At 39.6% G+C, this 144,179-nt stretch overlaps 1 protein-coding gene and 1 long non-coding RNA gene across 2 annotated transcripts; both read right to left on the bottom strand.

Moving 5' to 3' along the window:
* Positions 1-36,739: 36,739 nt before the first annotated feature.
* Positions 36,740-39,345, bottom strand: COX7C (cytochrome c oxidase subunit 7C). The gene is made up of 3 exons (XM_080371769.1): positions 39,168-39,345; positions 37,904-38,049; positions 36,740-36,834 (listed from the first exon to the last, which is right to left on the bottom strand). The coding sequence occupies exons 1-2, from the start codon at positions 39,240-39,242 to the stop codon at positions 37,933-37,935; spliced, it is 192 nt and encodes a 63-aa protein (XP_080227895.1). The 5' UTR covers positions 39,243-39,345; the 3' UTR covers positions 36,740-36,834; positions 37,904-37,932.
* Positions 39,346-40,844: 1,499 nt separating this feature from the next.
* Positions 40,845-94,787, bottom strand: LOC308056413. The gene is made up of 2 exons (XR_013924821.1): positions 91,802-94,787; positions 40,845-42,014 (listed from the first exon to the last, which is right to left on the bottom strand). It is a non-coding gene; the product is annotated as an uncharacterized lncRNA (long non-coding RNA).
* Between the last annotated feature and the right edge of the window lie 49,392 nt (positions 94,788-144,179).

A 144,179-nucleotide genomic window follows, 5' to 3' on the forward strand; every position in this document is an offset into this window, starting at 1 on the left:
CCTACCCTGATGTTGATGTCTGTTGCTCCTGTTATTTCTTGTTGTTCCTTTAAAAGGGACCATATGTTCCATTGCCATTATTTCAAATGTGCTTACAATTGAACAGAGCACACAAGGATGTGCTTGTAATGTGTTTCATCAGAAACTGTTATTAAAGCAAATCTAAGGACCTGTAGCATAGCACAAATCCTTAATATCAAGTTAAATAGCACACCTAGTGTAGATGTGCTTACATATATTCTAATATACTGTATGTTTTCATCAGAAATATGAGTAACCTTGAGTATAAGCGAAAGGCTATTTGTTACTCAGTCCCACAGAATTATGTCTTTACTCTTGTCGTGAGCATCCCATGGTTTCCAAATACAACTGCTCTGTGAGCAATTTCTCAACCGAGCATTAAAGAAATTAGAAGGAAGCCATTAGTGTATGTTTAAAAGCACAATCTAGAGTAAAATCTACTGCAGTTTAATTGTCTTACTGTTCTTATGTCTAATTTGCTGCCTAGTGGTACAATCTGTTTCTTAAATTAATGACTTTTAACGTAAAATGTAGGTTAATCCCCAAAGGTAAGTAGCGCTCATTTGTTAGGCAAATGCAGTTCACAGTCTGAACAGCTATTTTGGATTGAGCTGTGCTGTTGCGTATTACTTTCCTTAAACACAGAACACTCATTTCTTTCTTTTGCTTTTTCTGAGTTAAATCTTTTGACTTCATTAGTTTTATCCTTATTGATAGTAGTTTATAGCATGAACTATGCTGGAACTCTGATAAATACCACAATGACACTGTAACACACACGTCATGGTTTTGTTTTAGGATAATTGTCACCTCTCCACCAGTTATTCAAACAGGATGAACCTTACTCCAATCACTTTTCCATCAAACTCCAGTTAGGAACTACAAACAGTAAAATGATCTGCACTCTGGTGTTGCTCTACCACAGGTTAGACCTAGGCTTCTATAGAGCTACCCAGGAAAAAGCAGAACCCTTGTGTTGGATTTGTAAAGAACAGCAAAGTATGGATGATAATGTCTAATTAGCAAGCCAAATGCTGAAGTTCAAGAGGAAGTTAGCAATAAATTTATACAGGGTGTATCTCTCTCTCTCTCTCTCTCTCTCTCTCTCTCTCTCTCTATCGATCTATCTATCTAACCTTAGCAACTGCTGGGTAGTCGGATGATTTCAAACTTCCAAAAAAGGGTGAACTCTTCAACAAAACTTACTCATATTTGAACTCTCACTGCAACTGCATTTTCATAGGTCCCGATTTTTTATGAGATTTTGGTAAACTACAGAAGTTCTGCTTGCTGCTTGGTAGTCAGATCTTAATTCCCCACTGTGTTGCAGTTCACAACTGATTTAAGAAATCAAATTGTTCAAGAAAGTGAGTCACGTGTCAAGATAACCAAAACACATTGCACAGGGTGGGCGTTTTTGGAGGCTGGTGGTAAAATGAACATTTAATTGTATTTGCTGTCTGATCTGCAGTGGCTGCAGTTTCAGGCTGAGGCTGGATGTGACTCAGCTGAAATGAATATTACCCCAAATAAACTCAGCAGTGCTGCATCTCAGAAGGATTTTTCCCAGATTGTCAGGCCACTGGAAGAAGGAATTAAATTGCTGGCAAGGTAGACTTTAACTCTCCTTGTGTGAGTGTTTTGTTTATTTTAAACACTTTTAGGGTAGCCTTAATGATACTTGCAGACAACGCAAAAACTTTAGGTAGCATTCCTGAAAGTGTTTCAACAACCGTGGGTTGAGTTTTATGCAGAAGACATTTTCAGAAAGCTATGGCAGCTAAATGTCTGGTGCAGGCATCGTTTGCAAGATGTTAGATCCAATAATTTCTCAACATGGTATTGCATCAGCAGATTGACCATCAGCTCTGATATCTTAGCACACAAACCGAGCTCACCAGACTTCTGCATATTGGGCCAAGAGCTGCACCAGTTCATGGGGATTGATAAAGGGGTTAGAAATCTGCCTTGCTCTGTGGGGACAAGACGGATCTCTGGCTGCTGGTTGTCTGCCTCCCAGGAGTTCAAGTGGTGCTGATTGTATTTGAATGTGTTGACCAAGGGGAATGGGAGCTGTGCCAAAATGACATTAACTGTGGTAAAACCTAAACAGAGGGTTGAGTACTGCAAAGATTTCTCTTTTTTCAGCTGCCTCTGTGGGAATATATCTCTGTTCTATTCATTCTCCGGTTGCTAGACAGCCAGCTGGTAGGCTTTTAAAAAATTAGGTACGTGATGAGAGGGCAGAAATCACATCTTTGAAAATGTATTTTTTCAATCTTCCAGGGACCTCAGTTTCTGTCTATATTTTCTCTTTTCTTTGCCGGTCCCCTTTACAAAGTAGCAGTTCTGTAGCTTCATGAGCAACAGTTTTTCTCTTTTAAAATGTGTGGAAATATTGTTTGGGGTTTTTTTAACACATGTTCTAAATCGGGAGAAATGAGTTATTTTAAGGAACTGTTTAAATGAAGACTAGCTTCTTTGAAGCTTAGCAACTAGCTTCAGAAAACATGGAATTACTGTCAAGGAAAAGCTTCTTGTGTGATATGTTCTCACTGTGATGATGCATTTTAAAGTAGGTTTAGTGTTCTGCCAGAGCAAGACAATTATTACAATATATCTTCTGCTAATTAAACACAGTACTTTTCAATGTACAAATGTTACAAGGTGTTGCCCTTTGCTACCTTCTTAATATCTAAACCTTTCTACTCTATTCTGCATTATTTTTGTATATTCAATGGAAAGAGAGCTGAATTTAAGTGTTGGTAAATTCACCCAGTGATTTGTGGGCTCTGATCCAAGAAAAATATTAAAAGTAAAATTAGCTTTCTAAATAAACATGTCTGTTTACCAAAAGGAAACAAACAGAAACCTCTGAAACTTAAAAATGTTCATTAATAAATGACAATGTGCCTGCTCCTGTTTCTTCCTAGGAAGATCTTTTATTTTTTATTTATTTATTTTTTTACTTAAGAAGTGCAATTTCTGTCTAGCTTAGCCATCTTAAATGGCAGCTGCTGAATGAGTAAATTGATGCCTTTCAGGAAATGAAGATAAAACCTTGTCTGTAACCACAAAAGAACAACAGGAAGAAAGGAATTAATTAATATGGAAAGTTCTAGGCATATCTGGGATAGCCTGCCACTTCTCCAGCTGGAAGAAAAGAGGCAGAAATATTCCTCTCCAACTACTTTAACTTGGGAGCAGAAGTTGCTGCTCAGCCACCAAAGTGATATAAGGTTTAAAATAGGTGGGTGAAGGGTAGTTTTCCTGCTGCTTTTTCCAGCAAGTTTCCTCCGCAATAGTTAAAGTTGGGTTCATACCTTCATGACTTGGGAGGAGTAAGTGGTCCTCCTCCCATACCTGTGTTGCTGTAAGGAGAAAGTAAGGAGTCATGTGCCACTGGAAGAGTAGCGCTGGGGTCCAGCCTGCAGCATATAATCCAGGAAGATGTGTAGACCTCTGTGTTGTCACTGCCAGCTCAAGGTCTGTCATCTTAAAAGCTTTCTGTGTGGAGGTCATGATGATCCACTGCAAACTAAAGGGGTTCCTGCATTTGGACCTACTGAGAGACCTGAACGTAGAAGAGGACCTACAGCCCCTCTCTTTCTTGTCTTTCCTCTCCAGAACACCCAGAAGTCTTACCACTGGCCTGCATGAGTCAAGGGAAAAGGCGGAAAGAGCAGACCGGAGGATTGCACTCCCATGCAGTTCACCTGCTTCACGAGTCCCAAAAGAAAAATGCCTCATTTGTAGGCAGGAATGAAGCTCTCAGGATGGATGGCAAATGCCTGGGCTCTTGTTGAGATGCTGGTTTTATGTTAGATAGCTTTTCGTTGCAATAAGTCAGTGTGACAGACTATTCCATGTAGGACCAGGATAAACCATAGCTCAGGCTACTCGATTAGTTTTGACTGAGATCTAGTAGATAACTTGCTTGGAAAAAGCATACTATATGTATGCTGCCTTTATGTGGATGGAAGCAGGACCAGCTATTTTCAGAGCAACTTGATTTCACCCTCATCCAGTCTTCTCCCACCCTGATGTCTCAGACATGTTAACGTGACCCAGAAAAAGGTACCTCCAGTCTACACCTGTTCTAAAGCTGCTCAAGTGGCAGAGTGCATCTTAACTCTTGGTAACAATTTCACTATTTCCATCACATCTCTTTTTTTTTTTTTTTCTGACGCCCCTGAATATTTTTTTCTGCTTACTGAATAAGTTCAATATCTTAATCAGCTTTAAAATTAAGAGGAAGAAGAAAAAAAGGTTTGGTATAAAGCTTAGTGGGGCTTACAACACCTTCCTGTTGCCAGAATTATCATCTACAGAACTCTGCAGAAGACTTAGAGCTCTTCACACTCACTTACTCATTATTGTTTTCATGATGCTTTAAAAATAGAAAGTATCTTTCAATCTCTTTATCAAGACTCCAAAGTTTTTAATGCAGGTCATTTGAAGTCTGGATTGATTTGAAGCTTATAAGTTCTGTGAACCTCAATTTTTAAGTGTACTCCATGCAGAACACCTGAAATTAAATTTTAAGTAGTATTTACGAAGAGGGAGTAAATTCAAGACTCAGCACTGACATAATTAAGGCAGATGAATAGGTTTTTTTATAGGTCCCTTTGAAATCTGTAAATGAACTTGTCCGCTCTTCAGAGTCTTGCCTTGGTTAAATATATGGCTCTTATTAAAGACAAATTCTAATACATATACTTTTATTACCCATATGTCCACATGAAGAGATTGATAGATGAAACCATATACTGTCTCCATAAAATCCTACTTGAATAAGGTTGAATGATTAAATGGAACATTTTTATTGAATCCTCAAATATGAAGCTTTTGTGAAGATCACCTAAGTAAGAACTTATTAAAGGTATTAATACAATGGTTATATTATTACTATAAGCTGAGAGAACTCCAGAATTTATCCAATTTGTTCTTTATCCAGGCAAATGGGCAAAGTTGCTAACATGAAAGTTATGGCAGGAGAAAGGGTTGTAATCAGATTACGTCACTGAAACAAATTTTTACTTAGCAGAAAACGTATTACACAAATTTTTGCATTTAAGCTTTCTTTTTATCCTCCGCGGATCAATGCTATAACACTCAGAACGTGTCCTGCACAGCACCAGTTTTGCTCTTTACTCTTTTTCACCCTTGACTCATTCCCTGCTCAAAGTGCAGTATTTTTATATCTATCTATCTATCTATCTATCTATCTATCTATCTATCTATCTATCTATCTATCTATCTATAATGGTATTACAGTTACTGGTTCACCACTGCTTGGTGATGACATGTCCTTTTCTCAGAAGACATGTAGAAGGTAAGGTGACGCAGATGCAGGAGCTGATGTATTGTCAGTGCTTGGGTGATTTTCCACCTAGAAAGCCCTGTTCTTCCATCACCGCCTCCACGCACCTCCTTCTGCTACACTGTGTGTGTTTAGGGATGGAGGTGTCCCCTCCAGCTGAGATCCTGAGCTTGGACCTTCCTACTGAGACCAGTCTTCTGCACTCACTGTCGCTCCTAGGCGAACACAAACTCAGTACTGTTCCAGTCAAGTAAACTTTCCAGTAGTGTGATATCTGTGTGGGCATGTCCATAACTTTACCCCACAAACTGGACAGAATATGAACTTTTAAAAATCCTCTTCAATAGGTCTAAGCAAGGTTGAACAGACATACAAGCAACATACTTGTCCTCGAGGTCTTGGCCTTGTTGCCATAGAAAGCCAAATGCTCACAGCAGGAGCACACAATTCCTCTAAAGGTCAGAAGCCTTAAAGAGTTCCTTGGGCTACTTGGGAAAAATATGCACAAAATCAATCAACTTTCTTAAGTTTATTTTTGTTAGCTGCCATTAATTACAGGCAGCACGGAACTCATCTGGGAGTGATGCTAATGCAGGCTTGCAAGGTATTTCCAGCAATTACATTTGTATGAACTGAGAGGGTTCAGTATATCTACTATTTCTCAGGCATCGACTGCACAAAATAGATTCATCCCTCAAGAAAAAAAGAAAAAAAAAAAGGCCTGATGTCAAATATGCTGCAAGCTTAACATTTCTTTTATTATTTTTGCCTTCTTGCTCCTTTTCTGAAGAACATTCTAGATTGATTAAAACTAAAGGTTAAGAGCAAGTTTTCTCCTACGTGTCTAAAAAAATCAAAAGCAAATATCATGGATAAATTGGATTTCTGGTAACTTTGCATCCTGTGAGTTCTTAGCTTTTGCCCAGCCTCTTATAGCTGGTTCAAATGATTTCAGAGGAGCCTTGGGTGACTAATGGCCATCCCTGCAGCCAATCTGCAGCACCTCTGGCAGTGGCAGCGCGACGCAGAGCCCTGAAACCCTGAAGCACCACGGTGGTGCCTGCTCTTGCTGCAGCATGTCTGACCTGTGTTTGCTGTCCTGACAAGCTTATGTGTAGGCTTTGGTGGTACCATCTTCCTCCCAGAGCACTTGTTGGCTCCAAGGGGAATTCTTCATGCCCAGTGGAAGAAACTGTGCAGCTTTGCCTTGCTGCAGCACAGGGGGAGTAAAGAGTGATGGACAATACTTTCTGGTTAATGAGTGGCATGTCCTGATTAGCACTGGTTGTGGAATGAGAAACAGAAGGACTTTTTCCCTGCTCTTAACTGTTAGAGTGTTCTTCTCTTTCCCTCCACGGCTTTCTCCCTGCTACACCTTTCCCTCACTCCCATACCCCCGTGCCTTGCCTGTGCTTTTCTGACCCGTGGGTTTGTGGCTGCTCTACTGATTTCAGACTCGATGGCTGTTTTGCCCTGGGTAGCTAGTCTGGCATCTGCTGCCGGCCTTTTATTTCACCTTCCCCGTTTGATCAGCCTGACTGGGTGTCTGCGGACCTGCATCACTGGTGTCTTACAACCAGAATCCTGTGTTTCAGGCAAGAGTTGTGTTATTGTCGAAATCCACCTTCTCGAGGCTACAGATCAGCTGTGGTGTGGTACGACAGCTTCAGTGATATGTCTTTATCCCTTCCCAGCTGGCCTCCATGCTGTCATCCTTGGAGGAAGCCAGCCCAAGGCTTACCCTGCAAATATTGGTTATGGTGAACAGATGGGAACTGTATTGCACTTGCTCTCCAACAAATATGTCAAAGGCAGATGTTTTCGTCTATAAATCCACCTTTGATAAAATAAACACAAAGTATTCCATAGAGATGAGGCCTGAATGTAGCACATCTTGATGGGGGAGACCATTATTGCATGTCCTTTAGGTGCAGTAAAAACATGCATTTCCACATGCAGTAAAAACGTGCTGCTGTTTCTTTTTCAGTGCCTTGCTTAATACAGGTACCTGCAGACTGAATTGGGAAGGTCAAGAGTACAAAACTGAATGTGGTAGCATGGTTGTGTTGGGAAAAATATAACTCAGTTATCTGAATAGCCAAAGATGCTCCTGAAAAATCTCAGAGAAAATGAATACACTTTATCCATTAAAAATTCCCCCCAAAAGACAAGCATTTTTGAAATATGTACATACAGTGTGAAAAAGCGTCTGTTTGGTTCCATTATGATTCCTTTATCTACTTGTAGGGCCTAGCCTAACCTGAGAAAGGAAGCATGAAGAAGGAGCAATCTGAAAAGCAATGATTCATTCAGTGCTGATCTTGTCCTTCGTTCTGATGCCTTTTACCCGGCTGCAGCATAGATGCTGCACTACCTGTGCTAATGCAATTTTCAGGACATGACGGAGGAAGTGGCATTTTTTTCTTCACAAATATATATTCATGGCGGAAAATTCAAGGTGGAAATATCTTGTCTTGAACTACAAGGCCGAACACCTGAAATGTCAATGACTTTGGAATATTTTACTGCAGTTATTTTTTCCCAGTGTTGATTGCCAATAGACGCTTCTGGTCATCTAGAGGTGGGTGAATAACTCACTGTCATGTTTTCATGTTACAATTTTTGCTGCTCACTCAGCGAACTGTTTGCAACTGAATGAATTATCAAACCAAACAGAAAAGTTTGCCCAAACTTGCAAGTTAAAATAATTGCAGTTTTGCGGGAGAGGAAGGGAAAAGGAGGGACTTGTGTAGCTCTAGCTGTTTATAGTGACTTGGACTTCTAATATTCAGGGAGAGTCAGGGAAAAGACTCCATCTCCCATTCCTCAAGACTGAATACTGAACTAGAACATTATGTATGGTACATTAATATATCAGGCCAGAGCTGTGAGGGAGGTCAGACTTACAGTTATGTTGCTGCCCATTATCTTAGCCATTACGTACCTCCAGTGAGACCACACCTTTCCCTACCGGTCAAGCAGTATTTGCAGCCGTGTCCTGCAAGGATACGAACCAGATTACATTGCTCTAAAATATCACAATACCTTCTTATGCTGCAATGAGAAGAAATGCTTGTGACTGAGTCGTGGTTTGCAAAACACAGGGTAATACCGTTTGTCAGTATTTTAGAGATGTTAAACCTCATACCTGTTATAATTCCCATAGCTACACTGCAGTTTTCGGTGGTGATGTGCCAGATCTCCTGGAGCACCTACCAATGAACCATACATGTTTGACTTCACTGGATCTGACAGAAAAGGGAAAAGTCATGAATATTTATGGTCTGTAGCTATGTTTCAAGGTGAGATTCTGCTGTTCCTGATGTGACCTTAGGACTAACAACAGGACCAGCCCAGCAACTCAAAAAAGGGTACCAAACAGCCAGTTGAGGCAACCAGGGGCTTTCCTGATGCTCTCACTCTGGGTCCTGACTGGGAGAAGGGCTCCATTTTCTGCATTGCTGTGGCCACCTGTGACAAGTTTTGACAGACAGCTGGTAACTCCCTTATGTTTCTTCTCAGTCCTTATTATTTCCCCTTTATGGCTGAGGAGAATTCTCTTCTTGCAGGATGAATAATTCTCCTCTGGATCCTTAAAGCATATTCACCCTTCCTCTGCCTGTTCTTTGAGCTCCCCTCTTCTTAAAAGACCCTAAAAAGATGCTGGTCTATCCAGCACTGCAAGCACACCACAGCTGTTGCACGTGGCTGAAACCCTTGCAGGCATGTCTGAAAATACTTCTACTGAGTCATTTCAAGTACCAGTGCTATGTCTGGGACTTATCCTGTGCAGAGCTGCCATGAGCCTCCTACAGAATAAAAAAAAAAAAAAAAAAAAAAAAGAAAAAAGAAAAAAGAAAAAAGCCTCCTCTGGACCAACAATTCTGGTTTTGAGCTCAGTGCTGTGCCTTTGACAATGTTCTGTGCTAGTATTTTGTTGTAGGGCTCAGTCAATCTCTGCTGCTCTTCTCAAGTTTTGCACGCACTGCTGTATAAGTGAACTGGCTGTGCTGAGCACGACTGGCCTCAGCTTCTCCTCTTTGTCCTCAGCTTATCTCCTGCCTCTGCTCTCAGTGAAGCTTTCCCAGATCTGCCCTCCACCTCCAGTCTTGGGCTGTGCTGCTGCAGATGTCCTGCACGGAGGACCTTTCCTTGGTCTGATGGATTCTGTGTTCCCTTCCTCTACTGAGTCAGAAGAGAATAATCTTGTTTGCTTTTCTACTCTGGAGGTTTGCGTCCAGGTGGGGATTCCTTCCACAGCAGATCCATCTCCGTTTCTTGTCTACATTCCTGTAAAAAGGTCACAAACTTAACCGACTTCTTAACCTGTGCATGAGGCAAACATGGAAATACCAAAGTGCTGTGATACATCTGAAGCAGGGAGTCAGGTGAAATGTAGTCAAAACACAAAAAGAGGTTAGCTCCCCCTCCTCCGAATACACAGAAGCATTCTAGGGAAAGATGACCTTTAGGTACTTCCAAACTTGCTGTTGTAGCAGAAGGATACCGAGAGCTGAAGGTCAACCTGCAGATTTAATGTCTTAACTAGAGGTGGTACTGAAATGTATAAATGCCCAAGCCAGATTTTAACCAGGCATTGGAAATAGTTGAAGATATTGCAACATGCAGTTCAATGTCATCTGATCTATTTTGCTTTTTAGATGAAGTCCATATCCTAGGTCAGTGCAGCCATCCACTTGCAATTCCTTTTCACGAATATACAATGACAGCTCTTCAGTATGGACACTCAATCTTTGCTGTAGCAGAATGACACAACAGAAAAGAAAAGAGGTCTTATCATGCAATGTTTTTTATGGAATAATAAAAAATGGGACTGGAAACAAAGATGACCTTATGAGGTCACCTAGTCAATGTGCTAGCTGCAGTGATAGCTAAACCATTCCTGACAGATGTTTGTCTAACTCTTATTTTTCTCATCCCAGCATGTCTTTATTCTCTGGCTGAACTTATTCTATTATGAATCAGGCACTATCAAGTCTCCATAAAAGATTAAAAGTTCTCTTTGAATAAAAGACTGTACATTGTAAGACAAATTACATACAGCAGACAAGGGAGAATTTTGGAAGAGAAGATATCTGTCCTAGAAGCTGCTGTCATGACTAAAAGGTCTTCTTTAAAATTAATTTAGGATTTAATAGGTAAAATAAGCATTACAGTGTACACTGGGATTTTTAAAAAATACTTAATAAAATAAAAGCAAAATTAAAAAATAATCAATCGTACCCAAAATGGTGTTAATATCTATCACGTCCTATACAAATCTCACAGGATTAAATAGTTAATGCTTATTAAATGAAAACCTTGGATGAAAGACACCGTACAAATGTGTGCTATTACTACTAGAAAGAATCATATATAGCGGTTTTCCAAACCGTACTGTTATAACCGGTTTAACGAGAAGGCTTTTTTTCTTTACATGTGTTCAGTCAGCTTTTGCCTTCTTTACAGACTGTCTCTCTCACAAATCCAGAATCCCTTTTCTTGGTGCTGACTGCAGCCTGGGAAGCATTTAGACCTCCAGCACACACTGCAAAGCAACACGAGAGCTATGCAGGTTTGCTGGAATGATGTATTTTTGGCACAACGTTCCTCGCCTGTGATGCATTAAGGGTTAGTCAAAGAGCGCATTGTACTGAGAACCTTGCAGAAATTGAAGGCGTGCTGCAGAGGGCACTATTCACCAAGAAAATTAAAATAAGCATAGGATTGGGGTTAGGGGGGTGAAAAATGCTTATAAAAACATGTAGGGTGCTTTGATCTATCTATTTTCTTACTTATTTTAATCAGGTATGAAGTGTGGATTCAATTCAATTTCCCACACCCCACACCCCCCAGGTTCATAGATCTGGGAATGTCTGCAATCGGAGTTTTCTCAGGGTAAAGTATACTCCATTATTGTTTTTTTCATGAAAAAACCCAATATTTACCAAGATGATATTATCTGACACAATGTTAAGTCTGAGACAGGCAGTTTTTATACTTTGAATTTATTCTGGTCTGCAATAAATTGCTGGAAAATGAAGGAAAGCCAAGATATAATCTCACAGAGACTAACATTAAACTAGAGTTTTCTATCCCCCTGCCGCCCCCCCACCCCCCACCCCTCCAACAAAAATAAAATGACTGAACAAGATACAATGGTCAAGTTCACTGTTTCAACGTTCTCAGAGAAGATGAGCCTACTACCACTGTCTGCCTGCACACAAGGTATTTTGTATGTTAATTTAAATGGAACCGTGCCGCTGGTAATAATCAATGTATCGTAAACTCCCTGATGGATGCTGCACAATAAACAGGTCCAAAATTTTCATGGGAATTAGAAGGGCAGTGGGAAGACACCAGGTAAGAGAATGAAACCCTGTTGTAAGATGTGGAACTCTCAATATCATTATATCACAGTATTCTAGTCAGAGCCTGGCTGCATATTTTATCACAGTAGGTAGCTTTAAAAATTATTTATGAGACTTGCAGAACACTTAGTGTACCAAAGAAAGGACAAATCACTTCTGTTCAGTACATACTTACACTAAATTCTCACTGGTCTGTAGCAAGTTTAAGATAAAGCTTCTCCCCTTTTCTTTCTGAGGAAAGCAATACAAATGTGATCGCAACAAGTGTGAGATGTTTAGTGGTTCAGCATCCGTGCCCTTGCACAGTGTTGGGAAAGAGTTTCGACACTTGGCTCTGCAGCTATGCCGCAGCAATGCAAGCTACCCCGTTTCGTCAGAAAGACGAGAAAGACAGAAAGACAGAGAGACGGAGAGACTGTTCCCAGCAGCCTTTTGGTGGGCTATTAGTTGACCTAATCGAAAATGTGGAAACAATGCAGTCAGGTCAATTTTACAAGTGTTATTTTGAAAGGAACTTTTATCTCCAAATCAGGTTACCTTGCTCAGATCTTTATCTATTGCTAATAAACTCTGAGAATTAGATTTGATCTTAGGCTGGAGGCTGAAGCAGGTTCTCTGTCTTGGGATGCTTCCATTCTATTAACCAGGAAAATCTAAATGTTGATCCGGTCACAAGACATAACCTCCACAACCAATTGCCATGCCTGCTGCAAGACATGTAAAGCATCCAAACCCAAGCACACGTGAAGATGTCCTGGCCTCAGTCACTGTGGCAGTGTGATGGGCTTAACATCCCACATGTAGGGGTCCTTTGGTTTGGCTGGGGATGGAGGACCGATTTCTCCAAGCGACGCAGCTATGTAACTCATATAATTTGTTGCATTCTGTTAACAGGAGTAATTAAGCAGCTGAGAAAAAGAAGCCAGCACAAAATCGTATCAGTGGGCTACTGGAGCACAACATAAGTTCCCCATGCCTCGCAATAATTTACTACTTCTTGTTCATCCCTACTCCATCAAAAATAGGAATCTACTACACACATTGACCAATTTCTTCCTTGCTTTGTGTTATATGAAGACAATAAAGTGTTATATGCTTCTCTTAATATGAAGATTTCTGGTGATTTTAGTGGCATTAGAAAAAAAAAAAGGTTAAAGTGTCTGAGAAATGTGTTGGTCTTTATAAGGGACATGAGGTGATTTGCCTCAGATGAGAAAAGGGTTTGCTTTTATTTGCTTTTTATTTATTTATTTGCTAAAGCAATAAAATCTTTTGATGTACTGACTTGTTAGAGTCAAACATGTCTACATTTAAGAATGTTTTCAGCACATATTTTTAAGATCATTTTGACACTAACAATGGCATAAATATGGAAATGATACAACAGTAAGCTAGCTGATTTTTAAGCAGTAGAACAAAGACCCTAAAAGCATAAGAGTGATAAATAAGTCTGTGCACATATGAAAAATAATTTTTTCTATAGACACTTTAGAGGAATGGCTGCTTGGCAGCTTCCTCCAGGATGAAACCTTTCATGTAGTTTATTTGTCTTGTTCTACCAGAATGAAGGACGCTGTGAGAACGACAGACAGGAAAATGTTTGAAAGATTTCCCTTGGTAACAACGCAACTTTCATTTCAGTAATAGTGCTAATGTCTCCTTTTTCTTTCTGCTTGAAACCCTGGTTTGCTGTAACAATAGGCTCTGACTTTCTTAGTACTGTGAGTGCTCAGAAACTGGGAACGGAAGGTTTCATCCTGTATAACTGCAGCCCAAGCTGACAGTCAACAACATCTACAGTGCCTCCTGTGGTATATGCAGCTGAAATAGTTTGGTCAGGGATTTATAACTGGAATTATGAATATATTATTTCTTCATGAGGAAACGAACACACATTTAAATGGCAGAACTCAACCGTTTTCACAGTATAGGTAAGGGAACTGAAAGATGCCTTCAGTAGTCACCTAGCTGTTGCTGCTAAAGCAGGGTGTAAGAGTTTGGACCACAGCTCTTGACAAGGAAGACAGCAGGTCTGCCAGTGCCTGGCCAATGGCCGATAAATGTCACCTGCATTCAGCCACAAGCTGAGTTAGCTGGGAAAACCTTTGCAGAGACTGAACAGTATTATTTGTTGAACATCATTTGGCTTTGTATCACCGTTGTTTGGTTTTTGCAATCTTTGTCAATAAGGAGTTGTAATTATTTCAGGTTTTAGAAACTTTCATTGAAGCAGCAAGATCAGGGGTACAATCAGAGGCGGTCATAGCAGGACAAAGTCCTCTCCTTTTGCAAAGTGAGAGGACACACATGCACAGCTTTAGCCTAACAGCACAAAAAACAGAGGTCCCAGACTTTGTGAAGGCAGACATCCAGGCCATTTTACTGTCTCATTCCAGAAAAGTGGTTGGATGTGCTCTCAGCATTTAGCGTAGGCTACTAATTGCCTGGAGGAGAAATTCTGTGGATAAATTTTGTGTACAATGGCAGTAGACCAAGTCTGACAGCGATATCTTTGTAAAGGTCTTTTCCAACCTACAGGATTCTATGTTTCTATGATTCCATGATCTAAATTACATAGTGCATGCTCAGTCTTTTACCAGCATCGCTCCTTTCACTTTTGAAAAGTGCATTTGCTAATAGCTGTCTTAACACTGGCACAGTGCACTGGCTGCTGTTGTTTGTGAGACAGATCTCCTCTAACTACGATGAAAAACAGTAAACTCATGGGTGCTACAGAGTGTGTTCTTTTTGTTGCCTTGTGTGCTTCCCATGTACTGTGTGCTGCTACAAGCTTCAAGCAGGGTTCTCGCTGAGAACGAACCATTTCTTTATGTAAAGTGGAAGCCCAAGACTGATGAAAAGTATATTTTCCAGGAAAGACAAAGAACAAAACTCCATGGTTTAATGAATTGCACATGGCATGACAGAGTCTTTAAAAAGGTGCAGAAGGAAATGTTATCAGTTAATACAGCTCGGCAGGGAGCCCAGGATAAGATTAGATTCTCCAAAAGCACAATACTAACCTTTAAACCAGATACTGAGATTGTTTCATATTATTTTATTAACGTAAACCTGGGTACAGTTACAGGCTCAAGAGAGACGAGACAAAATCGAGTCATAAATAATTTCTTATAACCATTTCTTTTAGATCCCTTACATCTTCTACTGCAGTCAGGTTTGCTATAGCAAAATAGCAAAACATAATCTTTTGTTGCCTAAGAGCAATTCCTGAATTGATTCCCCCCCCTGGAGTTAAGAGAATTAATTTTGTTAATTTCAGGGAGTAATGAAGCATGATCTTATAGAGGAGTCAGTGTGACTGCTGGTGAATTGTATCAAGAGATGTTTTTACTGTATTCTTTAGCATCTTGAATCCATAAATAGATTTTTGTTATGGAATCTCTTGAATCGTGTGTGCACCTTCAGCATATCCACTTCCATCATTTAAAAAAAAAAATCCTAGCAGATGTATTAAATTTTAGCTTTGTCTCATCCATACTGCTCTTTGAGTGTTGAATTATGCTGCTTTAACTATTCAGCGTTTCAAATTGGTTGGATAGGCAAACCCAGCTCTTGGCACACTGCCATAGTTCCTCGCCACCCAAACCTGGACCAGAGATACGCAGGCTGCAGACTCTGAATTAGAGTAGCAACTTGTAAGAGCTTTGAAGTGGTTCCAATTATTACATTTCCAGTCTCGCCACAGGTCGCTCTCTCACCTTATATCCCTGTTCCTCAGCATATTTTAACTGCACTTAAGGCTAAAAATAATATAGAAAAAGATGCAGTGTAACACTAATGTTTTTTTTCTAAATAATCGGTGATAATGTGATAAAAGCTTATGAAAGAGAAATATTATTGGATTATGTGACCATATCGATGTATTAACTACATATCCCATTAGGTAAGTGCTTTACTTCACATGCATAAATACTGCCAGAAGATATAGCATCAGATGTTATCCCTGCAGTGGCAACAGCAAAAATTGCCTCAATAGCCTTGCCTCCTGAGAAAACAATTTTAACTGGAAATTAGTTAATCCTTTACCTGTGTACTAAAAAGCACGTTGGCGTACTTCTGAGACTTCCATATTTTTGACATAAAAAAAAAATAAATTGAAGAACACCACTGGAAACCTGGAATTTGAATTTCTGCTCAGGGTACCAGTGGAATTTTTCGTGCATGTTGTAGAAGGAACCTTCCTGGTCCTGTTGCCACTGTGTCTGCAAACAAACCTGCCTGGTTCCATGTGTGTCGATGAAGTGTGTTACATCTAGAGGAGACTGCTCTCTGTCTCTAGGATGGTGATGGTAGGTCTGGAATTCCACTGCGATGCTGTCAGGAGAAGGGACAGTGTAAAATGAGAGGAATATGCCTCATCAGGACTGTGCAAAGACATAGCAGCAGAAGTCTGCACAGCTTGTTTTGTGAGAGATGGGGCTGTATGCTGCTGTGGTAGACATGTTATCTCCATCAGCTGTACCGATGTACCAACACCGAAGGTTTTATGTCGAAGAAATGTTGATGGTACTTGTTTATGCCCTTAAAAATCATGACACCCCAAATCTGTGCTGCTTGTACAACTATACAGGCATAGCTACAGAGATTCTCACCTACAGGAAGATTAAAGATGATTTTAAGCCACGGTATTTATCAACATCATACCTCTTCTTCTCGTTATATATCAGAACATCCAAAGGTGTCTCATAAACTACAGGTAAAATGATGTGTACTCCTGCCATCCTCATGTAAATTACACGAAGGGACTGACAAGTAAGCAACAGTGCTGTTCTCACAGGTTGGCATCGTTTGTTAAATTTCTCCCAAAAGACTCGCAAGGACCCCTTCACCACTGCTTCAGGCTCCCCACCTCCTTCACGTGGTTGGGCTACCACATTTCTAAAACTCGTGACGATATGGGCTTGAATTTAGGACTTCACCTTCAGGTAGGTACTTGGTGGGGCTTTTTGTTTTCTTGGTTGGGATTTTTTTCAAAGAAGAGTGAAAGATTTCATACTTGTGTTTCTAACTCTGAAGAAGGCTGTAGACTAGCAAACAAGATATGCATGCACAGGGGCATAAACCTAATGAACAATCTAGAGTTAGATACATATGTCTCAACCTTTGGCAGCTGAGACAAAGAAACAGACCAAAAAAGAGAAATGGCTGAAGATTTCTTCATCGAGCTGTGTGGTAAAATGCTACTTATTTTTAGAAACAGAAAAAATAGGTGCAATGTGTTGCTCTTCTCACTTAATAATCTTTTTCCAGCTAAGCCTAAAATGGCCAGGGTGGTTTCAAACAAGACTGTTTGAAAAATTTGAGTGACAAAATCAGGGACTTGCAATGGGAACAGGTGTGAGCTCCTAGCTGCAGTGCTTCATGATCATCATCAGCTCTTCTACTGATGAGATATGGAATATCCCTGCACAGGATTTTGAAACAGCAGTTCCTTTAACTTTTTTTCATCCATGGACTTGAACTAAGTTTTATTTCTACAGAATGGGGGTAAGTGAATCCTCAAAAAAGCTAAAAACCACAGAAATAGGACCCAAACTCCTGTAAGTTTTTTCTAAGTTTGGCAAACATGCCCACATTATTCAAAGTGTCTGTAGAAAACCAATTTCCTAGCTCTTTTTTTTTTTTTTTTTTTTTTTGATCTCCGGGTCCGTCTCAAGTGCCTGTAACATATATATAATTTTGTTTGTAGACAGCATGGGCTATTAAAGAAAAACATTAACTTATTTCAGACAATGGAAACGAACAAGTCTTAATTTACACAGAAATAGCCATAGGAAGTTAGAAACTGGTCAAGCTTGTAGTTATGACCTTCCTTATTTTGACATCCAGGTACCATTTCCTTCTGTGGGTTTTGAAGTCCTGTTTTAGTACATTGCACTGTGACAACCTGTGCATTGTAGCTTTAAATTACCTTGTAGGCTGAAGTCTACTGAATGAAAATAGAAAATCAACGAAAGAAATGTTTTGGGCTTTTTTTTTTTTTTTTTTTTTTTTTTTTTTTTTTTTTTTGCCAGGTGCTTGCAAACTAATGTGTTTCCCTGCAGGCTAGAAATAAAAAGCATCTTATTAAATCACATCATAAATGACCCATGTAGCACAGTTTATTTTACATTACCTAGGTAAGGAGGCACTGAGCCAAATAAATCAAAGTGAACAAGGCAATAATTGTTCCTCCTTTTATATCACCTAAAATATTGGAGTAATAAAGGAAACGTGATTAAAGTGAGAATACTTCATTAGTAATGGGCTTTTCTTTCATTGTTTTTTGGAGAAATCATATTCGCTGTGCATATGGAAGCCCTTTCCCCTGTATTTTCAAGCTGACATTTCATATATTTGAAAAGGATAATACTGTAGTTGTAAAATAAGATCAAGCATAAAACGTAGGTGGCTTTTTTTAGAGTACAGATTTTATGAGCGGGATTTATTTTGAAATTTTTTTCACGACTCCTGCTATGAGAAAGCATATGTTCAGGAAGAGGTCATCTCTTTAGTGCTTGTATTAAAAATTCTATGATTTTCTGGAGACTAAAGACCACCATAGATTCTTTCTTTCATGTGCCAGTTAGTTTTATTGAAATAAATCGAATTACTTAATGGAGGTTATGTGGTGAATCTGTTTCTTAACTGAACTGTGTACTATACCCATTACTCTTCAGTAGGATTAAGATTTCACAGAGTAGCAAATTAGATTTAATCATTACAGCTTAAGTAAATGAAATAGCAATATGGCCCAGAGTAGAAAAATGGCCTTAATTATGATTAAAAATATAAAACAAAGAGAAATATATCTTCATGATCAAGATTAATCATGCACTTGCCAGGTCTGAAACATGATTAAGTTTTTAAAGGTGCATCCTAAAAAACCAGTAGTTTAAGCCACTGTTCCAACCTGCTTGCACAGAAGCATCCTTAAGGGCTTACACCAAGGGTCCTCTCATTGCAGTGCCCTGTCTCTGAGGTCAGCCATCAGCAAACACACAAACTAGAAATAGGAAATTATAGAATTATATAGAGGTATTAAATACAGAATTATATACAGGTCCTTTCCCAAGATACCTCCCCAACGCTTTCTGTGTTGTGGTCAAGAGTTCACATTGCATTTGGGCCATCATGTTTATTTCACACTGATGGACCTGTTCCCTTTGAACATGTCTAATCTTTTTCTAACTCTTCCACACATTTTATTCCTTTGCAGCAACATGTTCTGCAGTAGAATTATGCAATCAGCAAAAAAACCAATTTCTTTCTGTTTGTTTAGCATACTCTTAATCCAGTATAGGAATAAGAAATACTGTTTGCTTCCTGCTGCAGGGGTGGTGACCAGCAGTACTGAGTGTTTCGGTCAAATATTGAACTCAGTTTTTGGGCTTTCAAGTCATCCAGACATTGGAGAGCAGCAGAAGTCTGTACCGCATAAACACTGGACAGCTTGCTGGTCTTTCTAACTACAGCACCATGACATCCACGCCGTGGCTGGGAACTGAAAAGACCATGAGCACACCTTCAAATAATACTTTTCCCCCCTGAATCAGCTATATTTACCATGAGGCATAAATTGCTGCCTACATTCTCCTCGTGTGTCACCTATAAATGATATTTGCAGCTCTCCAAATGTGCTGTTTTTCTGTTAAAAGCTATTTGCCTTGCTGCTAACTGGGATCTCACAGAGCTCTGCATTTTCTTCTGCTTCTTATCTTTACTTTAGCCACTAGCCTTGACTCAAGTCATCAGTTCTGCCTCAACTCACAACGCTTCCCATCAACTACGTTTTTCCCCATGCATGGGAACCGTTATCCATGGTCCCATGCATGATGCTCTTCTGCAAACATAATTTTATTGCATTTATATGGATTTTGAAGAAACAGTGCAAGTTAAATCTGATCTTAATTTTTCTAATAAATGTATTTCAGATTCCATTTGGCCAATTATTCAGGATCCAGGAAAGAGAAGTGTAACCCATACAAAACATTTTTTCCTGATGTGTAATTGAATACCTTGATCCCTTGTGCTGCCACCTGCCTCTGCAATTGTGTTGGGCAAAATACTGTAGGATGGGTTCTGTATGAAGGATGCTAAACATGGCAAATGTGACAGGCTTGCCATGGGGCTTGCTTGCCTTACTCTATGTTAGAGTCTAGTGCTCATTAGTGGCTGTTTTTTGCTTTCACTGTTTTCTGCACTGGTTATTATCTTACTGTGCTGTGCCTGGGAACATTCTGATAACAGCAGTGGCGATGTGCCTGGGCTGGCAGATGGCCAGGGCATTGCTGGTGCTTCTGTGCTGCTGTACTGGACAGGCTGGAAATCCAGTGTGAACTCACATCAAAGGAACACTGACCTCTGGATGAGCCCACATGGGAGCAGGACGCCCCAAAGCAACTGTGGCCATGGATAATTCCATGCCAAAGCAGGTATATCTTGAAATGTCTGTGGCCATGGTTATGTCTGTGGCACAGCAGGTATACCTGTGAAGGGATTGTGGCTCAAGAACAAGACAACACTGGAGAAGATACACCTTGAAGCATCATGTGGGTAAGGTACAGCCTGAAGCATCAGTGGCTGTGCACGAGGTCATGCTGGAGCATCTCAAAGCATGTGGCCATGGATAAGCCCACGACAGAGCAGGTACAGCTCCTGTGAAGGGACCATGGCTTTGGACAGGGCCACGCTGAAGCAGGTCTGTCTCTGAAGGCGTTGTGGCCCATGGAAAGCCACGCTGGAACAGGTGCACCTCATAGTGACTATTATGGCTGTGGATAAGTCTATGCCGCAGCAGGTATATCCCAGACAAGACTGTGGCTCATTGGTAAAGCCTCACTTGGAGCAGGTACAACCTAAAGGACTGCAGTCTGTGGATATGTCCAAGCCGGAGCAGGGGCAAGGAATGGGTTTTTTTCAATGTTAAACCTGATGGGCTGGCCCAAAGGGACCAGATATGGAGATTGTAAAGGATATGCCTTTAAATTGTTGTAACCCATGATCTGAGTTGCATGTTATAGGAATGACTATAGCAGGAACCACCAGAACCAAAGAAGGATAAGCCTTGCAAGAAGCAGTGCAAGTGCAGCGGTGACCCAACCTGAGATGGCTTTGGTGCCAAATAACTCCATGCAACACACTACTTCTGTCCTGAGTGACCACTACAATAGATGGAGCCCAAAGTCATGGACTTAATAAACTCAGTGGATATTCTGTGGACATTTGTAGACATTTATGGACATTTTACAGACATTTTACAGGGGTGGACCATAGACTAAGGAAATTATGTCTGTGTATTATATCAAAGGATGGGAAGGGTGGGGGTGGTTAATGAGGTTATATTGAATAATGTCCTGGTTTCAGCTGGGATGGAGTTAATTATCTTCCTAGGAGCTTGTGGGGAGCTGTGTTTTGGCCTTGATGTGAGACTTTTCCTCAGCAAAAAGGCTGGGGGGGCACAAGGGACTGGGAAGGGGCACAGCCAGGACAGCTGACCCCAACTAGCCAGCGCGGTGTTCCATACCGTGGGACGTCATGCCCCCCATATGTACCTGGGGGTGGCCGGGGCGGGCAGGGCGCTGCTGGGGGACCGGCCGGGCATCGTCGGGGGGGTGGTGAGCAACTGCCTTGTGCACCGCGCGTTCCTTTCCTCCTTTCCCGCGAGATGTTACTCTTTCCCTTCCCCTTTTCTCTCTGTTATCATCATCATTGTTATTATTGTTCTTTCACGTTTATTCCATTTCAACTATTAAATTGTTCTTATCTCAACCCTTGAGTTTTACATTCCTTTCCAACTCTCCTTCCCGTCCCTCAGGGTGAGGAGGGAGTTAGCAAGCGGCTCCGTGGTACTGAATTACCAGCCAGGGTTAAACCACCACAAATAGTGCGGTACCTGACCATGATGTAAATGGTATGGAATAAAGGTGGAGAATGTGCTGGTTTTGGCTGGGGTAGAGTTAATTTTCTTCACAGTAGCTGATACAGGGCTATGCTTTGGGTTTGTGCTGAAAACCGTGTTGATGGCAGAGGGGTGTGTTAGTTACAGCTGAGCAGCGCTTACACCAAGCCGAGGCATCTTCTGCCCCTCACCCACCCCACCAGCGAGCAGATGGGGGGCACAAGGACAGCTGACCCAGGGGACATCCCACACCACATGGCCTCATGCTCAGCAGATACACCTGGGGGAAGGAGAAGGACAGGGTGGACATTCGGAGTGATGGCGTTTGCCTTCCCGAGCCACCGCCAGGCGTGCCGGAGCCCTGCTGCCCTGGGGATGGCTGAGCCAGCCTGCCCGTGGGGAGCGGGGAAGGAAGGAATCCCTTGTGCTGCTTCGCTGCTGTGCCCGCCTCGTGCTTTACCTATCCAACTGATCTCAGCCCACGAGCTTTCTCACGTCTACCTTCTGATTCTCTCCCCCATCCCGACACGGGGAGGCTGAGCGAGCGGCTGCCTGGGGATGAGCTGCCGGCTGGGGTTAAAGCACAACACATGTACATGAACTAATTGTGTGAACAAGTGACCCTCAACACTGTGGGCCACCACTTTACTGTGATGCCACACTCTGCTTCGGAAGAGGTTTCTGCTTGTGTGTCCGTAGCTACTGGGTATTTGCAGTAGAAAGGGTCAGGCTAACTCAGACTCTAAAACAGGTGGAAAAGTCTGAGAGAGCCTAGTAACGATCCAGTGCCGAGGCTGGTTATCCGACTGGCTGCGTATCAGCCCAAACTGAACCTCATTTCCCCAAGGGAGTTCTTCAGGAATGAACTGGATGGGCAGACCCGCTTGCCCTCTCTCAAGGAAGCAGTGATCAGCCTTGGCACAGAGGACTGTAATGCATATTTCCCATTACTGGCAGGTGTGAAACAAACTGACACTTCATGAAGTGTTTTGTAATCCTTTTGGGATGAAAAAAAAATCATTCTGTAAGCAGCATAATCCTCACTAGGCCTTGTGGCACTCTCATGTGCCAGAAATTAATGGAAAGGAGGAACAGCCCATATTCTTTCTCCTCATTTGTAAAGGGCCTTCAATAATTTAGCCATCTAAAGCACCTCAAATTCACCTTTATTCAAAGTACATCCCTTCTCAAAATACTGTTCTCTCATCCCAAATCACCCTCATGGATTATAAATGAATTTCTGGAGCCAGCTCACAGAATTGGCTAAGGAGTCAAATACTTGGGAGAAGAACAGAGGAAAGAGAGCTGGGCCAGCTCCCACCAGCTGTCCAGAGACATGATCAACCCATTTGTGCATCTGTGCTAACTCCAACCTGCCAAACAGTCTGTGAAATATTTTGACCATTTTGATCTCCCATATAATACTATCTTCCAGGATTAGTTTTCTTGTTTTAAGGAGGAACAGAACCAGCTCATCAGTACCGAGAACATTAACACTATGTCAGGGGTTTTGTGGCCAAATGAGACCCAATGCACTACATTCTTGTGTTAGGTTACAATAGACCATCAAGTCAAAAATTGACTGAATGACCAAGGGGTTGTGCCCATGCTTTAGCACCATCTGTTGAAGCAGGCATGATCCTCTGTTCCGTACTGTGTCCACGTTCACCCCGAATGTCTCTCTCTCATTGAAATTAGCAATTGTTTTGGGTACAGGCCAACGGGAAGATAACAAAGGGTACTAAGAACAGTTTCAAAAGATCAGTTTTCAGCTAAATAGCTCTATGCAAAACAAGACATTCCTGGGTTGTCCTAACAACCTCTTGGTGTAGGCCAGTGAGGATGACAAGCAGCACTTGCCACGAGTCATTTCTGGCAGGATTCAGGGCTGGATCAAGGACCTTGATGCAGGAAGCCAAAATATAATCAAAAGGGTGTTTAGAACTTGCGCTCCTGGCAGACAAGTGATACTTGTGCGCTGCTGATGGCTTCAGCCCACAGGTGAACTGTGTACAGATTTTGTTTATTGCTGCTGAAGATGGCAGAAAAGTAAATGCTGCCTTTGTGCGTTGTTTGTTGTCTTAAAATGGTGGCTTTCAAAGCTACCACTCTGGCTTGCTCTACATAATTTGGTGGGATGGGACAGGGGGTTATGAGCCTTACTTTGATAAAAATGATTTTCTGTTAAAGTCGGTGGTAATTGAAAGGGTTAGGGTATATCCAAAAGCAACATTAAACAGATTGTGCTAAATATGATGTGTTATCTTAATCAAATATGTCGTTTGAAGGGTAATCAAATACGGTCACAGCTTTATTGTCACTACATGGCCATTTACTAGGAAGCCAGTAAACTACGCAATGCTTGTTAAAATCTGAGTGACCTTTTCAAGGCTGAGCAGAGCACTAAGTATATTAAATTAGTCACGTTTCCTTATCTGGCATGACAGATGTTTGATTTTGTTGACATTTGCAGGAATGCACAAACAATTACAACTTCAATTGTTTATTCATCAGAGAGTGTGAAGTTACCTGATGGTGCGTATATACTGGGACGTTTTGTACAATAAATCTTGCTGTTGTTGTTGGTCTTGTGTAAGTTTATCAGCATTTAAAAAGACATAAGCAACGATTGTTTCCTTCATGGAAAGGTCATTTCTTTCTGACAGGTGATGTTTTAGACACTAGCAGTAACTCACAGAGGCCTGAGACATTTAACAAATTATTTTCAGATATTACAGAGTAATCAAGCATTTGCACAAAACTACATGAAAAGGCGTCTAATTTAGGTACTCTTGAGTTTTATGGGCCCCACCAAACGAAGGAGTATTCTGCTTTTTTGGATGCTCTTTAAATGGATGGGTAGTATCTGCTGGATGGTTTACTGGGAATTCTTTCCCTTTTCCTTGGCAGCAGTCCAGAACATCTAATTTTTTGGCAAACATTTGAGCATGTATTTCAATTTTCTTCCACTTATTACAGCAACAGCAAGAACACTGCCTGTTGAGAAAATGAGGTATGGGAATGATTGCGGTCCTTTGGACTTTTGTGCGAGACCACTTGAACTGAGCAAAGAAATGAAGCAAGAATTAGACAATATTTATTCAGTTATTGCTATGCTACATAAGTAATCATTCTGTGCAAAGACTGAAGTTTTAGGAAAGTTAGATTTCACGGCTAAGCACTACAGAATGGGGGGAAATGTAATGGGAAAGTTCTGCTGGTGGTTTTAATTTCTTCATTCTGTGTCTATTCATTCCTGAGTAACAAATACTATTTTTCAGTGTAACAGAGAGCAACTCAGAGCATTCAGACACTGCCATAAATTCTTGTTACTTGTTGTGGTGCAACTCCAAAAACCAACAAAGTACCAGGCAGCCACTCGCTCACTCCCACACCCACCCACCCACCCACCCATTTCCTTAAGGGATGGGCAAGGGAATCGGGAAAAAGGTAAAACTCATGGGTTGAGATAAGAACAACTTGATAATTGAAATAAAATAATAATGGTGAATATGATGATAATGATGATGGTGATGATGACGATGATAATAACAAACCAAGTACAACAGTAATGAAAAGGAGAGAGGATGGAAGAGGAATAAAATTGAAAGGGAAGGAAAAAAACCCAAGTGATGCACACTACAGTTGCTCACCACCTGCTGACTGATGCCCAGCCCCCTCCCCAGCAGCCATCAGCCAGCCCCAGCTGACTCCCCCTGCTGAGCAGGACGTTCTGTGGTACAGAATATCCCTTTGGCCAGTTGGGATCAACTGTCCTGGCTGCGTCCCCTCCCAGTTTCTTGTGCCCCCTCCAGCCCTCTCGCTGGCAGGGCCCCAGAAGCTGAAAAGTCCTTGGCTTAGTGTGAGCACTACCCCATAACAACAACAACATCGCTACAATATCAAAATTATTCTCACACCAAATACAAACCACAGCACTGAACCAGCTACGAAGAAGAAAATTAATTCTATCCCAGCTGAAACCAGGACACCCATACAGTACCACACACATACATAAAAAAGAAGATCAGTAACTAGGAAAAGATGCATCAAATGGAGCTAAATACAATGGTGGCACAAAAAGCTGACATGATTTTTCATACAATTTTGCTTTTTTACCGCTTCTACAAAAGTTCTACAGTCCATTTGAAATTCAAAGGGATTTGTTAATTAGCTAGGCTTTGAACATACCCAGTTGCTATTTTATAGCTTCTGTAATTTTCCTGAATGGCTAGTCCTGGAAACAAATTTTTGAGAAGGAACATGTTTGGTGTTAAGGGCAAGTAACAACATAGCTTGTTAAATATACAGAATTAATTTCTTCTAGATTGTTTTTAGTTTAATGACTTTTACTTTTTGGGAGTATGACTTCCCAAGCTCTGCATTGACCTGGTGTTCACGAGGTGGGCTGGCAGACTTTTTCTGAAAAATTGGTCCATCTGAATCATTTGAGGTTGGGTATTCAGAACTGGGTACCTTGGGTCACAAACAGCATAGAAAATATAAACCAGAATAAGGAGATCCATTGCTGCTGTTTAATTTTTAAAGTTCTCCTGTAATTATAGATGGCATAGTAACACACACTATATGTCAACATAGCACAGTAACAGTTAATGTGGCACCTGAACTGTACATAGGACCCCTGATGTCTGTTCCTTTCTTTGGCACACAACTACCCAGACCTGTGTGCCCTTTCATGCATGTGTTCCGTGGGTGTTCCAATCCTAAAACCACGAGCCTGCTCTCTGCCCCCCTGGCAGCAGCAGATTGCATGTGCACCGTTCCCCTTGGGAACCCCACCGCCCCCAAAACCAGATCCATCCATGCTGCCCACGGACTTGCTGGCTGTCCCATTACAAACTCACTGACAGTTATTCAAATGAAGACTGAAGCAGTGAAGAGAAATATGGCGGGAAATTTAGGTCCTATTTTTTCTCTTTTTTTGTTTGGCTGGTAGGTGGACAAACACCCTTCAGCGGACAGTTTTTCTTAAATGTGATTTGTTGCAGATGTGACACATTTTAACCTTGACTTGGTATCTCTCTTCCAGCAGCCCTCACTACTTCATCTTTAGTGAGATGGTTTGAACTCTTCATTTCTCTTTCATCAATAGATTTACCTTGAATTGTCTTCTGTTTCTGTTTGGTCACTGATTTTTCAAAGGTCATTGATTTCTAAGGGAGACCAAGGGTTTCATTTAGTAATCTTACCTGAAAATGGCTAGGGGGGTTTAAGAAATGAATGTTTTCAGTCCCTGATGATATGTTGTATTTTTCCTTTCCTATAATTTCAGAAAAAAGAACTTTTTAGAGTATGTATCTGACAGTAATACTGCCTTCAGAAGCAGAGCCTGCAGTTATTTTGTCTCCTGCATGACCTGATTTAACGGGTGTTCACATGGCTACTGGTGGGGTATCTACGTTTAGCTGGAGAAAGAAGCAGTATGTAGTCACCTCCCACCAAGGGGAGCTTTTCTGCAGAACAGGAGAGACCCAGGTTCAGATACAAGTGATTTCTGGTGGCTTCCCCACAGTGTGCAATTTCAGGTACACTGATGGGGCTGTGCTCTCAGTACCACCCCTCACAGCCGTTCAAGGATTATTTAAGTATTTGTTTCATAGGAGGGATGGTTGGGACATTTTACTAGGAGAGAAGAGACCTGAGTTAGTGTTCTAATAAATAAAAAAAATATTAATTATATATGACCATATTTAAACACTCACTGGAGCAAGTGCTGAAAGTCAAGTATCCTCCTACAAAAAATTAGGTTGGCTATCAGTTTATGAGCTTTCTATAATGAAATGAAAACTGAATGACTAAAAACCTTAGGACACGGCCTTTGCTTTGGGCATCATCCCTCCCTTGACACCACAGGCGAGGCACTTAATGCTGCAGCAAGCTGGGAGGGCCTGAGTTCCATCTCTGTGCTTGGTACAGTACTGGTGCTGGTGCTCTGCTTGGCTTTCTGGGGTCTGCACATCCCATTCTTAGGGTTGCTTACGTAGCAAACCTTAGGAAAATTAACTTCAACTAACTTCTTAAAAAATAAAATACCTAAAGTGCTATTAGTTATTTTTTTGCTGACATGCTTAGAGGAACTGGCAAACTGTTTTATGTAAATTGATTTCAGAGGTAAATTTAAATTGAACTGGTATAGGGCTACTTTGACTTGAAAGCCCTGTCAAACTGGGAGCCAAATAAATTTTAAGTAGTTTTGAAGTCACACCTTCAGCTAGTTAATTGTCCTGTAGATAAGCTGTCAGGTGCCTGTACTCTCCTTTTGCGTTATGTATTGGACAGAGGCGCTTAAACTGGGCGTAACAAATTAAACGATGCTGTATCTATATCCTTCTGCAGAGCACCTCCTTGCTTTGTGCTGCCACTTCAGAATATGAAAAGGAAGACCTTATTTAGGGGTTGCCAGCCTTCCCCCTGCCCTCTCAAAACCCCCCACAAAACCCACCAAGACCCCCGAACCCCAGCAGCACCACCCCCTGCTCCCCAGCTTCATAAAGCTAGCACTTAAATACTCCCAGCCGGGATATAAAGAGGCATTTATAGTTCCTGTCAGTGGGCTGAGGTAATAGTGAGTTAACAACTTAACTGCTGCTGTTTGGCTGAAAACAATTTTCTGCGATATTGGATTCAGCGGTATGTCTGGAAAAACAAACAGGAAAGAAAAGTGACGGCGGTGGGGTGAGGGGAGCTGATGCACAGCCTGCGTGGTTTTGGAGCACAGTGATGTGCACGCTTCCAGAAAAGTTTCCAATTAGCTGTCCCTAAATCTGAAGCTTTGGTGCTTCAGGCTGTCAGAAAAAAAACTTCGTAAGACAAGGTCTTAAAGAGATGGATTGTCTTTAGAGAGGCACATCTTCTTTAGCTTTCACTTTCAATTACCTGGGTGGCTCATGAATGCATGCAGTAAGAATTGCTCATTCATATTAATGACCATATATATATGTTTACTTTTTTTTTCCCCCAACAGCCCATCCTGCCACTGTTTCAGGCAACAGGTAATTGCTTTGGTTAGTGGCAAAGCCCCATTTAGTCAAATACCCTTGCTGACTGATGCAGCAGGCCAGTGGCTACCAGGTTTTTGATTCCCCGAGGATGAGATCTTTCTCCTCATCTTTACAAAACCATATTTAATCCAGAATTATGAAGCACTTTTTTCCTGCTACACTTACTCTAATGAACCCTCAAGTTATTCTAAATTCTAATGGTGCAATAATTTTAGAAAAAAAAGAAACAAAACCTCAGACCACACTCTTTCTTACCAGCTCTCTCCTTCCACCACCTGTCATAATTTTTACATGGACCGTTTTTTTTCACCTGCATGGTGTATTTCCACATTTTGTTGCTAGATCTGGCTTAGCTGGGATCTCAGCAATGCTATTTATACACTGACATTTTTCAAAGAGCTGCATGCTCTACATAGCTAATGGAAAAGGTGGCACAACCACAGGAAAGAACTTAATATTATTCATGGAATACTGAAAGAGAAAATGGAACAGCGGATTACATTAATTCCAGAAAATACTATTATTTTAGACTCATTTAAATGCAAGTCAAACTTATTGAGCATATCATCCTAGAAAGCAACTCACATCCATCTTCTTGCTGTAATCAGAGCAAACAAAAGCTGGTTAGGGAGTCAGAGGCTGGTGTTCACAGTTTGCAGGAACAGACCATTAGCACAGCTGCCTCTGATAAAACCTATGGATATGGCAAAGGAGGGGCCATTCCACCTTTATGTTTTATTTAATTGGAACAATGATTAATTGCATGCATTCCCATCTGTACAGAGGGTCTTATGGTCACTGTCTTTTCATCTGGATCTGCCACAAACCAGTCAATGCTATTCCAAAGTCTGTGTTTCCAATACCACCTACCCTAAACCTACAGCATTCTTCCCATTTCTCTACCTATTTTTGTGATAATTGAAGATGTAATTACAATGCCTTTAATGATAAATTAATGCGTTAAACTATTCCTCTCATACTCATTCCAATTTCCAGTTAAACAGCCCAGAGACTTCATCTATTTTGCCCCACTATGCATATTTTCATGCATGAAAATAATGATTACACATACTTCTTATGGCTTTTTAATGTACCCCACTGAGGTGACAACAGGCAGGAATATTTTTATAGCATTGGGCTGCTGGATCATATCCCAGTTCTGCTATGGCTTAGTGGGTGTACCATTTGACCTTCCTGTAACTTTATTTTCTTCTACATGAAATTGAGAACAATCAATTTCTTTCACACTGAGGCAGCAAAGTTACTGATATCTCTCCCCTCCTGCCCTTTTCCTTTCTTTCTTCCTTCCTTCCTTTGTCCCCCTGAACAATTCTATTTAATTTTTTAAATGATACCCACTGGATATCACTACACTGAGATTCTGGAAACCAGCCAAGATAATGAAATGCAATGCATACGTGACCTTTATCTTTAAAGAATAAAAATATTTTTCATGTGTTAGCCTGTGCAATGTTGCCCAAGCTCTTGTCCACTGCTTATATTTAACAACAGTGGCTACTAATTTCATTGTCATGACAACCACATCCCTACTTTCATATTTTCTTCTGCAAGCCCAGTTTGTTTATAAACCTCAAAATTGTTTCATGTTCTTTTGGTAACCTCAAACAGAAATGAAAATCTCAGGCCAGTGGGAAAAAAAAAAAACCAAAACAAACCACAAAAATGAAAAAGAGTATCCAACAACTTATATTAGAAAAGATTTGGAGTTTTTACTTCTACTACCTAATAGTAAAAAGTTTTGTATGTCATTTTCATAAGTAACTTTTACTTTAATTATTGTATAAGGCAACATATCACTTTGAATGGTCACCAATAACTTAAAGTAAGAAAAAAATTAGCCCAGGTTTTCTTATGTACTAATATGAAATCTGTCATGTAAATGTTGCCCATGGTGGTTTGGAAGTGGTTCATCAAATCCAGTATCCTATCTCCAGTGTGGGTTATTACCAGATGCTTCAAGGCACAACTGAACAAAACCTGGACTTTCTGTTCATTAGGAAAAATAATAATCTAATGCCCATTTCTTTTTGAAAACTGGATCTGGAAAATTAATTGCTGAAATTCCAGAAATATTTGATTTGAAAAATAATATATATTTTCATCATATCAAAATATTCACCCATTTAAAGTAACTGAACACAAGTCCTTCCTTCCCCTCTCCCATTCCATGCTGAATTTCATTCCTGTATGATATATAGTATATTGCTTAGCGAAGGAGCAGTTCAAACCTGATGCCCCACTTCCCCCCGCTTTAAGAACAAGCAAACCAACTAACAAACCAACCAGCCCCCTTCAGTCCCCTAGCTCACCACAGAAGTCACAGCTCAGAGGTGTGAGCAGTGAATTCTTGTCATTGGGACTAGCAATACTTTTCAGATGTGAATGATTTTGAGAGGATAGCTTTTTCCTCTCATTCTTCTCTAAACTCAAGGGTTCTACTAGTTTACTAACTCTTCATGTTGAAAATTTTCCATATCTGCAACTGTTACGTTTTTTTGTGTCTTTCAGTAACCTGGGTCAAATAAGAAAATTCCACATGGTTTTCAAGGAACGGTATACCACTCGTATGTATACAACGGCACTATATCTGCTGTTGTGGTTTCCATCCGTTTCTGTAGAAGAGGTTAACATCCTCCTTGCCTTTTTGATTGCCTGAGCAGATATTTTTGTTCAGCAGCCCGCAACGGCATCTTCTGCTACAGTAATCACTATTTGTTTAGGATACATCACCTCCAAGGAAGTTTAAATTGCCCCACCATTGCCTTGCCGTTGCCAACACTGAATTTTATCTATCTCTGCACATCTCTGAGATACATAATATAAACATGTAGAGGAAAACCATGTTGCATTGCCATCCTACTTGTGTCAAACATTCCCCATTTGTTATTTCTGAAAATGTCTAACCTCTGATACACTCCGCTTTCCTTTCTGCATCAACATACTCCATTTGACAGCTTCAGAGCACTTTGTAAGGGTTTTGTGAGTTTTCAGCTGTGTTTATGAAATGAGACAAACTAACATTCCAGAGTAGAAGAGAAAGATCCCCAAACTGGAAACACTCCAAATATTAAAACATAAGGACATCTAAATCACATCTGCTTAGATTTAATTGAGAAGCTGCTTGAAGACTGCTGATATCTAACATAATTAAAATGCTGAAGTGTGAACCTCTCTGGAAACAAAATTAAACTATTTCGAGTTTGAGCCAAAATAGAATTTGTGAAGGGGAAAATTATAACAAGAAAACTGGAAAAAAATCAGGGACCATAAAAGATTTTCCTTAAAATTGGCATCTAGTAAGCAAAATATATTATCATTCACACAGATGTGTTATTTCCCAAACGTCCTTTAACCATCATCTTGTTTCCTTCATAAAATTTTAATGATAGAGAAGCACTACTTACATATTGCTTTTTGCCTATAATGTCAAACCTCTAAGTGTCATATTTTTCTGCCTCATGTTTTTTCAATTGATTTATCTTCTACCAAGTCAAGGTGCCCTAAAGGGAACCCAAAAGGCTATTTTAAAAACAAATATTTCATTCGGTACTCAAACTATCATATAGCAGAGTGTGATGAAACATACCCTTACACTTTGAACAACTTAATTCTACAGCTCTTCTTTTTTTATGAATCTGATCTGATCCCCCTGATTACCATAAAATTTCAGTTTGTTCTTACACATGTCGAGTGACACCTCCATCTCTGGATTCACTCCGGGCTGGGTATTTCCATGTTAATAATTGTGGTGGAAATGTGTTTAGAGAAGTCATTCCTGGGTGAGATTCTGATACCTTTGACGGCAACAAACATTTGGTACTTAAAAGGGTCACAAAATCAGCTAACTTGTCGCCTAAGCTGTACTGGGGGATGACAGGGTAAGGCTTGTCAGGCTGTAGAACTGGACTAGTCGCATTTACGTGAATTAAACAGAAGACTCAGCACCTCTCAAAGTCATGCATTAGCATTTCAAAGCGGGTATTTTTTTAAAACCTATTTTATCCACAGCATTGCTTCCTGAGACCAGCATAAGGCTGATCATCAGAGATCATTTGGTCTGCCCTAGAATTTTGCTGCCATGGACACTTTTTCCACCCTGTGAAGCTAGGCATGGAAGAAAAGTGTTGAGAGCGGCCACAAACAGTGGTCAGCAATAGATGTGTTTCAACAATCTACCCAGGTTCCTCTGGCTTACCTACTTAGCAGTCAATAAGCAAATAAAAGAGCAGGAAGACTTAAATAAAAAACCACAGAACAGATAAAACCAGAAATCTAGGCTTAGACATATGCTCCTAAAATCAAGCTTGGCTATAAGCAGCAATATTCTTGTAACAAGAGAAACAAATACAATCTGGAGTTTTGCCTCTGTGAAATTAAACTGTGTCAAACATCTGATACTAATGATAGGAGCCACATCTCTCTCAATGACAACCAGTATTTTCCAAGCAAGCAACCAAATGAAGATTTTTAGACTTTGCTTTATTAAATAGTGATAAGATTATGAATAATCTAGCAGTAAAAAATGCCTTTGGGTAGAATGCAGACTGTCCCAGTTTGCATTAATAGAAAGAGAGATCAAAACAGATCTGTTAATGTGTTTCTATTACAGAAGTCAAAGTTTTGAAAACCTAAGGGAACCAATTACTTAATTCAGACAGAGAACTTATGGACTTGATAATTGATGGGGCTTGAAAATTACTGAAAACTGCCCAAGCAAGTCATGTAGAGAAACAGTCCAATTCTAAAGGGACTAATTACAGCTCTGGCAGCACCTAAGAATAACAGAGTTTGCAACAAATAGACAGTATGTCTACTTATTTTGAAACTTACGGTGTGCAGCTGTTATATTAAAAATGCAAGCTCAAAACCGGAGAGCTATGCAGAACAAAATTAGCGAGTGTACTTAACCTACACTCAAGAAATCCTGAAAGAATTAATGCAGCAGATTAAAAAAAACCTACAAAATTGCACTGAACTTTCTGTTTGAAGGAAAGATTAATTAACAATGGGCGCCATGAACACGGGTTTATCAAGTGATAGTTTATGACTAACATTATATGTTTAGTCAGCTTGACTTATCCAAAGCAGGGCTGATGTGGTTTAACCGTTGTATGACACTTACCGGCACACAAAGAGTGGGAGCACACAGTAGGCAACAGCTGGAAGACAACTATCAGCAGTCATCCCCCAGAGTATGCCTAACAGTTGCAGCAATAGAAATTAAGTAAACCAGGAGATGAAAGGTTATGGGTGTTGTGATGCACATCAGTAATTTTTATAAGTTGGTGGTAGGGCTGGAAACAGGGTCATAATTTGAAAACTTACAACCAGTAGCCCCGAGGACCACTCTGCTCCTAAAATGACTACGATCCATCAGTGTAACGACACTGCAAAAAATGATGATTACAGTTTCAGAACACATGATGAGAGGAGAAATTCTCTAACATTTAATCTAAAAATAACTGGTTTAAGTTTAACCACCCATGTTCAAAAATATATTTAAATAGAAAAAATATAGAGAAGGGGATGATATGCAGAAAGACCTTATTTTAAGCAGACTAAAGGAACTTGTTTGCCTAGCTCGCAATATAAACATTCAGAGGCAATGCTCATGCTTTTCAAATACATCAAGGACTTAGGAGTAAGAGGGAAAGTTAACCAAACCAAACAAGTTATTTAACTTTGGAGGACACACAGTGAGCTAGGTACAAATGCATACACAGAAAAGTTATGTTTGTGAGCCCTAAGAGAAATGCGATTCTGTAACAGGCTTCCATTCAGACTTGCCTTGTGCAACAGACATTTTGACCTGCTCATCTGTGAGAGAAAGCAAATGAGACTTTCTCACCGAAGAGCTCCCATTTTTATTTTTGCATTAAAAGGGTGGCATTTTTTTATAGTACCCAAGTTCTTCCAGGAAATCCCAATGTCTAGACCAAGAAATAGTCACCCTTTCTGGATTCCCCAGCTGTTTCAGCACACTGTTCCCATATCACCTACAGTACACACACAGTTCACTTGCTTCACAAGACACAGGGAGACATGCTCTCAAAGTCTGTTGAAAGGCATTACTCTGCAGACAGGAAGTACATTAAGAAACATTATAGTATATAATTATACCTCAGTCACAGCTATAAAGAATTCTACTATCTCAACCCTTTATATTGTGGGATCTTTACTCTGAATCTTTCTTCATTATCACTTTTTCGTAGCCTTTGCTAGCCCTTTATCAAAATCACCATGCTTCATTAAGCTACCTTCTAGCTCTGCTGAAGAAGTTGTAGCAAGTTACTACTTTGTTCCCAGCTCAGGCTCTTCACACACTGTGTGGTTTAACCCCAGCCAGCAAGTACCAGAATGCTGCTCGCCCACTCACTCCCCCCAAACCCTCTCCAGCAGGACGGGAAGGAGAATCAGGAAAAAGGTAAAACTTGTATGAGGAGATAATAATTGAAATAAAATAGTAGCAGTAATAATAACTGTAATGAAAAGGAGAGCAAGGGAGAGAAATAAAACCTAAAAGAAAAAAAAAAAGAAAAAAGAAGTGATATACAATTGCTCACCTCCCGCTCACAGATGCTCAGCCAGTCTCCCAGCAGTCATCGGCAGCCCCTGTCTGACTCCCCCCAGCTTATATAAGCATGATGTTCATGGTACGGAATATCCCTTTGGCTAGTTCAGATCAACAGTCCTGGCTGTGTCCCCTCCCAAGTTCTTATGCTGCTCCAGCCTTCTTGCTTGGCAAGGCCTGAGAAACTGAAAAGTCCCCGACTTTGTATAAACATTACCCAGCAACAACTAAAAAACGTGTGTTACCAACACCACTCTCACACCAAACCCAAAACACAGCACTGCACCAGCTACTGAAAATTAACTGTTCCAGCTGACACCAGGACTAGTCATCAGTATTTTAAAGCCACGCCCCGCCCCCCCCCCAAAAAAAAAAAAAAAAAAAAAAGAAAGATACCCGATACCCAAAAGCTATTCTGTTGCCAAGAGGATTTTATTGCTCTTGTAAGCTCATGGTATTTGATGACAAACTACTACTTGTTTGAACTATACCAACACAGTCCAAACTTCTGTAACACCAGTCTATGAATTGACATTGGAAGCCACATTAAACATATCTTGCTACAGACAGAAGAGTATTTTAGAGGAAAAAAGTAAATGAGAAAACGTCACTTAAGGAACTCAATACCACCACTTGACAGCATCATTTCCTAGGTGATGTAATCATTACAGGATCACGCCACTACTCCTCATGCATCTTTAGCCAGAGGTGGTCGCAACAAAACTGTATGTGAAAATTACTTCCTACTCATGCAGTCAACAGGGCCGCTGACTTTAACATGTCATGTTCAGGTTGGTGGAAGTGTCCCAACAGCACTCTTCACAGCTCTAAATTACCTTTCATTACACAGTCCCCCTTGTTTGGTATGATCCTGTGCTAAGACTACAGCTACAAACTGAAAACTATCAATTCTTTCCGAACAGCTGTATCTGCAGCAATACCAGTTCTGATAAGCTATAGAATATTACCAATACGTTTTCTGATCACAGTTCTAGTTATTGCTGCTGTACTCACTTTCCAGACTTGGTTGTCATCCAGTCCTGAAGCCTCATGAAACCTGCAGGGCAATGCATAGGTTCCTGCACAGGGCAACAGTAAGCCAGCAACAACTCTTTAGAATAAAGAAGTGTGGAAACATAGACAAATAAAGTCTTCTCAACTGATGAGCCCAAAATATTGAAGATAAAAATTCTGCAGCATGGATTATGGTGACAGTATACCCATTGTGAGGCTCACTGGTTATAAACTATCCCAGGTCATTATTCTGTGAGTAGTCTGAAGGGTGTTTGAAAAGGCCATATAGCTTAGTAAAGCTATTTAAACATCTGTTCTGCTAAAGATGTTGAGCCCAACTTCCATTTTGAAATGTAACGCTTAAACCCTCTTTTTATCTATAAAGAAAATTAGTGGCCAATTTAATGTCAACACACCACAATCTGAAGGGGTTCTCAGTATACACCTATTGTCAAAAGCACTTCAGGAATTTCACAAAATACACAGCCCAAGACCTTCAGATTTAAGATTTTATTTAGACACATTCAGCATGTTACACAATTGCAGCTATCCTTTTTCCATTGAAAGGTGCTGTGTAGAAGACTTCAACTCTGCAAGAAAAAAAAAAAGAATTAATGAGCTTAAAAACTATGTTACCCTTCGAATTTAGAAAAGCTACAAATAAATTAACGATAAATTTGCCAGGCTTTGCTTCAATCCACCGCATGCTTTTGTAGTGGAGGCCCTGACTTACGATTATGAAATCATACAGTTTTAAGTGCTCAAGTTCAATACAAGTGTGCTGATTTTTTCCCCTTAATCTAGGGAGTCAAAAACATCAGACTGTCAAAGGAATTACATAGATTACTTCAATTTGCTCCAATTATGAGATTCTAGTGAGGACTTATTTCTTTTCAAGAACTACCTGGGTCATTCCAGCTTAAAAAGATCTGTTGTTTCTCAGATTACAGAACTGACAATACCAAATATTTCTGAAGTGAAATCAGATTAAGATAAACTGATGCGGCCTTTCAACTGGAAAGCGCATGCTTGCACAGTCTGAATATGTCTGAGGCTTGCTTTGTCTGTTATGATCGTCAGCAAGCATCAGTTACAATTGTTTCTGCTGTTAATGACCTTGTTTTATGTGGACTTTATCCTGTGAATGGTTAGGAACATTGTATGTAGGTGGTGTGATTGTTCTGACATGGCTGAACTGAATTTCAAGCAATGTTGTTTTCCACTCAGTTTTAACTGGCACATCAGAAAGCGTTTACAGTATCACAGTTTCTCATACTGTTTTGTTCACATCACACATGCCAGCTGTTCCTACAGATTGAGAAGCATAACTTTATGTTTCAAGAAAGGTAGACATGGTTTTGGTTATAGTTATTATCCAAATCAAAACAGTAGCACTCTTCTGTCAGTTCACCCAGCTGTAGACCATCAAGAAGCTGCAGCCAGAAAGGTGTGGCCTTAAGACCAGCCACTGACAGTGCAGCAGCCCTGTGAAGCAAACAAACCTATTCATTATTTGAGTTATAGATGCCATTGCAGACCACAACTCTTAAGCACCTGGACTGTGAAGGGCTGAAAATTGATAATGGTTTTAGATTAGACTCTGTAAAGCTCAGTTTTGACCACAGACTCCACCATGCTATGAAATCTAAATGCAGTTACCCAGCTAGTGCAATGACAGTCTGTCCTCTTCATTTCTTAAGAAGCTGGTGTCTGACAATAACAAAAGGAGCGACAAATCCACTTCCAAAGAATCCACACATCACTGCAAGTAATCGCCATTTATTTTCCACAGAAAACGGAATGTTCTGTAAGAGAAAAATTTTAAGTTTTGCAGCCATGCAGCAGTTACTTCCTCATTGACTTGAAAATGGTGAGAAGCTCAGAGCACTAACAGGTGGAGTCAAACTGACAAAAAAAACATTCAGGCACAAATCAATTTCCCTTCCTCTCAAGGAAAGAAATACAGTAATTACAATAATAGCTTGCATGTGACCTCCTGAGGTCATTTTGTCTGCTCTTCCCCTCTTCCCCCAATTTAGCAAACTACCCCTGCTTTGAAGGTCTCATCCAGTTCAGCATGCATGTCCCTGAAGATACAGAGCCCAACGCTTCTCTAGGCAAGCTGTTCCAACATGTAAACCTTCACTGTGAAGACTACCCTCAGGCTCGTTAGGTGTGTAAAATTAGTTTTTCGATATAGGACTTAAGAGAACGTATTAAGCAACAAGGTACATCAGAAAGCGTTTACAGTATCATTGCTGTCTCTCATACTGCAATGCTCATCATTTGTACCACTGGTCAGAAGTCACTGCAGAAAGTTGCAAAGAAGGATATGAAATCATTTGCAACACAGTTCTCTTTGCTGTGGCTGTGACAGCAGTACCACCAGGCCACCAGACACCAGCTGGGCAACTGGCAACACAGCAGTCGTTACTCTCCTCACAACGGCATCCAGTCCGCTGGGGCCCTGGGACTGTGCAGAACTCCTCCCCGGCGCTCACCGAGCGAGAGGCTCACCTTGAGCACAGCCAAGGCAGTACGGGCCTGCGCCTCACACCAGCGCCGACGGCCAGCCAGCCCAGGCCCGCACTGCGGCTCCACCGACGCCCCTCTGGCTACCCCCCTTTCAGCAATCTCCCGAGCGTCCGCCGGGCCGTCACCCCGGAGCTGTGGCGGGGCTGGCCCCTGGGCTAGGCCTGCCGCAGGCCGGGCGAGAGCAACATCCTTCAGGGACGCGTTTCTCCCCGTCCCGCTCCTCCCGCGGAGCCACCGTCCCGCGGAGAGCCGTTACGCTCCCTGCCCCACCACCCCGAGGCGGGCCCTCGCCCCCCCCCCCCGCCATCCCCTCCCCGAGCCCGGCCGCAGCCTCCTCCTGCGACCTTCAGGCCACGCCGCAGCGGGCCGGCACTTCCTCCACACGCACCTTCCCAGGGCCCTCCTCATAATGGCTCCTACGCAGGGCAGAGGTGGTAAACCTGCGGATACTGGCAGCCAGCATGGTACCGACAGCGCAGCGCTAGGACCCTCTCCCCTGCGCGACCTTCCCCCAGCACCGCCGGCGCCTTCTGGGAGCGGGAGGCGGGGCCGGAACGAGGTGCGTGCCCCGGGGTGTGATGGGAGTTGTAGTGTGGGGCAGAGCCGCGCGATCACGTGGTGCCGATCTGCGGCCTGCGATTGGGCGCGCCGTGCGCCTCAGGGGAGGGGTTATCCCGCCGCTCTCCGCCCCCGCCCGCCATTTTGTCGGCTGCCAGGCGTTCCGGCCCCGGGGCGCGCCTTCCCCTCAGGTGTGGCGGGGGAAATGGCAACGTGCTCTCTGAGGGCGGTAGGAAAGTTCAGGCGGCAGGAAAGGAAGGGAGCGGTATTACCACCGGCGGAGCGAAAAGCAAATAACCACTTCTGTGTTACCTCAGGCTAATCTTGCGGTAGCACAGGTCAGCTTTTAAAATAGACGTCCTGGACAGCTTTTTTGTATGGTGGCAAAGCGGTGGTGGTGTGAGTCAAACAGGTCCTCAGTCTCTGCAGTGTTACAGAAATATGAGATCACGGGCCGTCAACTTTGCTGATGGCTGTAGCTTTACAAACGTTATTTAAAAGTCCAGTGAATATGGGCGAGGCCGGTGATGACTGTTTATGCCGACTTAATGAATATATTCTGGCCTAGTTTTCTTACAAAGTTACACTTCAAAGAAACTTGGAAAATACCGAGGAAAAAAAGCCCTCCACCCTTCATGTTTGGAAAAGGAATAATAATTAAAAAAAAAAAAAAAGAAAAAAAACCCAAAAAAACCACAAAACCCCACAAACTTATTTCTAGGGTGATAGTGTCTGTCTGTTTTCTTATATGCAGTAGTTTAAAGACAAACACTGGATTTTATTTGTTTTTCAGTAAAATAAGTTTGATACTGCCATCTCTTGTGTTGTAAGGCAACATTTTTTTCATAGCCTGTCTGCATAGTTACGTAGTATCTAAGGGAGGATAGAAAAACAAGATTTCAGGCTCAATAGCGCTGCACATTATTAAAGGCAGGTGGAAACAACTGTGAGCTTGAGAAGCGAAATATAATTGTATTAACTTTTATTTAGAGAATTTATTTTGGAAAATAGGGTAATTAGGACCAGGTAGAAATTACTGTAGTTTGTTTTGAGAGGCAATGTATGTTCAAGCAGAAGACACAGAAAAGCATTGTGAAGCAATGAGGGTTTTTTAATAGTTAAAGTGTATCAAATTCATGTATTCATGAAATAAATAAAGTGGAATTAAGTACAAAGATTAATATAATTTTCCGGAATGATTTCTTCTATAAACCACAAACCAAAACAGTTGGGGAGTAAGCAGTAGATTTCAACTGGATTGTTTTCCTACTTGAGTTTTAATATGAGTGAATTAGACTGCCAGCAAAATGCAGCAATAAGTTTTTGTACTTCTGCGTTCAGCACCTCCTGAAGCCAGAGAGCAATCTGAATTAGTTCACATGCAGTTTTCTTGGGAATTCTTTGAGTTTCTTGTGATACTATAACTCTTGAATGTTCTATATTCAAAATATGATTTAGCTCTGAAATTCTAATTGAATGCTTTGTAAGAACAGGAATTGTCACGAGCTTTATTTTTTTTTTTTTTTCACCAGAACATTTTTATCTAGTGATTTGTTGACTGGACAGGAACTCTTATAGAAGAACATTTGGAAACTTGAATTTTGAAACAGGTAATATCCACATATATATTGATGTCTTCATCAGAACTTCACTGGCTTTCTCGTTATGGAAGCAAAATCAAAACATGCACACACCCCTCCTTTATCTTTATTCAGACATCTGCTTCTTGTAGCATTGATGTAATATTTACTAAAAAGTCCAGTATAGATTACAGTCTTAGAAACCTGTAGTTCCACTTGGAAACTAGTGGAGTAAATAGGTATTGTATTGGTCACACAAGGAATTTTCAAGACTGAGCTCAGACTGATCATTAATAATTCAGCTACTTATCGTAGATTTCTCTTACAGCTTGATGTGTTGAGTACCGTTTGGTCCATGTTATTTCTTAGCACTTACTTTTCCCATAGATACTCCATAGCCTGTTCATACAGTTCCTTTTCTGTCCCCCTCACAAAAAAAAGACTTACATACAACTAACTAGGTTTCTTCCACAGTAAGTATCAGTGCAAAGAGTCCATGCCGATGGCCTTGTTTTTCAGTGCTTCTTTCTTCTTTGACTTTTAATAGGTGACAGAGAAATCTAGGAAACCTTTTGCCCCATTTTTAGATTTAGTTGTGATTCCCTTACGTAGTTGTTTTTCAAAGTCTTTTTCCTCCATCTAGTTATATTTGTCATTTTACATGTCAAAGCGTACAATTCTTTTTCTTTCTTTCTTCATTTGCTAATTCTTAAGTCTATTGGAGGATGCTTTCCTGTTTCTGCTAACTTCCCTTCCTGTTTAGGCACCAGGTCTCTTTTTTTCATAGAATCGTAGAATGGTTTGGGTTGAAAGGGACCTTAAAGATCTTATAGTTCCAACCCCTGCCATGGGCAAGGACACCTTTGGCCAACCCAGGCTGCTCCAAGCCCCATCCAGCCTGCCCTTGAGCCCTGCCAGGGATGGGGCACCCACAGCTGCTCTGGGCAGCCTTGGCCAGTGTCTCACCACTATCACAGGGAACAATTTCTTCCTTACATCTAACCTAAATCTACCCTTTTTCAGTTTAAAGCCATTCCTACTTGTCCTATAACTACACATCCTTCTAATATGTCCCTCTCCAGCTTTCTTGTTGGCCCCTTTAGGTACTGGCAGGTGCTGTAAAGTCTCCTCGGAGCCTTCTCCAGGCTGAACCACCCCAAGTCTCAGCCTGTCTGCACAGCAGAGGTGCTCCAGCCTTCTGGTCATCTTCGTGTCCCTCCTCTGGACTCGCTCCAGCAGGTCCATGCCCTTCCTGTGTTGGGTGCCTGGAGCTGAAGGCGGTACTGCAGGGGGGTCTCATGAGAGCGGAGTAGAGGGGGAGGATCCCCCCCTTGACCTGCTGGCCATGCTGCTTTCGAGGCAGCCCGGGGTACAGCTGGCTTTTGGGGCTGCAAACACATTGTCTGGCCGTGTTGAGCTTCTCATCCACCAGCAGCCCAAGTCCTTCTCTACAGATCTGCTCTCAGTCCATCCTCTGCCCAGCCTGTATGGATACTGGGGGCTGCCCCGACCCACGTGCAGGACCTTGCACCTGGCCTTGCTGAACTTCACGAGGTTCACATGGGCCCACCTCTCAAGCCTGCCCAGGTCCCTCTGGACAGCATCCCTTCCCTTCAGCCTGTCAGCCGCACCACACGGCTGGGTGTCATCAGCAAACTTGCTGCGGGTGCTCTAAATCTCACTGTCCATGTCACCAACAAAGTCATTATACAGCTCTGGTCCCAGTGTGGGCCCCTGAGGAACACCACTCATCACCGGTCTCCTGTTGGGACATTGAGCCATTGACTACAACACTTGGAGTGCAACCATCCAGCCAATTCCTTATCCACGGAGTGGTCCCTCCATCAAATCCATATCTCTCCAGTTCAGAGACAAGGATGTCGTGTGGGACAGTGTCAAATGCTCTGCATGAGTCCAGGTCGATGACAGCAGTTGCTCTTCCCTCATATGTCAACACTGTAACCCCATCACAGAATGCCACCAAATTCATCAGGCACGACTGGCCCTTAGTGAAGCCATGCTGGCTGTCACCAGTCACCTCCCTATTTTCCATGTGCCTTTGCATAGTTTCCAGGAGGATCTGCTCCATGGTTTTGCCGGGCACAGAGTTGAGACTGACTGTCCTGTAGTTCCCCAGGTCTTCCTTATTTGCCTTGTTAACAAGGGGGGTTGTGTTTCCCCCTTTCCAGTCAGTGGGAACGTCACTGGATTGCCACAGCATCTCCAATATGACGCATAGTGGCTTAGCCACTTCATCCACCACTTCTCTCCGGACCTGCAGATGTACCTCATCAGGTCCCATGACTTGTGCCCCTTCAGGTTCCTTAGATGCTCTCAGACCTGATCTTCCCCTATAGCAGGTGGTTCTTTGTCCTCCCAGTCCCTGCCTTTGCCTTCTGTGACCTGGGCGGTGCGGCTGGAGCACTCGTCAGTGAAAACTGAGGCAAAAAAACCCTCATGGAGTGGTTGAAGTCCCTGGGGAGGACGAGGCTTGTGAGCATGGGGTGGCTCCTGTCTGTCTATAGAGGGCTTCACCCGCTCGGCCTTCCTGGTCAGGTGGCCTGTAACAGGCCCCCACTGCAATGTCACCTGTCCCTGCCCTCCCTGTAATCCTGACCCGTGAGCTCTTGCCGGGCTCCTCATCCCTGCCCAGCCGGAGCTCCTGCACTCCAGCTGGTCATTGACATAGCGGGTGACACCCTCTCCTTGTCTGCCCTGCCTGTCCTTCCTAAAGAGCCTGTATCCTTCCATTCCAGCTCTCCAGGCACTGGAGCCATCCCACCATGTCTCTGTGACACCAGTCGGATTACAGCCCTGCAGGCACGTGCAAGTCTCCGACTCCTCTTGTTTATTCCCCGTGCTACGTGCGTTTGCACAGAAACATTTAATCTGAGCCCCCGGTGGAGCTGACTGACTGGCTGGAGCGGCTGGAATTCCTTTGTGCTGCTCCTCAGGTGTTCCCCCTGCCCTGCGACCCCTCTCCAGGCTCTGGGCATCTCTTGCTGGCACCGGTGTCAAACTGGTAGGAGTGGGATGGATTAACGTTCCCCTCCCTTAGCAGCTTTCTGCCCTTACTCAAGTTTTTCCTAATTGGAATTAATAGCGCAATGGTGGTCTGCTTCCTGTATGGCAGTCTGCTTTATCATCTTTTTAACTAGTGTTTGTATTTCAGTGTAGGTCTTCTCTTCCTGTAGTAGATGTTATAATATTCGTTGGTGGTGAAGAGATGCTGGATATAGGTATAAAAGTTCATGTTACACAGTGGCACTTAAGTGCTGAGATTGTACTAGATGAAGATCTTTCGTGTTATTCAAGATCAAGTAAACTCTTCATTTTCTTCTTCTTGTCTCCTAGCCATTGGACATCCACCAAGGAATCAGGAGTATGGTTTAAAGAGTCTCCTCTGCTTGACATGACAAGGTAATTTTTGCTCAGTCTACTCAGGGATAATTTTAGTCACTCAGTGGAATTGCAGTTCTTTTCCTAATGCTATTGTAAGTTTTTTCAGCATACCACAGCTAGTGTTTCCCTTGTGGTGAGGAGAGTGGTGTCACAGTACTACATTGCTGCTACTGGGGTTGGACCTGAAACCAATACAGATGGTGTGTTAGGCAATAAGGCTGTTGGTTACAAAGACAGATATTAGCAATGCGTAGTAGAGAATATTTCCCCAACAGTGTCAGAGTTTACTCACTGTCTTTCCTATGTATATTAAATCCTTGTACTCAGTCTGGTATGTTTCTGATAGGCTGATGTGTCATTGTTTCCTTTTGGGGCTGTGTTGCATATTTCCACACAGATTAATGTTAGATGGGACAAAAGCAGTAGATTCAGTATCTTGACTTCCCAATAGTCCAGAAATCTGGATTGACCCCCACAGCGGTACAGTTGCAGGGTCTCATCAGCAATAGCAGTTTACTCCTTGAACTGATGTTTTGCAGGTATTTTCTATTTAGACAGAAATAGAGATCTATAGGTAGATATGATAAAGAGTAGTAAATCTTCAGGAGAAGAAGCTACCTGTTTGACAGCAAGTGAAGAAGTTTGTAGGAATGCTCATATCTGTTGTCCTTCGAAGTATAAACTAGGAAATGAAGTATGCTAGTCCAGGTATTTGAGAAAACCATGCAGGAAGTTTAAAGAAAAAGGCTCAGTTGCCATTGATTGGAATTTTGGCAAAAAAATGAAAGTTAATATCTTTCAAATTATTGAAAGTATGATGTACAGTAATTGTAATGCAGACAATCAGGTAGCAGTGCAAATTATTGTAGGAGATGATAAATGCTCCACTGGGTGCCTTTGTAAAAAGACTGTCTAATATACAAACAAACCGTGAGGCTTACAAAAGGAATTATTGGGTGAAATTCCCTGGCCTGTGTTATGCAGAGGGTCAGAACAGATAATTTTAATGGTACCTCTGGCTTTTAAATCTATGAGTCTTTGACTCTAGACTTTCACATACAGCTTTTTATATCCACAATTCTTTTTTCCTTTAAAAAAATTTGTTGCTATAATTGCTTAAATTTACCAGGTTAGCTTCTTCATCTTCAATAATATATTACATTTTGCTGCTTGTGAATATGACTTGGTGGTGGATTCTTTCATGTACTGCTTTCTTATTGCTAGTCACATTCCAGCACAGAGAACATTCCTCTTCTTGAACTGTAAGGCAAAACTATAAATAAGAAAAAAATCCAGGTAGCTGAAGAAAATACTGCTTAATACTGTTTTTTTCTGATCTTAATGAGAGAAAGAAGCATAGAAAGCTTGGTGGACATTTTAGCAAAATGCACAGGGCATACAGGTCTATCTGTTTCCCAGCTGGTCTTGCCAATCAGTGAGATGTAATGATAAAAACAAGATACAAGTCATACTGACTTTTTGTGTCGTGTTTTATGAGTGAAGGAAACAGCTTGTTTAAATACTGAAATTATATATGGTTAAGTTCAATGTATGTTTTTCATGAAAACTTTTTAATAGTGTAAACTCCCTAAATTTTTTAGTAGTGTCATGGACAGAGTTCTCCAGAGACAAATGAACTATTATATATGACAGAAAAATATTGTTTTCTGCAGAAATTGTCCTGCATATTTGTTGGCATGAGAAGTTATTTTGTGGAGCAGTTAAAATTAGGAATTAACCTCACTCCAGTCAGGTATTAACCACAAGATTAAGCCGTTGTTAAATGCTAATTAATGGAGGGGAAAGGATGAATTGAAGTTGTTAGAGGTGTTATATAATGGATATTAGTTACATAATTTTAGCAAAATGATGGGTTAACAGAAATATCTGTAATAGAAATAATTTGTCAAGTATCTTACCCTAATTTCACAATTGTAGAAGTATGTCTTTCATAACAGTAATTTAGCATGCTTTATATAAAACTGGTCTTATTTTTCTGCAAAGTAAATGTAAAAATATGTTACAAGTATAAAATAGAGAACAGTATTAAAAGTAAAGTGGGCTTCATCAACAACAACAACAAAAATGTTAGTGTGTGAATTATCTGTATTTAACACAATGAAAGGCCGAGAACCTTGAAATAAAAGAATATAGAGAGTGTTATTTCAGAAGAATTCTTACTTTACTAAGATACTTTCTTTGATTCCATAGAGCCCACATAAGTCAGCAGAAAATGAAATAGAATAGTAAGAGAAATCATCCTGTGGAAACAGTTATAGGACTGTTTTAGACCTGGATAGTAGAAGGATACTTGTGAGAGAAGGTTGTTAGGAGAAGTAGTATCTTTCATTATTTTGTCATGGATATAGTTGTTAAAACCAGCCAAGCTTCCAAATGTGCAAGCCTTCCTTAAGGTGTAAAATTGATGCAATTACTTTCAGAGGTAAATACAAACTGAAAGTAATTTTCCTAAGGTATAGTTCAAAGGGCGTTTTTTCCCCCCAGGCGTTTTATTTTGAGTATATGAGTTCACAGATCCAGTTTACAATGTAGTTGCACAGAAACTTATGCTGGCCCACAGAAAGGTGTGCAGCAGCTGTAGCAGTGAAAAGGTGGAAATGGAGGCATAGAATTAGTGCTTTTCTTGGCAGCAACATCAGTTTATGTTGGCAAAAAGAGCTTGTCCAACTACAACTTTAGTGCTGAATGCATATATATTATTTGGGATTAGGGCATGAGAAGATTATTACATGAGACAAACCAAATTCTTTCCCAAGTCCCAGACTTCTAATGTCTAGTGCATTTATGAATTTTGGTTCCGAGGATCATGCCTGATGATATTCAAGATAAGATGTTACCATGGTAGGTTTTATAGTATTTTGCAATTTTTTAAGCTGATTTCAATTTATCATGATATATTACAAACAAAAGGAGAAAATAATTAGAAAGATATCTTTACGTCCAAAGGTCTTCTTGACACTCCACTGTGAGCTTTCTCTTTTTGTCTTTTTGTCAACCATGGCTCCACAAATGCAGCTTATTTTTTCTTTAAAACTGTTTAATTAACATTATTAACATGATAAAGTATGTTAGACTTACTGTTCTCAACCTGAATTGAAACGTTGTCTTTTTGTGTATGTTTGGAACCTGAAAGAGGGCCTGTGTGTCCAAATTTGGTCTGTTTGCTCCGGTTGTATGGTTTGTTTTACTGTTAGCTTTGTATTCCTTGTGAAAAACACAGGTAATATGAAAAGTTGGGCATATATTTATGGATTAAATGTTACTCACAAAAGCAGGTTGAGTATAGCTGTAGCTGGATGTGCATAGTGACAAAATTACAGTTTTGGAAATGTACCTAGATAAATTTATTTTCACCTTATGTGGAATATTTCAAAATTGCTCTTTCATATAAATGATTCCTAATGGATAGGAAGTCTCATTTGTATGTACAAAACCACATTTCATAAGCTGAAATGAGTGTCTGACAATAATATTTTATCCTGACAGATTTTTTTTTCATTAATCTCAAAGCACTTTGCGGCATTAATTAAATCTCACAAAAGCCTGTATAAAATAGGTAATGGAAGGTTTATTGTATGGAAACTATTTTGGAGTCTTCATGAGAATACAGCACTTGCATAGGGAGTAAGACTAATTTTTTTTGTCTTGACGTCTTTCTCTAAGATGAAGTATGTGAAGCTTCTTATTTTTATCATACACACCAAGACACATTTGGTTTATAATTACAGTGAGCAGTGTTATAATTACTTGCATTTTGAACTGTCTCACTGTAACAGTCATTGCTTGGTTGCTAGAACTTGTGTTTGAAGGAGCTTTTCTGTGTACAGGAATATCTAGGAGCCCTAGAATCCCCATATATACCCTAAACTTACTAGCAGGTGCAATACTCAATTTACATAGGTATTAAAAGCTAAAAATGCCCTTAATTTTTCTGGCCAATTTGTGCTTATTTTTAAAGTAGTTTAACAAAGGATTTTTTAATAAAATTCCATTTTTATTTTATATCAGAGAGGTTTGAATTGTTCTTGGTTTCCTCAGCATCAGGACAGTATGTTCTTGAAAATATGCAAGGGGGCTAAAAAGGCCCCTCAAAATACAGTCTTTCTAATATACCTGTGACAATTTGCATACTTGTCAGGTCATTTTCTGCCAGTTTCCTTCTCTATGATTCTTTAGTTATGCACAAGCATTTTTAGTATAATTGTGTTTCTGAAATATATTTTTAAGAATTAGTTAGATAAATTGAGCCATTACGATTGGCTTTTCCAGTGTGGCAGGAACTCCTTTGTTTAAATGCATTGGGTAAATTAATTTTTTTTTCACTTTTTTAATATTTCCCATTGATACTTTGTTTCTAGCTGTGTAAGAGCAACACACCTTGACTACCACCCTGACTGAGGAAAGTGCTCAATGAAAGACCCACATATATCTTTGCTAAAAAAACCAAACCAAACCAAACCAAACCAAACCAAACCAAACCAAACCAAACCAAACCAAATCAAACCAAAACAAACCAAAACAAAAAAACCCACAAACCCTGAGATGTGTATTTTGCCCCTTAATGCCAGGAAAAAAAAAAAAAAAAAAAAGTTGAGGGCTAGAACTCAATAAGATCAGTGTTATCAACTGGGAATTAGTTGCTTCCAAAAGCATGACAGATATTGCGAACATTTCCTGGAGACATATATTCATTACAATAGGTTAATGTTTGTGATATGTTGGGCTAACTGAAAAACCTGTTAAGAGTCTATAAATGCTATCGAGTTTTGATGGAGGCATTTAGCCTATCTAAGATTTTTTTTCTATGGTGAGTTAAAAAACCAAGTTATACTCAAACTACCAAGTCAAACGGTTGATGTAGAATGAATTGGAATGGGCTTGTTTGTGTACACAAGCTGTACTACCAGTGGTACCACATACATAGCATGAATGCAACTATTATTGGCAGAAAGAGTTGCCTTGCATCAATGCAGGCATTCCCGTAGATCATACTGAATTATGTCAACAGTCTGTTTCACTTCCCAGCTTGTATACTTGTGTGCAGGTTACAGCGTGTTCCAGGATATATATTCTAACTTAAAAAACCCCCACAGTTTTAAGCAAATCGGTGATACCTTTTTAAATACTATGTCTAAGATAAGCATTGGCAAATCTAAACAAGAGATGAGAAAGAAAAAATAGATTAAACTCCAAACACTTGGAGATTTCAGCTTAAAAGTAGCTACTTTAGTACTCGGTGGTAAAGTGTTGTACCAGGAGAGAGCTGGTCTTAAGGCTAACCTCCAAAATTTTCCTCAGCTTCTTGGGTTTTTAACATTGCACAGGAATGTTTTTTGTCTTGACTTGCAGCCCAAGTGAGGCTAATATTATTGTGCTCTGTATACATGTTTGTATAGTTTTATAAGATTTTGGTAAGTTTTAAACCCTCTGGTCACTTTCAAATACATTTGACAAAGGATACTGTTTCTATAATCTCCATGAAAAGAGGTGACCATGAATAGGAAAGAAAAATTCAGGAGCATTTGCCTAATGTGATAAGCTTTTTGTTTTATTTTTTCAGTCATGGAAGCCATGTGTTCTGGGTGATTACCTGGGGAGTTTGCTGGGCAAATGAACATTAACCTTTCAGGAGTGTGTGAGGGAAATACAATTTGACTTGGCAAAGTGATCCTTTTTAGCCTGACAAGGGGAATGGATCTTACCTGAGGCACAAGGGGATACAAAAACAGTAGCTGGAGCAAGTGGGGTGACAGTGTGTGTTGACAGACATAGAAAGAGTATCAAATTAGCGTGGATTGTTTGTCCTAAGGTCTTTGGTTTTTTTTGGTTTTGTTTTGGGGTTTTTTCCTCTCTCCTTTGTTTTTTCTTTTTCTATTTCTAGTTGGTCTTATAAAGATTAAGGAGGAAAAAAGGAGAGGCTAAACTGTTGTGAGCTTTGAAAGCATGTGTGGTTTTCTTGTTACTCAGAATCTTGCTGGCCTTTGAGTTTTTTTCCACAGTATGTGGTATGAATAATCACCTGCTAAAGGAGAATACATTTGTTCACCTAACATGAAAAAAACAGGTTTTGAAACAGTGTGAAGAAATGGAGAAGCTCATGGGTGAAGCTGGAAAAGATGTTGTAGTATTCACCCTCATTGTGAAAACACTTCTACTGTGAGGAGGTTGTAAACCTTTTGGAAGGACCATGGCCTGTTGAGAAGAAAGGATCTAATCCTTGAGGCATTACACATCCTCCAGCCAATGCCAATATGCTTATGCACTGAAAGTGGTTTTGCATCAGGACTGCTCAAGGATAGAGGAAGCAGGACAGTTGGAAACTGTCTGGCAGGTAGCTGTGGCAGCTGGGACTGCCTGTAAAATTGGCTGCTACAAAGGTAGCAGACATAATGAGATGGCTAGGTTGCTTAAGTATGGAGGAGGAGCTTGGCAGCATGCATCATGTTGGTGCTAATGGCAGAGGGAAGAAGACGAGCACCTGGGAGACTAAACTCAGGCTGATAAGCAGGAGTCTGACTGACCAGGAACTGCATGACAGTGTTGCCTGAAATCATCCTTGTGCTGTGTCTGAGTCCTGGGAGGCAGATAGAGCTCTGGCATAATGCATAGATGAGACAATAGTGTAGAGGGGAGACATTAAGGCTGTTGGTTGTCATACAGGACTGCAGTGTAGACATAGCCTAGAGGTGGGATATCGAGGGAGTGATGTGCCAACTGAAGTGCCATTTGCTTAAACCTCAGTTCACCTCTAAATCTAGATAGGTATTACTGCATAATGTTTCAGGGAGTAAGGGAAAAGAGAGCTGCAAGTAATTTGAATGGGAAGCCTGAAAGCCTCAGTTGCTCACAGGTGCATTGTCACTTGCTACAGATCATTCAGTATTTCTGTAAGAAGACTGCATTTCAAAAGAAATACAGCAGTTAAAACAAAGGGAAATGAAGGTGAAAGGAGGAAGGTGGTTTTTTTTCCCCTGTATTTTTAATGAAAGACATTATCTTTAACTATTAAAGGTCAAATTGCATTTCTCTATAACTTATTGGACCAGTGTAATTACACCTCTATTTACTACTGTTTTAAGTATTTTCATGGTACACTTTCTGGACTGACATTTTCAGAAACTTGTAGTTAGTCATAAACAATAGCTCCGTGTATTACTAACTTTCTGTGATAGCGGTAGATTGTTCAGCTGTTAAGCAAGTATTGCTCTCATTTTTCTTGTTTATATGTTGTCAGACTATAAATTCACTTGTGACAGTCCACGCACAACAGCTTTTCACTGTATCTTTTACAGCAAGGATGCCTGCCAGTGAAATTACTTCTGACTCACCTTGATTAAAGAACAGTAACTAGCGTTTCTAAAAAACATTCTGAGACTTTAACCAGACATGCCAGTGTTGACAGGAGGTGAAATTATATAATTTGTATTTTGACATCGCTGAGGATGTAAAAATAATGTAATATCTTAGTTCTCAGAGCTCAAAGCTGGAACTTCCATCACAGCCTACTTCTATCAACAGATCTCTTTTGATCTGCAACATTTCTTTGAGGAAGGTGGTTAGTCTTTCTACTGACAGTCTCAAGGAGAAGTAGGGAACTGGTCTGCTCTGCCTATCGGCAAGTGAAACTCTTTTGACAATTAGTTGAAATATGCTTTGGTTCTGTGGTAGCAATGATACTGATCAGGCTGTGTGCTTATGTTACCCTCTGTACTGAGGAGCCTTGAGAGGACAAGGCTCTGTTATGTGATGATGGCCTTATATTTAAATCTTTATGTATTTGTCACGGTTTAACCACCGCCAATGACTCATCCCCAGGCAGCCGCTTGCTCACTGCCCCCATGTCGGGATGGGGGAGAGAATCAGAAGGTAGACGTGAGAAAGCTCGTGGGCTGAGATCAGTTGGATAGGTAAAGCACGAGGTGGGCACAGCAGCGAAGCAGCACAAGGGATTCCTTCCTTCCCCGCTCCCCACGGGCAGGCTGGCTCAGCCATCCCCAGGGCAGCAGGGCTCCGGCACGCCTGGCGGTGGCTCGGGAAGGCAAACGCCATCACTCCGAATGTCCACCCTGTCCTTCTCCTTCCCCCAGGTGTATCTGCTGAACATGAGGCCATGTGGTGTGGGATGTCCCCTGGGTCAGCTGTCCTTGTGCCCCCCATCTGCTCGCTGGTGGGGTGGGTGAGGGGCAGAAGATGCCTCGGCTTGGTGTAAGCGCTGCTCAGCTGTAACTAACACACCCCTCTGCTATCAACACGGTTTTCAGCACAAACCCAAAGCATAGCCCTGTATCAGCTACTGTGAAGAAAATTAACTCTACCCCAGGCAAAACCAGCACATATATAGCAATATACAACTATACTTATTTGTATCCATATATATAGCTTAAATAGAAGCAGTCTTTACAGTTGTACTGCACCCTTTAATATGACGGAAGTCCCAAGAGTCTTTCTGTTTTCTGTGGGTACTACTTCTCCCTCCTGTAAATATATTTCACCTTAAACTACGCACATTTCTTATCATATTTTGATTCATTAATAACATACCAGTTTAGTGAAGGTGTTTTACTTACCAGTGGGCCTTTCAGTCCTTTCACTGACCTGTTCACTGATCTCTCCTCTAAACTTAGTTTTTCAAGAATATTTTTGTAATTTGCTGGTTAAATTGAATGTGTCACCTACCAGTGATCATTATCATGAAATATTAACCGTTCAAAATGTTGAATGTGAAATATGCTGGTGGCCTCTGGTTTATATTCATTGTGCATCAACATTATCACCTTTGTTTATGAGGTCAGCAAAGACCTAATATCTGCCAAGACACATACATTTTTTTGTGTAAGAACTGGCTGTGGTGGTGGGCAGTCAGGCATGCTAAAAGGACAATAAGTTTAGTCTTGGACTTGCTTATGAATTTGCTATGTCATTCAGCCAGTACTGACTCATTAACTTTAAATATGAACTTAAAATGAAGTGACAGTGATGATGATTCACATCATCTTCATTACAAGCACTAACAAGATCATTGTGGTAGAAAGTGCAGAGTCAGACTGATCAGTCAAATGAACAAGATGGATAGGAGGAAGTGTTTCAGTGATACACTTCTTGTAGTGAGATAAGCAGAAGATGCTACATGAAATTTACCTAATAGAATGGCATTTCAAAATGTTTTCAACAACTGCCTAGCCATAGGTTCCCAAGTTTCCACAACAAAGTTTCTGTGAAGCTGCAAACTGCAAATGTAGCCCAAGAGCTAAATAACTCATTTTTTTTTTTTTAATGGAAATCTCAAGTTAGTCATTTGCCACCTTTTGACAGTGCATCTGTTTCTGTGATGTGTTCAAACATTTTCCTGGAAGGTAACTTAGGTTTTGATACTGTGCAGAATCCTGCTCTGGAATGTACTATGCATGTTCTCCTCCTCCCTGTAAAACAAGATGTCTTTGTACTAGAAGACAACATTTGCTTTGTTCATTCTAAGGCACTCGAATGTGTGAATTGCGTGCTGTATTACGTTTATGGGGCAAGTTATTGGTAATGGGGGGCTGCAGGACAAGGTCCTGAAATAGCCAGTTTGTGTTACAAAAATGTAAATTTGTCCTTCTTAGCTTGGCATACTTTAACTTGACTTTCTGCACACTCCATTTGGCCCGTCTCAAGTCACCTGACGAAGAGTCCAAGTGTGTTCCTCAAAAGTGATGACTGCACTCCTGAGACTGTGGGTTTAATAACAGAATGCAAAATCTGGGAGAGATGGGGCAGCTTGACATTGAAGACAGGATGCAAGTTCAGCAGGAAAGACAATGAGGACCCAAAGTGTGTTTTAGTTTCCTTTGACAAGTCTGGCCTGGCTGCAGGTAGGAGCAGAGTTACAGTTCTGGCCAGCAAATCTCTCTCCAGCTTACCTTCCCTGAACTGGACACCAGTCAGTTCTCCCAGTCAAGGCTGTGAACCACCACGCAATGTGGGTGCAAGCAGAAACTGAAGCCTGAACTTTCATGACTGTACAGAAATACTGATGCTGGAGTATCAGGCACCAAGGATACATCCAATACCTTGCATGAAGGCTGTATAGAACCTGGAACTCCAAAATCCTCATTCAGAGCTTTACTTGAACATTTTTTTAAATCTTTTTTATCAGCTTAATACTTGTTCCTGAGATTAAAAAATCCTCTTAAATGTCTGAAGGAACACACTCTGGAATTCATCTTGGGTGGACTTACTGTCATTTTTAATCCTTTGTGGCTCCAGACTTTATCAAATACTTGATATATTTATCAAATAACATACACAATTTCTATTGCTAAAAAGGTATCTTTTTTTTTTCTATGTCTCATCTTTGTCTTATTCTGTGTCTGCAAGGGATGTGTGTAAAGCTTCTCTGAAGAATCTGATAGCTTCAGCAGCTTGTCACTGGGGCCCAGCTCTCTCCTTTAAAATAGTTCATTTTGTAAATGGCAATTCAATACATTTTATATAAGGGAATCATTACCAACTAGACATGGGGATAGCAGTGGATTTTTTTTTTTTTTCTATTGCACATACTCGATTTCCTCATGGAATTTCGTTTCACAGTTGGAGACTTGACTCCTGACTAGAGTTGTATAATACTGCCAATTTTTGTTTGACTAATCAAGTGTAAAAATGGCTAACTTTGCAAGAATACAGCATATTTAATCCAGCTCAAGTGTATCACGTAACTGTAAAGCAAGTGATTCTTGTCTATGAAAATAACCAGACTGAAGTACTGGAAATCTGAAATGGGAAAACTTGGTTTTCCTATACGTACGCAAGTTGAACCAAAGATTATTTGTTGCCTGTCTTGATCAGAATGTAGGGTTATAAATGTTTCATTCTTATTTAAAATTACATAAAACTGAGCAGATTAATTATCTGTTGTACTCACCTGTTTCCTACTATTCTGGTAGCACATAGCAGAGTTAAATCTAGCTGAACAAATCTCTTATGGTTCCGCAGAGTGGGGAGCAGGGCCTAGAGAGCTGAGGCATGAATTTTTGCAGTGGATGTTTTGCTAGCTTCTGCTTTTGTAGGGAAAGCACATGGCTGAGTAGCTATTGCTGAATCTTGCTTGAATAATGCTGTTAAGCTTTCCATATAAGTATGGTGCATGGGTGGAAATGTGCTTGAAGCTCCAATTCTGTGGGTGAGAGTTCAAGGCCAGACACATAGATATATCTGCTTGTAGGAATACAGGGCAGAAATAAAGTTTCTGTAAGAAGCTGTTTTCCCACAGTTGTTTTTTACTTACGTGCGTTATGCCATACATCAACTTAATTTCTCATACAAAATATTTTTACCACTAATCGCACCTTCTCCTAGATTATGTCTAAAGTGTGAGATTTGCACATGTAGAATGAGAACGTAGAAACTTCTTGTTTCTTGAGATTGAGTGTGTGTGCCACAACTTCATTCCAGTCCTTGCCTCTGCTCTGGATTTCTGGGATTTCTGTCCTGTGGAAAATACTTGCAAGTCATATGACCAGAATCAAAAATTGTTCTGGTGTTTATTATTTTTCCCCAAATCAAATTATCTTTCTAGTCTAGTCTTGGCAGACCTATTGAGGCCATTTAATCTTTTGGTGTTTTCCTGGAGTGCCTTAAGCTGCAGTACTCAGTTTCCTCTCTTGAGTACTTGATCTATGGACAGTGATTTTGGGGAGAAAGCAAGAAAGAAGAAGAGGGCTAGTCCTGGAAGCAAATGCGTCAAAGAAGGATATTTGGAACAAGATAGATGAGAAAGGTAATAGTAAAAGAAATTATAGGGAGTTGGATGGTGTGTATCCATGAGATCAACAGTGTCAGCTTGTGTTCTGTGCTACCATTCAAGCCTGGGTTCAGCAAGGCTTTTTGCTGTACAAATGCATGGTACTGCATGGTACTCAAATATATGCTGAAGTGCTACCCAAACTGGGATTGGCCTTAAAAGTGAGCCCACATTTTCATCTGATGCATCTGATTTGGTGTCTCAATAAAAGGAAGATAGTAATACATTGTTCTGTCATCCTAGTCTCCAAAGGGCATGTGGATGTTATAAGGAAGTATCTGTTAAATTTCCTGGAATTAGAACTGACAGTATAATAAACACTTCCAGTTTTTGTTTACTGTGCTTTGTGTGGCATTTATTCTTTTGTCTTTTCCTGAAACTGATACATTTTTTGAGAGCATAAATATTTTCTCACATCTGTCAGACGACTTCTAGTAAAGTGTTTAAACAGTAAGACGATGTCCTGGATTTTGTGTGGATGTACACTTGTGTTGGTGATACATGGGGTGATGCTAATGTATACATATGATAGTTTGTAGTTCTTAATTTTTTTTGATGGTATATTTTTGTGCAAGTCTCTCTTCTCCTGAAATCTTAGTGTGCTAACTGTTCTTAACAATCCTACTGTTCTCTGCAATTGTACCTTCCTTATTTTTCATGGCTTTAGTTTATGGACTTTCTCACAGCATTTTCTAACAATTTAGCATTTTTTTTTTTTTCAGAAGTTTGAGCCGAGATTGCACAACTGTTCTCTCAGAACTGGGCCTGGGTTCAAGTCAGTTGATCACCAAAGAAAATTACATAGCCCTGTATTTTAAAGGAAATTTTAAGTCCCTTGCACAGGAGTCCCATAGTGGCCTCAGCCTTAGGGGGCTTTCCTTGAGAGGCATCTTGATTCGACGTAAAGCACAAATACGGGGCAATTTTCAGTTTATGCCTGAATTTATGGCAAGCAAAGAAATGTGAGTTCATAAGACTAAGTCCATATCTGAATTTAATCTGTGATTTAGATTTGATGGGGTCAGTAGTATCTGCTGTCTATATGAATTTATACTCTTTGATTAACAAGACAAATGAGCTTACTGTTTTTCTTAGTCTTGTGCCTGTAGCTGTACGATCTTTGGAGTGAGTCTTGTCAAGTCTCAGACTGAGTGTCACAGACATTATTCAGGACTTGGCTAAAGACTGCTCTGAAAACACAGGTGCAGACAGGGTTCTTTTGATGTTTAGTGCATTTCTCTGTCATTCCTGTTATGTATTATTCCTTACCTTGAGAAAAAACTGCCCTCAGCAAGATAAAAAAAACACAAGCCATGACAATATTTCTAAGCAATATGTCATGGTTTCTGGCTAGATTTTTATTTGCCTACAGAGATTTTATAACCTTCTTAATTTAACTGAGGAGACTTAAATGATAGGATATCAGAAGATAATGAATTGTTCTTGTTTCTAGTCACTGGGTCTCATTCTAGAGGAACAGGAAGAGTCAGTCAAAGCTTTGTGTCTTGTCTCAGAACTCTGTGCTACAGTAAAATGTGATGAATACTGGGAATTGAAGAGTCTTTATGCAGTGATGTATATTGGGTTAGAACTCACAGAACTAATCTAAACCATAAAAATACTACAAACTTTGCAAATTACAATTTTGCATTGATTTCAGTAGGACCAAGATTGTTCTGAAATTTGACTTCTTAGTCAGTCCAGGACTTTATAGATTTTCCTTGGTAGTTAGTTGACAGTCTCTGAGAATCTGCTTAGTTTTAGCCCTTGAACTGATCATCCTTTATTTAGAGACCAATACATTGGAGTAAGTCTGAGTGGATGAGCAGTAACTTGCAGTATGTAAGGAAGATTTACCGGCTGGTCACTGCTTGGTGTACTGCTTGGCTGTGACTGCAGTTTTAAGTTTGTTACTCCTCTTTCTGTGAGTTTGCTCCAAGCCCTTGTTTTTTTGTGTAGGTCAGTAATCTGTGTCCCTGCTACAGAGTGTATTCTTTTACTGAGTAGCAAAATCATAGAGTGGTTTGAATTGGAAGGGACATTAAAGATCACTTTCTTCCATGAATGGTTTGGTTTCCTGCTTCCCTGACACCGTTGTCAATCCTACCTCTCTTGGCCTCAGCCTCAGTTTTGTGCTGGTAGGGTGGTTGTCCACATCTGTCTTGAAAGGTTAGGTGTGTGGGAATAAATCCAAAAGATAGATCAGGTAGTTTAAGAAAACAGAAAGAACATCTTATATTTATGCGTGAAGGAATGATAAATTAAATGAAGTATACTGGTAGGACTGTATATAAATCTGTATATATGTCCTGTATGATTGGATGTGGCTATAAAAACCACAACCAGCCAGGAAAGCAACTTGGATATTTCCTGTCATAATCTTTCTTCAAAAGAAAGTATTCCTTTGCTGAAACTGGAGTTAGAGAAATTTCCTGGGAAAGTGCTTGAAATATTTTACTAATACTCTCCTACTGGTTAGGGTTTTTTGATTGTTTGAAATTAAATTATGCATCAGTATTTTAGATAGCAAAGGGTCTCAAAATGAGGACACTGTTCTTTCTCTTTACCTTTCTAGGGGAAAAAAAAAGAAAAAAATGAATGTTACATGACAGAAATTTGTTTAGTTTGGCTTAGTGTCGTTTTAATTCAAGATGACTTAGTTTTAAAAGGTCTGTAAATATTTATCTGCTTTACAGCCGGGTAAACCAGAAGAGAGAAGACTTCCATCAGGACCTATAGTGCTTACAGACATCCATGTAGAAAGATCATTGTGGTTGTAACGTCAGAGCTACACTGAGAGTAGCAGCTTATGGCAGCTTATGGCAGGACGTTTTGAGAGCTGTACTTCCCTGTGAAGTAGCACCAAGCATCTTGCAACAATAAGACACCTATGTGGGTTTTTTTGCTTGTTTTTTTTTGTTGGTTTTTTTTTTTGTTGTTGTTGTTGTTTTGTTTTGTTTGTTTGTTTGTGGGTGTTTGGTTGGGTTTTTTTGTTTGTTTGTTTTGGTCTGGTTTGGTTGTTTTGGTTTGGGGTTTTTTGTTTTTTGTTTATGTATTTTACTCAAACTGTAAGAATGGTGCAAATAGTTTAAAGAGAAACATCTTATACAATGAGTGAGAGACTCAAATAGAAGCCTGAAAAGGTAAAAGTTAGTAACTAAAACTGCAGTTTTGGGGCTATACTCTATACATTAATTTTTCTGTTTAAAAACAGGGACAGAGTGTTTTCTTCTCTACTTTTCTGCTTTTCTGGAAAAATGAGAACTCCCAGGTAGCAGAAATACTCCTAAAAGTAAGACAGTGTATTTTTCTCTGGCTCCTGTGGATGTTAGTGGAGGAAATCTAATGCCTAGAAAAGATGTACATTAAAAGTTGGGGGGGGGGATGTTACTCTGGACCTCAAATCAATAAAATAATTGTTTGAAGAAAGGTAAAAATTCAGAACCCTAATACAGCATAGGAGGAAATATAGTGTAAAACACTAATCTGTGAAATATTTGTGGAATACTTGATAGCAAGCTCAGAGATTCTAGAGCTTGTAAGATAAGAAGCTTGTCTGTTTCTTTCTATCTTAATTTGACTGTTTTATCCAAGGAAAGCAGATGCAAAAAACCTGACCTGCACTCACTGTAGGTAAATCTAAGTGGCTACCAAATGTGAGAGGCAATATATGTTTATTTGAAAGTTCCCATATCAATGACCTAAGATGGAAGAGAAACTCAGAAGGAATTTTCAGAGCATTCCAATATTTCTATTTATGTCTTAATATTTGACTCAGAGCTGGGATAATCAGAAACAAATACAGAGCATATGTTGTTTCTTTAAAAAAAGTGTATTTTTTTGCTTCCACAAAAGAGGGACAAGGGGGTGATTGTTTTCTCTCTGCAAAGTGTTTGTATCTTCTTACTGCGGAAGGGATGTGAAGAATTCATCTGTCTCTGGGAGATGAGTTTGAAACACTAGCCATCCTAAAAATGAACAGTTGGTACCTGAGTTATTTTAGTCAGCACTGTTTTCTATGTGTTTTGCTCCTAAAGTAGCTGCAAATAGGAACAGAATAAGAGCCAAAGGTTAATCTATATTATGTTAATGATTTTATTTGCATCAAGCCAAATTTTGTTTTAATATATAAAGGAACTGGTACATGGTCTCTTCCACAGAGAAACTTGTCAGAATCCCTTGTGTTAGGCAGAATTCCTTGGGGAGAAGTTTATAACAGATACCAAGTGTGATGGGATGGCTAATGTTCAGAGCTGCTCCAGTTTGTGTATTCCCAGTGCTCAGTCAGCCTGAGAAGCTGTTGCATTGCCATGGTGCTGGGACAGAAAGCCTTGACACTTGAGACCATCAGCTGGAGCAGAGAATACGAATGAGTTTTAAGAGAGGCAAAGGGGGAGATGAGGAATGAGTGAGGTGAATATTAAAAATTTAAATAATAGGTGTCAGCTAACTCAGTTGGACTGGAACACGTTAGGAGATGCTGACACAAGAGGGATGCTAGAAAGTAGGTGTTCATAATGAGAAATGGGGGAGGTAATCTCTCCAGCTGCTACAGCAGCAGCCAGAAAAAAACCTGTAATAAAGGACCTCTGAAAGTCTCAACAGCTAACTAGTTTACAAATGATGCTAACATTTCTATTGTATGTGCAAATGTTGAAAATGTCAATTACTACAATGAGCAGTGCAATTTACTTGTGCAAACTGATAAAACACAATAGGGAATATCCAGTTAATATAATGATTTCACTCAGCCATCTAATGAAAAGAAAATTTTCCACTCAAGATCAGGATTTGGTTTAGATGCTTTCTTATACAGCGACAAAACAATAATACTAAGTGCTATAAAAAAAAGGCTTTCTTAGGTGAATTGTAATTTGAATTGTAGTAGTTGTAGGTTTCCTTTAAATATTTTAGTACCTAATAAATATTCTAACAACAATGTAGATGAATTTTAACAGAGTGTCTTGCTGGTACTACTCATGCTAATTTACAAGATTTACAGCAATTACCATTCCTGAAAGCTAAAAAATAGTGAGTTATTTCATGAATACATAAAAGAAGGCCTTTGAAAAGATTTAACAGGGCTCTTAAAATGAAATACTTGGCTCAGATATAATTTGAGCTGGATACAAAATAAAAGTGCACTGTCATTCCTGACATTCATAAAAATAAATTATTGCGTATTGTTTCCTTTTCTGTATTTCTGAATACAGATCAGTATGGAAGAAACTAGATACTTCATTCTTTTGTTTCTGAGGACGTTGGTACATTGCTGTGTGCACACCCAAATAGCCAAATAACCCTGGAATCAAAGAAGCCTCTCTCTTAAGTTTATGATTGGTAAAACAGAAGGATTAGTCTTTTAAGTAACTGAAAAGTTTTGTAAAAAACATATAGGTAAATCTAATTGAATTTTTAGTGGTATTTCTGTATGTTCCTTAGCACATCTACTGTGCAGCCATTTCAATGGTATCATATATGTAGGGACTTTTCCTTTTACAAGGGAGGCAGAGCAATAGTACATGAGAAGGAGATCACAGTATTTCAGTTCAGAGGTGAAAGCTCGATTGTAGTAAAATCAGTGTGAAAAAAAATCTATTGATTAGTAAGGTAGGATTTATTTATCACTGACATTTGGCTAGAAGTTCCCTCTGAACATTTAAATGAAAGAATCTATGTGCTTTTCCCTCCCACTGGTGTTTATTCTCCTAGTAAGTTTTCATGTATATACATAAATATATATATATATATATATAAGTACATCATACGGTACTTGGTAAATATTACTTTCTTTTTCATCTCATTTTGGGATCCTGCACTGACCACTGTAAGACTTCAATTCATAACCATTTTTTATAAACAGCAGGAAGAAAAGCACTATAAGTCTGTTTTTTCACTTTGTATCAAGTCTTTGATAAAGACTTTCTGTACTAGAATAAAAATCATTCTCAAAATGGTGTGCTTTTACATAGTGCCATGTATAAATTGCATAATGCTATATGTAAACTGAAGTTCAATGGGGAAAAAAACTTTCTTGGTAGTGGTTTATAAGCTGGCAGTTTAGACTTAAATGAATTGGTATCTTTAGAAGATACAGAGGAGCTGTGTAAAGTATTCTCAGTATAAATCTACGCAAGTTAAAATCTCTACCAGTGTCATAGTCTTTGCCAAAATTAGGTAGTTCAAATAAAAAGACCACCACCAGCATGTAATATGGATTCCCCACATGCATTCAAAGTGTTCTTTGATCATTTTGAGCTCAGGTAGAGAATGACAATTAGAAAAAGTACTTAACTAGTTTACCTTGATTCCAAGGGAGGAAACAAGTAAAGGACAACCATATGGATAGGGCCAACCAGGCATACTGATAATTCATAGCTGTAATTACACAAGTGTAAGCACAAAACTGATAAAATTTCTCTCACCTTCTGACTGTAGCCATAGGAATAATTCACTTGTATACTTCAGCCATGCTTTTCTTCAGGTGTTTGAAAAGCATGTTCTGTGCCGCAAAGCAACTATTCCACACCATGTCAGAAAATAAACTGGGTGTTTTTGTTACAAATAGTGTCTTTTTAATAGGAATATGCTAATAAATGTGTACAAATTCTCTTAATATACACCGAAGTATAGATATTCTTCAGAATTATGCCTTCAAAATTATGTGATAGTACATGTCCACTGAAATGTAATGGATAATAAAATGGTAGCAATTGGACACTTCAATTTAACTTGAAAATTAGGGTTACTTTTTCTAAGAAGGGATGGAAACCGGGAAACTATTTCCATTTGTATTCTTCAGCTGCTCTGCTTGCAGACAATCTTGCACATAAGGTGTTTTGAATGTTGCCTCATGAGCATGTACCACCGTAATCACAAGGAACTCTTAAATTTATGCTGTGTGTGCCACACTGGGATGTTGAAGTGGGCTTTGTACAATTTAATTAGACTGTTCTTTTCCTTCTCATTTTGTTGGCTAAATATATATACCACTGCTGTGTCTACACTTTTTTTTTTTGCAGTTTTTTGCAAATCATACAGAATAAGTGTCCCAAAGGCACTTTTACGTTGTGGGATCAGAGAGAAAATCTTACTATTAACTTCTCAAGTGAGAGAGAGACAACTGAGTGGCAGGCTGGCTGTAAGCCATGTCCATGACTGCTTCTGGTCTAAATATGAGTGTCTTCAGCTCATGTTTGACTGACGCATGCAACTGCAAAGTTTCCTATTCAGATCAGCAACTTTATCCAGTTACACCAGTTGCCTAGTGTTCACTTGCTTCAGACACTGGCAGAAGCCTCCTTTTTGGAACTGGCATGGATAGATTTGTGATCAGAAGGTCATTTGTGCCGTAATGTGCTGAAAGAGCAGACAGCTTCAGGGTAGGAAGCAGCGTTCTTGCTCTGTTGAGGTGATGAGAAAAGCATGCTATTTACTGGACCATTTGCCTAGAATCCCAGATGTGCAGGAGAGAGGAAATATGGGATGAGTAGTAGCTTCATTTGCAAAAACTTTCTGAGGAGATTCACCAAATGTAGCTTACTGCGCTTACTGCCATGGTGTTACGGAGTTCTGCTCAGGCAATATGCAGTCAGCTGCAGTATTTAGTGTTGTATGCAGCCCAAATCTGTAAGTCTGAGCAAGTCTGCATCTTTAACATAGCTGTCAAAATGATGAAGACCAACCTGAGAGTCTGCCTAGTGGTGAAGAGTGACTCTTTCTAAAAATCAGTACTGAGAAGCTCAATATTTGTGGATGTTTTTTCATGTACAAAGCAAGATGTGCTGCAGTCAGCATGAGATGCATTTTGCCATATGGATGGACATCAGTTATTATTTTCTTTAATTACTCTGGACCTGCAGAGAAAGCAGCACTGTAAATTAGTTGAATTTTGTATTTTAGTATAGGTTTGTTAACATTATGTATGAAGTTATGTAGAATAATTTAATCCAAATCCTTTTTTTCTTGACTACTGAATTATTTTTATAAGTTTCAAAGTAAACCTAATACGTCATTCATAGGTTGTAAGCATTTCTGAAAATGGGTGTCTTAAAAATTTGCCACATTTTTCAAAATAATGGGTGGCAAGGTAGGAAAATAAAAGTATGTTTTTGAAGTCACCTTGAAATAATGTGAGAGTTCCCCCAATGCTAAAATAACATGCATGTACGAATCCTTAGTACAAGAGAGATGTGGACATGCTGGAGGGAGTCCCACAGTGGGCCATAATGATGAGGATGAAGGAAATGGAGCATCTCTCCTATGAGGAAAGGCTGAGAGAGCTGGGATGGCTTAGCCTGGAGATGAAAAGGTTCAGGGGGAAAATCCTGAATGTGTACAAATACCTGAAGAGGAGTAAGCCAGGCTCTTTTCACAGGTGCCCAGTGACAGGACAGAATAAATCTTATGAATTTAATTAATTGTAAACTTATTCCATAGCATTACTATAAATTTATGCATATGTATTACTTAAATACCTTAATGATTTTTTGTTACACCTGCATGCTTGCCCTTCTTTAGTTTCATCTGAGATCAGAAATCCATGGGTTTATGATTGTAATATTTTTTGCCCTGAGTTAACAGGTGCTGTCAGTGTTAATTGTTTGATTGGGGGTCAATCAACATTTAAAAACAGATATGAGTTTGTGTAAGATTAGGAAACAGATCAGGTTGACTAAGTGAAAAATATACAGAAATAGATGTGTTGGGGCAGGAAATATGCATGGTTCTGAATGTTGCCCAACCAGGTACGAAACAGGCAAACTTTGTTTGAAGAAATCATTTCTTGGTTATTTTAATGTATTTTAATGTTGTGGATCTCAGCTTTTATATTGGGAGGGAGGTGGAAGCAAAGAACTGTCAGGGTGTGAAAGCAAATACAAAAAAATTTCTGATAACGGAGAAGAAATTTGTGTGAAAGGCAACAGAGAAGACGTTATCACCAGCTATCCTTAAATGCCCAAATCTTTCTTTGTCGCTTTATTTTTTTGAAATGTTTGTTTTGCATTTACATTTCACAGTTCTCAACAAAATTAAGTGTGACTGAATTGATATTTCCAGCCTGTTTTCCTTAGCCAGAGGAAATTCAATTAACAGCAAGGACAGAAGAAAAAGATAACAAATAATTATTACCCTTCTTTTTACCTTTTTTCCACATAGGCTTAGCTTCAGCAAAACTAGGTTTCAAAGAAAGATATTGGACTCTTAAGGAGCTTGTAAATAATATTTCCAGCTATTTTTACTTATTTTGTGTTAAACAAATTGTGCTTTGCAATTTTATAACTGTAATGGGTCCTTTTTGCTAATTTATTGGAACGATGCTCCATTTTTGCTTTACACATTTTTAAAGCTGTTATTTATGGTTTAAATATTTTCAACATCAGAGCTATGTTTAGGTCTTTATTTTTATAGACTAGCTTTGATGTCTTAGCATGACATTGAAAATATGCATTCCACTGGCTTTTTGCATCTGGAAATGAAGTTTGAATGACTTAAAAAATAAACAAAAGAATAGAAAATGAGATCAGGCACAGCATTAAAAAGGAGGAAGCTTTTCTTGAAGTAGGCAAGATGTGGAAAATGAGAAAATAACAAAAGCCAGATTCCTTGAGCTAAAGGAAGGACATCAAAACCATTTGTACGTAAGTGTAATTGCCCCATGACACAAATAATCTGTTGTTAAGGATGCTACAATAATTACTGGCATGAGGAATTATTCCCATGTTTCATCATGTCCTTTTGGATGTTTTCTTTCTAAAAGTGTGTGCTACTGGCATTCTGGTATGTGGCATTAAGAATGAAATTGTTCATTGCCATAAACACCTTAAAATTATGCTTGTGCATACACGGGACTAAAGCCGTGGAAGATCTATGTGGTCATTAAGGATTTCACTGGTGTATTTACAAAAGTAAAGACTGCAACCATACTCTTGTCAGTTTGCATGCTGGGAGGCAATATGACTATCATTTTGATTCCAGTGGCTGTGGTGTGAGTTAAGCACTGCAGATGCACTGACAGCTGAGCAGTCTGCATTATGCTAGCTGGGACTCTTGCTCACAGCCTTTATGCTGTCTCTTAACCTCATATACAGTATTTCTTAATATAGCTGCTGCCATTTTCTCAAGAAATGGCTACAAAGGAGAAATAGAGAAAGTGGTTGCTGTGATTAATAAATGAATCTGTACGGTACACACTGTAGGACAAGGGAGGGAGAAAGTAAGATATGTCAGGCAGGAATAAAGGGAGCACTCAAAGTTTGCAATTCTAGTTCCACTGAAAACAGTGAATTTTTATAGCTTTAGTTACTAGCACTTTCTGAGGCATGCTCATATGACAGAAGCTGACCTATTAACATGTTGGGAGTATGTATCTCTTCTCATTCTCCCTTTCCCCCATGCCCTGAATTCTATAGGAAGGAAGTCACGAGTGCATAGGGTGGAAGAGAGATCTGGTATACGTGGGTATAGTCTGCTAGGTCTTCAGTCTGAAGGAGCCTCTTGGAGGGTATCTGTTTACAACTGCAGCAAAGTTTTTTGTCGGTGGTGTTTTTGGTTTTGGTTTTTTTTGTTTTTTTTTTTTTTTGAAGTACTTGAGGAAATAAATCCTAGTAAATTGTCTGCAAAATGTTCACAGGCACCTGGGAGTTAATTGGTAACTCATCCAAATAAGTAAGACAAAATTCTGGGAATTCCTTAGTTTAGGAATCTGAACCTCCAAAAGAATATACTGAGGCTAAGGGAATTTTGCCAGATTAAGCGGTGAAAATTGATTGCAGGTGACTGCCTTGTGAAGTAATTTCAGCAGCTAGTGTAGGAGAAAAATAGACTGGAAAAAATGACAAGTCCTGGACCCCTTTGAATTGGTGGGAATTTTGCCAGTACTGGCAAGATCCTATCCAAAACATTCAATTTCTGAGATGATTGCCAGCTAATTAAAGAAATATGCACCCCTAAATAAAGAAATAGAGAAATTTGTGTTTGCAGAATAGTGATAGTTTATTTTCAAGAGATACATTTTTATGGTAGGGATAATACAGGTGTACATCCACTTCTTTTGCTTTTAAAGGCCGTAACAGTTTAGTATTTATGTCCCATAGGACCTATAAATATTTCATGTTGTGTAGGACTTTGTACTAGAGATAACTCCTTGGAATTCCAATATTAATTGCAGATTGTCTGAATGGTGTGGGTTTTGTCTGTATTTCTATCAATAAGTTCCAGTGGGCAAGCATAGTATGATGGTATTGACATACTGCTAGTTGCCAAAGAAGTTAAGAATAGTAAACTAACCTTAAAAATATATTTCATATATTACAGAGGTAATGCTTTCAGGTGAAATTCCTATTGTACTGTCAGTGGGACAGGCAGCCAGTGCGTCAGTAGGATTTTTCATCACTTTAATTTCTGATCCTTTTGAAGGTCTGTTTTTGAGACATGCTTGTTTACCTAGATGCCTGAGGAAGTGATAGTGATACTAAACAGCTTAGGCAGTATTTTGGAAATGTATTTCTCTAGTGTGTCTGGTGGTATCTGCTCGAGCAACATTACTTAAGTAAGATTAGCTATGTGCATGACATCTGCATTTTATTTTGTTTCATGATATGAGCAGGTTGGCTTTCTGATTTTATTTAGCATTTTATTGAGTAAGATGTGGCAAGGAATGATTGTTAGCTGCACTGGGAGGAAAGGAGAGAAGGAGAAAAAGCAAAGGATTTAGAAACCAGTCTAAATATTTAATCTGCTGCCACCCTGCCCCCCCCCCCCCCCCCCCCCCCCAGTAGAAATGCATACACATTTTGTAGAGCCTAAATGTATTTGCTGGGAAACAAGTGAATGTTGTTGTATGGAGAGCACTTCCTAGGCATAAATGTAAGTCATGCACTGACTTAGAAACTTGTCACTGTTACACCAGTGATCCTCAGAGAAGGGGAATATCACAAGTAGGATGGGTGCAATTATGTGGAGAGTTCCCCCCCGCCCCCCACCCCCCCCACCCCCCCAGGTTTAGTTTCTTTTCAAACAGGTGTTCTGCCTCTGCCTGAAACTGTGAAAGCTCATCCTTGTCCTAGGATAAGTAATAATCTAGTCTCCCTTTTTTTTTCACTCATTTACACAGAGCACCTACATCTACACAGATTCATTTCTCTGTAGGCATTTGCTTTCTTTCTCATTCCTTTCTGCTGAGGATAAATATACCTAGGAGAAAAACCTGGGATTGATTCCATTCTGTGCTGCCATGCTAATGAGGATGGTCTTGGGACAGCACTGGATGAAGGAAAGTGAACATGAGAAATTTCTGGTTTGCAGGGATGGCGGTTGTGTTAGTTGGAGAGTCTTGAGTGTTAAAAGCAGTCAGCTTTTGCACCACAGTGAATCATGGACTCACAGAATCATTGAGGTTGGAAAAGCCTTTTGAGATCAAGTCCAACCGTTAAACTGGGACTGCCAAGTCCATCACTGAACCATGTCCTTAAGCACTGCATCTGCACAGTTTTTTAAACACCTCCATTCCACCACCTCCCCATGCAGCCTGTTCCAGTGCCTGACCACCCTTGCAGGGAAGAATTTGTCCATAATATCCCATCTAAACCTCCCCTAGCAAAAGTTGAGGCCATTTCCTCTTGTCCTGTTGCTTGTTATGTGAGAGAAGAGGCCGATCCCCACCTGCCTACAGCCTCCTGTCAGGTGGTTGTAGAGAGCAATGAGGTCCCCCCTGAGCCTCCTCCTCTCCAGGCTGAACCCCCGAGTTCCCTCAGCTGCTTCTCATAAGACTTGTTCTTTAGACGCTTCCCCAGCTTCATTGCCCTGGAGAAGAACACAGCTAAACCAGCATGGAGCTCCATGTATAGTTAGTGTAAAGCAACAGAGAGTTTGGTCTGGAGTATTTAAACAAGGAACTGACTTTTCTACTCACTGTATAGATTTAGATTCCTAGAACACCCCATCAATCATTAAGCATATTCATCTGAATACTTTTCAGTTCTTTACAGCACTAATTGCCATAGTTTGATTAGTATTGTCCCTAAGCATCCCAACCCAGGGAGTCCCAAAGAACACAGGTAAGGGAAAAGTCAAAACTGGGAAGCATTTAAAAATATCCAAAACCCACCAAGCAACCTAAAATTGCTCTGGCTTCATTCCTTTGCAGTGATTTTTTTCTGCAACCTTTCTTTCACAATCTTCTGTTTTGTCACTTTTGCCATTAACGATATCTCTGAAGAGAGATCATGCAGGATGCTAGCTAGTTGCAGGCCTCCAGTCATGACAAGTGTTGAAGATTTTAAGAACAGGTTAAATAGGTTTCATATAAGAGCGAGTGTCACTTTCCCTGCTCTGGGGCAAGGAGATGACTTAGGTGACCCCTGAAACTTCTTCCATCCATCTTCCACGGTTCTGTAATTTAGGGAGTAGCGGCTCCTTTCTTTGTCCCTCCTGACTGGATATAAAGCTCCCCATACTTTTCAATTTGCTGTGATTATTACAGCAAATATGACCTTACCTCACCTCTTGCAGGCCTGTGCTCCCTCCAGAGTGGTGGTAGAGCTGAACGTTGAGTGCTGAGCTTTTGCGAAGCACAGTATTTGTTTGAGAGAAAAGAAAATGGGAGAAAAATTAAACAATTAAAACACAATGAGCTTACTGAAAATTAGCCACTGGCTACTTGACATCTTGACCAGTAAGGAGAAATTGTCATCAGTTTTTAGTTCTGCAGTGGAGCATTTTCAGCTGTTCTTGAATGAGCCTCAACCAAGTTTTTGTGCCTGCATGGCACCAGGAAAAGCTGTGTGACGATACTAGTTTGGTCTCAGAATCATCTGTGTTAGCCTGGTGTAGCACTTGAGCTAATAAGGCTTTCTCTCATGTGCAGTTAGCTTTTTTGTTTCTATATGGTGACAGATTTATACGGGATTGTGCTGTTCAACTCTGGATCTTAAGATGCCTTCATATATTTGGGGTTTAGGCTTATTGATTCTTAATCAATATATATCATTTTACAGCGGTGGAAAAGGAAACTCACAGATTTCTTTTTTTGCCCTGTGATGTATGTCAGTTACCTTGGAGTGTTTCCAGGCTCCCAAAGACTATGGTGATTCATAATGTTTAGGCAACAGATCTGTTCCAAGAGACCACAGCATCAGACATACTCATATTTAAAGGTCCCTGCTTCCAAAAGCTCATATTTTTCCCTATGATGTAAATGGTTCTCGATCATAAAAATTGTTTTGATGAGAACATAAGTTACCTTTGGGAAGAAAATCAGTGCATTTTTTTGGAAGATACAACCCAGAGTTTAATTCCTTGTTTCAGAAAAAAACAGCCATTGCTGTGGAACTATTTGTGTGTTCACGCTTGAAGCAGATAATATTTTTTCTGGTTTAAGCAGATCAACATATGAAAGTCTGACAGGATTTTATTTCTAAATGAGCAATTTTTGTCTTGTTTTTCTCAGTAATAAACCTTCTGCAAGACACTGGGCTATTATAAAAAAAAAAATAATATAATTATTCCCTATGAAGCCAAATTACCAGTTTGGAATACTTCCCAATTACTCTTTCTATAAGGAAACCAGACCCAAATGATTAGGAAAAACTGTCTTCATAAATTTGAGAAGTATTTCCAGTACCTAAACTCTGTATATAGCACAATCAGTCCATTTTCAGAGGAGATGACCTTGTACCGCAGGAAAAACAGATTTGCATCTGAAAGGTTACATTACAAGACTAGAATTGTAACAGTCCTGATGCAAAAAGAATGGGTCTCTACAGGTTGTATTGATGGTTGTCTTGACATTTTTTGAGATTTGTAATTGACTGTTAACAGCAGATCATTGCAATGATCTTTCTGCTAAAATGAACATCTGCTGACATGTGAGTTGCATGAAAACCAGCTTTGTGAAACTGCATAGAAGACCTCTAGTTTCATTGCCTTTATAATGTACAGCGGATTCAGTCCTTGCCTTGCATGCAGTGTTCAGTGGAGATAAGTTTATGCTTAAGTCCATGCAGACTTTATTGACATCTTTGACTGCAGCTTGCCAAGTTGGGTATATCTCTGGAAACAACAATTGCCCCTTTCCCTCTGTGATTGCCAAAACCTACCCAAGAATTCGTAAGCACTTGGGCACTTGGCCCAGCTGCAGTTTCTTGGGTCAACACGTCTCTACCAGGTACCAAAGGCAGGTTAAAAATATGTTGGAAATGTCTGTACCAGCTGTAGGCATACCTTCAGCTATGTTGTGGGCATGCATATCTTTCCTAATGTTGTTTCCTGGCTGCTGCCATAAGGTGGTGGAGAGTCAAACTGTAGTTAGTACTTTTGTTTGGGAGCCAGGAGAACATCTTACTCAAGCAGGGATCTTAACAATGTTGAAAGTGTACACTGATGAATCAAAACCGGTTCATTTGGAAACTGGTTATGTTAATTTAAGGTCTATTGTAGATGCTCACAAATTGGAGGTCAATTCTTACTACACCACCAGTCAGTGGCTGTCCCAGCTACATGCAGTCTGCCTTTGGTAAGCTGATTCGTTTGCTGTTCTTATTGATGTCAGAAATGCTAAACAGGCCTTATAGTTCTGTTTTGGCTGCAGAGTACCTTTAAAAGCAGCAGTTTATAATTCTGCTGCTTTGCATGTTACTGTCTATCCATGCTGCTTTTGGGTTTCTGAGATGGCAGATGTGCAGAAAGCCCAGAGAAAGGCTATTGCTCATGCTCTGAGTAACTCAGCTCTTTATGTGATGTTCAGGAGGTCTGCTTGTACATGATCAGTTATTTACTGCCATTTTATGAAGGCAATGGATCAAGACCATAATTTGATGTAAGCCTCACACTCTTAAACCTTTCAATGTTGAGAAATTTGTGTGTGAAGCAAGTAAAACTTGCATTTTAACAGTAATCTTACCTATTTTGTATGCTACCTAGCATTGGTACCAGACATGACTGTTACTTACATTGTCCCTTTCAAAAATGTCCCTTTTGGTGTCCTTCTGCACCCCTTTCAAAACAGAGCATAGTTCTGAGCTATGTTCTAATATGGAATATCCCTGCCCATCAGTGGCAATGTCTCCTAATTTTAACATCAGTTATTACGACTGGATGTAAGATAGGCCACGAAGGTGAGGGAGGTTGAGGAAGCCTACCTGCAGTTACAGACTTACATAGCTGTACTAGTAGATCTGTATTGGTAACAACCTGCGGCAGAGGTGCAGGGCTTTGTAGCTAGACATGAAGTCAGAGTGCTAAACTACGTACTGTAACAGATTCCATGTTTTGCTGCTGCCATTTAAGGACAGGAGCAAGGTGGAACCGAGCTCTAACACTACTGTTTTGCACTGATGCAGGCAGAATATATTATTTATATATACCTTTATTTTGGGTCTGGAGGAGTGCCAGACCACAGTTATCAGCCAGCCATAAGCATCTCTTTTAATCTCATCCTGCCAAACTTCAGCCTTCCCTATTATTTTTTTTCTCACTGAAGGAATGAATGAACCCTCTGAGGATTCAAATTTTCAACTGTCAACTTTCTTTTTCTCTCCCCATAGACAAAGCTGGACTAGCTGACCCATTTATGAAATGCTGTGTTTGTCCTGTGTGCGTGCCAGGAAAGATTTCCTGATGCAATTGTTAACAAGACTTCACTTTTCATATAGTTTCCCTCCTGAAAAACCTTGCTTTTCGCTTGAATCTTTTCCTATCTTCTTGGTTCTTATTTTTGAGGACACACAGATGAGAGTGTGCCTGCTTTATTATTATTATTATTATTATTATTATTTTGTTTTTTTATTGTGTTTCTGCTTAGAGGAAGGGTTGTTGGTTCTTTGTATACTAGCAAAGCTAATTTTGATGCTGCCAGCAGGAAACAGGAGGGTGAACAGAAAGGTGCCTGTTGAGTTTGGGTGGTCACTGTGAGTTATTTTCTAGTGAAAATTTCCCAGCGATATTTTGCGTTTAAAAGGTTTTTCTTCAGATGTGTGATGCAGTCAGAATTCCACAGGCAGCATTTGTCAAGAGCTGCTGTTAACCTGTGCTGCTTCTGTCCGGTTTGCAGAAAGCACACGGGGTCAAAAGTTGCTTTGCAGGATTGCCTTGTCATTTAAAATAACGTTAAGGCCCCCTAGTCTATCACAAGCACTTCCCTCTTACCGCCTAAGTGCCCCCCCTCTTGCTGTTAGTGCTGTAGGTGCCTGCAGTTTCCTGTGTAGTGCTTTCCAAACCCAGTATCACTGGTCAGTTGGTGGCCACTTAAAAAATTAGCATTTCTAACACTGCTGGGTTTTCATAAATTCTCAGAGACACCTGGTATGCACACCCTAGTCTCAGGGAATAACATAAATAGGAACTATAAAGTCATTGTTATGGTACTGATTTTGAAAGAAAAAATCAAAATGGAAAATACAAAGAAAGATTAAATAGAAACAATTTTTTTTTTTTTCATAAAGTGTGTGTGTGTATGTGTACATATCCTCATCTCCTATCAATGAGGAAAAGTTGTTGGCATTCCTGGTCACAGGTAGGTGGTTGTGTTGGTACAGGAGTGCATGACATAGTGTGTGCTTGTAAGAGGGAAACTTGCTTTTCATTTCAGCAACACAAAAACAGTTACTGATCACAGAGCAAGTGACACTTTAATTGATAATAGAATTCTATAATACTGAATTATAAAGGTAGGCCAAAACATTTATGAGATGAAGAATGAGAATAGCCTTTCAAGAAAGAATCTAATTCTTCTTTCTTGCTATTTTCAAACACTATCTAGATATGTGTGGTAATCTCTTAGGCACACATTTGAATCATTTATGCACCTGACCATGTTGAAAAGCTGGTCTGGAGCTAAAATTGGACAGGTTTGTTAAAAACAAGAGAGTTTTGTAATTCTTCTTAGTAATGATGAAAGTCTACTACTAAGGAAACGTGCAAACAGGGGAAACTCTTAATGGGTCCTTGCCTTCCCTTTCCTGTAATTTTAGCAAGACTGGCTTTAGAAACCAGTGAAAAAGACATTGGTGTGAAGTTCCAGTCTGATGGGGGTGGCAAGCTCATAACAACAGGTGAGAAGGAGAAGAATCCAGTGGGAAGTAGCCATGGATTCATTCTGGTCCACAGGGCAGCTTCTGCGACAGCCTGCTGATGCACAGGGTACGGAGACTGATCACCCTCTCTCCGAGCCCTGGCACTGCTGCCTGTGTTCTCTGTCCTGTGCCCCACCAAGCTCCTCCTGTGCTGTTCAGAGAGAAAGCTTTGCAGATATTAGGTGATCCCAGCAGCTGGAGAGAAGAGGTAAGGAGTAATGATGAAGACTGGCCATGTTAACTCATACGGAAGAAGTGACAGAGAAGCAAACAAAGAGGGAAATGCAGGGTGCATTTGAATACTCTGGCAATAATGCTACGGATGATTTCTCAGTTGCAACAGTGGGAGAACCAGGCTGCTGTAAAATTAAATTTGCATCCTCAAGGAAGAGGACAAATAATTGTTTTGGTACAAGGGCTGTGGATTTCTGTGGAGTGAATTTCTGCAGAATTTCTGGAGTGACTACAGGCTGTGACCTGGGCTTGTGTTGGCTCTCTAAATGACATCTCCATTTGCCTCTGTTGGAGACGGAGGAAATGGGTGCTGTACTGTTTGTCTGACCCTGTCAGTCACCTGCTGTGGTCTTATGTAGCCCTGTGCATTGCCAAATAAATACGAGCAGTATCTTCTATGCATTTAATTTCAGTGAAAAAGAGGAAACTGAGCTACAGATAAGCTATGGTTTGAAATTCAAACCAGACCAGCTTCATTGATCTAGGTAAAACGTGATGATTAAGAACACAATTCACATAGCCCTCTTTCAGATTCTCAGTGAATGACTTGAAGCGGTTCTGACTTTATTGCTGGTTTCTAAAATGTTATTAGAGACAGAGACAGAATAATGGCAAAAAAGCTTTTCTCATGTTCTCTTTCTCCGTCTTTTTTTTTTTTTTTTTTTTTTTTTTAGTGAATTACAGAATACTGAAGATTTAAACTTGTATATGGTTCTATGGTTGTAAAATTGTTCAGAAAGTTTTTCTGGAAATGTGTTTATTGAGTATTTTTACTGGTGGGTATAATGAGATGGACCACAAAGACAAAAAGGATACAAGTACTACTGTTTCCATGTGTTTTTTGAATTTTCATTGTAAAATAATTTTGTCCTTTTGGGGTTTTTTTTGTGTGTGTGTGGTTTTCATGCAAAAACCCATCCTAACTTTACAGCCTACAAGTACCCCAAATAGATAGAAAACTTGGTTTAGTGTGTAGAGAGGTATGTGCAGGGGAGTGCAACTGTACATACATATTTTTACAACTTAAAATGGTAACTCTATATCCATGGGTTAGATGTGCTCTCTTTTCTGAAGCTGTTAACTACCTTCTGTCAGAGAAATTGCAAGTGAACCATTAAAGAATAACTTCTTTTCTACATTTTGTGTCAGTGCTATGTTGACTCTCTTGCAATGATATCCTAATTGATCTTTTCCCTTGTCCTACCCATATTTTACATCTAAAAAATGGTGGGAGTGAAAGTAGAGAGAGAAATGTGTTCAGTGAGTAGTCAGAACTGTGGAACAAGTAATTGGAAGGAAGAAAGAGAGAAAGGGAGATAAATGAATTAGACAGAGATGCAGTTTTAAAATCTATTAAATACAGATGCAACTGTGATGAAACTAAAAGAAAAAGTATTTCTCTCACATGGGAGTTATCTTAACATTAATTAACTACTTGCTTTTTGCCTAATATTCCTGACAGATGGTGTTGTGGTGTAACCCTGGCTGGCAGCTCAGTCCCAGGCAGCCGCTTGCTCACTGCCCCCACAGTGGGATGGGGGAGAGGATTGGAAGGGTAAAAGTGAGAAGACTCATGGGCTGAGATAAAGACAGTTGGATAGGTAAACCAAAATCTGTGTGAGCAAGGAAAGCAGCACAAGGGATTCCTTCCTTCCCCGCTCCCCACGGGCAGGCTGGCTCAGCCACCCCCAGGGCAGCAGGGCTCCGGCACGCCTGGCGGTGGCTCGGGAAGGCAAACGCCATCACTCCGAATGTCCACCCTGTCCTTCTCCTTCCCCCAGGTGTATCTGCTGAGCATGAGGCCATGTGGTGTGGGATGTCCCCTGGGTCAGCTGTCCTTGTGCCCCCCATCTGCTCGCTGGTGGGGTGGGTGAGGGGCAGAAGATGCCTTGGCTTGGTGTAAGCGCTGCTCAGCTGTAACTAACACACCCCTCTGCTATCAACACGGTTTTCAGCACAAACCCAAAGCATAGCCCTGTATCAGCTACTGTGAAGAAAATTAACTCTACCCCAGCCAAAACCAGCACAGGTAGAAAAAAATGTGCCTGCAGTGCATCTTAATGAAACAAGCATACAAAAGAAAGCTGCCAAAAAGATGCCCTATGGAAAAAGGAGAGGCGTGCTGGACTAAAAAGCTTAAAGGTTCACAGCCTACTTGTGCTTTCACTGTTTGCACCACACTGTAACAGAACTTTGTGCATCTGACTCCAAGTGGATCAGGCTGAGGGATGCTCACCACTTCTCTACATTTGCATTCACACTTAAACTGCCTCAGCAGGCTAAACGACATCTCAGTTTTGATCCTTGATTCTACAAATGATACCGTATCTGTGATTCTGGAACCAGCCCATGCATCTGTGCATTGTTTTCCCTAGGATCTGAATGACTTTTTGGCTTGAGAGCACCATGCCACATGCATACAAAAGGTCAGTCAGCTTGGGCTTGCTGTGTTCATACATTGATGCACAAAAGTGAAAAGCTTTATCAGTACCTGAAGTACCTTCCTGTAGCAGGGGCTGCATCCTGCAGGACTGGACTGTGGGCTTGTATGGCTGAATTTGAGCTGGCTTGTCTGAGTGATCACTGCACTGGCCTCCCACGGTACCTGAGCTTGTAATTTGCTGTAAGGAAATTAGTAACATTTCCAGTTCACAGAACACAAAACTACCTCTATATTGCTTCTAGGTCAAAGCCAACTTTTTAAGATAAGTAGTTGAATTAAGAAAAATCTGCTTTAGAATGAGGACTGCGGGAGAGCTTTGTTGTTCAATGCAGACCTTTGTCTGCAAATCAGAAAAGACATCCAAGGCCAGTGAAAACAGGATTTGGAAGGAAAGTACAAGAACTCTTCCAAAGTTTGCTGGTAGAGGTTATATCTTACTATAACAGGCTGTAATGAGCTTATTTGAAACCTTTATTCCCCCATATGCAACTTTAAGCATATAAGGATGAATCTTGTGCTTTCTAAAGCCCGGTGCAGTTGAGTGCATCGCTTCTGTAATTCCTGCACCTCTGAAATAGGATCTGATATAGCCACAGCCTATTGACTTTTGTACCAAGCATGATGATGTGTCTATCTGGACAGCTTACAGTGGAAGGAGATGTTGGGGAATTAGATCTGCGTGAGAGGGAGTGTTTTGTTGGATTTTGTGTTCTGCTGGCTCTCAGAGATAAGCTGCTGTGCAATTTTATTTTCGCTCTAATGATTTGTTTCAAGGTTGCTCACAATCTTAGGTAGAAGCCTCTTGTTAGTATTACATGCTTGCAGATAATAGCTGATTTTTCTCCATCTCTGAAAGTGGAGAGATGAAAAATGAATGATGAAATGATAACTAACACAACATATTCCCATTTTATTAAAAAAAAATGATCGGAGTCCAGAGAAGTCAAATGGCTTTTCTTTCTGTTGGGGGAAAAAAAGTGAAGTTTTATCTATTGTTTATTCTCATGCTGTCTTGTGTTGAAAGATTGACTATGTCTTAAATCAGGATTCGATTCTTAAGTGATGTGAGTAAGAAAACCAAGGACTGAATTAAGAGTCTTCTGACATGCAGACCTCTGTTTGGACTGTCTGGATTTTCAGCGCCACCTTTTCAACACCGGCGCACCTGGAGCCTCTCACATCTCAGGTGTGAGATTTTTCTTGTGTAGTATATATTTTCACCATAAGTAAAAATTCCCAATATTAATCATTTATAATTGCATAGTAGTTATGAAATATCATGAAAGATGTTCTGACTTTTGAAGAAAATATTTTATATATAGAAGATTTTATTTTTATTAACCAGTTGTTACAAGTATACTGAAGTCTTGCTTTTAAGGTTTGTGATTCCTCAGTAGCCCTATTTGGTATGAAGTGAATGAAAGCCATGAGTGACTTGTTTCCTTTGTGATGCAGTCTTTCCACAAAAAAAGGAGCATGTTTCCCAAATCCATATATGAAGAAGAGGAAAATCTAATTATGTAAAGAACTGTATGTTGCCTTCATAGTGTACATGCATTGAAACCATGTGTCAAATCAAATGACATCACAGCAAAATATGTATTTTTGGTATGTGAATGAAATGCTGCATCACATCTTGATATTAAGAGGAAAACTTTCCCTAAAATAAAAATAAAGTTTGTCTTTTTTAGTATTTTGGTGGGAAATCACCAGGCAAAGTTCTATAAAAGTATATGAAATTGATGTCTGCCTGACTGAAGAGGGCAGTGGTGCCTAATGTGACAGAATCTCATTTTCAACCAAGTACATTTTATTTCTCACTAGATTTCCTTTGATGGATAACCTGAAAGTCTTCGATTACTCTTTTAGAAATGCTTTATGCAGTTACACTTTAGAAAATGGTACTTCTGTACATTAGCTTGTAGGAAATATCAGAGTTTGAACCACTGATGCATCTGTGTTCCTGAGATTGGCTGCAAAGTCTGAAACAACTCTTTAAACCCTTGCCTTTTTTTTTTTTTTTTGTTGTTGTTGTTGTTGATGTTTTTCTGTATCTGTTTTAGACTTCTGCTTTTATTTCTTTAGAATTTTTTTCAAAATTATAAATTGCTTTCTATAGACCATTGGTCATTTGGGAGTAAGTCAAACCAATTTAAGTAATTTTAGGCACACAATATGAAAACTGGTGATTTTGTGCTTTTATGTTTCTTGAATACCCAAACAAAATTGTCTTTTCTTGTTCCCTTAATGTCCTTCAGACTAGACACTTAAAAAATGTAGGCATTCAGAATCATGAGGCAATTCTAAAAATCATTTTTTCTCCCTAGAAGATTACTTAAAATGAACAGCTCACCTATTGTTAGGTGAGGAAAAAAAAAAAAAAAAAGAGAAAAAGAAAAAAAAAAAAAAAGAAGGAAAGAACGAAGCAGTAGGAGAAAAGAAAAAGAAAAACTCCTAGGATTATCCTCTTGCCAACATTTTCTGTTACCACCTTTGTGTATCAGACAATTTGCTAGAGCTCTTGAGATATTCATTACATTAATTAAAATGTTTTTCTTTGGGTTTTTGTGGAAGTCTTTCAATACATTTGGTTCTTTTGACCCAAGTGATGCATTTTAACTGTAGTACTAATGAGGTGGTGGCACAAAATTGTAATTCAATTTGGAAAAGGTTTTTGTCGTACGAGCCAAGTTGGCAACTTGTTTGAAGTTCCTATAATTAAAGCATATATCTTAGCTGAAATTCTGTTTAGCCAGTTGATTATATTTTCAAACAGCTAGCCAAATTGGCAACAAAACCCCTGCAAAGACATCAGCCTGAAACTATTGTTGTTTTCATGAAACATTTCTAATTAGCTGACCTCATACTGAACTGAAGTTGATAAGTGCATAGATTTTGACAGCTATTTGTCTTTGACTTCTAATTTTACCTTGCATTGTTTTATTTTTTCCTGGTGTAAGTGAAGTAACCTAAGCCGAGAAAGTGAATTCATTGTAGCGTTGTGTGCTGTTTCTCTTGTAGGTTTGCCTGATGATGGCAGGAGAGATTGAACTTAGGTTGCTCTTACAGAAGGTGAAAACAGATATTTCCTGTAGCTGTCATACCGTAGTTTTTAATCTGAAGCTCTGAAGCTTGTGAAAGGTAATTTTCTAGCCTTTCTGCAGCTTTCTTGGGGTGTGTGTGGTTAAATTCCCATTTTTTTAAATTTTTATTTTTTGACAGAACAGATGTATTTGCATGCAGCAAAAAGAATTGAAAAGGGACTGTTAAAATACACACCTTTGGGAGTTCTCTTGTATTCAAAACCTGAAACCTAAAATACCATTCCCAAATCCTGAGGTCAAATCAGCTGAGTGCCATGGGGTAACTTTCATTATTTCCTTTGAATCACCAGTTCAGATGATTAGCGCTTTAATAAGCCATGATTTGAAAGAAGTATTACACTTTATCTATGATAAAATTTAGTTTTGTTTGGTGTACGTATGGGTGTTGTTCTGTTTTGGGGTTTATGTGGTGGACAGTATATATGTTCAGTGGTACAAAGGAATGGTTATTAAACAGTAGGATCAGCAAGAAAAATGAGTGTACATAATTCAGAAATGTCACATCAGATCACCTGTGATGAGTATTCCTTTGAACTGTGTTCTTTTTTTTGTTTTGTTTTTTGAACAAAGTGAGCAAGTGAAAGACTTAAGGTTTAGAGCAAAGAATGCCTAGCACTTTAAGTCTCTCCTCTGATGAATATACTCCTGATTAAGCACGGTGCCTTTCAAGGAAGTTTTTATGTTGCTGAAATAGGATTTCACTTCACTATTTAGTGAGGGAGGCCACAGTCATGACAGCAACTTCATCACAATGGTAGCAGCTAATAACTTGGGACTGAGAAAATGAAAATGTTCGGTTCTTTATTCAAACAGAAAAGTCCTTTCCTTGAGCAAGGGAACACAAAATTCTTGGGGAAAAAAGAGGCAACTTGTCTTCATTGTTAGACAGATTTTTATTTTATTTTTTATGTTTCATATGTTATTTCCCACTCTTGCTTATGTAATAATTTTTGCAACAGGAGATTGTTACTTGTATTCTTCCAAAGTCCATACTACTCCACGGTACTTTCTCCTTATGCTGTGAGACCATCAAATCGTTGCTCAGATTTTGGTAGCTTCTGCAGGGGTAACTCTGTGCTCAGGGATTGTCTTCATCTTCACCCTTGCTAGAACCATGTTGGGTCCATTTCAGCTGCCATAAGATGCTGAACCCCAAATTTAATTGAATAATGTTTTATGGACTGGTACAAAAAACATTTGAAGTGTTTGGTGAGTGCTTTGCTATTGCACTTGATCCAGAGGAGGTCTAAAACCAGTGGGGAGAAGGCATGCAAGTGGGTTTTCCTTCCTTTGGTTCTGACCTATTTAGCTGCTCTTGCCTAGGAACTGATTCAGGTTCAGATTTGTCCAGCTTTGGAACTGGATGGGATTATTTCCTCAGTTTCTGAAGAAGTCACACTGACAGATTAAATGTCGATACCACCATCCTTCTGTATTTAGTAACAAATTAACCTTGAACTTAAATTGTAGCATGTCCAATGTTTTCTTTTGGAGAATATTCAGCAGAAGTTTCAGGTTCCTTTCAGCGGTGCCCAGTGACAGGACAAGGGTCAATGGGCACAAACTGCAGCCCAGGCAGTTCCACCTGAATACGAGGAAGAACTTCTTTGCCTTGGCGGTGGCAGAGCGCTGGCACAGGCTGCCCAGAGAGGCCGTGCAGGCTCCTTCTCTGGGGACATTCCAACCTGCCTGGATGCGATCCTGTGCAACCTGCTGTAGGTGACCTGCTTCAGCAGGGGTTGGACTGGGTGATCTCCAGAGGTCCCTTCCAACCCCAGCCCCTCTGTGATTCTGTGTAATGTAAGCCAAGATAAAACCACAGGAAAGTCACTAATAATGCATACTGAAGGTTGTTTTTGGTTTTGTTTTTTTTGTGTGGTTTTTTTTTTTTTTTTGGTGTGTTTTTCTTTTTTATTTGTTTCTTTTTTGACCTTTCTCTATACAGACTTTCCCAATAATGTTATTCTTGGTGACCAACTACTGCTTCATGGGCTTTTGAAACAGCTTATAGTGCCCCTTACTCATATAATAACTTTTTAATGTATTTTTTTGGCCTTTTTCTGTCACCACGTTTTCAGCCTAACCTCCCCCTACGTTTTGCTTCTATATTTTATATCTAAAATGCAGTTGCAGAACTAATTCAGAGTATTTGTGTTTATAGGGAAATGGCGTTTTATGTATTTACTTACTAATTACTGTCATGGGCAGAATAGACTCAGTTTGGGGCAAATTAATTTAATTTGTTGAAAAATAAAATAGACTTAAGTGTTGAGAAACAAAGACAAAAATAAAATTACACCTTCTTCCATCCTTCCCTTTTCCAGGCTTGAATTCCATCCTTCATTCTTGACTCCTCAACCACCTCACTGTCACCTGTGAAATGCTTTTTGATAACGCGTTGGTTATGCTAGGGAACACTCACCCAAGTCGCTGCCCCCAAAATGATCTATATCTTTGCAAGGGGGCCTACAGACGAATACTGTATTAATTTGTGGGAAACCAGGTCTATCAGTAAGGCAGACAGTCCCATCTGACATGTAAAAGCTTTGAGAGACATGAAGCTTGGTGGCAAATTTTGGAGGGAATTGCAACCTTCTCTAGCAAGGTGCTGAGTGTCATTCATGCCCTTGGAAAGCACTGGGAGATCAAGTTCTGCACTTCTGAGAACATCCCAGCACTGGGGAGGATGGAGCCTTCCCTCAAAGGGTAAGAGCATCATTTTTGATTGCACGCAATTTCCACAGCTCCATGCTGTACTTCTAATGAGAGGATTATATCAAATTGCTCATACAAGAGATAGGAGATATATGCCACTAACCCACTCCAGGGGCAAAACGTTTGTCTGCTGAGTATCTCTTAATCTCTGGAGCTAAGCTAATCTATTCAGAGACAGCCAATAACTTAAAGATACTGACAGGGGAAATGTGATCAAGATCAGTTCAAAAGAGGGCTTCTGCCATTACTGCCTGTCCAGGAAAAGTTCCTAATGGATGTCTATTGAATGCATAGCTGACTGACTGGGGCACCTCATTCTACAGTGAGCTTGAGATGTGCAAAAGTAGGTGATAGCTGAGACTTTAAGTACCCTTTTTAAAATCTCTGCTACTTCTTAACCAAGGAAGCAAATGTTAGCCTGTTTTCTTCATGGCGTTCACTGCTTCTCATCCAGCAGCTTAGTCTTCTGAAACTTCCCTGAACCTCTGTTAAGATATTTGTCCTTGGAAACCGAAACTTGGGATGTCCAAGGAGAAAATCTAAGGATCTGTATGCATTTTCAGGGAAAAGTCTGTATTTGTGTATTATATTTTACTGCTAAGCCATGAGGAGATGATTGGGTCTTGAACATCTTTTTAGATGATGAAGCTTTGCTTAATGGATAATCTTTAAATCTGAGCTGATTTTTTTTTTTTTTTTGAGAATAATAATAAATCATGTATTATGTTTTTTTACTCAGTTATATGAATCAAAATTCTGCTAATTTTAGAAAGAAAATTGCATTTTCCATATTGTTACCTAATTCAAGAGAGCTTTAATAAGATTTAATGAAAACCCATGCCCATATGGTAATTGAGTTTGAAATCAAGTAACAGCTAGGAAGGAGGATGCATGAGAAGGTGCCTGCCTTTCTTTATTCCTTGTATAAATGTGCAGAACAAATATAATGATTCTTGGCTTTTTTTTTTTTTTTTTCTCTACTACAGTAAAAATAAGAATGACAGAGAAAAATCAAGCCACAATATGAAGCCTGCTGGCTGGTTTTGCCATTGCATGCAGGTGGCCTTCGTCTGTGGGTGAGAGGTCAGGGGGTGATCTCCCAGGACTTGTTCCTGGCATGTATGTATACACTGTGATTATCACATTTAGTAGGTATGAAATCCAGTTCTTAGGGAAGGCAAAATTTTGCGATTGTATATAAAATGCAGATTCCCTAAAACCACAAATGCTCTGAATTAGTTCTGCAACTGCATTTTAGATATAAAATATAGAAGCAAAATGTAGGGAGGGGTTAGTCTGGAAACATAAAGAACAACTTTGAGTGAGATTGAATTTCCTTTTTCCTAAACATATGCACACCTCAAGTAAATCCATATACATCTGAAAGCTATGAGTAATATGTAATGTAATGACTTCTGGTTTTCACACATCTAAGCAGTGATTTTTTTCTTCACTGAACCATAGACATATTATGTATGCTTTTATATCTATGTTTATTATTACAATGTATACATACATATATAAACATCCAGATAAATATAGTACTTTGTTAATATTTGAATAAATCTAACTTACCCTTCCTAGGGATGAGAGGGGTATATATTAAGTTGATTGTGAATTATTGTTAGAATCTAACCCATCTAAATTTTTCCCTGAGTGTTTTCTCTCTCAGGGTATTTTCCCTAGATTCTTCTCGGAGATAGGATTTTTTTTTGCCACTGCTAGTGCCACATAAACAAAATTTAGTAATTGAAGAAAAGCAGCAGTGCTTAGTTTATTATTAACATATCAGAATTTAACAAAAAGGAGGTTTCTGCTTAGATGGAAATTCAGTCACATGCTATTAATGTTATCTAACCCACCTGTTTGTCATATGCTGACATTGAACTTTCTCTTTCATTTAAACAGTTTCTCCCCACCCCCATCCTCCCTTTTTTTCTTTTTCTTTTTTTTTTCCTTCTGGATTTCAGAAGAATATTGCTGAAATTACTAAACCCTGTTAGCAAATTGTCTTTGGTTTAGATTAGTCACACCAAAGTCAGGAAACTTACAGGAGTGCAGCATCTTCTGTGGTCTCTGACCTCCTAAGGAGCAAGGTCTTCCCACTACATAGGGCACTACAATAAGGTACCAAAGAGACAGGCCTTTAATTAGTTTTATAGTGAATGTTAAGCTCACTTTTGGGCACTAAGGTTCTTTTCTTATCCACAGCTCTTTAAATCTTCATCTTGTTTAATACATATTATGTCTGCGTTATGAATTCTTTGAAGATTCTCTGTGGGGCTTCATAACGTTCTGCCTAGTGCCATTTGCAATTTACAGGATTTATTAAATTATTACCTCAGAAATGTCCAGGGTCTCTCAACTGCTGTAACATCCTCTCTACTAGTTACCCTTGACACTGGATTTGAGCTTTTATATTTGTCTTTTATTCTCCAGTGTTTAGCTACCTAATCTCTACCATTTATTTAAATATGCTTTCTTTCCTCGTATTTTTGTTTGACCAGGATCAGTCTAAACATGCTGGTGTTCCATCGGAAGAATCTCTCAGAAAGAGCATAAATGCAGCCTTTAAAAAAATAAAAGAGGTTAGAAATGCTGAATATTTCACTGCCATTTAGCCTTACAGATTTTTTATTTTTGCAACCATAAGTTCATCATAATTTCCATTTGTTTTCCTGGGCAGTCAGATGTTCATACATTTTCTAAGAGAGTGCAGGAACAACATGTAAATGTTCCCTGTCGTATTCTATTTCAGTTATGTCTTCATGAAACAGGAGGTGAAAGGAGAGTTTTGAAAAGGAGGTTGAAAAGGAAGATGAATGATGAAAGATGAACCGTTCAGTGAATAAATGAGTGGAGGAGACAGTTAGAAGGAAAAATAAGATAAAAATGACAAATGAAGAAAATAGAAATTATAAACTAGTTTGGAAGTATACCTGCGCTATTGAAAGCCTTCACTTAAGAGACTTAAAATATTTACCTGCTAGATATTTTTAATAGGTGACACCTGCTCAATTACAGCAACTTGGTTTTGAACTGGTAGCAGTGATGACTAAATTCATAAAAGCATGTCAGGTGGGTGTCACATAGCTGCTACGGCAGAATCCATGTCTTGGTTTTAGCTGGTGGAGCTGCCTGTGAAATGCATGGCACAGCTTGTTTCATGAGCACTAGATTCCCAGCAGCAGAGGCTGATGAAGCAGCTGCCTCTGCTTCCCATTGGAAAAGTGTGTCCTAGGTTTTAGTCTTCTGATGGAAGCATATTTCAACTTTTTGCAGCATCTGAGGGCTAGAATGTGCTATGGGCTGATGGCTGGGGTTATTGGGAGGTGAGAGTATGTTGTAAATTGCTTGAGGAAGAAGAGAACTTGCATCTTCTGGAGCTGGCCTAGAGAATACACCACTGAATTAAAAGGGAAATGTCTACTTCCTTTGGATGTTTTCTGCATGCTTTAAGTATTCCTTAAGATTAGTCAACTGATTGGAGCCCTCAGATGATGTACGTGGATGGTAGCAAGCTTGTGTAAAACAGTTACTGAGATGCTTGTGCTTAAACTGTAGAGTTTTTGAGCAGAACCAGAAGCAAAATGTTAAACTTACTTGGGAAATGTACTTGGAAAATGTAGGTACTTTCAGGCAATTCCGGTTATGTGATGGATAAGTATATTTTAAAAAGACATACAAGACTGAAGTGTCTCCATCAGGAATTTGATGTGACTTAGGCACTAAACACAGTAGTGGTTTGAGCTTGAAGTCTATCATCATCCCTGAATTTCTGTTCAGTCTGGGCTTATCCAAAATTCATCTGGAAAATCTGAGTATCTTGGGGTTATGAAAGGAGAGACATGATTCCTTCACTTATTAAAACCATGCATAAAAAAATGTGTGTTGAACACTTTTAGTATTTGTAACATAGAAGCTCCCATAAGCGTTCAGTAAGACTCTCATACCAGTGCTATGGGCTGGCCTAATAAAAAACACTTCTATTTTTAAGAATATAAGTTTTCATTTACTTTCAGCCTTTTACTTGCCTAAAAACTTAATCAAAGCCCCACCCCCCCTAGTCATTCCTTTGAAGCTGCTCCTGCTGCAGATGTATGCATTTTGTCTTAATTTGCTGAGGTTATATATTAGTGACCAGTGAAGCTAAATGAAAATAATACCTTGACAGTGTAGAAGTCTATATTTTTTACCCAATTAGAATATTTTTCTCTCTTACAACCATAAACGCAAGCTTCTATTGCTCTACATGGCCTTATTAACCACTGAGGAAAAAATCGATACATCATAGCAACATTAATCGGTAGGGGTTTTTAAAGCATATAGCTACCAACTTTGATAAATGTATTTTACTCAGCTTCTGCTGTATTGCAAAAGTAACATTTTAAGTAATGCAAATGCCATGCTGTTAGTGAATTTTGAAGAGAGGAAGGAATTGTGATTCTGAAGCTGGATTTTCAGAAAACCCTGAGTAGTTGCACTTGTAGAGCAAGGCTTTGGAAAAGGCTTATCTCATCAGAGGCATCCAGAAATCACAGACTCACAGAGTGGTTGGGGTTGGGAGGGACCTCTGGAGATCACCCAGTCCAACCCCTGCTGAAGCAGGTCACCTACAGCAGGTTGCACAGGATCGCATCCAGGCGGGTTGGAATGTCCCCAGAGAAGGAGCCTGCACGGCCTCTCTGGGCAGCCTGTGCCAGCGCTCTGCCACCGCCAAGGCAAAGAAGTTCTTCCTCGTATTCAGGTGGAACTGCCTGGGCTTCAGTTTGTGCCCATTGCCCCTTGCCCTGTCACTGGGCACCACTGAAAAGAGCCTGGCCCCGTCCTCTAGGCACTCACACGCCCTTAAGATATTGGTACACGTCGCTAGGATCCCCTCTCAGCCTCCTCTTCCCCAGGATAAACAGGCCCAGCTCCCTCAGCCTGTCCTCATCAGGGAGATGCTCCAGTCCCCTCATCAGCTTCGTAGCCTGTGCTGGACCCTCTCCAGTAGCTCTTGAACTGGGCAGCCAAATGGAGACCTTCCAAACACACCTGGAGTAGAGGGGGAGGGTCACCTCCCTCAGCCTGCTGGCCATGCTCCTCCTCATGCCCCCCAGGCTCCCCCTTGGCCACCTTGGCCACACGGGCACACTGCTGGCTCATGGGCAACTTGCTGCCCACCAGCACTCCCGGGTCCTGCTCTGCAGAGCTGCCCCCCAGCAGGTCACCCCCAGCCTGTGCTGGTGCACGGGGCTGTCCCTCCCCAGGGGTAGGACCCTACACTTGCCCCTGTTGAACATCATGAGGTTCCTCCCCACCCAACTCTCCAGCCCACCCAGGTCTCGCTGAACGGCAGCGCAGGCTCCTGGTGTGTCAGCTGCTCCTCCAGTTCTGTGTCATCAGGAACCTGCTGAGGGTGCCTCTGCCCCTTCACCCAGGTCACCGATGGGCAAGTTGAACAAAATTGAAACATCCAGAATGAATTCTAAATTGTGAAGTGTTTCCCATAATTCCTAGTGTTACTTACACTATATGATAAATACATACAGTTCTAAGAACTTACACGTTTATGAAGAAAGTTCTTAAATGTTTTAAAACTGCCTTTTCTCTTAGGGCTAGGTTTTTGGTATGGAATATAGTGTTCTTTTTTTTTTTTTTTCTTTCTTTTTTTTTCCCTCTTCTTTTTTTTCTTTCCCTTTTCCTTTTGTTTTTCCTTTTTTTCCCCCACCTGTCTTTTTTCTCCTTTTTTCTTTTTCTTTCTCTTTTTCCCCCCTTCTTTATGAGAGACAGCATGTGTATCTGTGTGGGTGTTAATGGATTATAATGACCTATGCCAACAGCAATTAGTGTTTTGCTAAATCTGGCACAGACCTTTTAGTTGTATATTGCATTATTCGGTATTCATATGTAAGCAGAGACTTGCATGATCAAATGTTCAGAAACAAAGAGTAACTATTTTCTTAGAAAGTTTGTTGGACTCTTTTAACTGGCTTGGTTGAAGTACTGGGTAAGGCACCCCTGTGTTGGTACCTCTGGGAACTGTCTCTTGTGCTGTCTCTTGCTGATGGGCAATCACTTCTTAAACCATTTTCTCTGCCCTGTAAGGCTGTAACCTGTCCTGGTTTTGGCTGGGTTGGAGTTAATTTTCTTCTCAGTGGTGGTGCAGGGCTCTGTTTTGCATTTAGTATGGAAATAAATCCAAGTATTGCAATATGTGTTATGAAAGCTGTGGATTTTTCTTTGATCTGTTTCTTTATAAAGAACTCTCAATTTATTTGCTGGGTTTTTATTACTGAAATGTTAAATGTAACATTAGATGCATTGAAAGAAAGTGGAAAATAGAAAACTTTGAATCCCTTTCACAGGGGTGCTGTCCACACCAAGGGTAACCTGGTGTGTTATGGTGCAAAGTGTGGGTTTTTTGCCCAATCAACTGGTGTATGAAGGTAAAGCTTAAGATTTTTACTGATGACAGCACAGACTTGTATCTGAACAATTCTGTCCTGGATATTTCCTGAACATTTAATAGTAAGCAGTTCTATAAAAATTGGATGTCTATATCTATATCTATATCTATATCTATATCTATATCTATATCTATCTATATCTGTATCTGTCAAGTAAGCTCTCATCATTTTATCTTTAATCATTTGAGACAAATCCCTGGGTATGCATAAACTGTTTTTAAATATCACAAAATATTCATCAATCAGAGCCATTTAAAAATGCAGTAAAAATGATAATGTCAGTAGGCTGATGATATACAGTAGATACATTGAAGCAGATTTTTGTAACATTTGCCTAAAGCTAGAGAATAGCCCATATACAGAAATATGATTAAGCATAATTTTAAACCGATTTACACTTCATTAAATGCAAGTCTGTTGCCCAAGAGATGTATAATTCACAGTAATTTTAAAAATAAACATCTTTAAAGGATTATGTCCTTTCAAAATCCTTTACTTTCATGTCTAAGAAAGGCATATTTCAACAGAATTACATTGAAATCACCACACTGAGATTCATTTGTACTGCATGGATATGTTTTCCAAAATTTAGCGTTTCAACAGATTCCTTCATCCTGGGACCAGGAGCATGGTCTTGATGAAGGGCATGCCCTTTTGATCAGGCTGATCTGGAGGGCACCTGCATGGGAACACAGAGGGATTGTTCCCTTGGTTAAAAATAACATTGTCGGATAATTTGCAGCTGCAGTGTGGCTGTTGCAGTTCAGCAAGTGGGATGCTCAGGGCATCTCAGTGAGGGGGTAAAATGTGCAGTCAGGGCGTTTGTCACTCTATTACATACCGCCGTGTCTTTGGGTCTCACAGAAAATCACGAAATCCAAAAGGGGGTGTAAATAGCTGCTTGCTGTACAGGTAATACTTTATTAGGTGATGGTATGATGGGTTTTATGGGAAGACATTACTGTAGCTTTAATTCCAGGGTGTAGTTATTAGTGGAGTATTACATTATCCTTTGCAGTGAAGTTCTATGCAGATGGAACATAAATACCTGCAAACTACTGGTACTAGGAAATGGAAAGAAGATTAAGTGCCACAAATGATGGCTTTTTATTTCTTCAGTGTTTTTTTTTTTTTTTTTTTTGTTTTTGTTTTTTTTTGTGTAAAGTACTGATATATAAGTATTTTACAAGGTGAGGATAACAAAACAGATTCTGTGCCTGATCATTGTTTTATCTACCAAAGACTTGTGCCTGTTTTATGATTTCCCTGTTAGCACAGATTATTTCCAGAGAAAACTGCCTACTGTCTGCTACTGTAGAGGCATAAGGAACACACATGAGCATAAATTTATTACAAATAGCATTTCTTTTTTCCACAAGATGTGGGGTTAGGGCTGGATAGACAGTTTTTCTGAGGTTTTCCTCAAGATTTCAGAGTATGATCTGATTTCCCCCCCCAAACCAGGTTTTGTAAAATGATGGTTTGCCATACCTTCCACCATCCCAACCCGCAGGACAAATGTATATTTTTCCTGTTTTGTTAGCTATATCATTTTTATTCATAAAAAGGTAGAGGAAAAATATTGCTTAATGTCAGCTAGATATTGTTGAACTATTTGAAGGCTGATCAAGATGGTTTCTTTTGTCTGGAAAATTCCGGCTATCAGAAACAAAAACATGAACACTGAAGTATTTTTTTCTCAATTCGGCCATCTTGAATTTAAAATTTTACATACTTGTTGGCTGCAAAATGGTGTGGGACTATTAATTACTTGTTTTCCTTATGAAACTCTATATTTAATTTTTTGGTGATAGGAGATGCCAAAATTTCACTTGGGTGAAAATGATATTTTAATTAGAGGAAAAGATTTTTTTTCCCCTAACACTAATTGAAGTTAGAAATAGGACATTATTTAGCAATTGGAGAGTAATTAGAAGAATATAGTAAGTTACTGTATGTCAGGTTCACTTGCTTGACTTTTTCAGATTATATATAGTTTAATTATTTAAAAATGGAAATGAGATAAAAAATAAGCCTCAATTAAGGAAATAAATGTATGAACTGTTAGAAGGTTTTATTTTGGCAGCAGTTATTTTTCTGTAATGCAGATAAAAAATCAGCCTTAGTCATACCTAGTAGGATTTTAGAGTGACCAGAAGAGGATTGTACTGAAAGGACCAAAATAGTGTTCTAAGAGTGAGATGGCAAAAGAATACTTCAAGTATAATACATAGTATGGAAAGACCTGAAGACCAGAGCCAAAATTTATTCTTTCCCACAGCAAGGAAGGGTGTACTAGGAAGATTTATGTGGTTTCTGAAATAAGTTATTTATTCCATCAGTAATCATAGAATGTTTTGTGTTGGAATGGACCTTAAAGATCATGTAGTACCCACGCCCCTGCCCCGGGCAGGGCCCCCCCTCCCCTCCCCCCAGCCCAGGCTGCTCCCAGCCCCGTCCAGCCTGGCCTTGAGCCCTGCCAGGGATGGGGCACCCACAGCTGCTCTGGGCAGCCTGGGCCATCTCACCACCCTCACAGGGGAGAATTTCTTCCTGATATCTCATCTAAATCTCCCTCTTTCTGATTACAGCCATCCCCCCTTGTCCTGTCACTACTTGCCCTGGTAAAAAGTCCCTCTCCAGCTTCCCTTTAGGTGCTTCACCTTTAGGTGCTGGCAGGTGCTGTAAGGTCTCCCTGGAGCCTTCTCTTCTCCAGGCTGAACCACCCCAACTCTCAGCCTGTCTGCACAGCAGAGGGGCTCCAGCCCTCTGGTCATCTTCATGTCCCTCCTCTGGACTCGCTCCAACAGGTCCATGCCCTTCCTGTGTTGGGTGCCTGGAGCTGAAGGCGGTACTGCAGGGGGGTCTCATGAGAGCGGAGTAGAGGGGGAGGATCCCCCCCTTGACCTGCTGGCCATGCTGCTTTCGAGGCAGCCCGGGGTACAGCTGGCTTTTGGGGCTGCAAACACATTGTCTGGCCGTGTTGAGCTTCTCATCCACCAGCAGCCCAAGTCCTTCTCTACAGATCTGCTCTCAGTCCATCCTCTGCCCAGCCTGTATGGATACTGGGGGCTGCCCTGACCCACGTGCAGGACCTTGCACCTGGCCTTGCTGAACTTCACGAGGTTCACATGGGCCCACCTCTCAAGCCTGCCCAGGTCCCTCTGGACAGCATCCCTTCCCTTCAGCCTGTCAGCCGCACCACACGGCTGGGTGTCATCAGCAAACTTGCTGCGGGTGCTCTAAATCTCACTGTCCATGTCACCAACAAAGTCATTATACAGCTCTGGTCCCAGTGTGGGCCCCTGAGGAACACCACTCATCACCGGTCTCCAGTTGGGACATTGAGCCATTGACTACAACACTTGGAGTGCAACCATCCAGCCAATTCCTTATCCACGGAGTGGTCCCTCCATCAAATCCATATCTCTCCAGTTCAGAGACAAGGATGTCGTGTGGGACAGTGTCAAATGCTCTGCATGAGTCCAGGTCGATGACAGCAGTTGCTCTTCCCTCATATGTCAACACTGTAACCCCATCACAGAATGCCACCAAATTCATCAGGCACGACTTGCCCTTAGTGAAGCCATGCTGGCTGTCACCAGTCACCTCCTTATTTTCCATGTGCCTTTGCATAGTTTCCAGGAGGATCTGCTCCATGGTTTTGCCGGGCACAGAGTTGAGACTGACTGTCCTGTAGTTCCCCAGGTCTTCCTTATTTGCCTTGTTAACAAGGGGGGTTGTGTTTCCCCCTTTCCAGTCAGTGGAAACGTCACTGGATTGCCACAGCGTCTCAAATATGACGCATAGTGGCTTAGCCACTTCATCCACCACTTCTCTCTGGACCTGCAGATGTACCTCATCAGGTCCCATGGACTTGTGCCCCTTCAGGTTCCTTAGATGCTCTCAGACCTGATCTTCCCCTATAGCAGGTGGTTCTTTGTCCTCCCAGTCCCTGCCTTTGCCTTCTGTGACCTGGGCGGTGCGGCTGGAGCACTCGTCAGTGAAAACTGAGGCAAAAAACCCCTCATGGAGTACCCCAGCCTCCCCCGCGTCCTGGGTAACCAGGTCTCCCGTTTCCTTTGGAAGAGGGCCCACCTTTCCCTGTCTTCCTGTTATCTCTGGTGGACATATAGCAGCTTTTCTTGTTGCCCTTGACGTTCCTGGCCAGATTTAGCTCTCTGAGGGCTTTAGCTTTCCTAACCTGATCCTTGGCTGCTCAGGACATTTCTCTGTATTCCTCCCAGGCTACTTGTCCTTGCTTCTGCAGATCTCTTAACTCCTCTTGTTTATTCCCCGTGCTACGTGCGTTTGCACGGAAACATTTAATCTGAGCCCCCGGTGGAGCTGACTGACTGGCTGGAGCGGCTGGAATTCCTTTGTGCTGCTCCTCAGGTGCTCCCTGATGCCCTGTGACCCCTCTCCAGGCTCTGGGCATCTCTTGCATCAAACTGGTAGGGGATGGATTGAGGTTCCCCTCCCTTAGCAACTTTCAGATCAGCCAAGTCCGATGAAAGTACTTGTTGCATTTCGGTGCTTCTTTTTTCCTTTCCTGTTTAGTTTTCTTCCCTTCTGCCCTGCCTTTTGAAGGGCTGAATATTAATGTCTGCATCTGTTTTAGACTGGTTTTGCCTATACCCAGGCTTAGGATGGTTATCCTCCTCCTGCTGTCCCCAGGGACATGCATTCTATAAAGAAAATAGGTGACATCATCCATTCTTGTTAGATATCCATTGTCCATATCTATTAAAAGTTTGTTGCTCCTGATGGAAATTGCCTAATAACTCTGTTTAATAAAGTCTGACTGGTGCAAACTGAGGGCTGTGATGCTAAAACCATCAAGCTAATAATTTAGTTTTTTGAAACGCTACAGATAGTCCTCCCAGATTATACTGAATCATCTGAAGCTTTGTATAAAAAAATAGGATAATTTGATCAATTGCATCACTGGTAACTTTACCAGTAGAGAATTCTGCTATTATTTGACCATGAAGTACTTGCTGATTCCTGGCTGGGCTGGGGGATCAGGCAAGCAGAACTAAGCATGGCTGTGTGCAAGGTTACTTTTACATGCCAGCTTCCATTCATGCTGCCTGTGTTGATGTCATCATTGAAACGTCTGACCTCGGAGGACTGTGACAACAGAGAAAAATGGAACTGTGGACATGTTGCAGTTAAACGCTTGCGGATGCTCGTCCCGCAAAAGTTCGTTGAGGTCTTTGTCTGGATACAGACCAAAGGAGAATCCTGATTTCTTTTGTGCTTGCCCTCTGAGTGTTGGAGTAATTATTATTGAACTATTGAACTAAAATCTGCCAGTAACGGGTGAATATCACTAGTGTTAAAGTTATTTCTGACAACGTCAATGTAATCCAAGTTAAATGAAGGAGAATGCAAAAGAACAAATTTTGTCCTGAGTTGCACAAAAGGGAAGACATAAAGGGTTCAGTCTCCAGCCCTCACTGCCACCACTGAATGTTCTGGGTGGAAAGAATTATGTTCAAAAGAGAAATTTGTTCACAACTCTCTTTGCTTTCGGCCTGAATCAAAATATTTAATTTTAATTTCACAAATCATTAATGAAAGTGAAGCAGCTGAAAGACACTCTGAGAAGAGTTTGCAAAACGAGAAGGCTATAGCAGCAGTCAGTGTGTTAATGACACTCAAATAAGATTTGTTCAAAACCCTCTTCTCTTTGGGTTGATTTGAACATTGGTGCCCATTTCTCTGGAGAACTTTCAGGTTAAAAGATATGTTAAGGTGTAATTTTATCATTTTGGACCAATTCACTTTGACTGAAACACTTAAAAGTTACTACAATAAGAACCTAGCTGTCTGCCCCTCGGGTAAGGGGTCTAACACCCATCTCTAGCACCATTCCACATTTTTGTTTGCTTGATCTTTCTGATTGGAAACTTCAGTCTTTGGTACAGTGTGGAATCACTCCGAGTGGAGGGATCTGGGGAGACTCCAAAGTATAATTCCTTATAGCACATTTACCTGTGAACTTCTCTGGTAAGCACAGGAGCTATCTTCGTGCCCAGGCTACAGCGTGGACTGAGCATAAACTTAAACTGCCATCCCCTGTATGGTGGGAGAGCATCCTTACTCTGCTGTGCTAGCCAGCCATAAGAAAGCACGCTGGCTTTCTTGTTGCAGTCTGTGAATTACATCACTGCCTAGTCCCTCTCCCAGCCAAATAAACTGAAAAAAATTGTATGGTTTCTGTAGAAATACGGTGCTTTTATTACCTGAACTTTTCACTCATTCACACATATGAAAGCCTCTTGCATCAACAGGGTTTTGTATGAACTTGATTGAAAAGGGCGTGGAAGATAGTACTAGGCAAACAAAATCATTTCTTGCACAGATGCCAACACACCAAAAATCACAAAGTGGAAAAAGATATGAAAACTATGTAGAATATTAGTTGGAATTGCAACTTATGCCAATAAATGGTGAATGATTGAGAAGGAGGTTTGAGTTGCAGGTTGGGACTGAAGACAGAGCAAGACTGAACTAGATAGCACAAGGAAGATGGTGGAATAAATGGAACTGATCTAAAATATCATTTCCCTATATCCATCCATCCATCCATCCATGCACACTTGCATGCATCTGACTCCATGTTTAAAAAAGCAAGAAGCATACCAGTATTCACAGTTCTGATAAAAGTATCTTTCACTGTATGGGAAAATATAATTAAATTAATCACCAGTTAATAAGTACTCTCTAGAAAGACAGGGTAACTGTCTATATGTGCCAAATTGGAATGTACTAAACAACAGTGGGTCCTCTAGTAATGTAATCTGATAATACAACAAAACCCATAGAAAACTGAACCTGTAGAAATGACCCTGCAATTAGACTTTCTAAAAGTAACTATGCCCCCTGCCCTCAAGAAAAAAAGAATTGAAAACCTCCATGCCTTAAGGCAGAAGATACAATCAACCTATGGTAATCTACCAGCAGCAGCTGGTTTTAGCCTTACCAGACCAGCCAAAAGCGTAGAGTGCTGCTGGAATACTAGAAGAGACTGAAAAATAGGAAAAAAATGTATTTGTGTTTCAAAAATTTTTCTGACAGAGGTCCCAAAAGAAATTGGTGACATTCATAGCGGTGAAAGAATTACCTCTCAAGGGTGTATTTTGTGTTGGTTTACCCAGTGATTATGAAAACTTCCAGTCTGTCTGTGAATGAGTCACTGCTTCCAGGGAGAATTCTTGACAGCTGAAGACTTGACTATATTAGTTGACAGAAGACAGAATCCTTATTAAACTCACTTGATAGACACACAACACTTTTAATGTGAGACAAATCCCCAGTGGTCTTCCTTACTTCTGCTTTAACAGTTTCGTAAAAGTTTGAAACTCGTTAATGTGTTGAGTGCCTAAATAAGTACTCCATCTTGATACATCTTTTTAATGGATTGTCTCTTCTCAGTTGCGCTTCTGCAGAGAGTGTTGGTCCTAGCCAAGTGTAATTTGCTGTAAGTCACCAAATTCAGTGGAATTACAGAAAAGTACCTCTGCTCAGATAACATTGTTGATGTTAGTAGGGTTACCCCAGTGGTCAGTTCAGTTTTAACCTTTCACCATGTTAACACTAACAAAATGTTTGCAATGCGGTAAACAGTCACATCGTACCTTGGGGTCTGACGCCCAGTGAAGCTGCACAGTGTAGGCAGGAGATCACAAATTCCCATTCCAGAAGCAGGTGTGGGATAAACTAGTGATGCTCTGAAGAGAAGCTAAAATCAGAATTATTGCATGACACCTACTCAGCATTGACTTGTGATACAAAAAGACATTCAATATTATTACAGAAACAATTATTGCTGTTACTATTATTATTATTACTATTGAAATGATAGTATGTTATAGTTTCTTGAAGAAGCATTTCTATCCAAATAATTGATGCTTTCAGGTTTTGGTACTTGGATGGGTCATTGGCCACTTGCTTTTTACGATTATAAAATATTTATAGTAGCAAAATTTTAGGTGATTGAATACATTTAGATATGCTAACCTTATTTAAGCATTAATTTCTGCAGCATTGGAGGTAACAGGCTTTTGCTCCCATATAATCTTCATTGCTAGACAATTTAAACTGCCCAGGAGCTATTTTTATTTTCGTGGTATACAAGATAAATTACTACAATCAGAGTAGCAGGAAACCAATTACATTATGCATATGTATAAAAGCAGTTGAAAATAACCAAATAAGTGTTTAAACTTTTTTTTTCTTTGATAGTTAAATTTCTGGGACTGGCAGAAGAGAAGCTTTCTATTGTTTACCGTACAAGTAGAATGAGTTGCATTGTCTTTCCTTTTTAGAGAATTATTAAATTTTATGCTCTCTTTTTGTAATTTTACTTGTTTAAAATCAATAATTTTATACAGTCTCTGCAATAGAAAAATGTCTTCAGTATTTCTGAGACACTAAATCACATAATCCCCCAAATGCTGATGTGAGTGAGAAAGGAAAGTCTGCAATTCAGCCCAATACAATAGTTTAAATACCTGAAGAAGAGTCATAAATACACTGACCTGTTCACTAGCATGGTCAGTGTTCATCCCTTTTTCATGACTGTCAGAGTAGGGGATAGCATGTCTAAGAGGAAAAATGTGAGCGGCATTTGAACCAGAGTTTTAAAATTGGTTCTTGGCACCTGTTTCCAAGCCCCCAAAGAGTGTTTTTGCCAAGCTACTTTAGTTTTGTCTGTTTCCTGTATGCTAATGTTACCCTGCTTTCTGCCATTCATCGCGCGCGTGCGTGCGTGTGTACATGTTTACTGTATATATACGTGAACTCAAAGAGGAAACCTTGTGATATTCTACTGTTGGAGTGCATAAGAAAACGGAATGAGGAAACTTAAGGAACTGAATGAGTCCTGGCTTTGTCTCCCATGATAAATGTTCCCAGCAATTCCAAAGAAATTAGAATTGTATCTCTGGAAATACTGCATGATGAACTTTGACTTTTTAAATTGTTTTTTTTAATGGTTGCTTATCACAAGGGTTATTAAAAAGGCTATTTTAGACAGACTGTGAGTAAAAGATTATGCTTTAAAAAGTGATGACTATGCAAACCCAGTAACTTTTTTACTAAAGTCTTCAAAATTAGAGGAAGGAAAATTGTGTAAAAGTTAAGAAATAATTTTCAGACACTAAAATTTTTTATGCAAATATTCTTTTTGTGGTCATGAAAATCCTGGGCTCCATATCTTATAACAGCAAGCTTGAAATGATAATTTTTTACTATATTAAAAAGACAATATATTCTATTCTTTTTTAAATTCAGTATTTTTTAACTATATCCAAAGCCTTGTTGTGCCATTAGCAATTTATAATTTTAGGTATAAATTCGTTGAAGAACCAAGAAATATTAAAACTGAACACTCTCTTTAAGGTGTTCTAAGAAACATTACAATCTCATGCTGGAAGTAACTGCTACTTTATCATTTCAATTAAAAATATAACAGAGCTCTGGCAGCCATTCGGAGTAAATGAGGCTGCTCATCAGGTGCCAGTGTTCTCATCTTAGACTTTTAGTTTTCATGGGTCTCTCTCTCTTTTTTTTTTTTTTTTAGCTTTTAAATAATTTAAAAAATAAGACAATTTGTATATTTGCCAAAATTTTTTTTTAAAAAAAACTTGTGCTAAAGATCTGGCCCATTAGGAGTTATGGCAGAAAGTGAAATACCTATATCCCTAGAAAGAGAAATTTAAAATAAAATGTTAACCTCACTAAAGTCTGTAGCAAAAAGTTTTTGTTCCTTTTGGGTTAGTAACAAAACCGTCCCTGTCCAATCCCTTATGCTCTGGCATCCTTCCCTGCAAAGGCTTTTGCCTTTCAGACGTGTCTTGTTGATGTAATTAATTCTGGATCAGAATTAGTTGCATGCCTAGACTACTAGTCCTAGACCTCTTCCAGCCATGGTTTTCAGCTTCAGGACTAAGGATCCATTTTCTCTGACTACTACTGAACTCCTCTGTGACCTTGTGTTACCAGGGAAAAAGGGATACCAATAGGTCCCATCTCCTAGGAACTGCTTTGCTAGATGGCTATCTCAAAAATGCATTTGTAGTATGAGCTAGCATCTCCAGATATTAAAAAATGTAGTCTGTTCAGCTGTTTCCCCGCCCCCCCCCCCCCCTTTCTCATCCCTCACCCCCCGCCCATTTCTTAGTCTGAACTGTACCAGTATTATTACAAACTGGAACTGATGGTGTCTGGTACCCGTGGGCTACTACAGAGTACTCAGGGAAAACCGGTCATTTCTAATGGCAGGTGAAATAACCGGTATGCTAAATAATAAGAATCTTAGGGACCAATCTGTTGTAAATGAAATCAGGGTTATGTATTACTCCTCCTTAGAGCTTAATTGCCTTAGTCAGAGCTGACTGGAAGTGTGTAGTCCGGTAGCTGGACCTGGAGGTACGTGCCTATGGTTTCCCCCGTGCATCTTTAGGACAAGAGAACGACTCACGCTTTTCTTTGCACTTGTGAAGGTGCTGGTGGTACCAACCGTTTTAATGCCCTCGCCAGTCTCAGGAGGATGGCTCAGACTTAAGACCCTCCTTTGCTGAAGACACTTAAATGCACTCTATTCTCTACTGATGTGAAGAGTAGTGACTCTTCCACTGAATTGAAATTATTTCAGGATGTATTAGGCCAGAGAGGCATATAGTAAACAATCACTCTACTGACTTAGTAGGAGATGTGTTTCATGCTGCAGGAAAACTGAGATATGGTCCAACTTTAGTTGCCACAAAGCAGGAACGTCTGGACTTCTTGTAACTTCTTTCCTTCTCTGAACTTCCCACTGATGCACTTTGTTCTACCTAAAGCAAGTCTTCTGGATCCAGACACTAGACTGTATCTCTGATTAAAGTGTAGACAGTGCTTCCCTGAAGAAGTTGGCCACTGCGTACTTTCACAGCTGTCACTATAGTAAATATCTCGTGCTGTATAAATAATACATGGTACAGTATTGGTCACTGAGTAGTCAATACAAAACTTAGGTGTTTTTTTTTTTAATCAGTAGAAATCTATTAGAAGCACATTGTGGCAATAAGCAAAATCCAGAATGTACTCCTTTCTATTAACCAGATACCAACATAGTTAGCTTGTCTTATCTCTAAAATTAGTTGCAAAGCACTCCTGAGGCACTGTGAACTTTGAACAGATGCTCAAGGGATATGCAGTGGAATTCAGAGATCAGAAGATGTCGTCCTGCATCCAAAACAGATAACTGTGCCATTTTGTCCCCCGTAACAGCAAAGTGAAACAGAAAGCTGTCTTCATCATTTCTCACAGCTTTGGGATCTAATGCCTGGATCCAGCGCAAAGAGCGAGAGGGGTACAGACAAGTTCTTTAGGGCAAAGTGTATGGAATTCCTGAGCGTACCTTGAGTTAAAGTCAAGACGATCCTACTGTAGAAATACATGGGGAGCACTGGTGAACTTCCTACCCTGAAGACATGGAAACGTCTGAACATGTTTTCTTCTGTCTTTATTCAACATATCTCTTTAACAAGAGAGGTGGGTTTAACAAGAGGGGTGATTGGCAAGATCCATCAATGTTGTATTTGTGGCAAAAGCCATGTATCCAACAACATTTTTGCCTAGACCGTTGGAAATACATAAAATATATTCAACCTGACTTTTATTCCTGTTAACACAATATATACCATCTTTTCAGCTGTCCCAGAAGCAGCCTCTATGGCACTGGCTGCTCTTAGCTTCCACAAATCACGCAGTCATTACATGGTTTGACCACCTAGTCTGGGGACAATTTTTTTCTAAGTCAGGATTGCGTACAGAAATGCAGTTGTTTAGTTAAGCTTCTCTGCTCACCCACATCATGTTATAAGAAGATTATTGATACGTTCCAATCTCTTGCTGTGCTGTTTTTTTTGTTTGTTCATTTTTTGGTTTGTTTGTTTGTTTGTTTTTCTTGCAGTGAAGTGAAAAGCATGGTCCTTCATTTCATATGGTCCTTTATAACATGTGTGCCTAACCTAGTTTTGTTTGCATCTGGGAGTGATAAATGTACTGTATATAACAAACGACGTACAAGAAGAAAAGTGGAATGTTATTAAAAACCTGCCACAAAACTGATGAAACCCTCTGAAAACTGTAGGATACTGGGAATGAAGCTGGCTGCTACTTAATATCTGGAAACTGGTGAGTTATAAAAAAGAAAATGTTTGGTCCTCAGTGAAAGCTGATGTGAGGTGGTAGAGGTAAAAGTTCTTGGGGGTTAAAATGGAAAAGAGAAATGCAAGAAATCAGGAACTCTCTGTGAGACAGACTAATTCTGATAGACCAGGCTTGTAGCAGAATAAAATCACGCTTTAGGCAATCAAAGGAGGAGTTATCATCTATAACTTATGCCTTTCCACTGTGCATCCTGCCAGGTCACGTGGCACTCTCCTGATGTTCCAGGTACAGGGGGCCATATCAGCCCCGAATCAATCAGGCTGGTGATCTTCCTATTCCATTTGTTTCTTTGCTTGCCCTTGTACTGTTATGGTCATCTTCTTTCTACGTAGTGTGTTTTTCTCACGTTCCATCGTTACTGGCTGACATCAGGCAAGAAACCATATGTGAACTGTTGCACATAAAAAATACAGCAACTACATACTATTTTGCTCTAAATAAACCCAGCCAACTGGTTTTGAGACCAAGGGATCAAGTGAAAGTCAAACTGTCACAGCTGGTTTTTAGGGCAACCTTCTATGGCCATAGGACTCTGCAAAGGATAGAGTCTCCACGCTCAGGATTTTTGCTAGCAAGGGAATCCTACGTGGGTACTGTTGTAATGGGCAGGAAAATGCAGAGGTAGATGATGGCTGTAACAGCCTAATACTGCTAGAAATGTGCTCAATCAGAGAAGCGGTTTTGCCTCATCCTTTCCTTTTGATGTTCCCCTGCAATCACATTAACCTTGTGCTTCACCAGCCCTGATTGCTTTTAGTCTCTGGGAACATCAATTTGCCACAGAGCTCCTCAGCTGCAACTTCTTCGCACATTACAGTAAAAACACTTGCCTGTGGGAGTCATGCTCCTTTTATTTTCCAAATCAAGTAGGAGGTACGTACAATACCAATCTAACCCTGTTTCTCAAGCCTTGTAATAGGGCTTTTGAACTGAAAGTACAGAAGCTTTAGAACTAAAATAATGCGTGAGCCTTTCTCCAAACTCCATGGACAGATACACAGGGAAGAAGGATTTTGTTGTTGTTTTTTAAATATTAAGGGGTCTTATTTTTGTAGAAAATGTTATCCTGCAATGAAAGCCAGTCTTTCATTCTTTTTAGATTTTGGAGTTTTATAAGCCATGTGTAAAAAATCCTGCCTATAGAGAAAGAGTGCCTTAGGCAGGTAGGATGTGGCACTGAAATTGCCCCATACAGAAAAAATTGCAAAGAAGTCTATGAAGGAAAAATGAACCCTGCATTGATAAAATATGCAGTGTTTGCTTTGTCTCCCCACAGGGCTGTGCTGTGTGCTGCCATTTGCATTTCCTCAGCAGTGAAACCACAGGAATGTAAAATTAATAAGAGTGTACAGAGCGTGTTTAACAAACACTGACACATACCCTGTGGTGACTTGGCATCCAGCATTTGGCTTGGGATCGATGGAGGTGTACAGATCTTACTGGGGAAAAAAAATGATCTCATAATACCTGCAAATAAATGAACACATCGGCTCAGTCCAGCAGGCTTTGGGCAGGTCTGGAGCTGTCATACACACGGCAGGACACTCAGACTAGTAGGTAAAGCATGTATCCAATACACATCCCCTGTGGCAGGACCACAGGTCATCCCTGCTGGGTCCTGTTTGCTTGGGAACATCTTGAGGACTGTTCAGTCCATTCTGAAAGCCTCCACAATCTTTTTTAGAACCTCTGGAGAGGTCCTCTTTGCTGTCATGTTTTTGGCACAGAGCAAAGCACACCGTTCTTGTTCAGTTGCCTTAACCTGTCTAGTTCACAATGAGCTACTGGGTAACCTCCTGGAAGTATGCACACCATCATCCTGAATTTTTCGATGTTCTTCAAACCAAATATTCAATGAAATATTCAGTCAGGCAGAGCATTCAGCTGGTGCAAAGCATTAGCACTATTAATGTTTATATTCTTACCTGTCCTAGTGTGCTATTTGCAACAGTTAGATTCCCTCCTGCATGGTAAATTTTTCTGGGTTATCCCACAATGTTCTGCACAGACCTATATATTCTGTGAGACTAAACTAGTTGTTGGAGTAGAGAAAGGTCCCTTCCAGTTTGTGAAATGTATTACCTGTTGTGCTAGGTCTCATGCATAAATAATATGACTGTCAACTGTTTCAAGACAGCTGAAGACCCTAATTTTTGCAAAACATTTTTTCAAGGGATATCTAATAGATGGACAACCCTCAGTCACAGCAGTGTCTGTAGCCAGTGTGTTGAACACGTAGCAGGGTAATGAATTAAGGTAGCAAACAGGACATACAGTTTTTTTCAGCTGGATTTGAACATGTGCTTCAGGAAAGAGATGGAAGCTTTCAGAGGAGGATTGGTAAAGCTCTGTGTGTGGTTGTTAAACCCTGGAGACTGTTGCACGGAGTCATGTTTCCTATCAACCATCCTTCTCAATGCAGCGTACCAATATGACTACTTACACGCATATTTGTACTCTCAGTCCTGTTCTTACTGTTTGGTATAGCTGAAGGAGAAGTTGTTTTAGACAAAGTGTTCTTGCAGCTGAATTGCTCAGTAACACAGTGGTTGATTAATCCAGCTGCAGCCCTTTCAGCTGCACAGCTGGCTGCTTCAATTAGCAGCTGTTGCCTAAAGGAGGTGTGAACTGTGGATTGCGAGAGAGAAGTCACTGGACTTTTAGAATAAGACACATTGTTCATTAGGCTTTTTACTCTAGGCTGAGAGCAGAATAATCCTCCAAAATAAATTTCATAAAATTTAGAGTCATAAGACAGCACAAAATATGAAATACACAGTTATAATAGTAAGAGCATATTTCAGAGGAACACTCCTCCCCAGCTAAATGGAAGAAATTGCTTGTTTTGAAGTAAAAGCTGAATACTTACTAGGTTATGCTTACTAACAAATGAACAAAGCAGTTGCAACAAAGCTTCTAACTTTGAGGTAAATCCCTCAGTTAGACAAGCTGTCAGTCAATAGCTCACCTGAGGCATTAGCAGTTCAAGAACTGCCCGTAATAACTAGAAGTAAGTATATGTTAAAGTTGAAAAGCGTTGCATAAAAGCATATGGCATCCTCTAAAGTAACATTTTTGGGGAGAGTTAAAACAGACACATGCATCTAGTATCTCAAACACCACTAGGAATACTACAAAAATACAGTATTCAGAGTTTATGTTTCTCCTTTGTTTTGATTTAGTGCTTAATGATACTATTACGATCTGGTAATCCTGATCACTGATCTAAACAAGATAACTAGCTATAGCCACAAAGTTTATAATGTAAAATGTTTAGAGCCATTCCCCACGCCCCTTTTCCCCACCCCCACCCCCCCAACCCCCCATGTTCAAAGGCATACTATATCTCATTTTCTGTTTCTACAGTGTAGATAAATTCATGATAGTGGGTCAGGATTTGAAGGGTGGGTTTGCCCAATATGTGTGTTGTGGAAGTTTCATCTAACTAGAACAATAACTTGTCAGTTAATAGTTCTAGTTACTTCTAAAAGAACCACTTGCTAAACAAATACCAAGATTTTGCACAATAAAAAGAATTTGGAAGAAAAAACCTCTAGAAAAAGTGTGTGTTACTGTCTGTACTATAAATTCCTTAGAAAAGTAGATCTTGTGCCTCTCTCAAAGTCTCACAAGACTGTTCTTCAAAATGCCTTAAGAATTTTCTGAGCATCCAAAGCATACAGGATTAGGAATTCAAATATTGTATCAATTATGAAAAACCTTCATATATGCTGGGCTAATGCTATTCTGTCCCCGCACAAACACGTACCCTTCCAAGAACTGAAGAATGAATACAGTACTTACAGTGAATCAGTACGTACTAGCTACATGGATATATTTTGGCTATTTTCCATTGCATAATGTTTACACAGTCGCCTGGCTTTTACGAAGCAAAATTTCAGAAAGGGAAACTTGGGAATCACTGTGAGAACCAGGTTGTCAGAGGTGAAGAAGAACAAATGCTTCCTTTAACTATTTTGCCTCTTCACAAGAAAAGTTACTATCAGAAGAATGTAAAATGAGCCTGTTACAGTTCAAAGATTTCGATGATGTGCCAAGGCAGCATCACAATTCTGTAATCCGTCATTTAATCAGAAAGCCTTTAGACTGCTTGATACCTGAGGCTGGTAAATTTCCCGATGCTGACCTGAAAGATGGCAATTTTAAGTTTGGTGGTTTGAGCTATTATTTTCTTCGGTCAGGCCTTTAATGATTTTCCTAGGTTTGGATGCATTTTCTGTCCTTCCTGACAATTTTTTGTTAGAATGGAATTTTGGTGGAATAAGAATTTTGGTTTGAATCTTATAATTCTCTTGTTTAAATTTGTTCTTTCCCTTTACATCATAATGCAGTACTTTTTTCCAGGGACACTTGAGTAGATGCACAGAAAGTTATTTATGTCCATACTACAGTTGCCAAGTTCACGGAGACGATTTTCTTCTTATATTTTCTTTTTTTATGCCTTAGAATGGTTATACTGCAATTATGAGTGAAGCCTGGGCAGCCATAATTCAACTGCCTTTCAAAACAGTTATCTCAGGCGCTGCTGCAGACACAGCTGTAGGATCGGAAAGCTCAGCGCAGACTAGCTGACGTGTGCTGGCTCACCTGCTGAGGTGGGTACGGCCACCCATGAAGAACCCTCTGCTGCTTGCAGAGGTATCTACTGTGAAGTTTGAATGGCTGTTCCTTCGGCGGCAGCAGTTGCAGAAGTGGTGCATCAGAAGTATGGAGCACAGGATATACTAATACATGCATCTTCATTCTCAAATACTGCTTTAGCTAGCCAGCATTTCAGAGTTTCAACCTTGCTTGTCACTACTAGTATGAAAACATACAGGTGGGAACATTACTGGAAGCAATGCCCAATGCTGGCGTTTCTGCCTTGGTAGCTGGTATGTTTACAAAAATTGTCCATTCTAGAATTACCTACTTGCTACACCTTTTTTCTGTGGAAATGTCCTATGTGTGTAAATGGCAATAAATTGCAAGAGAACACTTCCATACAGAGCCATTAGAACATGCCATGAAGCACTATTAGAGTTCAAAGGACCATTTCATGTGATTTCTACCTGAACTTTCTATTTATCCTGTGCTTTGGAATTAGGGACTGGCATCCTACTGCACAGTATGTCCTGCATGTGCTTAATCACAGTTGTGCAAGTTTTTGTCTAGAGCAGCAAGGGCAAAAATGTCCCATCTGTTACCTGTCCTACATAAGGAAAATATTTTACCGTTCCTGTAACTTTTTCTTCTTTACAGTGGTGCAGGGAATAATTACATTATCACTTTATACAACCCCCCACTACATCTGTCCCCATTCTGCATAGAGGAATAAAGGCAAAGAGATATTTTTCCTTGTCATCTTCTCAGTCTTCAAGACGTGCAGAAAAAGTGCTAAGTGGGTATGGTCTCCATCACTCTCCCTCGTTTACAGACTGGTGAAGACTGGCAGTTGAGTCTTTAAGGATTCTCTGGCAACTGCAGCTCAAATGTATGAGGTGTATTCCCTTCCCACTGGACAGAAAGTCACTGAAATTACTTGCTCTGTGTGAAAATTTGGTTGCAAGCAAAACACACTGTTGCTTATTATCCTCCTTCAGCCAGAAGACTCAGTACATTGTTGACGAAAGCCGGGTGACTCCCCTCTTGTTATATGTCTGTAATTTAACTACAGTCGCATTTAAGTGAAGATTTGAGCTGTTGAGGAAAACTTGGGAATTTTCCTTTTCTTGTCTGTTTCTCTTTTCCCTGTGTTCTACCTCTTATTGCCAGATCCTTCAAACCTTCAAGTCTGTCAGTAATTGGGGGGGATAGAAAATTTAGCAGAACTAAGAAAATATACATACTGATCAGGTGATTTAGGACATCGTCGTACAAAGACTTGCACACGTGTAGCTTTATTTGAGATAATTTAACCAGAGGCAGTTTAACTGTTTACAGCATATGGAATTAACACATTAAAAAATGTCGAAGGAGATTAGGAATGTAGTTAATGAAAATTCCTACAGATTTTTGGACTTGGATCGTCTTCCCAAATGTCTTAAGAATGATTTACCTTCAATGTTAGGGAATCACTTTTTTGTTTCTCTGGCATGGAAGAGGCTTCTTTTCGGTTTTAAGTGGTGGTTAACGACAAAACAGAATGCTCTTTAATGAATAAGAAATGGTGATTCAGCAGATTGGTATAAGAAACCTTACAAATACTTAGTTAATTATTTTAAATTGTAATTTTTTTATTATTATTATTTTAAATAGAGCTAAGGGCTGATGCTTTACATGTGGTTCCATTCTTACATTAAATAATTTTTTAGGAATTTAGTTAATGAAATATGCCTTCAGGTAGGAAATCTGCCACACAAGATCATCTAGGAGCTCTCTAAAGTCATTATTCTTTGCGTTTTGTAAAACACATTCATCTTCCATTATAATAATTTATTGTAACTCCAAAGAGAATAAAATGAGTCTTTAATCATATTTGATTTCTTAAGAGAGTGGGCAAGAAAGGAGAACAAGAGCCAGTTTCTAAGTGATTTTTACTCATCTAACACGCAGAGGATTACAATCCTACCCCACCCCTCTGACAAAGCCATCCTCATCATTTCAAAGAATAACACGTACCATCTGAATCACACTGAAAAGCAGCTCTTCTGGACTGGATTCTGCAGCACCCGGGTCAGCCGGGCATGGGCAAAGTGCTGTTAGCTTTCCCAGCACTGCTTGACTTGATCAGTCATTCCACTAAACACACACCTACAAAACACTACTCCACGCATTAGTAACATCTATCATGGTTTCGACTACAAGAAGTTAAGCGTTGCTGCTCAGCCATAGCTGTAGCGCATGATTCTGGAGCATGTATGCTATTAGAGGTCTGAAGCTTCCTCAACTCCTTTCTTCTCTCTCCCAAAGCTGCTTTTTTGCCTTCTTCTGTATTTCCAGGAAAAATAATGTGGGTTTCATTGAAGTTACCGATACTGAATTTTCTGAACAAAAACCTCTCCGGTGTTTCAGGCACAATCACTTTGTGTGAATGCCTAGAAATAATTCCCAAGAGGTTTGCAGCCTGCCCCTCGTGTTTCCTCCTCTTTGTCAGACAATTCTTAGGCACCTGTTGGGTTGACTCTTTAGATGAAATTGTCAGAGGGTATAGCAAACAAAGACCTGGCAGCTACGTACATAGCATCCGTACATCTCCGTTAGTCGGTGTGAAGTGTGACTGGCTGTTCTGCCTTGTGTATCTGGACTTTTTGGTCCAATGTTTTGCGTGAATGGTGAGTACGTGTGTGTGGAAGGCAGATGAAGATGATGTCGGGAAATGCTGATATTTTTAACAGCTTGGAAGGTTACCTTTCCCTCCTCTTTTGTAACGTTGCCAAGAAGTTTGACCAAAGCACACCTGACATATCGGTAAGCATTTTATGCATTGGCAAAGATAGTTATTCTGAGTGTGGAAAACAATGAAAAACAATGAAGAGAAACATCAAAGACAGATTTTTGTCAGAGTGATGGTAAAAGTAGAGGTATTTGGAGGGTTTTATTGCTTATTAGTCATGGGCAAAGCAGCAGCACTTTATAGAGGCCCCATGGGGCGTTCTGCCCTGCCCAGGCTTATTTAATTTTCTGCAAAACAAATTAAGGAAGATAGCAGACTGGAAGGGACAAGGGAAATAATGAACAGATCAGAAGAGACAGACCTGTGAGGTGGATTTAGAAAATGGTCTACCAACACCTGAGATATATCTCTGGACTCTTATAAAGCTGTCCTATCTTTACCTTTGCAGATGTGTTAAACAACTGGAAGTACAGGACCAGTCTGCTTTTCTAGTCATGCACAAAACGTGTTTAATGAGGCAACAATGTCCCAGAACCCTTCACAGCTAGGAGCTGCAATACAGGGAGCCTTTGTGTATGTAGTAGTTTCAGATATAAGTCTTAGAATGTGGGAAACATTGCCATTTGGATAAGATTTTTTTTTTGTGTGTGTTGGGATTTTTTTGTTTGTTTGTGAGGGTTTTTTTTATTGTGTGGGTTTTTTTGGTTTGGTTTTTTTTTTTTTTTTTTGCTTTAGAGATGCATTAGCATGAAGTGGAAATATCAGTTTCATAAAAAACAAGGCATCATACTGTCAACAATGGTAATTGAACAAAATAGAAACCTTTCATAAGAAAGTGCTTGTTTCAGTTAACTTCTGAGCAGATGTTTTTTGAAAACAGTTATAATATCATGCACTTGCCTTGTTGCAATGAAAGTTTTGATTGTGTTATCTGAAACAGAATTTAAGTGCATGATACTTGCAAATTTAATGAGAAGTGAAACTGTAATCCTCACAAAAATCCATAAAACTGAACAGTATTATTTTCATGTCAGTTGAACATTCTGATTAATTCAAACTGAAAAATGCAATTATTTTATCAGTTCAGAAAATTTCATCTCAACTACTGGTCTTGAGAGGAAAAAGCCATTTCCTGCTCAGTGCCAGCATAATATCTGTTCCAGAAATTGTGGTCCTACACAACTTGCTTTATGCACCAAATGGAATATTTCAGTTTCCAGGTAAGACATCTATCCTATGCCTAATGAGCCAATGAATTTGGTAATGATTTCAAAAGGATAAACTGCTTGGCTTCTATTTTATGACATTTTTCCAGAAAAAATTGGAATAGTTAAAATACAAAAAGGTCATGGACTTCCATTATACATCACTTCGTAAGCTAATTTTCCACAGCTCTTTCATCCCTACGTTCTGTTTTCTGTCAAGTGAGAGAATTCTTTAAAGAGGACAAGGTTACTCATTCAAACCTGGCTTCGGGGCAGCTTCTTGAATAAAACTTAGACCCTCATATACTTTACTGAAAATTTATTTTACATCATCTGTAGGTGATTGCCCTGGATTCATAATTTAAAAAATAAAAAATCCCACGGTTTTGATCTATAATAATTTCTAGCAACTTGTATTTGAATTACAGATGACATGATCTTAGGATCACAAAGCATATAATTTTTTAAACAATCTATTTTCAATGTTATGGAGAGGGTATTGCCTATTTCTACTAGCTTTATGTAAATCCATATGGACAGCAATCATGCTTGCATTGGTCTATGTAAATAAAATAGTTACCGTTAAGATATGTATGATTTCCATATGTATTCCATACTTTTTATACAGGATTGCACAGAATAATGCTTGTGGATTAATGGGTAATTACGTAGAATATATTTTTAAAAGGTCAAAGAAATCTGTAATTCTAACTTTCATTTTGAGAAGAATGCATAGTTAATTTAATATTTGGACATCAGTAGATGGCTAAGAAACACAACATGCCATGTAAATAGAGCAGAAAATAGCAGGTTAGTTCTAGTGAGCTAGCTGCTACTTTTGCATTCGCCAACATTCATCCTGCCTTCGTTAGTGATGCATGTATATGTATTACTGACAAGTATATTCCTTTTTAAATCTGAGTTTATGTCTGGTTCAGCTTGTAAAAGTTTCTTTCAGGTGGCTGTTTTGTAGCTTGCGTAAAACCACTTTTATATTGTGGTTTTGTTTGGGGTTTGGTTTTGGGGTTTTTGTTGTTTGTTTGTTGTTTTTTTTTTTTTTTTTTTTTTTTTCCCTTTAGGCGTATGTTCATCTGAAAAGCAAACCAGGAATTTTTGTCTCAGATAGCACCTGCAGCACCTGTTTCCAGCAACTAACAGTCCATTCCCCCTCAAAGATCGATCTTTTGGTTGATATGATAGAAGCCTGAACGTTTAGTCCTGACATTTCTGGGTTTGATCCCCAGTAATGATTGGTTCTGGTAGGTCTGTGCGAATGACATGCGGATGCATGCATTTATATTTGTGAACATTCTCTCTCTATGGAGAGAGTGTCTATGGTTTTCTAGCTGGGGATAAAAGTATTTAGCCCATAATTTCACTGAAAATGAAGCAGACGTGCACATCCTGGATCCAGTACTGCAAAGTGCTAGCTGTCTTCCATACCGAGCTTCTCCAGCTTCCTGGAACGGCAGTGACAGCTAAGGGTAATGAACAACTATGGGACTGTGTCCTTTGCTTTCTAGCAAATTAACTTCACAAGGACACCATTTTCTTTTTTTTTTCTAAGCTGGCTGCTGAGCTTTAGGCATACTATCTGTGCAAAGTAATTGAAAGTATAAGCTTAAAATATGCCTATCATGTCTTTTAATTTATATGGAATAAAAGATCAAAGAAAGCTAAAACCTCTCAAAGCTCCAGCTATACCACAGTCCGACTTCTAATGAGCCTGAGTAACTTGGTTATTTGAATGCTGTTCAGTAATTAAGCATTTTTTCTCATGTCTGTTTTCCATTCTGTGTTGCTAAGTAAACTTTACAACATAGATATCTTGTGTATAATTTCAGGAATAAACATAGACGAGTGCAAAAATCTTGGAAACTGGTTGGATTGTTAAGTAATCCTTTACAGGCATGAACTATGTGCATTCCTTTTTTAACAGCTCGAGCTGGGTTCAGAAGAAGATAAAGCCACTGCCATTCTTGCTATGAGTGCACCGAGCACCTTGTTGCTTCATGTCATGACTTTGTCGCGTGGCAGCAGGGAGGGTGAGAGCGGTATCTGCAGCCTTTTACGTAAAATGTTTCCATGCCAAATCACTGTAGAAAGGAACCTAAGTGTGACTTGAGGATACTTCATCTATCGTGCTGGTGTGGTCACTGTTACCAGTTATGGAAGGACCTGAAAAGTTTTATTGTTTTCCTTTAATAACACTTCTATAAGAACATGTACTACTTCTATGCCTGGGGCATAAGGTATGGAGTGTCTACATGACCTGCCACTGAATGTTATGTATTATATGAGGAAATTACTCTTGTGTCTCCTATATCCTTAGTGGTATAGCCTTTCGTTGTACAAACACTGAAACTAGACAGCAAAATTAAAAAATCTAATACTTCAGTTCTCTGAATAGTCTCATTTTTTTTTGGCAGCTGAGCACCCACAACCATGAACAGAAAGGAACATCTGTGTGGATATCTTTGAGTAACGCATAACTGATCTGTTATGAACACCATTCAGGGTATATCCTAGGAAGGACAAATCTCCCCCCTGACTCCAGTTCTGTGATCTTCTCATGCAACTGGTCCTATTAAAAAAAATACGCAAAAAGTCCATACCAGCAGCTATAGGGGAAACAATAGATACAAATGCATGTTTTCTAGAATGATTTGGGTACCTGCATAGGAGAATATATCAAACAGAAAGAAAAGCAAATGCCAGCAGTTGAAACAACTGAAATTAATTTCTCAAGTCAGGACTTCTGACTTTCCGGATTCTAGTTTGTTAACACTTGTATTCATATTTTTCTCATCCTGAGGTAGTAAAGGTAAAAAGAAGCAAGCTGTACACAAAGGCTGTCATGCACTGGTGGCGTGCTTTTTTATATTTCTCTATTCCTAAATGAAGTCAGATTGCTGAAAGCTGTAGTCGGTATTTCTGCATTCATCAAATCAGTATCAGTTATGCTCTAATAAAGAGCAAATCAGGAAATCTGTACAAGTTCTTGACGTTGCTGACAATCACAGTTAAAATGTAAAACACTCAACTACATTAGTTTTATTTTTTTATTGAAATTAATTTAATCTTGATACTCCGGTATAGCTAGTTCCTGAATTTATATATACAATTGTGATGTAGTGTGCATGAAATTATTTTTTTTCCAAACACAGAAACAGTAAAGATGAAACCATAGTAATTTGTCATGGGTGTTTCTCTGTGCATTCAGTAACAGATCTGAAAGTCTGTAAAGATCCGTCAAGTATGCATATTCAGTTAATGTGAGTTTTCATTAACGTTTTTTTTTATCATGAATATCTTTGAAGACAATATTCTAGTACTGTTTCTGAAAGGACTAGACTGGGAGTAGAAACTTACAGAGCTGCAAAGCTCCCACTTGTACCTGTACTTCTGTAACGTTGCTCACACACACACATCTGCTGATGTGAATTAAGAAAATCCAGAGTCATTGATCGATAGGCTTTGACTTCATATCATACTTCTATTGTCCTATTTTTGTTGGTGAAAACTGCATCCTGTAAGAAACCTCTGGTTTCTGAGTGGTGCATCTTATCTTTTACGACAGGGAAAAGAACCAGGTCAAACACAAGAGCAATTGGCTGCAGTGGCTGTTTCTAAGTCCACTTGACCAAAAAATAGCATAGAGTCACAGAACAGCTTGTTGGAAGGGACCTCTAAAGATCATCTAGTCGACCCCCGCCACTGCAAGCAGGGGCGCCTTCCACTGGGCCACGTTGCTCAAAAAAAACCACCCAGTAATAAATAAACTGTTTTATATCTAAAATAAAAGACCAGTGTTAGGAACCAAGGCTGCCAGGGCTCCTTGTAACAGTTCTTGCACATCTCGAGGTGGAACAAAACTAACTGGTGTGCTCCATGAGCACGTAGTTAAAATCGTTACTGCTGGCTGGCCAGTGGGGCTGGGTCCTCCCCTGCCTGCTAGGTAGATGCGTCTTCTTTACCATGCATGGAGGATGCCTTCCTCCACTGCAGAGTCGTGGCTGCTCTCCTGGAAACGGAGACATATCATCCTCATTTTAAAAGCAAATGAAACATGCCTTCAATCTAACAGAAGAGCGCTACCTGCTTTTTGTATGTTTCCTTCAGACATAAAGCCTCCCTCCATTTCTTGCTAGCTGGGACACAGCTCCGTGGCTAATGGCAAGGGAGGGAGGGGAGGGACGTAATAATTCTGGGTCTGTTCTGTAGTCTGCGTTGTGCTGGCCTGCAGGAAACATTCATCGGGCTAGGAAGATAAAGTACACGTGAGCCATAAAGTTTGTGAAAAATAACTGTGTTTCAGGGACTACTTTTCACTGGGTGATTGCCGCCTGGCAAGAGCTGTAACGGCTGGGTTTCTGAACAAGCAACAGGATTGCCTGTCCTCTGGCTGTACTTGAAAGGAAGGAGGTGGCTGCTACTTGTATGAATCCCCCAGGTTTTGTGTAAATGTTAAATTTAGTCTCAGAATACTTATTGGATTGAATTCCTTGGGAGTTTTATGCAGGAGACAATGTTATTTCTGAATCCCAGTAAGAAGCAGATACAAGCAAAGCTCAGCACTATCAAAAAAGGAAGCACTGGGAATTAGAAGAAACACAACTGCTGTGAATGCTCAAGTCAAAAGCTGACTTTGATGCTTTTCTGGTGTTGACTGGTGGTTGAGCAGGGGTTTTACAAGGTTCCAGTTTAGGTGAGTCAGGTCTCTCCATCCTAGGTGACACCCGGGGTCTCTTTTTTAACTTTGATCTTTGCATGGTTCCCACAGCTCTGAGTGCACAGTGCTGCAATGCTGTTTGCTTCCTTGTAGACTTCTGGGGTCAACACTGCTTTCACAGTGGGCTTTGGGACCATTTCCAGTGGGTAATTGGTCAGCTTTTCTAATCAAATTTCCGTTGGTTTTTCTACTTTTAAGAACACCCACACACAAGTAGAAACAGCAATTCTGGTATTTTTGACAGTGCATCTATTCTGCTCAGGTGCTACTTAAAATTCTCTATGACAGGGTTTATATTTACATCATGGTTTCAGTTTTAGCAGCGTTCCCGGCAGCAAGGAACAGAAACTTGCTGATGGAAAGAAAATAATTATTCCCTCTTTCTTTTGCCAAGAACCCTTCAAAGAGAACATGCATTGGGTCACAGCAAATATGGTTCTTCAGTTTATGTATCGTTTAGGGATAACCAGAGCTGAGCTACTACTAGTCTGCTTCCAAACTCATCCTAACTCTAGAGGGATATTTCTGGTAGTGCGGGTGGGAGGCTAAGCAGCAAAGCCATTCCCTTTGCCTGTGACTGTGTAACGTGAGAAATAAGAAATACCTGCAGAAATGCTATTTCATTCCAGATGCAGAATTGTGTTTTTTTTTACTCTGGTGCCATACTGCTGTCATCAGTTTTCTGATTTTGGTTTTTGTATAAAGGGGCTAACTTAACATTTAACACAATATTAAGCATTTGGGGTGGGGGGAGGGAGTTACAGTTGATTAGATTGTATTTTTGTATAATGTGTTGATAAGCTGAAATGAGAAGCTTGTGCTTGCTATGTATTACAGGTCTTGTACTGCGTTGCATTTTAAAAACCAGTAGCACCATGCCATTTATCCGTCTCATTACAAGGCTTTGGGATTTTCTTGCCACCTAATGGCCAGTTACTGGGAATTGCTGTTGGGCTAAATACCAATCTTCGCCTGAGTGGAGCAGTTTCTATCCTATATTGTTGTATAAAGTTGTTCATATTTCGAGAAGATTAAAATTATGCCATTAGGAGCAAGTTCCGCAACCACGTCTTGGCCATCTTAAGTTCTCCTAAGTGGCCGATGGCTTACCTTTGGTGCAATGCTTCTGTGGATTCAAGGAATCACAAGACATTTGGGCAGTCCAAGAGGCAAATTACAGTCCCCCAGAGCTTTTTTGTTTCATACTGGGCAATCCAGACCATTCCAGTAGATGAAGCTGAAAGATTAAGAGTACAAGGGCATGCGGATGTCTTTACATCTCACTAAACAGAGAAGGTAAGAGCTGAGACAGCAATAAGTATAACTGAAAAGCTTGAGGTGATTCCTTTTGACAAGGAAAAGTTCTTCCCTTTGAATTTACTGCAAGTGAAGGGTCACCTGGCATCCACCACACATCTGAGACTCTGGGCTGCTGAATACTGCCTGCCTAGCTGAGGGTCGCAGTACATATACATTTCTGGCTAAGCATCGAGGTTTAACCCTGGCTGGCAACTCAGCCCCTCGCAGCTGCTTGCTCACCCCCCACCCCAGCCCATGAGATGGGGGAAAGAATCAGAAGTGTAAAAGTGAGAAAAATCATGAGTTGAAATGAAGACAGTTGAGTAGGTAAAGCAAAAGTCCTGTGCACAAGTGAAACAAAACAAAGCATTCCTTCCCCACTCCCCACGGGCAGGCAGGCTCAGCCACAGGGCAGCCGGGCTCCATCACACGTAACGGGTACTCGGGAAACAAAATCCATCACTCCAGATACTGGTCCCTTTCTGCTTCTTCTCCCAGCTTTATACGCTGAGCCTGAGGTCATATGGTATGGGATATCCCTTTAGTCAGTTGGGGTCAGCTGACGATTTTTTCCTGCGAAACCCCGAAACATAGCCCCGTATCAGCTACTACGAAGAAAACTAATCCCAGCTGAACCAGCATAACAAGGTAATTGGAGAGAGGCTGGTGTGAGCTGTGCACAGATCTCAAAAACAGTGATGGGCAAAGCAGACACGGGGGAGATGGAGGTAGAGCACTGCACACCTATCGTTCTGAAAGGGCCTGAAAAACTGTGTTTCTCCACACCGCTATTAAGGTTAGCACGAGGTAGACAGTATTTCTAAAGACTGAGTCTGTCTGGCATTTTTTAAGAGCAGGTTTAAAAACACCATAGAGAGGGCTAGGCAGACTGTGAGTGAAAGTAAGAAAAAGAGCAGAAAAATGACAAGGAAGTAAGAAAGGGAGTTTGATGCTTAGCTAGTCAAAAGCGGAGTACTGTAACTACTAAAAATGCAAAGAACACCCTAAGATACTTCATCTCATGAAGAGTCTGAATTTCCAGGTCTAGTGTCGCTATAGAAATTCACTGCTGGAGTGATTTAAAGCAAAAGATTCCTGAGTTATTCTTCAAACTTTAACTTATGCCTCCAACACCTTTTGGAAAACCATTTTTTCAACTGTCACGCATTTAAAATTATTTAATTTTTAATCTAGAAAAGTTTATAAATTAGCTAATTGTTAGTAGCATGGATATATTTGGTCCAATAATAGCACAGCTGCCTAAAATGTTGCCATTGCCTGACTGCTTTTCTTTTTCACTGCAAGAATAACTTTTAGGTATTTGCATTCATATTTGTAATTTCAATTTGGTTGAAACTGGGTATGTAGCAGTAAGGCCACAGAAGCGTGGCTTTCAGTGGGAGGCTAATCTCCTGAGTGAGCTCTCGGGGCCGGGGTGCCCTTGTGTGTCTTGTGTTGATGTGTGTGGAGCTGGGGTTTCGCTGTTCTTAGTTCCCATATCGGGAAAGTTGAAGATGCTCTGAATAGGTGAACAGGTGCTGTGGTCCTATCTAACTGGCATAAAGATGCCTTTATCTTCTTCATTTCCTAAAAGGGCTCTAATTTTGCAAGTGATTAAAAAACCACCACCACCCTCCACACACCCACATCCAAAATTGCAGTTGACGTATTTTTAACATTTCTTAGCAAATCTAGTCCAGCAGCAGGATACTGAAACCAGGAATTTCATTACTAGGAAAATTACAATTTCTAGTTCCATTTACTATTCTCAAATCCATGTATTTACATTATCATATATGCCTCTGCATCTCAGGCTATGGTTACCATTAAAGCTTTTTAATCACCCCATGATCTGAAATCATATGGATCACAGGAAATTAATGTTCTTCACCAACTGAGTGGAAATACAGGATCTCTGAATCTCTGGCTTTGGTGGTCTCATGAATGGTTTTCATTGTTTTACTCTCAGTTCCAGTTGCAACAGTAAGATCTAACAGAATCTATTTCCCTTGTACTGATAAGTAATACAATTTTCGAAGCAATTTCAGTATTTTAACCTCTTCTGGTCAGTATTTTCTTAAACTACATTAAATAGTAAAAACTCCCTTGCTTTCTTCCTTCTTTGGACTCTGTTTTTTAGTAGTTTCTCAGACTGCCTTTAATCTGCAATAGCCAGTCTACATTTAGCTTTTAGTTTCCCAACCCTTTTAATACAGCTTGCTATTTCATGAGTGTTCTTACTTCCATTTTCTGTAGTTCTAAAACTTTTCTGTACTGAAATGGTTTTGTGAATATTGTAATTTGCTCATGACTCTGAAAAGGGACATTTTTTATTGGTAGGTGGAAAAAAAAAATTTATATATATATATGTCCACAAACTCTCTAGTCATTTTGCTGTACTTTTTCCTAGAATTCTCAGAGATCTTCCAAGGAAAACTTACTAAGTCAGAGCTGACCTGAAGCTCACTAAAGTCAGTGGGAAGTTTTCCATTGATTTTAAAAGGCTTTAGATCATTGTGTATTTATTCAGGAGACATGCAAGAAACACATGTGTCTTACAGAAGTCTGGAATCCACAGATGTGTAGATTTATACTTCTAAAGTATTCCTTTAAGAAAAAAACCAACACTGTCTTGATGTTGCCAAGAATGAAATATAGCTAATTAGGGAACTGAAAATTATTTAATTAATGCATTTCACTTTATAATAGACAAAAGGGGATTACTGCACATCAGCTCAACAGGACAGTTTTTAAAATAGTTAAATGCTAGGTTCCAAGGTAATTTCATTTTCTTATTGTAATGAACAAATTTAACGCTTGAATGTGCCCTAGAAATAGTCATCCCAAGGCAATTTTATATTCTTGTTCTTGTGAATTTTTGATGTATGAATCTGTCCTGGAAATAGTAGTGTTTGGAACAGAATACACAAAATTTAAATTAAAAAAGGTACTTAATCCCATGCCAGGCACCAAGACTCTTGAAAAGTAAATTGGAATCTGGAGGAGGCAGAAATGGATAATTCAGGATGGAAAGAGTAAACTTGAACTGCTTATTTTTATGGATTCCCTTGGGTGCTGGAAGATTTAAAGTTTCGGGGAAGAAGGAAAGAAGTACAAAACATTGTGGAAAATAATAGTATGTGCCAGTCTTGATAAAACTAAGAAGACTTCAAAAAACACTTCTTTTTTTTTTTTTTAATGACTTTTTTAAAAAAAACCAAACTAAACATATTCAAAGAAAATGGGTTGTATAAATATATCTTGTCCACTTTAAATACAGAAAGGTATATTTACATAGTAAGTCTGCACCAGGTAAATGATCTGTGTGAAGTGATTTATGTAAGAGGAATACCTCTTTTACAGTATGCTTACTTTTTGGCTGTATAATCTTTCATTTTACAATGGAATTTTGTCATACTGAAAGTTACGTATAAGCAGAGGAAACGAAGGCAAAAGAAGCAAAAAGTTGCTTATTTTTCTCACACGGAATAAATGCAAAACTAGACCTGTTATTCTTTTTCTGCTTACCCCCTAAAAGAAGAAGTGTTTTGCAAGGCTGTGGAGACAAGAGTTGTAAAAGCACAACGTTAGGACAGTTATATGATTTACATGGCTTAAGCTCTAGTCACGTATTTAACTTCTATACAACTTCCCCACCCCCCCACCCCTGTCTGGCCTATGGGAAGGTGCTGGAGAGACAGTTCACTAGATATTACAGTTTAAACTAAAAGAAGTATTCCAACAAGATGGTCTTTCTAGAAACTTTCAAGACAGACACACAAACCTCAATTTCCCACCAGAGGATTTTCCCATGAAAATAATTTTGATGGGCCATATTAGACCATGGCTGGTATAAACATATATTTGGCTTGCGGTTAAAATTTTTTTATTGGACTAGTACAGAATGTTTAGGAAAAGTAAAAAAAAAAAAAACAAAACCAACCCAAACCTTGAACCCTTCACAGGATTAGAAGTTCGGCATTAGAAGTTTGCAGTGTAGATGTCTATGTCAGGTTAGCCACCTGATGCTGGCTGTGTAGTCACAGGAGAGAAAAAGGCACCTGACCTATTTCTGAACAGTCTGCTTAAAATACAATGCACTGCATGCTGGAAATACTTTCCTTCCAAATACAGGAGATCAGGGTGGTTAGCTTAGATCTAAGTGCTAAACACACATTATAGTTCATCTAACACTTCAGGTGTTATTCAAGGAATTTGCACCGCAGCACTTTAAAACCTCTGAGTCATATTTACAGCTGACTGAATTGTTTATTATGAATAATTTCTCTCGGGCATTTTGCTTTTCTTATTACAAATAATTAGTGAATGATTATGGCATTTAACTGGCTTTGGAAAAAATCCCAAGTACATTGTAAATACTGAATATAAATAGGGATTTGGGTTTTATAATCATACCTAAAATTGTTTTCTGGGAACCTTTTTCACTGTTTGACTAGTTCAAATTAGATTACTTGTGACTCGATCAATCACAAGTTGGGTTTGGACAGCCTTAGAGCTAGTTGAGAAAAGTCAAGAGGTAACATTTAAAAACCTTATTTGTTTTGCAGCTGGCAACCAGTGTGTGCTATTGCAGTCTATAGCTCCTGTAATGTACTTCTCAGTTATTTGTAGAACAACTAGTATGCTGTTGCTTGTGATGATCAGAGTTATTGTGATTATGCTTTAATTTTTTGGTAGGTTTTATTGCATCATCTGTAATGTGTCAGAGCATTTTCATTACATCAGAGATATGTTTTATCGAAGTGCTGTGATCCCTTTGATATCATAAAATGCCTTTCAGTGCTGAAATCCCTAAGTAGACATACAAAATTCTATCCATCATATAAATTGTATAATGACAAATTAATTCACTGCAAAACAAGGCCACGAGACAAACCAATCTGTGACCTTCTGCCTATTTAGAAACTTCTAGAAGCATGAACCACTCATAGCACATGGATACACGTTTCTTTTCAGACTGTAGTGGGTCTGACTGCACTGGAGGTAATGTTCTCCACAGCAGCCCCCATGGTGCTGGGTTTTGGGTTAGTGACTAGAACAGTGTTGGTAGCACACCAGTGTTTTGCTGCTGCTGACCAGTGCTTGCACAGGGTCGAGGACTCCTCCGTTTCCCACTCTGCTCCCACAGCGAGTTGGCTGGGGCGGGCAAGAGGCTGGGAGGGGATGGAGCTGGGACACCTGACCCCAACTGACCCAAGGGACATCCCGTACCACATAACGTCGTGATCAGCAATAAAAGCTATGAGGAAAGGGGGCACATGATGCGTTTGTCATTATGGCATTTCTCTTCTGAAAAAAACCCTATGCATATTGATGTCCTGCTTCCCAGAAAGGGCCTGGACACCCGCCTGCTGATGGGATATACTGAATAAATTCCTTCTTTGCTTTCCTTCCCCACGCGGCTTTTGCTTCACCTGTTAAACTGCCTTTATCTCAAACCATAGTTACTCTCACCCTCTATTTTCTGCCTGCCCCACAGGTAGAGGGCAGGGAGTAAGCAGCTTGTGTGGGTGCTTAGTTTTTGGCTGGGTTCAGTCCATCACAGAATCGTATTTACTTGAAGTGAAATTTCTCTTTTAAGGCCCATTCATCTTATAAAAACAAGGATTGGTTTTGAAACATAGGTTAAATCTCTGTTGTCTTTTGATATTTTTTCCCGGGTTTTTATTCCATTGGGATCAGTAGTGCCAGTGCTGTAGAAAAAGCTTTCCTATGGCACTTCTAAAAGAATGATTTTTTTTACCAGATCATTTACAAATCATGACAAGTTGAATGTCAGCTTCCAACAAGCAAATTGCGAGCTAATTTAAACTATACATTTTACTGGTTAATAAGCAAGCTACTTTCATCTTGCAGAAGGATATCTCTCACTATCCCTCTTTAAAGAACTATTTAAGAAATATTTCCAAAAGAGAAATAAACAAATAAATATGTCAGTGTACTGTCTTTGTTTTAAACCTCCCAGTAAAGCCTGAGATTAGACTCCATGTATACATTGAATTCATCCAAAAAACCCCAACATGGTAATAGAGTGCACTGGTAACAAATGATCGGATAGTTTGAAGCAAGGCACAAAGAATTTCAGGTTTTGTTGGTGATTCTCCTGAAGGTAGCTAATGCTCTGAATGGGAAAATGAAGGAAAAGCTGCAACAGAAGGGTCAGTTTGGACGTCTGCCTATGGAAGATCAGGCTTACACAGGTCATGGGCCAGAGGCAGGAATAGTTGCAAAGAAGCATGGCTGTGGAGCCACTCTTCAGCGTGTGAAAGGTTTCCCTTTTTTTCCAGGCAGTAGAAAAAAACGCTTTCATGTTTCTGCTTGCGTACCTGAGCAAAATACCTTTGCTTAGACCACTGTAGCCAGAGGACCCAAAGATACCTTGTAAAATAAATGTGTATTATTTTTTTACTGCGTTTGTTCCCGTTGCCCTGTTTTCCCAACTGACCACTGAAGATTCTGGAAACAGTGTGACTGATCTGGGTGTGATAGGTGACTCTTTCATTTTCGGTCTTCCTTTCTGGTAAGATCGAAAATTAAGGCCTTTTAAATCAAGTAGTTGTTTCCAGGAGTTTTAGTTTTCTTTATCTTATCAATACTACATTGTGACATATATTGATAACTTTATCTCTCAATATCACATTGTGAACAATACATAGCCTATAGGAAGGATCTGCAAGACTCTTTGTCTTCTCCAGTGCAAGTCGTACAAGGCTCTACAAGGAAGAAGGTTTGCTTGCTGCTCGAGTCTAGTTGTCAGTGTGACTTAAGACCTAAATACGCTGGGTGCTACTACTAATCACAGGAGTAAATCCTATCATTTGTGCCTTAGTGGGTAAGGAAAATCTCCAGATGATCTCTTGTATTTTTCAACATATGTTGATTGCAGTGCCGTGAGGATGTTTTGCTAAACAGAGCAGAGGTATCTGCACAGACACTCTGTCACGCTTCTCTGTATGTTTACTGCCTGTATATCTGCATCTGAGCGAATTGTCCGGGATTCCTTTAGTGGAGAGAAATAGCACTCTTGAAGTGCAAGTCCTCCTTATTGCTTTTTCCTTCACATACCTCCAACTTCCTCCCGTCTTGTGGATTGTGGCGACCCCTCTTTTTTCTTGTCTATCCCACAGAGATACGTCCAAGCCATTTTATGAGTTTCCTAATTCACATGATCACACTTTTTATCTAGATGATTAATTTTAGGTGCCTGCATTCCAAAGCGATGGCTCACAACCTTAGCGATTACTGGTGACAGCTCTGAAGCTATCCTTCCTTTTCATTGTCTCTCACCCACCCAGCCTCCACCACCAACTTCATTTCCTTCACCAGATTTTCAGGGTCAGGCTGCTCAGCAAGATGTCACTTGTTTAAGGCAGAATTACCTTGCTGTCAGAGATGCTTTTGTTCCTTGTCTTGGACAAAGGAGAGCTAAAGAGGTGTTTAATGGTTAAGGTATTTCCTGCTGATGAGATAGATGTTAACAAGAACAACTACACCCAGTTATTTCTTTCACCCCCACAAGATGCGTTAACTGCATAATCTAGAGCAATACTCTGCTTTGACAGGCAATGGGACCAGTGTCACACTAAGGTGACATGCAGAAGGTTAGAGCTGTTAGGATTAGTTTTTTGATTGTTTAGATTATTTTTTTTAACCTGCCACTTGAATATTTTTTTCATGCACTTGTATGCTATTTTCTGTAACAAACTTTCCTTCATTTTTCAAAAAGTCATCAAGAAATTGGAATATAAAGACTGAGTAACAAGAAGGAACAGTATCAATGGTGCTGCTGATTTCTTTAGGCACACTGAGAAAGCTGATAAGTACTGTAAGAAAAGTGGCTGCAGAAAAAAGTAAATTAACTAGGTATAAACCTGCTCAATTCTGTCAAATTTCTGGAGTATGGAGTGGGTGTGAACTCATGACCCTCAATAAGACTTTCCCAGATTCACTAATTATAATTACACTAGATGCTGTAAGTGGAAACTACAAATAAACAATTAAGAAAGGAAAAAAAATGCTCTTTCTCTGTATGAGTTCTGCTTATGACACTTCTTGTGTGCAAAAGGCATTAGCTGTATTTTCCCTCCTTTCTATATATTTCAAATTAATTTATAGAATTATAATGTTGTTTTTTTTTTGTTTTTCAGTATTTCCCACTGCAATCCAGTGATTCAACAAAACTCCCTTACTATAAATCAGAGATGATTTTTAAATATTGTCTTTTTTAAATACTGACTTTTCTGTAAAATCTAATGGCAGAAAATTTGTGTTTAAGAAATGCACATCTAATTTCTCAGAAAGTTGCCCAGTTTCACTCCAGGGATTACTTGTGTGAAGTAATAAGACCATTATGTATGAAAAGCTGGGGAAACTAGCAAAAAACCTGCAAACAACAAAGTCTGTGCAGTGTAGCATCTATTCAATTGGTGAACATGGGAAACTACGTCACTGTGCTGTTTCTGCTTCCATGACTGCTTTTTGGCTCTCCAGCTCTGAGTTCGTAACTGTTGATGGCTTAATTTACATTATAAATAAGCCATTCTGGAACAAATGCGAAATTTATTAAAATAATATTATTACTTCATTAGATTTTGGATCAGGCATAAACCATGAAGTACAACAAAACACAGTGGAAGGAAATAATGGCACAGTCTCCATGCTGTATTTATTTTTCTAACACAACATTTACAACCAAAGTTTTCATGGATTTCATGGATTATTTTTCTCCTTACATGAAAAGCTGAACCTGAAAAGCAATGAATATTTTCTTACAATTCACATTAATATTTGCAGTGTAAGGCTGATGAAAATAAGGAACGTGAGCAGTACATCATCTAACATCTTTTTCTGGATCAGAAACATTGAATTAGATGCCCTATTTCATTGTTTCAGGAGCTAGCATTTACACTGTCATGAATCCAAGTTCATGTTATCTTGTTGTTAACAAATTACTTCTATAACATATTTTGAGAAACAATTTTCCTGTAACATTTGACAGAAGTAATGTTTTCATAGATAAGATGCATAAGAAAGAGAGGTATTTTTCATATTAATATGTTTACGTTACTAAAATGGTTGTGCATTACCTGCTGAATGCTTAGTATGGAAACGAAAAGATTGTCATTTCATCTAGAATCAAAATAACACAACATGTACCAAGATATCAGACAGGTTGGGTTATTTTTTTTTTACTGTGTGTGAAGAAACAATTTCAAACATGGTCACAGAAACAGCGATGGATTGATTTGTAGGTCATTGTATTTCCTCCCTGTCAATATCTAAGTTACTTATCCTCTCATTAGCATAGTTTCTGACTTGGATGCAGTCCTAAATACTCTGCTAAATACTATTCTGAGGTAAAATAGTTGCTTATCATCATCTGCGTCCTGATAGCCCATGGGTAAGACATTTCAAGTACTGAGAAATGACAATTTGAGGGTCTCCTAGGCCACTCTGGGTGGTTGTTTTGTTTGTTTGTTTTTACACAAGATGAGAAGTGTTTCAACAAAAAGTCAAATGAAATGTAGCTTTTGTAGAGTGCTACATTCAGAGGCAAGAGAGCATGTATGGGCATCACGGCCATCCATCAGGCTGCTACTGATTTCCCCATTGGCACGTATCTCTGAACCGAGTCTATGCAAAAATTACGGTATGGCTGTGTAAACCTTCTTTAGAAGCCCATCCTTGCCTGTGTTTTGGCAAAAAATTACAGATGTGCTTTTGTGTCTACCTGATAAGTGATTTCTGGAAAGAGAGGAGTTTTTTGCTTCTGCTTACTGACCCTGCTCAGAGGGCAAAGGATTTCAGGTGGAGCTTGCACAGCATACAGATAAGTTAAATATGCTGCATAGGGTGAAAAAGTGAAAGGGCCCAGAGCTGGATAGTTTCTAATCTTCATGTGTAAGACTGAGAAGTTGACTTAGTGTGCCCCTGTGCCCCTGTCTATTAAATGCAGACTCTTGATACGGTTCATTAACTGAATTTCTGGCTGGAGTTACAATTTGAACTGAGAATGTATTTTTAGTTTCTTAAATTAGATCACGTTTTCTGCTCTGCTTCCTTTGCTGGACCAGCGACTTTGCCTACCACACTAAAATGTTGACTACTTCATTTGCAGGTTTTTTTTGACTTAAAAGATTGTATTTAGCAAGATACCTGATATAAAGTGCATTGCTGTAGCTTTCATATTTCCTCATGCCTTGGCTTTCTAATACCTAAAATTCTTACGAGGAATACAGAACTAATGCAGAATTCCACCAAAGGCCAGTTGAACCTTAGTATTTACTTCAGTTGTTTGTGGTAATAGTGCCACTTGTCTTTTGTTTTGTTGCCAAATGTAGATTTAATACTTCAGAGCCACTGAATGGAAAAATCAGTTTGACACCTCCTGGTGCTGCAAGTTACAGAAAAAGCAAAATGTAAGATGAGAAGAAACCCGCACTGATAGATGAAGGTTTTACCTGTACTAAATCAGGAAAATGGCTGATGCAGTGAAAAAGTAAATTTCTACGAGTTGAACAAGCAGCAGAACTCTGAACAGTGACACCACTGGTTTCTATTAAACTGACCACACAGGTGACACCAAAGTTCTGCTGTCAAATAACCTGTATGGATATCTCTTAAAAAATAATAATACATTTACAGCACGTTCTGTTGATATCTTCATTATACCCTTATCATCAGAGACGTATTTGGTTACTCAGAACTCAACATTTTTTACTATTTTTTTCTGAGAATGAATAAAAAAAGAAGACTTCACAAAGACTTTTCCATTAAGGTTGTGTTTTTCATATAACACATATTTATGGACTCCGTATTTGAGATGTAAGCTAATGTATTTACTGTAGGTGACCAGAATAATTTTTCAATAAAACACTATTGGCGTACACAAAGACCAGTGCTACCAGTGAAAAAATCTTCAAGAAGGCAAAACATGCCCAGCCATTCGGCAGGAACTGAGCAGAGATTTAGAGGCAGCTGATGGTGGGTCATGCTTGACTTTCCTTTTAATCAGCTTGGGCTGAAAAATAAAAATCAAACAAAAAGAAATACCGAAGTCATAAGCAATTAAGGAAAGGGCTTGCAGTCTCACCGAGGAATCTCCTTCTCAAAGGGTGATCTTCATCCTAAATATATATATGTATATAGTTACAATTTTTCATGTACTTTATACTACTTCAGACTCTAAAGAAAATTACTGTACTTCTGTGTTCTGTACCGCTCTGAACAAACTAACCTGTTTGATGTCAGCAATTATCACGGCCTCATACTACACTGAGAAGGAAGGTGAATAGTTTTCCAAGGTTGTCTTCACTACCTATTATACTTGATGAAAGAAAAATGCCCTTTGGGTCTTGCTTTAAGTTTGTCCTGTCAGGTAATCTCAGACTCAGTAATCTTGAAGTTCCAGGTTTTCTTGTTGCCTAAAGAAATTTGTATTGGTATTTTGCCTAAACATGTTTATATGGGCTATGGACTTCTTGTGTTACAGGTTATGCATAACAAATTAGTGATATATAAATCTCTGGTTTTAAGCAAAATTGTCAATTCTGAATGAAGTTGAAAGATGTCAGAAGAAGAATTATTTAAAAATATTAGATAAATTAATTACATGGTATTACTTCTTAAACATTCAAACATTTTATGTTGATTTATAATAATATTTAAATGAATACTTATTCAGAAATAAAAGAACAGTGATTGTCACTGTAAATTCAGATTTGACTGACAAGAGAAGGATGTTTATAATAATTTTAAAATTATAAAAAATAATCTTAAATTCTGAATATTATGAGCAATTCTCTAACATCAAAGAGCCTCTCCTTGTTATGAAGGTTCAGGTCCTCCATCAAGGTTGCAAAACCAAGAAGTGTGACCATTCACACAACTGGATTGTCTTATTAAGTCTTATTAAGACTTCTAAGTACAATCTTTTGCCAACTTGCAAAGGGAATGATAAAGTAGTAAAAGATGTTTTTTTCCCCTGACAGCTAACAAAAAAAGATTGTTCTTATTTTGCTCTTGTAACAACCTGATCACTTTCAACTATTTTACCTCACTGTCGTGACAAAATGTAAATAAGGAAAACTTCATGACTACCATTTAAATCCAAGTTTGTACTGGAGTAAGTGTAGTACTGTGAGGATGAGGTTCATTCAAAGGGAGATTGTGAGTGTGATGGGTTTTAGATAGCTGACTGCATCCCAAATGCTGAAGGAGTAGGAGCAGACTGAATATAAATTATTATGTATTTATCCATATATTTCTTATTGGTCTGGATATAGACATACAATCTAGACTTGGTATTTTGTATGTGCAGGAAGAATACAGTCAATACAGTTGAGGTCTTGACAGAAGATCAAGTAATGCTCTGGAGGAACTTGGGTGACTACAAAAGGTTAATGGTACCGCTGAGGAGAACATGAGGCTTTTTTTATTTTTGAAACATGCCTAATGTGACAGAAAAAAAAAAAAAAAAAAAAAGCTAAACAAGCCCCTTTTAAGCTTAGGTGCTTAGGTTATTATAAAATGAGATAAAAATGATTTGAGATCTCTGATTAGGGAGATAATTTGTTGTGATGCTGTAGTGGCTATTATAATTACAAGTCTAATTAAAGGTTTCAAATACGGCATATGTAGATTATTAATGAGGCTTGAGAATGACAGTTAACAAAGCAACTGACCAAAGTAATGGGTACAGCAGAACTCTGTAAGCTATAAAGAGAGATGAGGATGGAATTTAGTATACCCTTTTGATCTGTACATGTTTGATTTAGGGGAAAGTACCATTTTCCCAAGTAGTTTTATTTTTTAATTTCTTCATGTCTTTTATCACTGCTATTCCTTTGTATTTTGCTGCTTAGCTTTGCAGGCATCTACAAACACGCTCTTTCAGAACTTAGTCACCTAAATGTGGGAAACTCATGTTATTCTTCAAGCTTTGTAAGCTCGATGTATTTTTCATCCTGGGATTTTTTTATGTTTATTTAACCTGGAGTATAGTGTTCTTGCAAAGGGTCAAAGCATTGATATTAAGTAGAAAAGAGATTGTTTCAGTAGTATTCCATTCCATCTTGGAGCAGGAAGCTCTGCAAACCTCTTGAGGAAGTGTCAAGCAAGGCTGTAAGGATTTAAGTGGTTGAAAACAAAAAGAAGATTTTGCTGTTGCTTATCTCAACTCAGCTGAGGCTCTGTAACTTTTGAGATTTGTTCTTTCATTTGGTTGTACCTGCAGAGAAAAACAGTGCAAGTGTTTTAAAGGACTTATTAAAGCTTAACAGAAAGAATGGTCTTGTTAAGTGGAGTACTAAAGAAAGCTTTTGCCATTGACATTATGGTATTGCTCTAAGACTGTACCTCATGGCTGGAAAACCTGGACTCTGAAGTAGCACTGCTCTAAACACTTGGATTCATTTAATGGAATTACCTACTTAATGTTAGGTTGGTTTTTTTTTTTTCCTTGATGAGGGCCCTTGCATTTACATAGAGGAGGAATTGCTCTTAGCCGAGAATTGCTGCTGTATGGTGTTTGCTTTTTTTGTCCCCTGTGATGCATCTGGATGGTAACTGCCTAAATTCTGGTTTTGTTCAGACTTTCCTTTACTCAGAATATCTTTTTTACTTTATTATGACTTTTAGGGCCCTTCCTGCTTCTGGGATGCATTTGCCAACGCAGTGAAGGCTGCTGACATTTTGTAAGGATGTTCCATACAGGTTTGTCTCACCTGTGCTCACCTCTGTGCGTGTCTGTTAATTCAGTAAAGCACCAAGGTAAGAAAATATTAGATCAAGTCAGGCATGGGGGTATGAGATGATTTCTGAGTTACTGACACATCACCCTTTCTTCACAATTAGTATGCTTACTCTGTTTGTGGAAGAACAGGAATCCTAAATTATTTGAGGAGGTGAAGTGACAACAAAATTGTAACTGGAGGACAGAAATATGTCTTGTGGTGAGTTGCTCAAGTCAGTCTGAGATTTATAGTTTCTGTTGTCTTTTAACCACTCTCTTCCAAAGGAAGGCCTTTATGATTCATCCAAAATGGGAAAGACAAGAAGGGGGAAATGAATTACTGATAGACAATAACATGTGAGTTTTTCACAGTATTTGTGGTACATTGTTCAAGCAATTGGTGCAAATATTGTAATGCTAGTAAAACTTCAGTAGAAAGTAATCCATGGATTTTCAGAAGGCTGTGAATAAGGACATGGAAATCTTTCCCCTGAACCTACCATTGTACTGCTGTTCTTTTCAGCTTTGTTCAGTGTCATTCATTCCATGTATCTATTTATGTTTGATTAAGTTTTCTGGTAGCTGTGGCAGAATTTATGTTCCTGAAAGTGTGCTTGTTCTGCCAATTCACTTTCATCTTGGATAAAAGGGTTTATGTTATTTTCACAGTCTTGGAATATTGTTATCTATAGTGAGGGGCAGAACTTGCATGGAGATCCACACAAATATGACCACTTGTTTCATTCTGGATATAAATCCAGACTAAAACACAGAATATCCCAGGTGCCTGGCTTTCTTCTCTAAGTAGGTCTTTCAGGTATCCAGTAGTATCATAGGTGACAGTGACACTGACAGAGGCTCAGCACCTAACAGGCAGTGGAGCTAGACTGAAATCTTTGCTTTCCACCCTGAAGAGCAATCACATTAAGGGCACACCAATTTCTTCTTTGACTGTTTCTCTTCTGTAATCTGAATGACTTGTCTCAGCTGAGCTGTTTCCTCCTCCTTCCACCCTGTGCCACTTTTCATTCTTTTCCAAACATTTCCCCCTGCAGCTTCTGACTGAACTTGTGAACTGACATATCTGTTCTTGGCTTCCTGCTCTCCCATTTCAGCGGCACATGGGGAGTAATGAAGCCTTTGTCTACCAGATTAAAAAGTGTCATTCAGTTAATGCTATTTTTCTGTATTTATAATGCCAGTGCTATAAGCTCCGAGTGTGGATGGGACTGAGATGGAAGATACGACTGTGAGAATGGTAGGGCTAGCTGGCCACCTTGAGTGAACCAAGTCTCCTTGTTCAAATCTGCCGTTAGCTATCAAGTCACTGTCTTTGGAACGGACTAAATGCAACCTAAACAATAAACCGAAAGTAACAGCATTGACTTCTGAAAGCCTGTGAATGAAGAACAGCCTTTCATCGTTAAACAGCTACAGGGGCATTATTTTCACATCTTTCTTCTAATTTTCTTTCCCTCTGCAATTTAAATGCCTGCCAACTGCTATTGAAATGATATGGGCCATATCCCGTCTCTCAGAATCAAAATTCCCATTAACTGCCATGGGACCAGAAAAGCTGTCGCTCTGCGAGTGTATCTTGTCTCTTCCTGTGCACTCCCCTTCCTACTCCAACACATTCTTCTTTCTGTTTTCACTTCCTTGCAGACAGTCCGTGTCCTTTCTCCATTCAATGGATTTACCTCAACATGAATTTTACTTGTTCACAAATTCAGCTTTGCTCCTTATGTTTGCTTTTCACTTTCACAGTGTTATCACTGTTCTGTGTATGAGAAAGAGGAAGGTGGAATAAAAGGAAGGCTGTGGTAAGGAAAAGACGCGGTGAAGGTTGTTTCTTTTTCCCTGCTATTCAAATCACTTTGTCAGCTGGCTTGTAAGCATCTAGTTGGTTTGGAAAATCAGAGGAGTTTCCTCACTCAGGACAAAGTGGGTTTTTTTGAGAAAAACAATGTATGTAGCATTGCAAGCACACATGGAAAGAAGAACCTCTGAAGCAAATAGTTGCTTCAATACTATCAGTCAAAGACAGCAAGAGATAAATTTCTACAAGTAATGAACTATTACAAATAAATCTTGCCAGATGTTATATTTTATTAGCTTACAACAGTGGAGGGATGGTTTCTCAGACTGAAAGCCGTGAGCGTGCAGAATGCTGCAGCAAATGGGGTAATTAAATTTGGAGCGTGGATTTGGAAACACTCCAATCATCTAACTTCTGAAACTCAAACTGACGCAATATTTGTGTTTATAAGGGGCTACAGGGATTGCTCAGTTAGGAACAGATGAGATCAGTCTTTATAAATGTGTGTGATAGAATACCGCTGTGATTAAAGCATCCAGGGATGCCATCACCTAACCAACTTTCAGAAATCTGTCACATACGGTTTAAAGCCAAGAGGGATTCCTATCTTGCCTCTTTCTATGCATCTCTCATTCAGACATTCATCTTTCAGAAACATTTGAATATTTTAGCAAAAAAAAAATTGTATGATTGAAAAAATAAGTTGCAGTGCTGTATTTTTTTTAAAATATTAAATTCATTGAAGTGTTCAATAAGCACAATCACATCATGCAAGACACTGTTTAACTTTTAAAACTAATCTTTTCAAAGGGGAAGATGAGTTTAGATTATGATATGGAGAGTGCTTCTCTGTGTAGGGCTTTCACATGTCAGGTGAGAAAGCAAAGTAAGCAACATCAGTTCTATTTCATTTTCATAGGTTATTCCTGGCAGTACTTACAGGAGCTGGTAATTTCTAGAGGCCTGGAAAGCAGATGTAGTTTCCTGTACCATTAATCCTTGTATCTCTAAAGTGAAACAGGACACCTCCCTTATAAAACGTCTTAGGAAGAATGCAGAGAATTTTGCTACCCGGTAGCAGGGAAGAAGAGAAGAGGAATTCCTTGCTGGTTGTGTGCAGGCAATTTCAATTTCTTTGTGTCCCTTGATACAAGGGATCAAACTGGCATAGAAATCCAGCCTCAGCATGTATTAGCACTACTACTAGTCCATATGCCTGATGTGCATTTCCAAATCAACATGTCATGTGTATCTGGTAGATTGAAATAACTCATACTACAGAGGCTTTTCACTATGTTTTTAGTGGGGAAAATAGAGTCCTTGCATATATTAACTGAAGGTTTTATAAATGTATGAAGTGACCTGAGGTCATGCATTCAAATTGATGCAGGGAAAGTGTAAAAGGATCTAAGAAGTCTGGATATAGCAAAAAATTGGAACTATAATATAAAAATCATGTTCTTTTCATTCAAGAAGATGGGAAGATGTTGATGATAGAGTTGAACTCTTTCCTCTCCATCCCCTCACCTCTCCTTGCAATACAAAACAAGGTGGTTAATTTTCTAGGATAGTTTGGAATCTGTTTGTAGCTAAAAATCAAATACATGGATTAACATTTGGCCATACCTTTGAAAATATAAAGCAATGCAGACATAATCTCCTATACCTTCTGGTGACAGTTGTATGAAAAGGTAAGAAACAGCAGCTGAGCCCCAAAGCTGCTTTGCAAAGGCTTGTGCAAAGATGAGTGGAAGAGGTTTGAAATCTGGGGTAGAGCAAAGGCTCTGTGGAGAGGTGATCTGGTGTTTGGAAAGGCCAGTATTGGTCTGATAAACCTGAGGACTGTTCAATGTGCAGTGCCTCGCCTACACCTCATCTGGTGTGAAAACCACATACACCCCTTATTGTGAAGGTGGATTTTTCTTATTCCCTGAACTTCTTTAGCATTAGTTGTTCTTCCTCTACTAGGAATTTTCCCATCTGAACCTTATAAAATGTTAAACTAAATTAAATTTGTGAGTGACAGGTGGCAGACTGAGTTGGGGAAGGGCAAAGCAACACACAGCAGAAATGTTCTTAGAGCTCTTGCCCTGGTTGCTGAGGAAACGGTTTCTCTTCTGTATGTTCAGAGTGTCATTTCTAGCTAGACTGGCATCTAGATATTTGCTGGCAGACACACCATAATTTTCAACTTATCTCCTTCTGTGTAACCTGTGTTTGTTTTCTTCAGGAAAAAAAAAAAAAAAAAAAAAAAAAGACAAAATGACGGGGAAGAAAAAATATAGCAAAATTACATGGGTTTCTTAGACATACATGTTTTTTGAATGGGATGTGATCTCAGTGTAGGGGGATCTTTTCTGCTGCTTCAGCGGGACCTGTCAGTAGTTGCCAGACTATTCACTTGACCCATCTTCTACAATAACCCATCTTCTACAATATATTTTATCATATTAAGAGATAAATTACTTGCAACATATAAGATGGGTTATGACTGTGGACAGTAATGTCACATGAAAGTTGAGTGCTAAGTGTGAAACCCTCTCATATGCAAATATGCAAGCTCTGTCTGAATGTAGTGGAAATATTCTGTAGCTTAAACATGTGCCCACTAATGTCACTGGAAAGCTTTCTAGGGTCTCAGGCTACCAGCACTAAAACCTTATGATGGAATTATTGATGGCTGGGCATCTGTGGCTCATGACAGCCAAGGAGGCTACAATCACTGAGGAACGGCAGAATGTGCAGTTGTCAAGGAACCATGTCATTGCAGTGCTCAAACTGATGTCCTTCTCATGATGCATTTACTCCTTTCAGGTCAGGTCATATTTTTCATAGTAGGCTGTTTGGATGAGATTTCTTTTCCTTTTCATCCTTGTTCTTAAAATTTCTGTTTGCCTTCATATTTGAAATGGAGGTAATAAGAATATCTAGGGTTATGTATTTTGCTCTTTGTGCTGAATATATCCACTCTTAATGCAGTGTTGCCAGGGGCTAGTAGTTTTCTGTGGATTTTGGGCATACTGCTGAACTCTCTGAGGTAAATGGCAAAACTCCAATGCACAATATTTCCCATTCAACTGCAGTTAAATATTAGGATTTTTGGCTGGGATTTACTTAAGGAGAAACCTCCCCTGGGTTTCTCTGAAAATCCCAGCCTTTACGAATATTATTGAATATTTCTTTCATTATTTGAACTAGTATGTTTAAAGAAGACAGCGACTTGCTTACAGAAAATTAAACCTTTTCCAAGGCTCTTGATCCTTGGTTTCATCTGGAATAACTGTCAGAGCTGGACCTGTTGGTTTTAAGCAGCCTTAAACTAACTTTCTTTGCATATGCTTGTATGGTGTGCAGTCATGTCCCTGTGAATGTGTACTTAGTGTCCTCAATGCATCCACACGTTAAGAAAACATATTTTTAATATGTGTTGCTTACACAGAGAATTTAGACCCTGTCCAGAAATTTTTAGGTGTGTTGCTGGCAAGAAACAGTTATGAAGCCAAACATTTCCTGAAAATGCAAATACCTTTGATGAAGCTTGCTGGGAAGGTCTTTCAGGACTGGAAAGACAGGAAATGGAAAGGTTTATTTCAGAAATTTGTTCTGTCCATAGCCTAGTGTTTAAGGCTGTCTGCTGAGATGTAGGAAACTTGCATTCGTTGTAGTGCTGTGCCTGATGTTAAGTGAGAACAGAGTAACAGCTTCCCCCTTACTGCTAAGCTGAAGACTCTGGCTTTATCTCCTGATGGAGCTCTTTAACCATGAAAGTTTCTAAACAGTCATCAACTCTAAAATGGTGAATTTTAGTTTCCTGATGCTAATACTAACATTAATAATTCTAAGCCAGATTTAATGTGAATTTAGCCCTGAACACCATCTGCCTCTCTGTAATGTCATTTTTCTGCTGCTGAGGACACTTAGAGGTTCTGCGAAAGCCGGGGTCCAGCTCACGCTGACGGCTGTTTAACCCATTATGAAAGCAGCACCACTTCAGCAGAGAAGATTGAAAAGCTGCTCCCAGAACAGCTCATAGGAGACTTTCCAAGTTTTAGGGCATGCAATCTTTCTTTCTAATTCAGTGAAAGTGGTGACTTGCAAACAGATGTTCTACCTTGCTGATTCCTGCCACGATATAGTCTGCTTTGTGTTAACTAGGGAATGCTCATTTTCTTGGGGGATTTAATCACAGAAGAAAATTCATAAATGGAAAGAGATAGGAACTAAAATATTGTGGAGGTTAGAACTCTCCTTTGCATTTCTAATTTGACAGTTCAGTTAAGCTTCTGCATGGCTGGCATTTTTGTAAGCAGTCAGATGTGGGGCATTTCTCGTGTCCTAAGTCTAGCTATACAAACTCTAAATGTTCTGAATACAACTATCTTGGACATTTGATGCTTGCCATTGATCTTCCACTCTTAATGTAAGGAGGTCTAGATACTTGTCTACAGACAGTTGGAGTTCACACAAGCCGTGATGCACTCAAACAGTTCAGCATGAATGATTTGGGGACTGAGATTGTGGACCTTCCCTGATAGAGAGCATCTGCAGTTTTGATGGAGCTCTTAACTTTCGGTCTCTGCTTTGTTGAGATCAGGATGCATAATTCAAATTCAAGACAGTGTCAGACCATTTAGACAGGGCGATAACTAACTTTGAAGTCCATTTACAGATTCATTGTTAAGTCAATTTGGTGCTTTTGGAAATGACACTGCACGTTTCAAATCCATTTAAAATTACATTTTCATGACTTTTCATGGAGTTGGTAACATTTACAGTGTTATAAATCTTGAAAAACGTTAACTTTGCAAACATGGAATCTTCCAGAATCGTTTTATATTATATACAGAGAGAAAGAGATTTTCTTTTTAAAAACAAAAATATTTTTTGGCTGTGCATTTTCTAGCTTTTTTTCCAACAGATCTTCCTAATACTTATTTTGGCTTTGGGGCCATGCATTTTCTAGCTTTTCTTTCCAATGGATCTTCCTAATACTTATTTTGGCTTTGGGGTACTCCACTGTGTTATTGGTGGGAGGGACCAAATCTACTGAGAGTGATAATCTTTCTCCACTACTGTATTTTAAAGAATATTAATTGAGATAAGATTTTAAATGAATACCTGGAAAAAATGTAACACGTCTTGTAAATTGTACGTAATATGCAAAACAAAAAGAAAACCTGAGTTTTTTAAAAAAAATCCCAAACAGCTATATTCTAAACTATACGGTGCATGTAAATGGTTCATAATAATAATAATGAGTTAATCATGATTATTATTTCATATAATGAATTAAATTGCATAACATCAAACCACCATACGGCTCTGCACAATTTTTATAGGTTATACATGAAAAGGATATTTTCCAAATAAGTTATTGTAAGCAGAATATTTGGTCCAGCTCTGTTTTTTGGCCTCTAGTTTAAATACAATAAAATTAAGATTTCCAAACCTGTGCTGTACCCTTAGCTGTGTCCCAGTCATTCTTAGAAAGTAAGCCATCTCTATACTGCACAATGAAGTATGGTTTTGATCCACTGTTAGGTCCACCTTCATGCACTAGAAAGAACAAAGCCTTGTTGCTTTGACTGAGAAAAAATGAGAAGGTATGGTTTATTACTTATATCACAACGCTGTCTAAAGTGATGTTGCTTTTGAGACATGAATTAATATCAACATACATAAGGTGAAATTGTAGAAGGAACTTGTCTCTTTGGGGTAGTTGCCACAGAGGAACAGGTATGGAAATTTGATTTGTCATGAGAATGCCTCTTCAGTGACCCACCATCAAACAACATACCATCTTCTTGCAGAGCTTTTCCATTGCTTGCTAGTTGTTGCAGCTAAATGAAAGCTCAAAGCTTTTGTTATTAGAATGATGTACAAAGTAATACTACTATTTACCAGCGCCTTTAATGAAAGTGATTCTTTTCACAATCAGTAGTGCCTACAGTTTGAGACCTCTTCCATGTTTTATGCTTTTCACAAGTTAAATGAATGCAACACAGACATCCCACTGGAATCAATGGGCATAATCTTCTCTGTTGGCATAGCAGTAGTCAGACCTCCATCATTCATTCAAATGTTATGATTGTGTGTTTGCCAAGAGTAGTAGCCAAAAGGGGGTTTTGTGGAAGGCTTGCTGATTATTTAAAATCTCAGGGTTTGAAAACTGGTCTCACCAGCTCATAGAAGTATGTTTGCTAATGTATAGCTGAGGTCACATTAAAGGATACAGAACTACCATCCTTTGCCAAGTCTTGCACATTTTAAAAGAATGCCCATTCTCTGAAAAACTAAACCCTAGTAATATGATTTAGTCTCAATTACTGGAAGGCAGCAGGGATTACCATCTGTAAGTCAGCGTTTCATAATACATGTATTTGACACTACCCATCAGGATGGGTATTTTGGCTTTTGTCTCATTTCCTCCTTGATGTTATTGGTATATTTTATTTGACAGAGTGTCTAATGGTTCATGTCAATAATCAGGTGGGGGACACTGAATAATGAAGAGATGCAACTGGAAAGCAATCTGCAAAGTAAACTGTGCAGTGAGATGTCTCTGTGACTGATTATATATTTATGTTATTAAAAAGCTAATGTTTTAGCTGTCTCCTTGTATTTTCAGTACCCAAGTATTTAATTGCTGCAATAATACAAGAAGTAGGATACCGTAAATATGCAGAATTTTAGCATTTGAACTTAATAGGATAAATGAGCTGCCAAGACATAAAATTGCAAATTCATAGAACAGTGTTCAATCTTTTTATGCATTGCTGGGTGAAACTCTGTAATAATAGAATCAGATGACTCTGCAAAAGATTAAAGCTTTATTTGCATGTTTACACCGGTTAGTTAGGTGGTAAGTAAACAATGTTAACTGTTAATTCAAACCTAGTAATTTCTTGTGTGTCTGCTCTCCCTTTTCTCTCTGGTCTGTTTAGCCTCTTACTTCGCTTTATTTAAAACATAGATTTTTTCAGTTCCCAGAGGGAGAGTCTGTTGTTTGCAAGTGTGTAATAAGAAGGAACTCTCAGACCATCTGAGCTGCTTAGCTATTACTGTGTTGTGTAATAATCACTGGGTAAATGAAGCAAAGAATTGGCTGAGTTAAAAGCAGAGGCGGAGGAGTCCACATTGTCTCAATCACATCTCTTTCTTTGTAACACAATGACTTTAAAACTGATCAATTCTTTAACTTCAGGGAAAGTTCAAGTTGCTCGATAACATGATCTAATGGATCCCCTACCCCTCCTTGCAAACAGAACACTAGAAGAACATGTTTAGGAGGAAAGTTAGCAGGGAGATAGCAAACCTGTTGAAGTTTAGGATCAAGATGATGCTTACACATCAGAGACAGTAGCTTCACCGCAGCTTGAACCCCAAAAGGAATGAAGTGAGCTATACAGGGAGGTCTTGTAGAAAAACTATGGAATGGAGAAAGGAGAGGGAAAATTTTGTGTAAAGCAAGAAGTAAGGATCAGTCTGGAGGAGGTTTTAGGGAACACGAGAGAGCTGAGATGCACCATTGTTGGACACAAACACACAGCTGCAGATCCAGAGGAGTCACATTGTGGCAGAAGTACGCAATGGAAAAAAGTGTGAAGGAATTGAAAAGTGAAAAGAAATACATGTAACTCAGAAGGTGACCATGCATCCTAGTCTAGGTTCATGGGCATGTCCTCTTCCTTGACTGACCCTGGGACCCACGAACATTTGTCTCAAATCTGGATTTATGTGATAAAATCTAGGCTTTGTGGAAATACAGCTACCTGCTTGGCACCACTACATCCTGAATATCTAAGCACTGATATTTCAACTCTACAGTTCATTGCATGAGCCCTGCGCAGCTGCACATCAGACACTGTGCGGACAGCTTATACATGAGCAGTAAACGTGATGCATTCTCAGAGGAATTTCTCCACTGCACATGTTCACACCTATTTCCCCAGAAAATCATGAATAGAAACACAGTAACCCCATGGATAAGAATAGTTCATAAGGATGAGTGCAAGATCCCAAGGCAGAGAAGAGCATTAGTAATGGATTTGATAGCTGGAACCTGAAAAAGGGGGCAACATACAAAGAAAAGTAGGCAGAATTCAGCTGGGCTGTGTCACTTTGCTTTCATTAATTACTGATGGGGAAGGAGAGGGGGAAGACGTGTGGAAAGGATTAAAAAGTGGTTGATAGGAAAAGGACCATGAGGGTTTCAAAGCACAGTGCTGCAAGGGATAAGTATTTCAGAAGGTGACATACAGGTACAACGTTGGTCAATAAATTGTTAATAGAGGGAATTTTCTGATATCGGTTTGTTTAAGCCTGAGAATAAATACAAGAAACTGCCAATGATTTTACCAGAAGGGGGGGGGGGGGGGGGGGGGGGGGGGGAAGGAAAAAGAAATAAAATGAAAAAATTGTAAGTTGAGAAAAAGTTCTTAACTCTAGCTCTTCAAAGCAATGCATATATTTTGTGGTAAGAGTATTTCCAAATTTTTACTTCCATTATTAAAAATGTTTTGCTTTTGAAAATTTTGAAAAAAAAATCAAATAACTTGCAAAGAATTACTTCTGCTTGGGTTAAAGAAGTGCAATGCAAGCAACGAATGACATAATGAAACAAATCCTTGCCTTTTGGTCAGGCTGAGACCCATGCCACCAAGAGCCACTGAAGAGCCAAACACAACAGCTCTCAGCTCCATTGCTGTGTAGCTCTGTAAGACAGTATTGCCATTGATAGTAGCAGACCACAAGCTTCCTATTGCATTAGCAAGTTTTCAGTACTTAGGTTTGTTTGAGCTTTGTCTGCAGCTTTATTTGGCTTAACTGTGACAAAAATTTCTCTAACTGATCTGGCATCAGTGGCTAATTTGTTTGGAGATTTTTTTTGCATGTTTCCTTTTTTGTTGTGGTTTTGGTGTTTAGGTTAGTTTCTTTTTTTTTTTTTTTTAATGCAATGCAACTGTAGCTTTGTATAGATAAAAGCAGCAAGTAGTTTTCTATGTAGAGCGAGGTATTTACAAATCTAACGCAATGATGTAGCTTTGAAAGATATAGCCTGAGTTTGACAGCAGATAGAGAATGGAGGCACAGGCCATAGAGGAGTACAGGCACGGAGTTATAAAGGATGGGGTATAGGCGTGGTACGAGAGACCTCATAGCTATAAGAAACTCACACATGGTCAGTTAAAGAAACGCAGATCTAGAGCTTGACAAAACTGGTTTTAGGGGTAATGAAGCAAAGAAACATAAGAGTAGTAGCCAACATACCTTAAAGTTACCATTTGTAGTAAACTGGGGTGTAGCATGAAGTTGCAGACCAATGAGTAAAGCAAAAGATGTATCAGCATTGTGAAAACTGTATGAAACACCCCCAGAAGGATCCTAGAGTGAAGAAGTAACCACCAACACCAACGTATTTCCTCTGGCAAAGGATTCAGAAGCTGACAGCTTGCTCTAATGTCCCCCACCAACGTGAAGGTGCCAGGCTTGGGACCCAGAGGACCAGTGGAAGCACGAGAGTAACACTGGGAAAATGGGAGAAATCAAGAGGTGAGGGTAACAATTTAACCTACATTACTGTTTCTTTCTCTGTAACAGGTAGGCCTGGACTAATAATCAGCAGACTTTTAAGATTTCAGTTATTCTTACAATACTTTTTTGGGTTTATACTTATACATGTATATGCATATATATGCAAATATATATAATGATGGAAACACGGTTTAAATGGGTGTGTGTACCACAAGGTCCTATGATTACACACTGTCTGTTCATATATCCCATCATGCAATGAAATACACAGCTTATATGATGAAAAATCTGCATTTCGTAGTTCTGGCCACAGAAAAGGAGTTATTACACGCATGGTCTTGTTTATGGGTAGATAACTGTACATGTTGCCATCATGTCAGTAAGGGTGCTGCTGCCTTTTGGCCATTTTCCCATTGGCAGGAGGATCCTGTAGTGCTGCTTTTGAGGTTTTCTGTAAGAAGCTATGTGACCTCTTCCACCCAAGTTAAGCTCACGAGAAATAAAACTATCTTCAAAAGCATCATTTAAGCAGTTTTGATCACATTTTCTTGCATTAACCCTCATTATGGCTTTCTTCTTATTCAGTGATGGGAAAATTAAGCTTTGCTTTGTGCCTTTTTCTGAAACTGGTTTAAAAGGGAAGTGTTATAAAATGGAAAGTTGAAACTGGTGCAAGGAGCCTGTTATATCCTGGTACTATTACAACAGCAAAATAGTGTGTTCTGGACGTAACTCTGCCTGGCAGTGTTCTGCAGTAACACAACGCATGCCCGCTGGATCAGATGCAGACAGCTGCATGCTAGATGTACCCATGCTGGGAGCTGGCATCTTCAAGTCAGTGCTTTCCAACGGTACTTAGACATGTTACCATAAAGCTAAATTAATCCTGCCAGGGAGCATATCAGGTGGCTTAGAGCAAGAAGGCTGGCCAGAGCACAGTTCTCTTTCAAAGGACTATGGGGTGTTTTTGTTCAGTGTTTAGTGAGGTATTACTACTGCCCCTTGCAAAAAAATCAGTCCTAATTTTTTTTTCAGGGAGCTTGAATAAACCAGATTTTCTGTACAACTGTCCTTCTAGCATATGAGATATGGTTTGTTCTCCCACTCCTGCCAAAGAAAATGAGCCCTGGCTGCCACTGAAATGGAATTGTGTTAAACTGTTTCTGTTTGGGGAGCAAAATATGAACTTTCTGTTACAAGAAGGTTGTATACCTCTCTGGTTAGGTCATACCAGGATTAAGGCCTTTTTCTTCCTGGCTTAAATCCATTTTAAAAAAGCGAAGACTTCTAAGTCATTCGGAATCTTGCAGATAGTTACCAGAATCAGATTTTCCCATCAGTAACTTACTACTTTGCCTGTCACAGGCTCCAGCATGAGAGAAAAAATCTAGCAGTAAAGCTGTGTGGGTTTAAACAAACCAGTATGTTTATGTACTTCTACTGGGTTATTGGGGTTTTGTTTTTTTTGGGGGGTGGGGTGTGTGGGGTGTGTGGATATGTGCCGGGTGTGTGTGTCTGTGTCTGTGTGTTTCTTTCTGTGCGTGTGTGTGTTTATTGTGAAATAAACACTTCATTTCTGTTTATTCCAGTGCTTTTCTTCCTACTATAGTACAGAAACTTCTCTGCTACAGCATTAGGCCAATAGTTTTCAGCCCGTTTCCTGCAGACATGGAGGAAACACTAGTTTCTTTTTTATTATTATTTTTTGTTTTCTTCAGCTTCTTAAATACTTGGAAGATTTTTATCATGTCATTACACTCCTATCAATGTTGCATATTTTTGCTGGTTGAAGTACTTCTTGGTAGCTTTTTTTCTGGAAATTATATTTTTTTTAAGTGCTGCATGCAGGAGAATTACTTTTTGATTTTGCTCAGAACTGGAATTTCAGCTCCCTGATCTGCTGTTGCAACTGATAACAGAGCTTCTGTGGTACTGTGATGTTTAACACAGCCTAGCTGCATTATCCAAGGTCCTTTGCAGGTCTCTAGGAGTTTTTTACTTCTGCAATGTTCGATTAAATTTAAAGAGTTAAAACTTGTCTGGATATAAACAAGTCATAATTAAAGTGTAGATTCTGTATCCTTTCTATTATTAGAGTTCTGGTGGTCTGATCTGGTTGGTTGAAACAGATGGGATTAATAGGCAAATAAATCTTCCACTGTCACTTTCCATGAAGCATGTTGCCCTCAATTGTACCAAGAATTTAGTTATCCAAGACTTTTAGCCTATACCTTTGACATTCCTTGTCAAAGAAGACTTCAAAAATCTTTTAAAAAATGAGCCCATAGGTCAACATTGCTTTGTGGTCTTCAGAGAAATTACATTTTGATAATGACAGAGATCTAGTGGTTCTGTAGGTCCCATGTTCAGAAAACAGGAGGAATAAAGTGGGTTTAAAGATTGGCCAAATTCAAGATGGGACCTTAATATTAGTGTAAAACTTGTTCTAATAATTTGTTTTAATGAGCATTAAGTACTTGTGGTATATAGTGCTCCCAAGAACTATGAAGTATTAAATAATAGAGTTTCTTGGAATCGAATGATCTCAAAATTCAAATCAGTGAGGAGATCTAATTCATTTTCAGAGGAAAAACCTATTGTCCTTTTCAACTATTGCAAATTAATTATATATTTACTTATTCTTTTGTATGTATTTATTATTCTAGGGCTAGGAAACTGGGTAGTTAGTTGCATTTAACTTTACAAAAAGATGGTAATATCAAAAGTAATAAAAAAACCACCTGACTGAGATTTTCTTTCATTTTCTGCTTTGGTAAATTTATTTTTTGTGCTCTATTGTCTTAGATTCTTCAGCATGTTGTGCTCAAAAACAAATGCTCACCAGAAAGGCAGCTGAAATCATAAACACCTGAACCTGACATTTTCAGATATTCTTGTATATCCTTCACATCTGTGATTACTCATTATAGTAGCATCTTGTGTGGGTGTTAACGGAGTCTGTGATGCATCTTGAGCTTGACTCCAGAATGAATATTTGCTGTTCATTTCATTAATGGCTACAGTCTCCTGACTGCAACTTCATGTGCCATGGAGTGGCAAAAGGCTCAACAAACCAGGATGCTTAATAAAGTAACCCTTATCAAGTCCTTGGGAAGTAAACTGGAATATCTGTTC

The sequence above is a fragment of the Falco punctatus genome, assembly GCF_963210335.1.
Source record: "Falco punctatus genome assembly, chromosome: Z".
Lineage (NCBI taxonomy): Eukaryota > Metazoa > Chordata > Aves > Falconiformes > Falconidae > Falco > Falco punctatus.

Coding starts and splice junctions, on each gene's coding strand:
- COX7C (XM_080371769.1), bottom strand. CDS start 39,242: ATGCTGGCTGCCAGTATCCGCAGGTTTACCACCTCTGCCCTGCGTAGG. Junction 38,050..39,167: donor ATGAGGAGGGCCCTGGGAAG/GTGCGTGTGGAG, acceptor TTTCTCTTACAG/AACATTCCGTTTTCTGTGGA.